General features: G+C 40.7%; 1 protein-coding gene across 4 annotated transcripts; it reads right to left on the bottom strand.

The window, feature by feature from the left end:
• Nucleotides 1-43495: 43495 nt before the first annotated feature.
• Nucleotides 43496-100218, bottom strand: PPP1R21 (protein phosphatase 1 regulatory subunit 21). Of its 4 annotated transcripts, none has more exons than XM_024753542.1 (22): nucleotides 96893-98280; nucleotides 91610-91678; nucleotides 88646-88792; nucleotides 86426-86527; nucleotides 85117-85281; nucleotides 84495-84553; nucleotides 83424-83518; nucleotides 81229-81281; nucleotides 80591-80740; nucleotides 77999-78100; nucleotides 77823-77911; nucleotides 75313-75449; nucleotides 69605-69697; nucleotides 65356-65483; nucleotides 62775-62927; nucleotides 60364-60456; nucleotides 57641-57883; nucleotides 51319-51351; nucleotides 50014-50130; nucleotides 47810-47908; nucleotides 46672-46800; nucleotides 43497-44409 (listed from the first exon to the last, which is right to left on the bottom strand). In XM_024753542.1, exons 3-22 carry the CDS (start codon nucleotides 88778-88780, stop codon nucleotides 44380-44382), a joined length of 2205 nt encoding a protein of 734 aa, XP_024609310.1. In that variant the 5' UTR covers nucleotides 88781-88792; nucleotides 91610-91678; nucleotides 96893-98280; the 3' UTR covers nucleotides 43497-44379. The 4 variants fall into 4 exon arrangements, with proteins under 4 accessions (XP_024609307.1, XP_024609310.1, XP_024609308.1 ...); XM_024753540.1 differs by lacking the exon at nucleotides 96893-98280 and adding an exon at nucleotides 100043-100218 and having other exon boundaries at nucleotides 43733-44409; XM_024753539.1 differs by lacking the exon at nucleotides 96893-98280 and having other exon boundaries at nucleotides 43496-44409; nucleotides 91610-91893.
• Between the last annotated feature and the right edge of the window lie 15043 nt (nucleotides 100219-115261).

Raw genomic sequence — 115261 nt, 5'->3', positions numbered from 1 at the left:
AGATGCAGAAAAAGCTTTCGAGAAAATTCAACACCCATTTATGATAAAAACCCTCCAGAAAGTAGGCATAGAGGGAACTTACCTCAACATAATAAAGCCCATATATGACAAACCCACAGCCAACATCATTCTCAATGGTGAAAAACTGAAACCATTTCCTCGAAGATCAGGAACAAGACAAGGTTGCCCACTCTCACCACTATTATTCAACATAGTTTTCGAAGTTTTAGCCACAGCAATCAGAGAAGAAAAAGAAATAAAAAGAATCCAAATCGGAAAAGAAGAAGTAAAGCTGTCACTGTTTGCAGATGACATGATACATAGAGAAACCTAAAGATGCTACCAGAAAACTACTAGAGCTAATCAATGAATTTGGTAAAGTAGCAGGATACAAAATTAATGCACAGAAATCTCTTGCATTCCTATACACTAGTGATGAAAAATCTGAAAGAGAAAGTAAGGAAACACTCCCATTTACCACTACAACAAAAAGAATAAAATACCTAGGAATAAACCTACCTAGAGAGACAAAAGACCTGTACGCAGAAAACTATAAGACACTGTTGAAAGAAATTAAAGATGATACCAAAAGATGGAGAGATACCAACAATCCATGTTCTTGGATTGGAAGAATCAGTATTGTGAAAATGACTCTACTACCCAAAGCAATCTACAGATTCAATGCAATCCCTATCAAATTACCAATGGCATTTTTTACAGAACTAGAACAAAAAATTTCCCAGTTTGTATGGAAACACAAAAGACCCTGAATAGCCAATGCAATCTTGAAGGAAAAGAACGGAGCTGGAAGAATCAGACTGCCTTACGTCACTATACTATACGTCACTATACTTACAAAGCTACAGTAATCAAGACAATATGGTACTGGCACAAAAACAGAAATAGAGATCAATGGAACAGGATAGAAAGCCCAGAGATCAATCTACACACCTATGGTCAACTAATCTATGACAAAGGAGGCAAGGATGTACAATGGAGAAAAGACAGTCTCTTCAATAAGTGGTGCTGGGAAAACTGGACAGCTACATGAGAAAAAATGGAATTAGAACACTCCCGAACACCATACACAAAAAATAAACTCAAAATGGATTAGAGACCTAAATGTAAGACCGGACACTATAAAACTCTTAGAGGGAAACATAGGAAGAACACTCTTTGACATAAATCACGGCAAGATCTTTTTTTGACCCACCTCCTAGAGTAGTGGAAATAAAAACAAGAATAAACAAATGGGACCTAATGAAACTTCAAATCTTTTGCACATCAAAGGAAACTATAAACAAGACAAAAAGACAACCCTCAGAATGGGAGAAAATATTTGCAAACGAGTCAATGGACAAAGGATTACTCTACAAAATATATAAACAGCTCATGCAACTCAATATTACAATGAAATAAGTCAGAAAGAGAAAACCAAATACCATATATTAACGCATATATGTGGAATCTAGAAAAATGGTACAGATGAACTGGTTTGCAAGGCAGAAATAGACAGACAGATGTAGAGAACAAATGTAGGGACACAAAGGAGGGAAGGAGGAGTGGGATGAATTGGGAGATTGGGATTGATATATATACACTAATATGTATAAAATAGATAACTAATGAAAGCCTGCTGTATAGCACAGGGAACTCCACTTCGCTCTACAGTAGGAACTAACATGACATTGTAAAACAACTATACCCCAATTTATAAATTTTTTTTTAAATTGCAGTGCTTTTGAATCAATTCAAAAAGTCTTTATTTGAATGACTATTATGTAGTTAGACCTTGCTAGTGCTATAGAAAATACAGGAGAAGATAAAAACCCAATTCATAATGAACTTATAACCCACTGACAGCCCCCAAAGTTTACAGTTTAGAAGCATTTTCAAGTTCATGATCACACTTATCAAAACAACCCTGGGAGGTATATATCATTATTCCCATTTCATGGCTGAGATGACTTGGATTTAGAGTCATTACCTAAAGTCACCCAACTGGTAAGAGGCCGAACTAGGATTTTTTTTTTTATAATAGGTTTATTGATATACAATTCACATATATAGGGACTTCCCTAGTGGTCCAATGGGTAAGACTCCAAGCTCCCAATGCAGGGGCCTCGGGTTCAATCCCTGGTCGGGGAACTAGATCCTGCATGCACGCCGCAACTAAGAGATCGCGTGCCGCAACTAAAGATCCTGCATGCCACAATGAAGATCCCGAGTGCTGCAACTAAGACCCAGTGCAGCCTAAATAAATAAATAATTTGAAAATTTCACATATATAAAATGACAATTCACCGATGTTTCATTCAGTGATATTCAGAGTTGTGCAACCATCACTATCTAATTCCAGAACATTCTTATCAATTTAAAAATAAACTTTGTACCTAATAGCAGTCACTTCCGGTTTTCCTCCTCCCCCAGGCCGTGACAATCTCCCTTCTTTTCCTATGAATTTGCCTAGTCTGGACATTTCATTTAAATAGAATCTACAACATATGGCCTTTTGTGCCTGGCTTCCTTCACTTCGCATGATGTTTTCAAAGTTCATCCATGTTGTGGCATGTATCAGAACTTCATTCCTCTTTGTGGCTGAGTAATATTTCATCGTGAGAGTATCTCACATTTTGTTTACCCACTCATCGGTTGAGGGACATTTGGTTTGCTTCTAATTTTTGGCCATTATGAATACTCCTGCTATGAGCATTTGTGTAGAAGTCTCGGTGTGATCATTTCTCTTGGGTATATACCTAGGCTAGGAAAGAACCAGATTTTGAACACAGGTCACTTCATCCTGATCTAGTACAATGTATATTATTGGAAGTATTCTAATGATATCAGAGGCAATGAGCTGTACAGGCCCCAGCACTGACCTAGGGGCTGGATACCCGAATGCTGGTCACTGTTCTGCCACTTACAAGCTGTGTGCTAAGCCCCTCCGGACATTCACTGATTAGAGTAGAATAATCTCTAAGGTCATTTCCAACTCTAAAATAATTCTATTGTGGTTGACATCCAACTGAATTTTTTTTCCAAAGCAGAAATTGTGTTACCACCGGGATTTTTAACCAAACTTCCAAACTGACAGAAAGTAAAACTCCATGAGATCTACTGATGTGAAAATTCAAACTCTGTTGGAATAAAGCTCATGAGAAAGGCAAGTTTTTCTCCCTCTGACCCGCTTGCTCACCTCCCCTTGTGGATAATGAAGGCTCAACCAGTGCAGTCATTCAAGCTTGGAAAAGAGCCAACACAAAGAGAGAGAGGGCCTGGGGCTCCACTGGGGACCCGGCACACTCAGTGTTGTCATTTGCTAAATCCACACATTCCTGAGGGCACAAAAACACACGGTGGAGCAGCAGCCCAGGCCAGCTGGCTCTCTCTGGAGGGCATTTCACTGTCACTGCCCTCGGGCTAGAGTTGCCATAAAGCACTTTCCCTTTGAAGCAGGAAGCGCAGTGTTTCCAGGGGACACAGCCAGGAGGCTCAGAGGCAGGAAATCTGCAACAATATTTCTTGATCCATCCCATCCCACCATCTTCAGAAGGAATCCAGCCAAAATAATTCTTCATATAGGGTGAGAGATTGTGTAAATATTTGCTTTAGTTGGGTTTATAAAAAAGAAAGAACAAGAGAAGAAATAATTCAGCTTCAGACTGAACTCTGTTCTGATCTACACCAAACATTTCACTTCATCCATTTTCCATTGGGAGCTTCAAAATTTGGAAGCGATACTGGTTTCTTCGGAGTTTTTGCTTATTTTGAGAAAAAAAGTGACTTCCATAAGCCAGATAAAGAAATCAATCTCACTACTTTTTAAGTGACCCTTGACCATTTTAAAAGCACACCTTGCAAAAAAATCTCCTACCTTGAAGGCAAAATCTATGCAAAGCGCACTCTTTGCCCTGTGTAAGACTCTTCCACAGGGAGGCACTCAGCAAATATAATGTAAGTTTAATCCAACCGAACAGAATTGTGCCCAATAGGAACCCAAACCTTTGTCCTTGTTGAAAAGGCAGCACTTAGATATTGCTCTGAGGTGAGCGGCTAAGACTCCAGCGCTCTGTGGTCAGGGACAGGTTTGCTTCCCACTGTGCTCCTCTTTCTCCTCTCTGTACCCCTCTTGTGCCCTTATCAATCCTTTATACACATATTTCCATTTCTCTCTTACCTCTTTTGCCCCTTCCCTCTCTATATGACCTCATCTTTCTATTTTAGTCTCAAAGCACCCCCAACCCCAAGCAGTTCTCCCGAAGTCAACAACTAGAGTCAACTGCAACCAGCACTTTCCTTCCCTCCTGACCCATCCCCACCCCAAGCAGGGAAAGGGGGGGCCACATCCTATCCAGAGCATTGGTCTGTCCAAGGCCCACTGGGTCTCAGGGAGGGATGAGAAAGCTCAGAGTCAAGGGATCTAGAACGTGTCTTCTTTTAATCATCTGCAACTTCACGCCATCTACTTCAGGACATTGGAATCCAAAAGTATTCAAGCAGTAACACCTATTTAACCTCAGTATTTTTTTTTTCTGCATTGCAAATGGAATAGGATTTAAATCTATGCCTCCCAGAGGGCCCTGAATTCTACCATTCCAGAGCCCTTTCAAGGCAACGTGTCATTTAAACTTTACAACAATCCAGAGGTTTGTTCCAGACGAGAGCATTGGAATGCCGTCTCCAAAGTCAGGATCCAGTTAGTGGAGAGCTGGGAACCCAGGACTCCTGGGACCACGTCCCCAGCTGCCTTCCTCTGAAGCAAAGATTCCCCCGGTTCGACTCCCTGGCTTTCTCCTCAGCTGTGGATTCCATCCTATCTTACATACCCTAGTCCTTTCAGAGGTCTGTTTTCAGTCGATCTGGATTATCCTGAAACTCCTAGAAGACAATTCCAGACAAACTTCACAGACAGGGCAAGACACCAAGACTCCAAATGAGGCACAGAGAGAAAAAAGTAAAATGTATTATGGTGGAAATTTCTAGAAGTCAATCTCTGAGGTTTGAAGGTTTCTAGGGGAGCGTGTTTGTTTCCCCTTAAGACTATTAGACATTCTTTTCAGCTGCCTATTTTCAAAGCAGCATCAGGGTCCAGTAAACTTAAGAACAAATTAAAAGCCACTGCACATGCTTACACTGGGAATAACAAGGTTGTAGGTAGACAGTGGATTTTCAACCTTTTACCTCAACACCCGTGACAGTGGCATTCAGAAGCATTTAACAACCTCTCAAAATATTTAGGGAAGCCCTAAGATAATTAATTACAACCACCATTCTAAGTGTTGGGTCAGCAAAGGAGGGCCCCAGGTCACGACAAACGTGAGAAAGGCTGTACTTACACACAATTCCTGACCCTGACCCCCTTCTTCCACTGAAGAAATCACACCAGGAGAAAGACAAATATTATATGATACCACGTATCTAAAAAAGTAGTACAAATGAACTTATGTGCAAAACAGAAACAGACTCACAGACAAAGAAAACAAACACAGTTACCAAAGGGGAGGGGTGGGGGAAGGATAAATTGGGAGTATGGGATTAACAGATGGACACTAACACATAAGAACAGATAAACAACAAGGATTTACTGAATAGCACAGGGAACTATATTCAATAGTTTGTAATAAACCATAATGGAAAAGAGTCGACAAAATATATATAGATATATACATATATATGTATAAACGAATTACTTTGCTATATACCTAAAACTACCACAATATTGTAAATCAACTATACTTCAATTAAAAAAACAAAAATAAATCATACTGGAATTCTTATAAAAGTAGTATGGGGATTGTCATAAATTTATTCAAATTATTTTAAAAAGTAAAGCTTTCACCAATAGAAATACCTTAAATATTATTAATAATATTGCAAATTATTTACAATAAGCCTTATGACTAACGAGCACTGGTATGGAAAAATGACCTCACCAAAAAGGATTTGGGGATACAAGTTTTCAAGTTATTGTAGGAAAAATTCATATATTCCTTGAGAGTCAGAAGGAGGGGTCACGTCTCATCCATTAGGGCATTTTCCACATTGCCTGCAAATGTCTGACATAAATATGCACCTCAATAAATTTTTAATTGAATAATTTTAAACGGTCTTTTCAGTTTTCCATAAAGTAAATCTCTATACTGCCCTGCCCAGTTCAAAGAATCACTGAATTTAGAGTTTATTGTTGTGTTAACCTAACACAACAACAAACACGTATCAAGTACTAGGTGCTCACGGTCTGCTGAGGACTGTATGTGCATAATCTCATTTAATCCTTACAACCCTATGAGGGGTTGATATAATAATATGATCTAATATAAAATTATATATTATCATTTTTTTAGAAAAGGAAAATAAGGCTCAGAGAGGTTTATCTACTTGCCTAAAGTCACCCAGCCAGTAAGAGGCAGACCTGGACTATGACCTGGTCTGTCTGATCCCAAAGTCTATGATTGACAGCATCCACCACCCGAGAGGTCCCGACAGATCCAAGGACTTGCCGGTGTCACCGTGCCACCTTTCACTAAGGGGAAAGCTCCAGGGCAGGAACCACCACTTCCTGGAGCCAGGAACTCTAAACTGAAGGATGCTGTTCTCACCTGAGAAGAGCCTGTTTCTCCACAAAGCCCAGACCAAGTGTCTGCCTTGGGACATCAGGCTGTGGGTAAGACAAACTCTGAGACAGCTGTTCTCAAGAACAACAACTCAGGAGCAATTTGGGTCAATTCTGAGAGTAGCTTTCACATCTCAGCCTGCCCTACTTCCCATCCCTTTTCGACTGCATCAACTGGCCATCCCACCCTTAGTGATGAACAATTATTCAGACTTGCTGCCCAACACATACATTTAGGTCCACCCTCTCTTCTCGTGACCATCTTGGTGCATTGTCTAAGTCCCCAAACTCTGCGTAACTCCCTGCATCCGTCCTTCCTCCCCTACCATCCCCCTCCCGCCTCTATTCTCCAGGGTCTACTTCTGCTGTTCTTGGCAGTTTTCCTTTGCTTCTCTGGAGAAACCATGCAAATAAAGTGTAGATATGAAGTTCTACCTTTTTCCGTAGATCGTCAAACAAAATCAGATTAGAGGCATTTGGTTGTTAAATCAGCATTCCAGGTGGTCTGCAGCTGCAGACTCTGTCCCCACTTCAGCGAGTCATCTGTGGAGACCCCACCCTCTAGGATGATCTCTAGGCTCTTGCTTCTCTGTCTCTGCCAGGTGCTGGGGGAGGACTGATGCTGAAGAGGTATCCAGCAGAGCTCAGGGAAGCGCCACCGATACCTAGCAGCAGCTTCTTGCTCTCAGCCCCGCCCAAACTGTCACTGTCGGCTGACTCCTACTCAAGCTCCATGAACACATCTGGACCCTGAGCCACGCCCTCGCCTCTACAGAGGGCTGAATTTAGTCCTTTATGCCTGTGACTTTATTGCTCTACAGCAACGCTGCATAATCTAGAGAAAGAATGTCTTCATATCAGTTTCTGTGTGGTTTCATTGACTGCCCCCCAAAGAAGGAATTCTCTGACTCTCCCCAATGCCTGACTCCTCAACTGCAATAGTGGAACCAGGCTGGAGCTGCATTTGAAAAAAACAACCTCCCTCTCATTTTGTGTGGTTGGGAGTCTGTAATACCCTCTTTGCATTCCGGGATATATTGAGATATCCCAGAAACAAAGCCAAAGTCAGGGATAGCCCAGTGTGCAAAATGCATCCATGAAGAATTTTCTTAAAGGTTTGCTACGAAAGTGTTTAAACTATTCCTCTAGAATTTTTCCCTTTAAAGGGGAAACTGAAAGTTTGAAACAAACAACACAAAACCCTAAGTGGAGGGAAAACCCTTGCAGAGCACACTCTCGACCTAAGTCGTAGGAGAGGTGCCCACTGCATGTACTGCATGTACTATTAACACATATGTCTGCAGCCCATAATATTTCATCACAAACACATGTGGCATTTAGTTCAGCTCTGTGACAGGAAATACCATTTGTAAAATATTAAACCACAGCAAAACCTATCCGTGCCTTCCAACATTATCCTTGCTGGTTCCCTTCCTACATGTGGCTGGTGGCTGTAAACTTAAAACCTCAAAACCTGGGACCCACAACCCAAGACTCAGCATCACTCCATACGAGTGGTTCTCGAGCGATTTAATTTCCCAGCGTACGTGTGGCAGAGTCTGGAGACATTTCTGGTCATTACAACTAGCGGTGGGCAGGTGCTACTGTCATCTAGTGAGTAGATGCTACTGAATGGATCCTATATCGCACAGGATGGCCCCACAGCAAAGAATTATCCAGCCCAATGTATCAGTAGTGCCAAGGCTGAGAAATCCTGCCCCATATTGAGGTCAGTGAGCTGAGTGTGGTGAGCGGGTGTCCACCCCCCTGCATGTGTCTACTTTGTGGACAGTGAATAGGAAGCTTCAATTTGGCGACTTGCCTGAAGTTGCACAACCAGAAAATGGTCAGAATTGAACCCTGTGTCGATCCGCAAATCTCCTGCTCTTTCCACTACATCACATGGTCTACCAGAGCAGGAATAAGAAAGAGGGATTCACAATAGCCAAGACATGGAAGCAACCTAAGTGTCCATCAACAGATGAATGGATAAAGAAGATGTGCTATACATACACAATGGAATACTACTCAGCCATAAAAAAGAATGAAATAATGCCATTTGCAGCAACATGGATGGACCTAGAGATTATCATACTAAGTGAAGTAAGTCAGACAAATATCCAATGTTATCACTTATATGTGGAATCTAAAAAAATGATACTAGTGAACTTATTTACAAAACAGAAAGAGATGTACAGACATAGAAAACAAACTTACGTTTACCAAAGGGGAAAGGGCAGAGGGAAAGGGATAAATTCGGAGTTTGGGATTAGCAGATACAAACTACTATTATAAAATAGATAAACAACAAGGTTGTACTGTATAGCACAGGGAACTGCATTCAATACCTTGTAATAAACTATAATGGAAAAGAAAAAATATAAACAGAAGTTATACATTTGTTTCATTTCAACAAATGAAACAATCCAAAAATGCATAAAGAAAAGTTAATCCTTTTCCATTTATTTTCATCCCACTATGGTAATTCTGTTAAAAGCACAGTATGCGTTTTTCCACACTGTTTCCATGTTCATATAAATACAAACAAATATATGTACACATATGGAAGTTTTGCTTTAGGATCATACTATACATGATGCTTGCTTTTTTTTTTTTTTTTTCTTGCGGTACGCGGGCCTCTCACTGTTGTGGCCTCTCCCGTTGCGGAGCACAGGCTCCTGACGCGCAGGCTCAGCGGCCATGGCTCACGGGCCTAGCCGCTCCGCGGCATGTGGGATCTTCCCAGACCGGGGCAGATGCTTGCTTTTTAAAATATCTGCTTAATGAATATCCCTCCAGTTTGATAAATATAGATCTAACTCAAAAAAAAAAAAGAATAGGAGAGAGGGCAATAAGGGAATATTTTTTTGGGGGGGGTAATATTTTCAAAGACTTGACAGGACGCGGACACCAAATGTGATCTAGAAAACATGGGAAAGGGGAAGTCTGGCACTTGGAAAAGTAGAGACATAGTACAGGCAGGAAGAGGAGCCGCGTTTACACACGTCAGTCAAGTCTGAAGTACATCCAAGTGGAAACACCCAGCAAGGAGCCTAAAACACGGGATGGTACCTGGAGAGAAAACAGGCGGCAGTACATGTAGAATTGGGGGTCTTTTTTGGGTAAGTGAGAGTTGAACGCAGGAGAGAAAGGGAGAGGCCACAGGGTGCCCAAAGCTGAGGACTGGGTGGCTTTACAGGAGAAAAAGAAAAGGAGAAAGGAAGACACGCCCAAGAGGCCAAGGTAAAAGCAGGAGGTGCAGGGACCCAAAAGGCAGAAAGCTGGTCCTCATGGGACCTTGAAGAGCTGCAAGGGGCAGGAAAATAGAGACGGACAGACGACCTTCAGGTTTGGTGATTAGGTCAACAGTGACAGGGGTGGGAGTGAGGCCAGTCTGGAAGCAAAGGGAGCACGGGTCCTGGGGGTCCATGGGCAGAGTCTGGGCTATATCTTGGCCACCTCCCCTGCCCCGCCGCTTCCAGTACCTGGGTTTCTGCAGCTCTGGGGCTGTGTTGTTTCCTGGGTGGACTGATTTCTGGCAGCCTTATAACTGCCCACCTCTTCATACCTTACCTACCTCCTGGTCTCTGGAGCACAAAAGGGCCCCAGGGCCTCCCACTCTCTGAAAAATCCAGCCCACCCGGGGCCAGGGACAGCGTGCAGGCAAGGGCCTGCGCAAATAAGGCCTGCTTTCAGGACTGCCTGTTGGTATTTATATCCCGTGGGCTGCTCAGGAGCGAGGGCATTATCTCCATAGGGGCCCCCAGGGCAGGGCTGGGTGGGGGGGCCCTGTGGTTATTAGATGGCGGCTCCTGGATTTGGATTCTGAGTTCTCAAAGGAAACCATGAAAAAGATGTGGGATATAGTTAGCTGTAGCTGCAGGGGCGTTGGCTCAGATCACACATCTTAAATATGCAAATCTCCTCCTTTTTCTCTTCCCCCCCACCCCCCAGGCCCACGGGACCTCCTGAAGATAAGCAGAAAGTCCTGGTATTTTAAAGAACTATAAAGAGAGTCTCTCTCTGGACTTCAATATTTAGTGGGGGGAAAACCAAAGTCAACCACTTTGCTATGAAACTTGGTCATTTTTCTTAATTACCATGTAATTGCTTTTAGTGTTTTGGGAGGAGGCAGTAGCTAAATGGCCCAGAAAGGCTAATTAACGCTTCAAAATGTGATTCCTTCTGACACACTAATCACACTGCGTTCGGATTGGAATAGCCTGTACGAGAAGTTAAGGACCATCATATGCCAAAAGAGATGCAGGATCTCGACCCTTGGATGCTGGACTTTGCGGAACATCTGCCAAACATTCTGGTACAAATTCTTGTCCCACACACCCTGCTCATTCATCCAGTGAATAAGTTACTGTGTCTTCTGAGTGTTGGATCCTGGGTGGAGCACACTGCCGACCACAGATTAAGACCTGAGTCACTGGTCGTCTGGTGGGGAAAGAAGGGTTTAGACTGTGAATCCCAGTCCTGCCACTTACCTGTGTGACCTGGGGCAAGTTACTTTAATTCCCTGAGCCTCAGTTTCCCCAGGCTTGAAACAGGGATGATAATTGTTAACTTTTAGGATTTGTTTGGGGCTGAACTATATCCCCCCCCAAAGTCATTCCTAACCCCCAGTACCTCCCAATGTGACTGTATTTAGAGAAACGGTTTTTACAGAGGTAATTAAGTTAAAGTGAGGCCATTGGGGTAAGCCCTGAGGCAATCTGAATGGTGTCCTTACAGGAAGTGATCAGGACACACAGACATCAGGGATTCGAACACACAAAGAAAAAGCCATATGAGGACACAGAGAGAAGGCAGCTGTCCCCAAGCCAAGGAGAAAGGCCTCAGAGGAAACCCAACCTGCTGACACCTTGAACTTGGACTTCCAGCCTCCAGAACTGTAAGAAATACACTTCTGTTGTTGAAGCCACCCAGTGTGTAGTGTAGTGTCCTGTTATGGCAGCCAGAACAAACTAAGTACGTGCATCTATAAAATGGTAGGTGGTGGGGGAGATCATAAGTAGAGGCTGTTATTACTATGGATTCCTGCTCCTAATGTAACCTATGGGGCCTTCCTGCAACCGACCCCTCCTGCCATGTCCTCTGCCTGCCTCTTGTTTGTATAAAAGCTGTAGTCTCCCAGGCCTCCCCAGGGTCACAGAAGCCTGGTTCAAGAATTAATGATTGAAAGGATGTGAACAGGTAGTGACAAAAGTAGCAGTTGGGCCAGAAGAACTGGTAACAATTTAAACAGTAAGTCAGTCATATGGCAGCCACAGAATCTCTAGCTCCTCCCTGAAGTTCCTAGATAACTGTATCTAATGCACATTTCCTGAGTTGTTTTACAGTTGCTAAAACCCCCACCAAGTGGAAGAAGTTAACTACTTAATGACCGTGAGCACATGGTCCCCAGACCTACTAGATCTTGAGGACTGATCGTGTTAACCCCTATGACACTGTTCTGTTACTTCACCAACAACCAAAGAGAGAATTGTGCAGGAGCTGATCACACACCCTGTGACTCCCTTCCCTCACCTCGCCTTTAAAAATGTTTCCCTGAAACCCGTCGGGGAGTTCAGGTCTTCTGAGCATGAGACGCCCCGTCCTCCTTGTATGGCCCTTGCAATAAACCTTTCTCCCCTCCAAACTCCAATGTTTTAGTTTGTTTGGCTTCACTGTGTGTTGGGCACATGAACTTGTGTTCAACAACACTAAGGTACTTACAACCTGGAAGCAAAGACCAGAGAAAGCCACAAATGGCAGGCAGAATGTGCCCACTCTCCTGCACTAATGTGCACTGGGAGGTTTGGAGAGGAAAGTCCCGGCTCAAGGGCAAGAGGCTTCCTGGGGAGGGGGCATCTGCTTGGGCAGAGACGAGGGGCAGCAGATCAGGCAACCGTGATCATACCCTCTGCCCACCTGTCTGTGCATTTGCATCACATGCCAGCTGACACCAGCATAAGGGAATTTCTCCCAGCTGACTGCATTCGCTCCACTACGCAGACACAAAATCCAGTCACACACACCCTGAACATCGCCGTAGCAGGTCTCCTCTCCGGCTGCCCAAACCGGGCCACGAGCCACGGAGGTGACCTCAGAGGTGATCAGGGCTGTTTGCGTTCTCCAAATCAAATGCATTTTGGTTTATCCGTGGCTAGTCCGAGGCTACTGCTGACCACCAAGCTCCCCTGGCGATGTCCACATCAGTGGGAATGCAGAGGCAGGAAGCACTAACGTACAGAGGGCACCGCACGTTTGTTTCGATTCTCACCACTGTCAGGAATTCCATGAATGTATGTGTGTACAAATATGCAAAACTCCAGCAATTCCAAGAATAGGGAAAGATTTTTAAAAATCCTTTAGTAAGGTCCTATTTACAAACCAAGTATAGATCAACATTTATTGGGCTCTTAGTCTCAAATGCAGATATCACACACAAAACTAATACTTGTGTCTGTCTCTAAGTCCAAAGGGAGCGTGTGCCAAATATTTGTTAATTTTATCACATTTCGAAGGCCATTAAAGGCTTTACAAAGAAGTTTGCACTTAGAGCGAAGTCTGATCAGAAATGTGTGAGTGGACATGTATGAATGCATGGAATTGTCATGACACTCTCAGCCATGGGTGTTGGCTTACATTGAAACTTAGGGGTCTCTAAGTGTCAACCTGGGCACTTGAGCCTATAGCAGAGTGACATCCTTCATCCTGACTCAGAGTCTTCATGTAAATGAGTAACTTCCAACATCCTCACAAAGCGCCCCAGGTGCCTCTGCATAGCCCTGCCCAGCGAGGCCCGTGTGCTCCTGCGAGAACCAGCCAGCACAGCAAGGGGCTCACCCAGCCTCTAAGATGTTGGGTCTCCAGTGGACACCACCCAGGGCTCTGCTCTCCCGCCACACCCATCTCTCCACCAGATCTTTGTACTACTGCTAACAGTCTCCACAGCTGCTTGCCCAGCCTGGGAGCCAGGAGGCCAGTGTTTGGGAGGTTTGGTTCCAGCTCTGCTTCCCTCTGCTCTGTAATTTAAAACAAGTCCCTGCTAGCAAGTGGTTTCACGGGCCCTTCAAACGCGAACAAGTTATGAAGATGAATTCTCCTAAAAAGGAGTCTGCAGAGAAGTATGTGCCTCCCCGAAGACCCCTTCCTACCTAAATACCTTAGGACTCCTGCAACCATGCCCAGGCTGCAAGTTTTCCAAAGATGGCCACAGCAATATCGCCCATAATGCCCTTCTGAAAGGTCACCTTGTCCCTCCCCCACCGAGAGGGGGCTCTCTTTCCCCTCCCCTTGAATCTTGGTGGGCCTCTTGCTCCTCTGACCAATACAATGTGGCAGAAGTGACATCGTGACAACTCTGGGCCTGAGCTGACCCAGCAGCTGCCATTTCCTGCTTGTTGGAGCCCTGAGCGACCACATAAGCAGCCCAGGCCATGGAGGAGCCACGGTGAGGCGCCATCTTGGACATCCAGCCCCTTGGGCTTTCAGTGATTCCAGCCCCCATCACCGTCTGACCACAACAACATGACAGACCCTAACCAAAAACCACCCAGCTGAGCCCAGGGAACCCACAAACCAGGAGAGAGAATACTAAATTGTGGTTTTAAGCCTCTACATTTTTTGTGGTAAAATACACATAAACATAAAATTTACCCTTTTAACCATTTCTAAGTATACAGTTCTGTGACACTAAGTACACTGACATTGTTGAGCAACCACCATCCATGTCCAGAACGTTTTCATCTTCCCAAACTGAAACTCTGTACCCATTAAACACTGACTTCCCATGCCCCCCACCCCAGCCCCTGGCAACCACCATTCTACTTTCTGCTTCTATGGATCTGATGACTCTAAGTACCTCATATAAGTGGAATCATACAACATTTGTCCTCTTGTCACAAAAGGCTTATTTCACTTAGCATTATGTCTTCAAGGTTTATCCATGTTGAAGCACGTGCCAGAACTTCCTTCCTTTTTCGGGCTGAAAGATATTCCATTGTATGTGTATACCAAATTCTGTTTATCCATTCATCCATCGATGAAAACCTCTACGCTTTGGAGTGATTTTCTGCAGCTATAGACAACTGGAGCAAGGACGATGCGGCTCTAGGGCAGCAGAGCAAGGCTCCCAACGTAGATGTCGGGGTCCGGAGAGTGTGACAGAAACAAGAGCACCAGGACACTAACCCCCCAGAGTAGGTGACTGGCCAGGAGTTCGCAACAGCACTTGTCACAGGGGGCTGGGTATCTCCTGGGGTCTCCGTTCTAGGCTGGAGCAACCCCAGGGCAGGGACTGGCAGGATCTTATTCAGGGCTGGGTGCCTTGCCCTGGCACAGACTGATAGGTCCAATGTGTGGTGAATGAGTGAAGAATGTACCTGATGCTGAAGCCAGGTTCTGACTCATCCCAGAGTTTCTTATAGGCTACCTGTAGGGCAAGAACTGTGCCAATGAAAGCACAGTAGAACAGCTGCTTCTGGCTGGAAAGGAAAAGGGGTGGGGAGGTGGGGCAGAAGAACATTCTGACAGGCGAGAGAAAATTCATGGCCAGGCACGGGCTTCCCAGGAAGCTCAGCCTCCAGCGAAGCACCCACCTGACCTAGGCAGCCTTCGCAGGGGCTTCACCACCAGGAGCCAGCCTTGCTCAGTTTGTTGGGCCCAAATCCCAGGGCTCAGGGCAGTAGAATTTCATGTGCCCTTTACAGGGGCAGGCGCAGGGCTTAGAGGGGCTCAGCCCATGGTCATGGAGCAGGCCATGGGGGTAGGGAAGGAGACCTGAGCTGTGAGCTGAGTTGCATATTCCAGCCCTGGGAGCTTTGGGATAGGGAACTTGCTTCACTGCAGGAGGACCCAGATTGGTGGCACGATGGCCCCAGCCCTCTCACCCGTAACCACTTCACCAAGGAAACCAGTCCATTCTTCCTGCTGCACTGCTCCATTTGGCCATTCAACTAGGGAGCCCGACACAGGTCAGGATGTGCCAGAGCACAGACATTAACTCCAAATCGAAGAAGAGGACTTGTACCTGGTTGACTTAAAGAGTGAATGCCACCTCTACAAATGCCCGTTTGAGGGTTTAATAAAAAGGGCTCAGATTGCATTTCAACTCTGCATTTAGGTTTTCCAGCCTCTAAAGATAAAGTGAAACCCTGAGTAATAACCACGAAGGTGTTTTTCTCTATTTCTCTTCAAACCATACTTACACCTTGAAGGTTAGGAACTGCTTACCATGTGGAAAGCAGTTACAAGTACCAGTAAAAGAACTCAGAAAACATGGATTTGGGACTTGGCTCAGTTTCTAAGTAACTATAGGAATTTGGACAAACCAATTAACCTGTCTGGGCCTTAGTTTCCTAATCCATGAATGGAGGAAAATACTATGTATCCCCATGGTTTGTTTACATGCATTAATAAGAATAAATATATGTGAGATCTAGAGAGACATGTAGATAGCTATAGGTAGATACAGATACAAACGCACACATATATGAGGTCTTCATAAGAAAAGCCGTAACTATGTAAGAGGTTTACTTACGTTCAGAAGGTGCTTGCTGATACTGCTGAATAAATGGCCGAATAACACAAGATTGCAACAAGACTCACATTTGGTGCAAGCGGGTCGCTCTTCACACTCTGGAACCCCCAGCTAGCATACCTACCAGATCCTAGAAAGCCACGCCTTTCCCCACATCTTAACTACCGACACCCCAACCTGCACGCTTCCTCCCACCTGGCCTTATATTCTCCCAACCCACTCGGATGGAGTTGGCCTGACCTCCAGGGCCACAGCCTGACCCCCTGCCCCTGCCCTAGCCCCCTGGCCCAGATCCCACCTCCAAACATAGCATGAGGCCACTTCTTGGGCCAACTGCCAAACCCAGAACCCTAGGTTGCCCCCAGGGTCTCCACTGCCTTTGGTACCAGATGGAAACAACTCTTCCCCTTTCCCTGATTTTCCAGAAGCACAAACACATGGAAGATTTGTGGACCAGGAGCCAGGGTGTCTGCTCAGGGGCTCCCCCCCAACAGCTCATGCCTGGACTCTACCTGTGACCTTGGCCTGCAAAATGAGGCTCACCTGGCATCTTCCACCTCAAGGGGCTTTAGGGAGCATCACATAAGGTGACAGAACTGAAAGTTTCTTTGAAAAATATGAAGCAGTCCGTAAGTTCTTTAGCTCTTGTCATTCTTGTTAGTTTATTTCAGTGTGCTCACAGACTGAGTCTCTAAAGCCTGGGACTGGTCCCTGGGTAAATTCTTTTGGTACAGTGAGCACACACACAGAGAAATACTTGATGCTCTTTTTGACTACAGTGCTATTAGCAAATGCAGTGTGACCTCTGGGACAGGACAGCGGCTGGGAGGGAAGTCAGGAAACCCGGTTCCTGAAAGCCTCTTTGGCTCTGCCAGTAAATTAAGCACATCACTTAACTTGTCTGGGCATCTTCCTTCATATGCATAATGGAGCTGACAAGCCACCCACATTCGTATTCACCAGGATACAAGGAGGGCAAAGAATTTGAAAAGAAAAACATTGCGCAAGTAGAAATGTCATAGTACTCAGCAGGAAAGAAGAAATGCAGAAGAAAAAAGAAAGGGGAAAAGAAACAAACACCAGAGAGAGAAAGCATTTGGGGTGAGATGTGAGGCTCTTGAGAAGGTAGGAATGGAAGGCCATGGAAGATCCCAGTACAGAAAGTTTCCCCCAAGCCTAAGAGTCAGCGTCCAGATGAGCAGATTTACCACAGACACATCTGAAACCCACCTCTGAGGTGGAAGGAAATGAAGTCTGTGCATCACCTGAGGTGGCGCAGGACACACCAGAAGCCGAGGCTCGCTGCTGTTCACTCTTACAGCTCAGCACAGAGCGAGGAGGTAGATGAGAAATTAAGAGGTCCACTACCTGTCGTAATTGTGGAATGTCCCTGGAGAGGCCCTGGCCAAGCCACGTCCTGAAACAGGAGGTCCCATCCAGGGTGCTCCACTTTAAGGGGGACATTCAAACACCAAAGAGTTCCCAAAGAAGGCTGGTCACAAGCTGATCACAGTGGGGTGTGCTGAGATCACGTCACAAAAGGAAGGGCTATGAAATCCGGAAGTGTTTCCCTAAACAAGATTTGGGGAAGACATGAGAAGCAAAGCCTCTCTTAGAATCAGAAAAAGAAAAACTTGAAACATCCTCCAGTCCGATCTTCACAAATGGGGAATCTTTAACACCACATCTCGGCTGAGGAATTATGCAGCTGCTGTGGAAACTCTTGCAGTAATGGAGACCTCATTACTTTATAAGTGAGTTCATCTCATTACCACTTGGACAGAATTAAACTTTTCTCCCTCCTGTTAACCCCCAATTAACCTCCTCCTGGCTTCCATCCATGCTCTGGCAGGGACACAGACTAAGCCTAAACACTTTTTCACCTACTTATTCTTCAGACAACTTAAGACAGCTGGTCTTGATGACTTATACTGGGTTTTCCTGACTCTCCAGCGAGGGGCACATTTTCAGCACACCCCTGAAAGCACGCTATCCATTCCCTGTCAGTGCTTCTTTCCTGGTTATCTCCAGCCACCTCTGACCTCGGACTGCCATCAGACGCTGACGGCTGCCCCTGCTGTGCTCGGGGCATCCCATCCCGGCCACACCCCTTAGCTCTTTGTTTGCTTTATAACTAGGTTTTGGCCTTCTGCCATAGTTTGGGCAAACTCTGGTCCATCTCATGGGCTCGGTTTCGCTGTTCTGCCCGGTTCCCAGGGCTTGTCATGAACATGCTCCGTGATGAGGCCAAAAAATATAAGTCCCAAATTCATGCCACTTAATGGAAAGCAGCTGGTCATTTGACTGTAAGCCTTCTGATAAATATTGAATCTAGAATGTTCAATAAGCATTAAATATCTTTTCTAACAATGCATTTGACAGATGAGGAAACAGAGGTCCAACTAGGTAAAGTGAGGCACACAGCTAACGTAGTCAGGAAGATGAACGTGACCTCTAATCTCTGGTTTTCCAGTCCCACATTCTCTCTACTGCAGTTAGAGGAAGCGAGGCTACACTGCAGCTCAGGGTACATTTTGGAGTACATTTTCCATAGTCTGTGTGTATGTGCATTCATTCTTTCTTTGACTCAACAGATATTCACTGAGCACCTACTACGTGCTTTGTAAATATCCCAGTAAGAGTTGAAGTAAGTTTCCACACAGATCTACATCCTGCTGTGTGTGCGCGCACGCAGTGTGTGTGTGTGTGTGTGTGTGAATTAGTTAATTCTTTCATGCATGCTCACATTCACTCAACAATATGATAACTGAGCACCCTTAACACTATGCTGTGCACTGGTGCAAGTGAAAACGTCACAGTCTGTTAGCCCAGGGCAGTCTCTGTCTAGCAGGGACAATTCTCAAATGTCATGTTAATGTGATAAAGCCCAGTGCAGGGTATTGCAGTACTTAATTAAGCCAGATGCTTCATTAAGATTGGTGCCAGAGATGGTGGTAATGTCCATAATTTTGACAGGAATAAAGCTGCTGGTTCTGGTGGTTTGAAGAGGCCTCAGGAAGCGTGTTCTGAGATGATTCTTGAAGGATGATATCCGTTGATCAGGCAGAACGGAGTGGAGAGAGGCGAGTGTGTGTGTAAACCCAGGGAGGCGGCAGAGAAGCTGTTGCTGCAGGTAGATGGGCGTGGCTGAGGCCAGGAGTTCGTGCGGGTGACACAGCAAAAGAGGCAGATAGGTGAGTAAGGTGCAGAAGCCCTGCTGTAGCATGCTGAGTAGTTTGATTTTATCCTAAAGGCAACAGGATTCAGTGAAAGAATTTAGAGAGAGAATAAACAGGATCAGATAAGAATTTTAGAAAGTTCTGACAGTGGAGGATGGAGTGCAAGGGGTGAGGCCAGAGGCAGGGAAACCAGACAGGAAGCTCTGGCAGGAATCCAAGAAAGAAACCAGGGTTGAACCTGATGGTTCCTGCCTACACACACGTAGTTTTAAAGGCTGAAATATTAGAAAAGAGAAGAGATTGTTTTCCCGTACCTCCCTCGTGGCCTGGGGCAATTTCCGCAAAACTGTGCAGAACCACATCACCTTCATCATTCTCCACAGTGACGTGGTGGCACCAGAAAAGTGATGTTGGCCGTAGCATCACCACAAGTCGTGGTGTGCAGGATCCTCAAACAGAGCAGCTGTTCCATAAGTGATGGCTGCTTGCATGAGCCACATCTACCAAAAGGGGATGGGGATGGACAAGCCCTAAACAAAGTAAGGTCGGGTCCCAGAAGCATGAATAAGTCAGGTCGGAGCAAGGCAACAAGTCAGAAATAGGACAAACAGAAAAGTTCCAGGAGGGATGGGATTAAAGGATCCAGTTCTCCACAGGAACAGAGGATGAAGAGCACAGACAGACTAGGAAACCAATGAAGGAGCCAGCGCCTGTCTCAGGTGGTGAGATTCTGCGGGTCTCTGTAGGCACGATGCAGTTGGGGAGCCCACACTGCGCCCTTGTGAGGATCTGGGAAAGGCGTCCCCTCCGGCCAGACCAACAGCAAGCATGCCACAAGTGGGGGACTTTGCAGCCGGGTTCCACCCAGAGCCGGTGAGAGCCTAAGTGTGCATGCGGATGGGCACGTGTGAGTGGGTAAGTAGGAGCATCTGGCTGGAGAGGGGAACGTGTAGGTAGGGATGAGGCACATCTCGACAAGCCGGGGGCTGTCTCAAGCCAGGTACCCCATCAGGTGCGGTACAGGGCCATCCTCACTGGGAGTTTAGAGTCAAAGACGAATGAAGGGAGGATGAGGTGGAAACCCTAAAATAATTTCCTTCCTTATGAGGGAAAAATGTTCATCTGGGCAGGTCTGAGCCTTCTTGGAATTGCAAGATTCTCAGATTATCACCCAGTTCCTAGGAAAGCCTGACTGCTATTCCCCACCCTCCCCCACGATAATTTTTCTGAGAATCAGGAACACCTGACCACCCGTGTGCTACCTAGAATGACCCCAACTAGGCACCTTCCACTGCAGTCACGACTAGCAGCGACACCAGGGGCTTTCACAAAGTTTACAAGGTTCTGCTTCAAGCCACAAACTAGCAGCAGGCCTGGAGCTGCACAGCGGGAGGAGGGGGGCGGGGTTCTCAGCTGTAAAGATCTGAGATTAAAACATTTCTCTACGTTTGTATTAACGGTAAACTGAGGCCAACAAAAGCAAGGTTGATGGCATCAATTACCATTTTCTAGGGCCTCCAAATTGGCCTGAATATGAGTTATCATGAGCTAGGGGGGAAAAAAAAAAAAACATTCAAAGGGATGAACAGAGGCCAATGTGTCAGCCCCAACTCTGAATTTCTGGGCCACGGCTGTTTTAAATTAGATTCTCAATGCCGCTTCCATGAAACTCTTGGCTTAGCTCTGCAAGAAGTTATTTTTGTGCTCTGAGCCACAGACATTTATATGGAAGCATATCCGTAATTCCAATTATGTTCTGTTTTCATGATGTCCTTTTCCTCTACTTAAGAACAGTCGTAACTATCATTATTATTATTTCTGATAAGACACATAAAAAAAGCTCTGGGCCAAGTACAGATTCCACAGGCCTGGATAAATGATTGTTGTAAAATAGGCAGATTTTACATCTTGTGAAATCCTTAAGAAATACCTTCAGTTCTTCTATCCACTATGGCTGCCTCTTCTTTGTCAATTCCCTAACCCCACCCACCCCTCAATCACTCAGGGCCTTCATGATCTCTCTTGGGAAAACCTAGTCCCAGAAGTAGTTCTGTTATTTATGTATGCTCTCTGAGGTCTTCGCATTTAAAAGGTTATATTCTAAAATGAAATGAAAGGTTTTTATCTCCTTAAAGAACAGAAGCACCAACAAATAAAGCAAAGAGATATTCCTGGTTAAGAGAGGCATGGTTCTTAAGTAATAACATAGTTATTCTATAGAAAGGTTGATCCATAGGCTGGGAGGGCTATGAAGAAGTGGTACAGATGCAAAATAAAAATGGTGGAAATTCATCCAAGAGAAATCTAAACTGATTACCAAGAAAATATAATATATTGGGAGACGTACCCATGGCCTTTCCCCAGAAGTCTCTCTGATTAGAACTTCTGAAGCACAATCCTGGTTCAGAAGAACCAATGCAGGGGAAGAGAGATGATGGGAGGAAACTAACATTTGTGAGCATTAACATATGCCAAGCACGTGGCCCATGTTATTCCCTGTTATCTCACTTAATCTTCAGAACAACCTTTTGAGGTAGGTTTTATTATCACTGTTTTATGGAAAAGGAAACTTGGCCCCAGAGATGTTAAGTAACTTGCCCAAAGCCACTGCTATGGTCTGAATGTTTGTGTCTCCCCAAAATTCATATGTCAAAATCCTAACCTCCAAGGTGATGGTATTAGGAGGTGGGGGCCTTTGGGAGGTGATTAGGTCATGAAAGTGGAGCCCTCATGATGGGGATTCTTATAAATGAAGCCTCAGAGAGCTAGCTCACCCCTTCTACCATGCAATCACACAGACAGAAGTTGGCCATCTGCAACCTGGAAGAGGGTTCTCACCAGAACCATGCCAGCACCCTGATCTTGGACTTCTAGTCTCTAGAACTGTGAGAAATAAATCTCTATTGTTAATAAGCCACCTGGTCTGTGGTATTTTGTTATAGCAGCCTGAACACAGTGAGCCACACATCTAAGTTAGTGGCAAAGCTTGGATTCAACCCCAGATCTGCTTGACTCCTAAGTCCATTTCTTTTCCATTATCACATAAATGTGAGGGCCAGAAAAGAAGGCCAAAGATGACTGTTGGTTTGGTTTCCTTAAAATAATAGAATTTGTTGGGAGGTATGGGAAAGATATGTCTATATAGATTTCTTTAAACATTATAAACAAGCTCTGCTGATCTCGATCAACATTCCCAGAGATGCTATCAGCCACAAGAATCAATTTTTCAATGTAAACCTCTCTGCACTGTTAGAGACACAAGTAAACACACATGTCAGGGGAGAGAGAACATCATCTCCACGACCAAAGGGAACAGGAACCTCTCCATAAAGGCTTTTCTTCTCAACATCGGTATGAGTTAGGATGCTGGTTGATTGTGAGAAGGTTTTAATCTACTATAAAGAATCTAAAGGACAGCATTTGGGGACTGGAACGGTGCTGAGGAAATTCAGATCTCTTCTGGACTAAGAACATGTGGCCAGATGTTGAGCGAGACACCATCCCACAATGCAGAGTCCCCCTGTGATGCTGGTGTTAGCACACTGTACTGTTAGGCTCTTCTCCGCTGCATTCATTCAGTAGCAGTGGATTTCACATCCAGGGGCTAACGTAGATGCAGTTACTTACTTGTATTCTACTTTACATATAAACTTTAAAATCAGTAGTTAAAAACTTCAGTCAATATGACAGGTTGAGTTGACATAAGAAATTACCCCTTCCAATCCAAACACTTCAAAACACTGAACAAAACTATAACAGCAAATATTACCACATAAAAGACAAATAAAACAGAAATCTCCAGATACCAGAAATAAGGAGGGAAGTCAAAGAGGATCAGTCAGTGGAAGCTGAAGCTAAGGGCCTCATGGAATCATCCAGACCAGTTAGAGGCCTAAATGGCTGGCGGCTGAGACTTTAATGACATGCATGCAGTGGGGGGAGTCCAGTAATGGCCACCTGATGCCAGGAGCTGTCAGTGAAGCAATTACATAAAGCTGGAGGTCATAAAGGCCTACTTCATAAGTGAAAGAGTTCGAGAGGAACATCACTTGCCAATCTGAGGAAAACCGTAAGAAAGCTTGTCATCTGCTTGGGCAAAGAGTAGTAAATGAGTGACCTAAAAAAATTTGAAATCCAGGCTTACAGCACAATGCAGGAACAAGGTTTAAATGCATACTTTCAGGTTATACAGGGCCTGTATGCCAAGACATTAACAAAAAGGCTAATTTGGAATGGGTAAAACCCAGAGAGGATCAGCAGGAGCAAATGTGAAATCAGTTTATAGTGCTATGCTAGCAATCCTGAGGTACATAGGATTTCTACGGAACACAACTCCTAATGAAGACGCAAGACACAAGAGAAAATGAATCGTAATTTAAAAATTCAAAAGCAGAAATAACAAAAAATCTAGAACTACAAATGTTTAAAATGCTGAAAGACATAAAAAGGACTAGAAATTAAAAGGCAAAGAGATAATATTAAAAAAAAGAACAGGTAGATATCAAGTACCAAATAGAAATTCTAGAAATAAAAATATATAGACATTAAATTAAAAAAAAACAATGGATGGGTTGAACAGTAGACCAAATGCAGTTGAAAAAAATTAATAAACTGGAAAATAGAACTAAAAAAATCACTCAGAATATAGCTGAGAGATAAAGAGATATATATAGTTGACCCTTGAACAATATGGGTTTGAACCATGAGGGTCCACTTATACGCAGATTTTTTTCAACAGTAAATACTACAGTACTACACAGTCCTCAGTTGGTTGAATCTGGGAGATGTGGAACCACGGACTTGGAGGAACTGCAGATACAAAAGAACTGCATATACGAAGGGCCAACTATAAGTTATAAACAGATTTTCAGTTGCACAGAGGGTCATCGCTCCTAACTCGTGCGTTGTTCAAGTGTCAATTGTAGTATGAAAGAGAAATCTTAGACAAAGAAGACATAGAAGATAAAATGAGAAGGTTCAACATTTGCCTAATGGGTATTTCAAAAGGAGAGAACACAGAGTATGAGGGACTCAACATCAGGTTAGGGGCTTTTGTCTCTTATGCTCTTTTCTATATCTCTAGCACCTGGAAGCATTCCTGATACACAATAAGTGCTCAATAATTACTTTATAATACATTTGTGGAGAAAACAACTGAGAAACCTTTAGATATGAAAACAGAGATGAGTCTTCAGATTAACGAGCACACTGAATTCCAAGTAGGATATATAAAAACAGACTATCCCTGGACACATTATAATGAAAAGGCACAACATGAAAGACAAAAAGATCAGACTGAAAGTCTCCAAGAGAGAAAATAAGTTGCCTGCAAAAGAATGGCAGACCGAAAAGAGATTTCCCATAAGGAACAACTGAGATGAAAAGACAGTGGAGTAATAATTTACAAAACGCTGAGGGGAAAATATCGACTTAGAATTCTATACCTTGATAAATTATCTCTCAAGTGGGACATGAATAAAGACAATTTCAAAACAAAACCAAAACTACCCACAAGATTGGAGTATTACAACTCTAGACCTTCAGTGAAAAAATTACTAGTATGAAGAAAATGAACACAGAAGTACAGAATGGTATGCAAGAGGCAATGTTGAGATAAGAAATTGGTAAAGTTAAATAAATTTTGACTGTAAAAAAGAAAAAAAAGTGGAAATAACAATGATGACTAATTGCAGGGGTGGGGAGAGGACTATATACAATGTGGGATTAAACCACTAGACCACAATAACCAGGAAGATCGGAAGAGAGGCAGATTAGATTTAAAGCCATCTAAGGCCACTGCATTGTTGACAGGAAATAGAGAAATTGATTAACTTTAGATTAAATGGATGCACATGTTAAAAATTTAAGAATACTAAAAGGTAATACAAATAGAATTTTGTATTTCAAAACAGTTGACAGAGTAGGAATATATAAAACTTGATCAATCCAAAGAAAACTATGCAAAGAAGTATAAAAGAAGCAAACAAAAAATGCTAAATAGGAAAAACAAAAACTTAAGATGGCAGAAAGAGGTCAAATGCATATAAATTACAAAGAATGTAAAAGTTTAAACTCAATTATTAAAAAGACACATTTTCAGGTTATAATAAAAATGAAAATGAAGCTACACATAAAAACTGTTCCTAAGATTAACAATTAAGGCAAAATTATAGAGAGAAGTTAATATAAAAGGATATAAAAAGACATACAAAAAGTAATAACCAAGAGGAAGTAGGTATAGCAACATTAATTTCAGGCAAAATAGAATTTATGCCAAAAGCATCAACAGAAATAACAGAGGACAGTACTTAACATAATAAATTCACCCCAGAGAAAAAACAATCATGAACTTGCACAAACATTGATGGATTACAAGGAGAAATTGACAAATCCACAGAGTGGAAGATTTTAACATTCCTTTCTCAAGAAACTGAAGAGAACTCGGAAAGCAGGCAAAAGAAAATCAGAAAGAACATGAGAAATTTGAAAAACAACAGTTAATAAGTTTGACCTGTTAGATCGATATAGAATGCTGCAGCCACCAAGCAGGGAATATATTTTTCTTTTAAACCACACGTGCAATATTTGGAAAAATTGTTTATGTAATCGGACACAGAGGATTGCTATTATACAAACCATGCTGTCTTTTCATAATGCAACTAAATTAGAAATCAACAATAATTTAAACAAAGTTAAGAAAAAGTTTTCTTAAAAGTTGAAAATAGAAAATTAAATCCATGGGTTAAAAAGAAAATAAAAGAAATATGAAAATGGGATTGACATATATACGTTAATATGTATAAAATAGATAACTAATGAGAACCTGCTGTATAGCACAGGGAATTCCACTTCACTGTACAGTAGAAACTAATACAACATTGCAAAACAACTATACCCCAATTAAAAATAAAAGTTATAATAGAAAAAAAAAGTCTAGAGCCAAGTGGTAATGAAAGTACACATATCAAAACTTGTATGATGTGGCTAAAGCAATATGTAGAGCTAACTTTATAGCTTGGAAATGCATTTATTTTTTTGGCCGTGCCACACATCTTGTGGGATCTTAGCTCCCTGACCAGGGATTGAACCCAGGCCATGGCAGTGAAAGTGCCAAGTCCTAACCATTGGCCCACCAGTGAATTCTCTAAACTGCATTTATTGAAAAACAAAAAATAAATGAGCTAGAAGTTAACTCAAGTAGCTAGAAATGGAAAGGAAAAATAATAAAAATAAGAGGAAAAAAAAGAAATGAAAAGCAAAAAGTATAGATAAGAAAGAAGTTGCTTCTATCAGAAGACTAATTAAGTAGACTTCTATATTAATTTTTAAAAAGAGATGGCACAAATAAACAATATTAAGGGGCTTCCCTGGTGGCGCAATGGTTAAGAATCCTCCTGCCAGTGCAGGGGACACGGGTTCGAGCCCTGGTCCAGGAAGATCCCACATGCCGCTGAGCAACTAAGCCTGTGCACCACCACTACTGAGCCCGTGTGCTGCAACTACTGAAGGTTGTGCACCTAGAGCCCATGCTCAGCAACAAGAGAAGCCACTGCAATGAGAAACCCACGCACCGCAACAAAGAGTAGCCCGCCCCACTCGCCACAACTAGAGAAAGCCCGCGCACAGCAACGAAGACCCAACACGGACAAAAATAAAATAAATAAATTAAAACAACAACAAAAAAACAATATTAAGAACTAAAAAGGGAACATATCTTAAAACATAGTCAATATTTATAAAAACCATAAAAGAAAATTATGAATAAATTTATGCTAATAAATTTGAGAACACATGAAATGGATCATCTAAACAAACAAATTATCAAAACTGGATCAAAAAGAAATAGATCAAATCTATCAATAATCATTTATGAAACTGAATTGTCAAAAACTTGACACACATACCCTGACTAAGCAGTTCAGAGGATTTTACAATGAATTTTACCAAACTTCTAAGAAATAGTCTTTATCTCTCACAAACTGCTTAAGAAAAATATATATGAACGAGAAAAAGTTTCCCAGCTTATTTCACTGAACTAATATAAACTTGATACCAAACAATATAAGAACAATATTTTTTAAAAAAAGAAAATTACAGACCAATTGTTTCACTTACGAACATTTGCAAAAATCCTAAACAAAATACTAGCAAATGATATCCCATGGAATAAAAGAACATATCTGTATATGTGTGTATATATATATGTGAGTATGACTCAAAGTAATTACATATACTCATATTATCACTTTATAATATTAAGAAAGAAAATTATATCACCCCATATAATTTACATAAAAACATTAAGGCATTACATAAAATCAATACTCAGTCATGATAAAATGTTTAAGTTATTAAAAAATATTAATAGAGGGAACATTCTTAATTTAATAAAGAATATCTACTGGAACCTTAAGCAAACTTCACAATTAATGGAGAAATTTTAAGAGCACTTGTTAAAGACAGTACGAAGACAAGGATGTTCGCCATCGCTGTTACTATTAAATACTGTACTGAGGGTCTACCCAATGCAATAAGATAAGAAAAAGATATGGTCATAAGGAATTAAAAAGAAAAGATAAATATTATTTTGTGATTGCCTACCTAGAGAATTCAAGAATATCTACATACAGACTCTTAGAACTAATAAGAGAAATCAGCTGGGATGCTTGATACAAGATCAAAATTCAAAAATCAGGAACGTTTCTATGGGCCAGCAAATAACCAATTTGAAACTATAATAAGAAAAAAAGATATTTATAGTATCAACAAAACCTATACAAAATAAATATAGCAAGAGCTGTGTAAAACAGTTCTGTGGGAAATCACCAGTCATCTTTCACCTGAATAAAAGGAAAAGATGGGAAGACCTGATATTGTAAAGGTGTCAGTTCTCTGGAATATAAATTGAATGAAATCAATAAAAATACCAACGTGATTTTTTGCCTGTGTGCAACTAGACAAACTAACATTTATATGAACCAGTAAAATCCAAGAAAGCCAAGAAATTCTGAAAAAATATAAAAGTAATTGTAATAGCTAACAATTATTGTGTGCTTCCTTATATGGCAGGCACTATTCTGACATTCTGCATACATTATCCTTAAAGTGGATACTATTATCTATTTTATAGACAAGGAGACTGAGAGAAATTAGGAAACTTGCCCAAGGTTACTTGGTATTCTTAGGAGTAGCAACAGACGAAAGAAGACAATTAAGTAATATGTTCCAAATACTGAAGGAAAATAATTATGAGTCCAGAATTCCACACTCAGTCAAACTCTCATTTGTAAGAGCAAAATAAAGACATTTGCAGCAATATAAATATTTTAAAGTTTACCAAAGGCCTTCCTTCTATGAAAGAACTTCTAAATTTCCATTGATATGAACTCAGAAGGACGGAGTGGGGTATCAGAAGTAGCAGCCTCCAAAATGCATTGGATAAATAAAACAAAACAAGGTAAAGTAGGTGAGAAAGGTGGAACCAAGTATACATGGGAAATAGAAGGTATATAATGTTATTAGTTATTCAAAGTACAGGCCATAAAGTCCTATGCATATGCTAGAAGTAGGCCACTAAGTTGGCCCTGTCTTCCTTTTGGCCAAATGGGAAACGTCAATTAAAGGATTCACAGCACCCACAAGACAAAACAGACAAGTTGTTCACAAGAACTATTCCTGGCACTGAGACCACAAAGACATTTCTCATATGGTCAAACGGATACAAGATCTGGGATTTTGTTCTAAGTGTGATAATGTGGGAAAGAGATCCTTGACTCTTACAATTTTTTTTCAACAAGAAGGTGATTTAGAAGCATCAGCCTTTCAGAAAACTTTTCCTTGAAGAATAAAAGAGATAAAGCCTCCTACTTAAGGTGTGTTATTTGAATGACCAAGTGTTTTAGAAAAGCCCATCTTTAGGTATATTCCAGGAAGAGGATGGATAAGGTGACGTCTAGGGACCTGGGTGCCTGTGAGGATACACGGTGGTACAGGATGTGGGCTTCTTCCCCAGAGCTATACCCAGAACATCTCCATCTCTGGTTCATCTTGCCAATGCATGGGATCACCCACATAGCCAGGCTTCCAAAAAATAGTTTATTATTGTGTTTTCACAGTAATAAACATCGAAAAGCAATACACTTTTCTCTTCCTTTCCTGTTCCATGGTAAATCCTTGACCTACCTATCCTGACATTCCATATAACACGTAGATAAGATAAATGGGAGCCTGGCAGCTTTCCCTGGGCCTTCCTACCCATCTCACTCCCCTGACACTGCCAAGAAAAATGAACACCCATACTGGTAGGGCTCTGAAGACGTAATTTGCTGATCTTTAAAAATCCTGCCTTTTACCAGGACTGTTCCAGAATCCCATGGGGTTCCTGGAATTCCAGGCTGTCCAGGAAGCGTCTGAGGAATTCTGGATTATTTCTCATGGGTATAGCTGGCTCCCAAGGGAAGGTGAGCTACCTCTGGCTAAGTCTGGAGCAATTCCCAAGGACTTCCAAAGAGAAGTGACACTGGGAGATGGAAGAAATGGGAGATAGAGGTATTTTACAATTAATCAAAATATCAGTTCTTACTGAACCACAAATTACTTTCCCTTCCTTTTCTATTTTTTCTTATAATTAAAATAACAATAATAATACATGTTGGACTTCCCTGGTGGCACAGTGGTTAAGAATCTGCCTGCGAATGCAGGGGCCACGGGTTCAAGCCCTGGTCCGGCAAGATCCCACATGCCGCGGAGCAACCAAGCCCGCGTGCCACAACTATTAAGCTTGCGCTCTAGAGCCCATGAGCCACAACTACTGAGCCCACATGCCACAACTACTGAAGCCCACGCGCCTAGAGCCCGTGCTCCCAACAAGAGAAGCCACCGCAATGAGAAACCCACGCACCGCAACAAAGAGTAGCCCCCGCTCGCCACACTAAAGAAAGCCCGTGCACAGCAACCAAGACCCAACACAGCCATAAATAAATAAATTAATTAATTAATTAATTTTTAAAAATAATAATAATAATACATGTGCATGGATATGGTAGACAGCAGTGATTGATATGAATAGACTTTGGCCACTGACCTGATTTCAAGATTTGATTCTAGCACATAGTAGCTATGCAACCCTCTGATTCTAGTTTCTGAATCTTATATCATGAGAATAATATTAGTACTCACCTCAAAGAGTTTTAAAATGAAATACTATATGTATGTGCTTTATACTCAATAAATGTTAGCTATTACTATTGTAAAAACGTTGAGAAATACAGGCAAGCACAAAGAAAATCAAAAGTACCTGTAATCCCACCATCCATTTTCATGCATACAATTCCAGTATTTTGGGGGTGTATTTTCAAAGAGTGAGATACAATGCTTTCTATTTCATAACCTGCTTTTAAATTTTAACAAAATAGGGCTTCCCTGGTGGCACAGTGGTTGAGAGTCCAGCTGCCGATGCAGGGGACACGGGTCTGTGCCCCGGTCCGGGAAGATCCTACGTGCCGCGGAGCGGCTGGGACCGTGAGCCATGGCTGCTGAGCCTGGGCGTCCGGAGCCTGTGCTCCGCAACGGGAGAGGCCACAACAGAAAGTGAGAGGCCCATTTACCCAAAAAAAAAAAAAAAAAAAAATTAACAAAATACCCTAAGCATGTCTATATATAATTTGGTATCCTTGTACAACATGATTTTAAAAGGCCACATCATATTCCTTTAGGTTATTTTACTTCTTAAAACAAATAAGAAGTAAAAATAACCCCTTCCCTCCTTTCTCCTCTGCAGGTTCCACTGTTCGTCTGTTTCCAACTCATCTGACCCGTCAGATGATAGCTGGCTGCTTTCTATTGGCTAACTGGGGATGCAGCCTTCATCTCACCATCCAGACCACCTGCTCCATCAGCCAGCCTTCATTACATCCCCAGAATCCAGAGCAGCCATTTGGGGCTGCACAGCAAACCCTCGTGCATGATGGCAAACCACCCAGTTTAACAAGATTCCATGAGGTGGTACAAAAGCTGAACACGGCAGAAAGGCAATTTCTTTGCAAATAGTATAAGGCTGACTTCTGGGACATTAAATACACTATTAAAAATTCTCAGGAAGAGGAAGAGACTGAAGATTTTTATCTGAGTGCATTGTTTTTCTAATCACCAGGGCCAAACAAGTTCAAAACTTTTAAGGGCTTTCTTTTTGAATGGAAGTCACAACACTTTCTTACTAATGGCATTTTGAAACCACAGTAAAACCTTACTAATTCATAGTAATGGGGAACTACCACACTCAATCAGCAGAGAAAAATGAATTATATCCTTTTTAAAATAAAGAAGTTTCTTTCCAATGAAATTCATTTTTTAAAAAAATCTTTATTTCTGAATAGTTCAACACCTTGACCTGTTTTGACGGGTTGTTCTGAAGCTGATCTAAGACATATGTTACAACCACATTTATTGTTTATATAGAAACAGGAATGGCTTACGTTCTTGAGAAGGGCATTCTCCCTAAAAACAATAAAAGTTCAACACTCCCCAGAATCCTGTTCATACAGCTCACTCCTTAGGAAAGCTTTTTCTTCCTTGGTCACGTGGAAGCAAACCCCAGTTCAGGCTGCCCCCGGCTGCTCCAGTTCTGAGTGAGTGGGCAGACGTTTGTAATATCAACCCAGATCAACCCCTTAAAAGAAAAAATCCCAAAACCTCCAGATTCCAGGCTTGACCAGACCCATCTGAGAATTAACAAGCTCCTTCTCAGCACCCAGAGAACTAAGGCTGTCATGGAAACACTGATTCAACCCTAATGAGAACAGACATAAAAACCACACAAGTGAACTAAACATTCCTCTACCCAAATGGAGTCAAGTTGAAGCAACAGCCTCAGGATTAAAATAAGTGAGGCTGTTTTTTTTCTTTGCGATCCTGTTCAGTTTTGCCTCTTCCATTGCCTTGTTTTCACAACTCCTGTTTATGAGAAAGTGGGAGTCGGGGAGTTGGGAGAGGGATGGAGAGGAGGGCTAGTAGGAGGGAAGAGAAATGCAGGGTGAGTAGCCAGGCTGGGGAATGCCAACAAACACTGCGGTTTTTGTCAGGCAAATGAAAACTTCTAGCCTGGGGGAGGCTGCAATAATCTGTTTGGGGTAGTCCGAAAATAAGATACAGTGAACTCTCATCTCCCACTAAAACAGTTAAGTATGGAATGAAGTCTTTACTTTCCAAAGATCAGGTTCTGCACAGTATTTTTAGCAAGCACTCTTTTTCTCTATTTTTTTCTTTATTATTTTTTCCTGTTTCTTTCAGAATTAGAAAAGCTAATTAAATGACGTATCATTATTATTGGAAGAAAGCACAGTCAGAGAGGTTGAAATAAAAAAAAGATGTCCAACAGAAATAGTAAAATCCCAAGGAGGAATATATTTTCATTTCCCCTTGGACACACAAGGCATGATTTGTGCGGCCAGGGGATCGAACATCAACTCCTACTTAAAGTCCTTCCTGCAGGAAATCTTTGGGCAAGTGTGAAGACCCCTGTGGCTATGGCTCCCTGGCCTGGGTCATCACCTTCTAGGGCTGGAGGGGGCACCAGGCTGGAGATATCAGCCAGTGGGACAGGAGCCTCCCGGAGAAAGGTCGCGGGGGGAAGGGGGTGGAGAAGGTAGCAGCATGAGTAACAGGAGCCAGGAAAACACAAGGAAAGTGAGAGTCCTGGGGGTGGGGGGATGCTGAGCCTCCCGGGGGAGGGAGGGAGGACCAGGGCTGGTGACCCTGGGTCGGGAGGCCAGGGCCGCACAGGCTGGAACGAGTCCCCGCCCCCCACCCCCCCTTGGAGCTGAGTCTAGATTCTTTTCTTTCCTGCTTGAGTTTTCTTTCTCTTGAGAGTGGGTCCTGGGGGCGGCGGGAGGTTGAGGCGACTTGGGGTCGTGTTGCCACGTTGCTTCATTGAGCTTTTGGGCTTGGCTTTCTCTTGTGATTAGAACTGAAGAATTATTTTTTGCCTTTTAAAAAAATTGAAGTACAGTATAGCTGATTTACAATCTTATATTAGTTTCAGGTGTAGAGCATAGTGATTCAGTATTTTTACAGATTATACCCCATTAAAAGTTATTACAAGGGCTTCCGTGGTGGCGCAGTGGTTGAGAGTCGGCCTGCCGATGCAGGGGACACGGGTTCGTGCCCGGTCTGGGAAGATCCCACATGCCGCGGAGCGGCTGGGCCCGTGAGCCATGGCCGCTGAGCCTGCACATCCGGAGCCTGTGCTCCGCAACGGGAGAGGCCACAACAGTGAGAGGCCCGCGTGCCGCGGGAAAAAAAAAAAGTTATTACAAGATAATGGCTATAAGTCCCTGTGCCATACAGTATAACCTTGTTGCTTATCTAATTTTTACATAGTAGTTTGTATCTCTTAATCCCACACCTTTAATTTTCCCCTCCCCTCTGGTAACCGCTAGTTTGTTTTCATGAGTCTGTTTCTGTTTTGCTACATACATTCGTTTGCATTAGTTTTTAGATTCCACACATACGTGATATCATACAGTATTTGTCTTTCTCTCTGCCTTATTTCACTAAACATAATATTCTGTAGGTCCATCCACGTTGCTGCAAATGGCAGAATTTCATTCTATTTTATGGATGAGTAATATTCCATTGTGTGTATATACATACACACACACCCCATATCTCCTTTATCCATTCGTCTGTTGATGGACACTTGGGTTGCTTCTATATCTTGGCTAAGAATTATTTTTGAAGCCTCTGTTGAGTGCCTCCTCTTTTCCTCTAAGGTGAGACCAGCCCTGGTCACAGGGTAAGATGAAAGGTAAAGATGGAACCCCACCTTCCAGGGCCCATCAGTACTCAAGAGGAGGAGGACAGGGATAGCCTAGTGAAGGGCCAGGCTGTGTGGATGGGGCAGGAGGCCGCCTGCAGAATGTAGAAGAGAAGGGGAGCTGTCATCTGAGGAGAGGTTAGAGGGTGACATCTAGTCCCTAATTCATCACTTGCTAGCAGGTAACTCTGGGCAAGTCGCTTGACATCTGAGCCTCTTCCGCAAGCAGGGCTGCCTCACTGGGAGTCAGAATGAAAGGAGAAGATTCACTGGAGGGATATCCAACCCCAGGATGGGAGGCTTGAGTAGAGTCTGAACAGACTCAGAGGAGAGAAAAGAGGGTATTCCAGGCCCTGGCACACAGAGCTTTGGAGGCTGGCAAGACTGGAAGGCTTAGGAGAGGTGGGAAATGTTTGGGTGAGAAGGTGGAACTAGACATAAAGCAGGGAATGGGAAATCCATGAAAGTTTTTAAGCAAAAGAATATTTTGATGCAAGTTATCCTATTCACTTTTGTATTCCCAGAGCCTGGCATACAGTTGGCACTCAGTAAATCTCTGTGGACAGCCTGGCCTCAATAGCTACGCCACCACATCTGTTCATGGCCAGCTGTGACCTCATTTCACTCCAGTTCCTGTCCCTTTCCTTGCTCTACAGTAAGGAGACCCTCAGACTATATCATTCTCCTTTTCATTAACAAGTTTCCCTTTTCGGACAGCCTCTTCACAGAAACCATTTAGAATTTCCACACTGTTTAACAAGGGGTCCCCACGTTGTCTGTAAATATGATCTAGTAGATTAACCTGGAACCTCAAAACTCAAAGTCAGCTGAAGCTGTCAGGATCAATTAATATAAATTCAAACTGGCTTTCAGAAACGCCCAATTTGAAAGGGGACTTGGTTGGAAAGTGAGGATTTCAGATCTAGGATAAGCTTAGCCCTAAACGCTTGATAAGAACATTCCTCTCTAAAAACTTTACAACAGTAAGTCTCTATTTATATTGCAACATTCATTCAAAATAAAGACTTGTGGAAAACCATATTCAAAACAACATTAATCAGTGATAGCTTCAACTACAGTGAAAATGAAACAGGAAAAAAAAAATCACCATTTTAAGTACATGATGCATTCTGGCCCGATTTTTTTTTTTCCTTTTTTGGCCTTACCGCACGGCATGTGGGATCTTAGTTCCAGGGATCGAACCCGCATTCCCTGCATTGGAAAGGTGGAATCTTAACCACTGGACCGCCAGGGAAGTCCTTGGCCTGATGTTTTTAAACAACTTTATCCATGAGGAAACTTGAATATTCTTTCAAAGGAAATTTCCAGAGATAAATAAAACACCTACATCTTCACTGAAAATGCCAGCTGAAATCAATGATACTTAGGAGGATGACCACTTATTTCAGAATGGCCCAGGATTCCAAAAAGCACATAAAAAGATGCTCAACATCACTAATTATTAGAGAAATGAAAATCAAAACTACAATGAGGTATCACCTCACACCGGTTAGAAGGGCCATCATCAAAAAATCTACAAACAATAAATGCTGGAGAAGGTGTGGAGAAAAGGAACCCTCCTACACTGTTGGTGGGTGTAAACTGGTACAGCGACTATGGAGAACAGTATGGAGGTGCCTTAAAAAACTAAAAATAGAATTACCATATGACCCAGCAATCCCACTCCTAGGCATATACCCGAAGAAAACAATAATTCAAAAAGATAAATGCACCCCAGTGTTCATTGCAGCACTATTTACAATAGCCAGGACATGGAAGCAAACTAAATGTCCATCAACAGAGGAATGGATAAAGATGTTGTACATATGCACAATGGAATATTACACAGACATAAAAAGAACAAAATAATGCCATTTGCAGCAACATGGTTGGACCTAGAGATTGTCATACTGAGTGAAGAAAGACACAGAAAGACAAATATGATATTGCTTATATGTGGAATCTTAAAAAAAAGGGGTGGTACATAATGAACTTATTTACAAAACAGAAGTAGAGTCATGGATGCAGAAAACAAACTTATGGTTACCAGGTGATAAGCAGGGGGAGAGATAAACTGGGAGATTGGGACTGACATATACACACTACTATATAGATATAAAATAGATAACTAATAAGAACCTGCTGTATAGCACAGGGCACTTTACTCAATACTCTATGATGGCCTATATGGGAAAAGAATCTTAAAAAAAAAAGAGTGGGGCTTCTCTGGTGGAGCAGTGGTTGAGAGTCCGCCTGCCGATGCAGGGGACACGGGTTCGTGCCCCAGTCCAGGAAGATCCCACATGCCGCGGAGTGGTTAGGCCCGTGAGCCATGGCCGCTGAGCCTGTGTGTCCGGAGCCTGTGCTCCGCAACGGGAGAGGCCACAACAGTGAGAGGTCCGTGTACGGAAAAAACAAAAACAAAAAAAAACAGTGGATATATGTATAACTGATTTACTTTGCTGTACACCTGAAACTAACACAACATTGTAAATCAACTATACTCCAATTAAAAAAAAAAAAAAAGCAATGGCCGGAGATTGGCTATCCTTTGTCCTAGAGATGGGACACTCTTAGGTGTGGCTTAAGCTACAGTTGTAGTCCCTTGGCCTGCTTCCTAGAGTGTATCCAATTAGCAGTAAGTGAACACCTACTATGTACAAGACGACCTGCTAGGCACTGTGGGGGAGTAAATACAAGGCCATGGTTCCTGCCACACAGCACCTGGAAGTTGTTCAGGGAGACGGCATTTGTGAAAATGACTGTGAGATGTGTTGACAATTTAACGTAACAGAAGAGATGCCCTAAGGAAATACGGGAAAGCTGGAGAAAGGGAGAATATTCTTCAGCATCTAAGCGAGATAGTGACATTTTTTTTCTTAGTTAACTGAACTGTGTTGTTTCTATTCTTGTACCTATGGGGTGTCACCATTGAGCTATCCCACTGGTGTTTAGGGAGCAGTGGGGCTATTTAGGGAGCAGAGATCATTACAAATAATACAAAGGTTCTAAGTAGGGTAGGTGCCTTTTGAGGCTCCTACACCCACAAGCCAGACAATAGTCTCTAGCATAGCATGTTTCCACCCAGGAGTCAATTCTTCTGATCCTCCCTTTCCCAAACCAGTTATTCTAATCCTGCTCTATAACCTTTTCTTTCAAAGAGGTAGAAGAACTGTAATGGGTTTTCCTGCTCTAATTCTCTGATTGCCAGTTAATTTCCCGATTTGGAGCTAATTTACCAAACAGCTTAAAAATGTAAGGCACAGGCAAAGCTTACTGACAAGCTTTCCATTTATCATCATGGTATCTGAGGACTGGCCCTTAGCCAAGAACACAGCTTCCTCTTCTTTCCAAGAACAGACCACTCCTTGTCAGTGTGGCTCTGCCAGATGGTTTCTTAGCCATCATCAACCAAGGTGCTATCTTCATATGTGAAAGTTATAGAGGAGTTTGAAGCCTTTTAAGAGCTGGGAACAACTGCCAAGGTCAATGCTGCATAGAACAAAACTGCACATTTTTCTGTCTGAGGATTTTTATTACGAAGAAAGCTTTAATTCATGGTCATTTGGAGAGAGCTTTTTGCTCCAAATTTTTGGTGGCTTTCTTAGCTAACTGGTTCCTTACTTTACTTATTTTTTTCTCACATTTTTGTTTGGAAATAGTGCAGCCAAGTTTTTGTTTTGTTTTCAGTGGACAATGAACTTGGAAAGTTGTCATGTTGTTAAAAAGTATCTGTTAGTATAACTGATACAGTTTCTTACCAAAAGCAGTGGAGAATCCAGTTTTATCAATTTGGAAGTGAGCAGTTCTGCTTATAACAGCATAATGGGGGGTGGTGTTTAAAAATGACATAACAAGACACTTGCTATTTATCATAGTTTCTCAAGCTGTGCCTGGAGCATCTTATCCCTTGACCCAGGCCTGCTGCAGAACAGAACGTGAACAGTGCCCCCTGGAGTTGTCCAGCCAGCAAACCTACCTCCCCACCCCATCACATCTCATTAAAGAGCCCTTTTTCTTTATTTGGAATTCCTTATAACATAATCCTAATTTTGATTAAAAACATATATATGCATGAAAAAGAACAGGAATAAACAAAAATATTAATAGCTGAATCTCTACAAAAAAAGATGTGTGCTCTTCACACTTTTCCTCATTTTCCAAATTTTCAACAAGAAGCATGCAGTATGTAATGAAGAAAAAGTTGGAAATGTCGTTTCAGTAAGTTCTGAGAATTCTGTCTTCTCCAGGAAGCAATGAATGACTAATGAAAAGTCCTTTTCTTTTTCTTTTTTTCCTTTGCTTCTATGTGGACTTCAGCCAATTGAATTCCTACTCTGTGCCTAGACTGAGAATTATCTCTCATTTTTCACTTTCCATGCTTTAAGAGGCCTAGACAGAATAGATGATTCTTTGAGAGGGCACTGCAATGGCACGTAGAGGCAAAGGACACCCACTGGAAAGGCTCGTGCAATGAGACAGTTATTTTAAGAGCAGGACACACTTGATGCCTGGGATGGTGAGGCAGGGAGATCCCAAGACAGCAGCAGTGCTGCTGGCCTAGAGACCAAGCAGGATAGCCTGGAGCAGATCGAAGGACTCTAGGACAGACTTCTTTTTTTTTTTCTCTTTGGCCACACCACACGGCTTGTGGGATCTTAGTTCCCCGACCAGGGATTGAACCCAGGGCCCCGGCATTGAGAGCACTGAGTCCTAACCACTGGGCCACCAGGGAATTCCCTAGGAGAGACTTCTTGAAGAAGATAAATTTAGCTAAACACCCAATTGAATCTGACCACACTGAGACAAGAGTTATACACCAGGGAGAGAATTTAGGAATAAATTAGTGATAAGCACCATGGAAGACATAGATAGATAGATGATAGATAGACAGACAGACAGACAGGCAATTATTTACTCCAGGGAAAACAAAGAGTTGTACAAGAAAGGAAAAATCATCATAGTACATTACATGACCCAGCTACCAACAGCATTTAAATAATCATACTAAAGTATATATGCAATATCGGTCTAATCAAAGTGTTGATGTAACTAGTTTGAAGAGAAGACAGGAAAACAGAAAGCATGTACATGTATGTGAGTAGCAGGGAGAGGGAGGAAGATGAAACAGAGACAAATCCTCATCTTCCAACTGCGAAGTCAATTCATAATGCCTAACTGGAAAAGCAAAAGTAGCACGCCATTTGGAAATATGGAGACAGATACCAAAACAGTGAGTGAAAGTGCTTTTCTCTGGGGAGCATGAAATGAGGGGGAGGAGCAGTAGACTTTGTTTTTCCTCGTTTTTTCTTTGTAATAAGTTTTTTTTGTTTGTTTTTTGCAGTACACGGGCCTCTCACTGTTGTGGCCTCTCCCGTTGCGGAGCACAGGTTCTAAACGGGCAGGCTCAGCGGCCCTGGCTAACGGGTACAGCCGCTCCGCAGCATGTGGGATCTTCCCGGACCGGGGCACGAACCCGTGTCCCCTGCATCGGCAGGCGGACTCCCAACCACTGCCCCACCAGGGAACCCCTGTAATAAGTATTTTTAGAACAGCCTGACTCAAACTGAGTTTGTAACTTTGGTAAAAATACAGACATTTAATAAAAGATGTTACAGCCTCTACGTATTATTTCTCACTTGCTGCCTTGTCTGAGATGAGCCCAGGGCAGGATGGATGACATATGGCAGTTTGTAATTATGCATTTTCACGATCACTTTGTTGCAGACTATAAGCTCTCAAGGGCAGCCAGCATGTCTGTTTTGCTTATCGCAGTTTCATCAGCACTGAGCACTCAGCGGGCACTCAACACATACTTGTTGAGTGAATGATGAAATGGGTGAGGCAGATTTAGAAGTCAGCGCTCACCATCTTTACAAAAGTATACGTAACTGAAGTGTTTACAGGGGAAACGATCCAACGTCTGGGACCTGCTTTAAAATACTCCAGGAAAAGAAGAACTGTGGGGAAAAAAATGAAACAAGACTAACAAAATGTTCATAAGAATTGATGAGGACATACGGGCTCATACTAGTCTCTAGTTTTGTGTAGGCTATAGAAAATTCCCTTAAGAAAAGAGAAATAACAATGAAGGTTGTACAGAAAGAGGATTATAAGGAAGGGGCAGCATCATGGCATAAATTTATTAAATTCAGAATTTGGTAGTTGGGAAGGTTTGTGTAACAGGGAACACATAAATAAAAATAAGGGTCAGACAGAGAAAACCATAATTCAAAAAGACACATGCACCCCAAGTTCACTGCAGCACTATTTACAATAGCCAGGTCATGGAAGCAACCTAAATGCCCATCGACAGACGAATGGATAAAGAAGCTGTGGTACATATATACAATGGAATATTACTCAGCCATAAAAAGGAATGAAATTGGGTCATTTGTCAAGACATGGATGGATCTAGAAACTGTCATACAGAGTAAGTCAGAAAAACAAATATCGTATATTAATGCATATATGTGGAACCTAGAAAAATGGTACAGATGAACCGGTTTGCAGGGCAGAAATAGAGACACAGATGTAGAGAACAAACGTATGGACACCAAGGGGGGAAAGTTGCAGGGGGCGGGTGGTGGTGGGATGAATTGGGAGATTGGGATTGACACATATACACTGATGTGTATAAAATGTATGACTAATAAGAACCTGCTGTATAAAAAAATAACTAAAATAAAATTCAAGAAAATAAAAAAGTTAAGTGTCAGAGAAGAAAAAAATCATGTCAAAAGCAAACCTTGTACCCGGGCCATTAGCCCAAGAAGCTAAATAAATGCTGAAAGAAGGGGTAGGGATACTTAATGAAGACATGGGAAGGGAAAGTTGAATGAAGTATAGGAGTTACTGAGCACTTTAATATTTTATCCTCCAAATATATACCAACAGTGCCTGTAGGAATAGAACTGAATGCCCCTGACGTAAAAGGCTCACACCACAGCAGTGAATAACCCATGCTCTGGAATCAGACTAGCCTGGATCTGAGTCCCGGCCCTACACGTACTAGCTGTGTGACTGTGGGCAAACTGCTGAGCCTCTCTAAGCCGTAGTTTTCTGTCTATACAATGGGGACAGTAATAGCACCAATGAGATACAATTATTGGAGGTTCCAATGAAGTAAGTCCTGTCAAGTCTTACCCATGCCTGACTTAAGTAAATGGCTAACAAATGGTGGTCACTATATGCCTTGGCAAGGGATTCTGCCAAGAGAGTGAAGATCTTAGCAGTTAAGTTAAAAGGGGACAATTTTGTCAGGAAACGAACTGCACCCTCTGCAGTCCTGCCCTGTCCCTCAGGGAACCCTAGGAAACCTCCCAGAGGCACTGACCCTTACAGAGTGGCCGAGCAGTCCACAAGTATGGCCTGCAGGTCTGTGGGACCAGCCACCAAGCAGGGTGATAAGGGTGCCTGGTCTGGGAGCTCTGGCAGCTCACGGCTGGTAGGAGATACAAGTCCCAGCCACCAAAGGCAAGAGGGACGCAACCCAAGGTTCACATTTTCTTTGTAAATGTGAAAACAGGACAGGTCCACGTCTCAGGAGAAGTGAACTTAGAAAAACAGGCCCACGTCTCAGGAAAAGTGAAACTCTTCCTGACCCAGAGGTCTGAGGAGTTTCAGAAAGGCAGAGGGAGAGTACACTGAGTGCTTGGAGGAGAACGAGGAGAAGGCGAGCGACGGTCAGCGTACATGTCTCATCTGTACACGCTACAGCCAAATCGCGCCCAGTGGGCAATGAGGGGCCACTGTGAAGGCCTTCTTTCCAACAGGGAAACAGCTCTGCAGAGATACGTTTCAGAAAGAGTCTGGTAAAAGGGGCGGGAGGTCTGGAGAACAGGAAGACGAGTCATCCAGACCATAGGGAGCCAGGACTTGATTTAAGGTATCGAATAAGGAGAGGTTAGAATGGAGAGATAGGCAAAGACAGGAAGATTCAGTAGGACAAGATAAGCAAATGAGATGTGCCAGGCGAGGAGCAATCCAAGGTGATTCCCAGGTGTTCAGCTAAGTCACAACCAGGTGGAAGCTAGCTCGACCCTCCATCTCAGCCAGGTTTGTTCAGGTCAAAATCCTTGGCTTCACCTTTGACTCCTCTTTCTCTCACACTCCACACTCCGCCCAGTCAACGTTCATTCAACAAATAAATGCTCACTGAATGCCAGGCAGTGTTCCAGGTACAGGGGAAGACGGCAGTGAACAAACTAGACCAAAACCCTGCCTTCGTGGAGCTGTATCTTCTAGAAGAAACAGGCAATAAATTGCCTGGAAACAGGCAATAAATAAGATAAATAAGAAAAGCATATGGTATGTTAGAGTCTGATAAGTATTGGGTTGGCCAAAAAGTTCGTTCGGGCCTTTCCATAAGATGTTATGGAAAGACCCAAATGAACTTTTTGGCCAAACCAATATTAGGAGTAAAACAAGGCAGAGAAGAGTAATAGAAGTGTACGGGGGAAAGAGTTGCAATTTCAGCAATTCCTATCCACTCTCTTCAAAATAAATCCAGAAACAGACTTCACACAACTTCCACTACCACCAGCACGGTCCAGGCTACCATCATCTCTCAACAGCCTCCTGCTACTGCAGCTGCTTCCCAACTTGTCTGTCTGCTTCCGCCGTTGCTCCCCTACAATCTATTCTCAGCATAGCAGCCCACAATTCCACTAAAACATAAGCCAGATGAGGTCACTCCTTCATCCCAAACTCTCCAATGGAGGAATAGAAATGGACCAGAAATTCCAAATGCAGCATCACAGAACACTGAAGGTCTAGCAGGAGCAGGAAACTCTAGGTTTACGGTGGAGCTAATCAGCACGGTGCTTGGGGACTTAGGTGCAGCTGCAGTGAAAACAGCTGGTTCAGTTGATGGAGAATTAAAATGAGCAGGTCACAGAAAACGGAAAGGGCAAAGGGGCTAGGGACTCAAAGGGCCGGGAGGATGGGACTGAGCTGACTGACCCAGAGATCTCCGAGACAGGATTCAAACACTTTCATACTATGGGGACTGGGCACAACCACCAGAGTCTGCCTCTACAGTGGCCCAGAGGCCAAGGAGTTGGCCTTTATGTTGAGCACGGAGGGAAGCTGGTGATGAGCTCTCAGGTGAAACAGAATAAAGCATTTTTGGAGGGTGACTAGCAACTGCCTAGAGAAGAGGCTCAAAGGAGATGAAGCTGCAGGCAGGGAGGTGAGGAAGAAGGCGTTTCAGGTCTGCGGACCTAGTCTGGGGGACTTGGACCTGGAGTGAAATGGGCATGTGCAGGAAACTCAGAAGAAAGGAGCAACATATTTAGAGACTTGGGGATGGAGGTGCTGGGAAAAATTTCACCCGTGAAATATACACTGAAATGACACAATGTTTATGAAAGAAACCAAGAGGAGCCTGAAAGGGCTCAGGGTCCTCGCTTGAAGCATGGTTACAAGTACCTTGGGAGGTACTCAAAGCCTTAATAAAGGATTAACTGTACAATTATTCCAATTTGGGGGATTAGAAAGATTATATCAAAATCAGTTGGGATTTGGTAATTTTGTGAAGCTTACTTTAATAAGTTTTAGTTTCCTTCATCAGATTTTCATAGAGAGACTGAAAGTTTGATATAAGTACGAATTTATTGACATCAATTTCCTTAAGCTATTATTCCAACACAGAGAGGGTACTGAAGAGCTGAAGACAATGATAATAAACCCACAAGATCTGAAGTTTTCAAGGCCCACTCCCTCCAGAACAGACAGAGAGAGCAGGAGAGAGGGAGGGGGAGAGAGAGACAATGAACAAGTCTTCAAAAAGAATTGGAAACTGCTTTCAATTACAGTAAGAATTAATGACAGTTTGACAATTTAAGCTTTTTATCCAGAAACACATACCTATTCCACAGATACCAAATTGATTACCATATCACTGAGTTTGAAAATATACAAAATATTTGTTGTTCTTACATACCGAAATTAAAGCCTAATTTTAAAAATGCACAGTAAAAACAGCGTAAGGAAACCTACAATATCCGTGGTGTGTGTACTGTTTTCCGTTTTACTGTCAACATCAAATTCTGGATTTACCTTACTGGTTACAAATATATTTTAAATACTTCAAGGCCATTTACAACACTGACTACTTTACTAAGTCCAACAACACTCCAGCTTCCTGAAGGCGGCCAGCCCTGGACGTGGAGTCTCGGCCCCGCAGCTCCGCGCAGCAGTAGCAGCTCTGAAAAGAAGTCGCCAACCAGCTCTCTGTAAACTATCGACTCTTGTTCTTTTTAGAATTCCCCTGTGCAAAGAAAAATGTCAATAATAAGAATGCCAACCTCTAGAAAAATCATTCATGCAGTTTAGACACCAAGCTGTCTGGAAGCCATATTTCACTGTGGAAAACTTTAGTTTCCAAGAGGGAGAACAGCTGATAACCTTGCATCGCTAACTTTTGAACAGGAATCACAGAGCGGTTTGTTACTTTTAACTCTCTCCACTTTCTCCGTCCATGAACCTTATTCCCCTGGGGTCTGAGGACAGGCAATAAAGAAAGAAAAGAAAGCTATCTTGGATTTATCAAACCTCAAATATTAATTTTGTTCCAAAGACAATGTAGTTTATGATTTCATAAAGCTGATAAAAACTTTTAGCCTGAACATGTTCCTTTGCTGTTGAAATAAACACCTTTTAAAGGGTCTTAATAGGTACTAATTTTGAACATGTGCCAACTAACACCCCAATGGTAATGATTACTGTCAAGGGGAAGATCAGATACCAGTTGAGAACAAGTTAGAGAGAAGATGTCTTAACTTATTCCCAATTCCCTCACATATGGAGATTTGGACTTTCCAGTTTTATGTAACTTTTCTTCTTTCTGGATAGGTTCAAATTCCTACATTTAACTATTACATATAAATACTTTTTTTCATTAAGTAGGAAATGATTGCAGAACACAAACATTAAGAGCAAGATCATAGCAAACAAATGGTTTCAGGACGTTTATTTGGTATCCAATGGAGGCCATGTCAACTCAGCCATAAGACGATGTCATAGCAATTGAAATGACTAATAAATGGGGGAGGTGTGCAAAATATAGGAACCACAGAATGATCAAGGAAAGGTTAAGAACAGAAACTACAAAGTGAAGAAGGATCTCTAACTCAGTGTTTCATTAATGACAGATATTCTAAGGACTAGATTAAAAAGTTCTAAGAGGGCTTAAAACTTCCCTCACTTCTAAAGTGGCTGCAATACAATTACCTTTGGGACAATGAGCTTTGCTATACCCCACAATAACCCTTCTCAATTCAGAACCGAATGCCTTCTGCAGCTCTGAGGCCTGAAAACTTTCCCTATAATCGCTGCTACTTTTTTTCAAATGTTAGGTGCTAAAGCAGGCTTTCTCCTACTACTCCCACTAACACATGTGCTTTCTACATGAGTCGGCTATTGCCCTGATGGAATATCAAGAGGCCAAAAGCGTTAAAGGAGGCCCAACCTCCACCCTCTACCTCCAAGCTAAAGTTCCTGAAGCACAAGTAACTGGAGAACCCGAATCAGAACCACACTGGGTGGTTACAATCATCACAAGATGTCCCAGAAAAGCATTACAGACATTCTCTGAAGCAGCCAGAGGCCAAACATTAACACAAAACTCCACTGAGAAGCAAAATTACGTAACGCAGATTCTAGTGCATTAACATGATACATTTTCCAAGGAGATACCAACTGAGCGGGATGCTGCTCTGTACCACCACTGGCAGATGCTAAAATGAAGCTATAGTTTGTTCATCTTTATGTCTTCCCCAGAGCCAGCACACGGCAGGAACTCAGTACATGCCTGCTAGATCGGTAAGGGGCAGCAGTGGATTTCAGAGCACAGGCTGGAGACAGTAAATCCAAGCTGCTGGTGGCAGAGTATTGTCTGGGTTACCAAAATATGCCAAGCATCTGAGATGATGCATGAAACCAACTCCCTGGCCTCTTGAAGCTTACCTTTCATGGTAAGGGTATATACATTATGATACAACAAAGAGACATGATATGTGGATATGCCCTTCAACACAAAAACATTACCAATATCTACTGACCCCAGCCTGGACAAGCAGAGGCTTTATGGGAAATGAAATCTATGAAGTTTTTGGAATTAAAAGGACAAGACAGTCCTAGGTTATATGAATATGTATGAGAATAAATTTGCTAAAGAAGGTTACTCTTCAACAGCACCATTTTAGATTCACATAGATAAGAGTAATCCCCATCATAAACCCCCCAAGAATCCTCCTAACTAACAGAACAGTAGCAGAAATGCCAAAAATGCCCAAAATGCCAAAAAGCAACGGTCACAGTGTTAGGGCCTCAGAGGTTAGACCTCCTCTCAACTTACAACTCAATCAAAGAATCTTCATTCTACTTTCAGATAAGAAGACAAGTGAAATGATTTATAAACACTTCAGATCTCTTAACCTTTTGTTTCTGAAACACACAGCAATGAAATACCTTGTATTAAATACATTAAATATTAAATATTACATTGCAGAGAGACCCCTTCCTCTCCTACCTTACTAGACATCTTTAGTGTGTCAATCTCTTCTCTCTGTTTAGATAGTGTCTCGTTCATGCTGCACAGGTGGTCGCTCATCATACTTAACTGATCCTCATAACTCCTCTTGGTAGTTGTCAGCTCATCCTAAATGGCCAGGGAAAAAGAAAAGAGAAAGCAAAACCCCACTAGTCATACCACTCTAAAGCTTTTTTAATTTAGGAAAAAAATGTTTGAAAAGTAACCTATCAAGATGACCTATCTGATCAATTAATATGAAGGTTAAGCCACAGGACTAACAAGAGAGCTAAGTTAAAAGAAACAGGGCAGACGTTTTTCTCAGCCTTCAAAATATGTTCGGAATTTCTTTGCAAAAATAAAAAAGTTTCCTTCTGTGCCAGGTATAAAGATGTCGCAAAAAAAAGAAGCGGGCTATATGATCTTTCTCTTAGGTTTTCCTGAACCTTCGGTGAGGTGGGGAAGGTGATCTCTGGCACGTCCCCACTACCCCACACCTTGACGGCCCACCGTCCTCTAGGCAGGGCCCTCCCTGGAAGAAGCACTTTCCTCTCTCTTTCCAGCTCTCGGGCTCTAAAGGACCTTTTAAAATCTAATCCTGTGCTCCTAGCTAATCTGATAAACGAATTTGAAACCAGGAGGAAGTGCATGAATTATTTCTTTGCCTGTATCACTTCTATATTTAATAGGGGCTTTCTGGAAGCTAGGCTTTAAAACAAAGCAGTGAGTAAGGAGGAATGTTTTGCAGCCCTACCTTCCAGTTTATGTCCGTTTTATGAAACAGTAAAGAGAAGGAACAGAGTCACATGAACAGAACAAGCCTCCCGCCCACCATGACAAGGATTAACTGGAAGGAGGAGAAAAGGGAAGGACTCCGGGTAAATAAGTACTATTCAAAGAAATGCTGACTGTAAAACTACTTACAATTAAAATAAAGTCAGAGCAATAAATAATACAACTACTTCTTGCCTGACATAAATGAGATGTTACTTTAAAATGAGTTAGAAATAAAATGGTTAGAAAAATGTTATGTCTAGAAGTTAAATGCCACCATTTGAGAAAGGAAATGCTGATTTTTTTGGCCCAAGAACTTTCAATTGAAAAACATACTAACACTGCTTAGGTAGCATGAACTCACCTGAAGTCTGCTGTTGTTCTGACTGGCTACCTTCATCTCTTCTGCCAGTGCCTCTTTAGACTTTTCAGCCAAGGCCAGTCTTTTAGAGAGTGCTCGGCACTGTTAAATCAGAAAACATTCAATTATCCCAGGGACCATTTCCCCAAACCAAATTTACTTCAGGGAAGGTTACTAGAAAACAATCCCCCAAACCGAAAGTACTTCCTCCCTTCCTTCCACAAATATCTACTGAATATCTACAGGCCTTGTACCACACACTGGACCACACAAAAGAAAGATGTGGTCCTCACTCTCATCATTTTAATAAGGGAAAAAAAGTCTACTAACCCAAGCTCATCGCTGTTTTTTCCTAGCTCTAGCCTGATGACCAGTGGCTACAAAACCACCAGAAGTTTCTACATTTACCCAGGATTCATTTACACCCACATTGGATGAGAAGGGAAGTGGTTATTTCAAAAGTGATCAATGGCATCATGCAATATGAATCCTAAGATACTTTTCTTGTGTTTTAAGTCCTTTATTGGAGACCATATCACAGAAACAATAAAAGCTTTACAGCCCCACTCAACAGATGAAAAAAAAAAATGAGTACAGGACTTCAAAGATCCCACTTGCTGTCTTTGGGGATTCTAACCAAGGCTATCCAGAGACAGAGTAGATCAAGAAGAAAAAAGAAAAATTCTATTTCATACTACTGTTCAAAGAGGGCGTGCCATTAAAAGGATCACTAAATTTTCTGATAAACCATGAGACTGACAAGGAGGATCTGTTAAGACATGTTCAAATGTTATGTCAACATCAGAGGCTCAGACCGACCATTCCAGTAAAGTAGTACAGAGGGTTACCGCTTCCTGTTTACAGACAAGGAAAAACTAGAACAATTTAAAAATTCTTGTGTCACAATTGTGCTGAAAGAATTTACTAAGATAAGCAAATCTCTTGGAAATAAGACAGCCTCAGAAATTCCCCGGTTACTCATTTTACTCCTCACAAGAGAATTTCAGGAAAGTTAAGCCAACCAAATCAACCACCCTCCTTTAACCGCACATCTATCGGTGTGCTTAGCACTGAACCTGAAAAAGAGGGAAAGAGTTTTGCAAAGCATGGGTCCTCATGAGGATGACAATCAAGTCTAAGAGAGTAATTCAGAAGGCAGTTAGGGATCCAAACCAGGCCACCATGATGTGCTGTGTGCACTGAGTGGCTGGGATGGTAAGCACTGCAGCAGTTCAGCTTGCCGTCCTCCCCATTTTCTACAGCTCAACAGCCATCACTACTGATCATCTTATCAAACAGGTATGCATCACTAAGCTAGGCACATCATTTATTTCAGCAGGAGGAAAGAAGCAAAGCCCCCCTCCACTCCTAGCAACTGGATTCCTATCAACTCTTCTCCGTCTCTGTAAAACAGGAGAAAATCACAAAGTCGCATCCCAATGAAGGGTGTTGTCTTTCCTTTGTCAATTTCCTTCACAGTTTAAAGCATTATAATTCTCCGTCTAACATCTATAACTAACCTTTTAATAAAAAGTTTCCCATCAGAGACCTTACAGGTATTCTTATATATTGAGCGACATCCATTCTATCTTATCATTTGTTTCTCACTCTTTGATATCTGTAATTTCTTCCTTCATTTTCTCCCCTTCTTATCAATGAATTTGTATAATTTTATTATCTTGCATAGTGTTTTTCTAATCCTCTTAAGAAAATGAATTATTTGGTGAGGGAAGAAGAAAATGTAACAAAAAGAAAGATTTTGTATTTTTTAAAGGTTGAAAGAGGTTACATTTTGCATTTTATCATTTACAAAAACTGATTTCCACAAGTTGTCATTAGAAACTAGAGAGTATTTAAAAAAAAAAAAACAAAGAATCAGGCATACTTTGCTTTGAATTTCCCTAAACGAAAATTCCTTGATCTATGAATGTTACCTGCCTATAACTTTCTAAAACAAGATTATAATCTATAATTATAATGCTCCAAAACATGCTACATAACCATAAGAAAGGCTACCTGTTATATTCACTGCAATAAAGATTTTTGGTTGGTATGTGGACCAATCTATACGAACTCTAACCAAATCCATATTGCAGACACAGAGACTCTGACCTCTCTCCTCTAGTGAACAGCAGGAGGCCAGGACAGTGACCTAATTCCTGAAGGGGTTAGAAAAATCCACCTGATCCAATAAACTCTCCACTCACCTCAGCATAAAAATGCACTGACTTGCTATCAGCCAGCTGCAGCTGAGACGTCAGTTCCACTATCCTTGCCATGTAGTGATTTCTAATTAAGTCTTCCCGAGATTCCACATCTGGAGCCTAAACAGAGCACACATAACTCAATAAATAAATGCCAGTGGAATGAAGCAGTTCTGAGAGAGAGAGAGAGAGAGAGGAAAGAAAACAAAATTAATATCACTTTAGCAAAAAAAAAAAAAAAGACATTTCCTACATTTTCCTTTGAAATTTGATGGGAAATCATAGTTTTCCCACCCCTCGGAGAAACTTCAGACAGGGCAGGTAAATATATACTGCAAATTTCTTTTATTCAGCACCCTGCCTATCTCACAATGAAGCTGAGGCTTCAAGAGAACAAAGCAGAAGTGAAGTCTTGGGACGCCCACCACCCATGGGGTCATGTCTCTCCACTCAGTTTTTATCTGCCACACACCTAATTTTCAAAATCTCAATCTGTCTGACTTCTATGTCCTCCTCTAACTGGAAGAGAACAGGTGAAAGGGGAGCATTTATTGGAACTCCTAAAAATCTGAACATTCTTTTTTCCCCCAAATTCTCTTAAAAAAGCTCTTATACTCTTAAACATACTAACAAATTAAACTATTTCTATAATGAACAATTTATGGCCCTTGTCCCAGACTAGATTTCTACTAGTCACTCTAGCAATAACACACCACTCAGTTTAGTTTAAAAATATATGCAGAAGTTCAAGGTTACCTAAAGTATAAGGCTAATAAGGAAATCAAAGAATTTACTTGAACTATATTTACCAGTTTACCATACTGACTGGAAAGCTGAGTGACTTCAGTGTTCTTTTAATGGTTATTTGTGAGCCTGTAATATCTGTAATATTTCAAAATCTTGTAATATTTCAAAACTAAAATGTGCAAACCTATCTGACAAGCCAAATCTGACCTGGGTTCAGTCACTTGAGGGCTGAAAAGAACTACCAAGCCCACTGATGGTCAAGGCCCTGAAAAGCCCTGCTTTGCCAGCTGGCCCACTGGGAGGGTAACGGCTCGCAGCCTCCTGCCACATGCCAGAGAGCTTGTCAAACTGCCAAGTCAAGTCATTCAAGGAGGCAATTACAGACAGGCTGTAATTTATCGGTGACAGTTAAAACTGACCCAGAGAGAAAAGCAACATGGATCCACATTTGCTAGAATTGTCAGAAACGCAATTAGATGAAGCTGACTTTTGGCGGATTTTGTTAACAAACATGTGGCAAGATGTTTACTAACAAACAACGTGATGTTAAGCACACATTACCTTACTGTCAGACGTCCTGGTTAAAATCCCAATCTAGAACATAAGGGAAAAAAGCTTTAGAACAGACTGCTTACACTTCAAACGCAATAGCTTAAACACTTGTAATGTTTTTCTCTTCTCAGTTCACACTGTTTCAAAGCACACTTGTGGGAATTCCCTGGCAGTCCAGTGATTAGGACTCAGAGCTTTCACTGCTGTGGGCCTGGGGTTCGATCCCTGGTTGGGGAACTAAGATCCCACAGGCTACATGGCATGGCCAAAAAAGTAAAATAAAAAAATAAAATAAGCAACATTAAAAAAAAATAAAACAAAACAACAACAGCAACAAAAAACCAAGCACACTAGCAGTGGAGTTCTAGACGATTACCCTCAAATCAATCATCTTTCAACACAAAGAAGCTGGACCTACAGATAAGTAACCACAGTCATGATTTCTGTCATGAGGCAGGAATGGATAGTGACCATCACTATTTCCTCTATCAGAATGCTGTTAGCCATTTTCACTGAAACCCAACAAACTGTCTGGGAAGAGAGAGAGGAAGAACAGTTTTTAACTCCTCTTGTCATTGCTACGCTTATTTCCAAAGCAGCGGCCAAAGAGACCTAAAGACAGTTTCATGGTGACCATAATAACTAAACATTCCAAACGCAAAACACAAATAGCAAACTCTCTGGCTGAAAGGTCAAAAGGATAAAGAAGAAATACCATTATGACATTAATAAGTATTAACTTCAGATTTAAACTAATGAAAAAGTATATGTATTACAGACATACTGAAGTGCCGCCAGGTTTTTTAAAGCTTCCTTTTGTGGATTCAGAGTTCAAAAACAGATAGTAGTCATGGTTCTTGAATTCATTTTATTGTTCAAAGTGGAAGGGCAAGTGCTTGGGCTCAGTAAGTTAAGGAAACTATTGGAAACTCAGTTTTGATGGATTCTGTTAATCAGAGATGACAGCCCACAAACAGTTTTCATGGATTCTAAATAATATCCTCAAGAGTACTACTCTGAACTGTGAGCAGTATATGAATGTTATGCCCACCTAGCTGTAAAAGGAACTTTTTTATAAGACCTTTATTAATAGAGGAGCCATAACTTTCTACACACTAAAGCAGGAATAGCAATTAGTCTTTCAGTGAAAAACCGTTTACAGTAACACACTCATCATTTTAATTTTATACATTCAAATATGAGTACATTTGGCAAAATAAATCACAAGCATGGGATCTACCCCTTATCCCCTTTACTCCTGGGTTATGGTTTGAGAATGTGGTACAGCAAACAGTCCTGAAAAGGAATGGAATCGTATAACTTCAAGAAAAAGTTGCAAAATTTATAATTTCAACATTTTCTCATATGCCACTGATGAGAGTTTAAACTAATACAGTCCTTTGAGAAAATAATCTGGCAGTAGAGATCAAGGAACTTAAAAACATTCATGCCTTTTGACCCAATAACTCTAACCCTGAGAATATACCCCAAAGAAATCATCTGGATGCAGAAAGAATCTTATGCATAAAAATGAGATGTTATTTAAAATAATAAAAATTATAACCAATGTCATAGGTAAACTTAGGTATATTCTATATAGAATACTATGGAATCAATAACTAAGTTTACATAGAGTTTCTAATAACAGGATAAATGTTTGTTTATTAATGTTATGCTAAAAGATTTTAAATTTTATATAGTATAATGTCAACCAAGTATGAAATTTTGTAGAAAAAAATGTTAACAGCGGTTGTTGGGTATTCAGGAAAATGTCAACTTTTTTTCTTCTTTTACTCTTCTGTATTTTAAAATTATCTACAACGTACGTTTATTGTTTTTATACTTGAAATATATATATTTTAAAATTCTGTGAATTTAAGCAGTGCTATTTTTTTTTTTTTTTTTTGCGGTACATGGGCCTCTCACTGTTGTGGTCTCTCCTGTTGCAGAGCACAGGCTCCGGACACGCAGCTTCAGCGGCCATGGCTCACAGGCCTAGCCGCTCCGCAGCATGCAGGATCTTTCCGGACCGGGGCACGAACCCGTGTCGCCTGCATCAGCAGGCAGGCTCTCAACCACTGTGCCACCAGGGAAGCCCTAAGCAGTGCATTTTAATTTCAGCAAAAAAAAATGAAAACTTGTAGTTTTCTGTGCTTTTTCTTTCTTGAGGTTACTGTTATCTCTTTTATTGGCTGCATTGTGTCTTCTTTGCTGTGCATGGGCTTTCTCTAGTTGCGGTGAGCGGGGCTACTCTTCATTGTGGTGGCTTCTCTTGTTGCAGAGCACGGGCTCTAGGTACGCGGGCCTCAGTAGTTGTGGCTCGAGGGCTCTAGAGCGCAGGCTCAGTAGTTGTGGTGCACGGACTTAGCTGCTCCATGGCGTGTGGGATCTTCCCGGACCAGGGATCGAACCTGTGACCCCTGCATTGTCAGGCAGATTCTGTGTGTGTGTGTGTGTGTGTGTGTGTGTTTGTGTGTTTGTTTGCGGTACACGGGCCTCTCACTGTTGTGGCCTCTCCCGCTGCGGAGCACAGGCTCCGGACGCGCAGGCTCAGCGGCCACGGCTCACGGGCCCAGCCGCTCCGCAGCATGTGGGATCTTCCCAGACCGGGGCACGAACCCGTGTCCCCTGCATTGGCAGGCGGGCTCTCAACCACTGCGCCACCAGGGAAGCCCGGCAGGCAGATTCTTAACCACTGCGCCACCAGAGAAGTCCCTATCTTTTATTACAATAATTAACAGGGGGCTGAATGTTCAAATTACAGTCCTAGATATGTTAATTAAACATAATAAACAGTTAACTTTTGCAATGCTATAGGGTTAGAAATAAGAAGTTTCTATCTGATGTAACTTTTTCAGCCCCAGAGTGCTTGAACCAAAGGAACCTTCTGGGGACTTTTGAGTTTCCTTTGTTAGTCAATTAACTTTAAAATGGGCATAGACTTTGTTCCAACACCCAAGATGACGACAACAGAAGGAGACACACACACTCAGTTCACTTAACTTCACTTAAGGCAGGATGGGAGGTTGCGGGGGCGGTGGGGTGATAAAAAGAGGCTGAAAAGGAAACATCAGGGAAGGCAAAAAAAAAAAAAAAGCCTCCCTTTTTCTCTCTATTGTCTCCAGGTTATTTTCGGCAGGAATCTGCCACATGCAGGAGAGAAAGTGAATTATGTGGGGAGACCCTTCTCTCAGCCTGAAATACTCTTCTCCTGCCTTGGTCTCCTGCTCATTTATGAAACACACCCATGTTACCTCCTTTGGGATGCCCTCCCCAAGCCCTCCAGGCGACTTCTCTGTCATCTCCCAGCACTCTGGACAGATGTCTATCCAGGCTCTCATTCCATTAGACTGAAAGCAACCAAGGGACGGGAATAGATTCACCATATAGACTAGACTGTGAAAAATGCAAGGAGGCCAACCAGGTCTTGGTTCTCTGATCCTGACTGTCAAAGACAATGCCCAAAACTGGGGTTCATGGAAAATGTGGCAACTCAACTGTACCTTAATTAGAGTTTTTTTTTTTTTTTTTTTTTTTTTGTGGTACGCGGGCCTCTCACTGCTGTGGCCTCTCCCGTTGCAGAGCAGAGGCTCCGGACGTGCAGGCTCGGCGGCCATGGTTCACAGGCCCAGCCGCTCCACGGCATGTGGGATCTTCCCGGACCGGGGCACGAACCCGCGTCCCCTGCATCGGCAGGCGGACTTTCAACCACTGCGCCACCAGGGAAGCCCGGGAAGAGTTTTGAATTCAAGAAAGTTGAGGAGTTGGAAGGCAAAGTATTTGAGTATGTAGGTGACAGGAGTTATGAATAAATAGGCATCCAGGCAAAAGAAACAGCTTGAACAATACAGGGAAGCAAAAACACAAAAAACATTATCAGGAAAGAAAGCTCGGTTTGAGTTTGTACAGGGAAATGCTGAAGAAACGTAGTTTGGAATAGGTGTTCACAGACCTTGAATGCCAAACTAATGAGTAGACTATATCCTATAGATAATAGGGAGCCACTAAAAGTCTAGAAGCAATAGAGTGCATAATCAGTAACATACTCTAGGAAAATTACTCTTCTAGCACCTTATGAAGTGGGTGGGAGGAAAGAGATCCTTAACAGATGCAGACAGAAATAGCACACACATGCTAACCAGACAGACAACTTAAAGTTATAGCAACTTCCAAACTCACCAAACCCAAATAAAGTCATCATCACTCACAGACCAATAGTGTTTGGTACTAAAGGTTTCCCATGTCCCTGGAAATCTTTCTCACTTGCATATGTAAGAATAGTGTGCTCTCCTTTGAAAATGTTCAAATAAAAAGACAGTCCTCAACTTTCAGCAACTGACATTAATGACTCAAATACACCAGTGTTGCCAACTTCCAGTACTTCAGAAAGGCAAGCCATAAACAAATACGTTTGTCCGCTGATCTATTTTCTGACACCCATCAGAGCAAAAGGCCATGTTGATTAAAAGGACAGGGTGTGGACCTAGATGTTCTGGGTTTGAACCCTAGATCCATCACTTACCAAGTGTGTGACTTCAGATGAGTTACTCTACCTCTCTGTCCACCAGTTTCCTCATCTATAAAATGAAGATATGATAGTACCTGCAATCTCATAGGATCTGTGTGAGGACTGACTGAGTTAACACACTGAAAAGTCCTTAGAACCGTGGCTGGCATATGATTACTGCAATTACTATCACTGTCATCAGTGCCCTCCCTGGTCTGCTCCCATAGTTACTCCCGGCCAGCACCAATTACTGTTAGTGCAAATGGGAGAAAACGGAAGGAGCAGATGCAGGGAAGCAGGGAGAGAAGACAGGAGAAAGAAGAAATCAGACCCAATGGAGAACAGTCTGACCTGATCAATAAACAGACTCTGAAGGGAAGTCCAAAGATGAGTGCTGGCAGTGTTGCACTTCCCCAGATGGTACCCGAACTGATGTCAGAATTCTGCTCTGTTTGTTAAATGTTCTTCTAGGCAGTCACCTTCCCCTATCAGAGGCAATGTGCAACACCTGTGGCTGAGACTCAGCCTTGCCATCAGGGGTCACATAGGATCATCCAGTGAGCACAGCAGCCATTCAAATCACTGCTCTGAGAAGTCTGCTTTATGTTTTTTACTTTTCTAAAACATTTTCATTCTTTTTTCCTCCCCTACATTTTATTATGAAAATTTTCAAACATATAGAAAAGTTGGAGAAAAAAGTATAATAATCATATGTAGCCACCATCTACATTCAGTAATTAACAATTTGCTCATTTGCTTAATTTATCTGTGTGTGTATATATTTCCTGAACAATCTGAGAGTAAGTTGCAGATATGATGATACCTTACCCTGAGTACTTTAGCATTTATCTCCAAAAAATAAAGGTATTCTCCTAAATAATCAAAGTATCATTATCACACCTAAGAAAACTAATAATAATCCACGTTTCTCACACTGTTGATGTGCAGTGAGGTCTGTATACATCTTGAAAACAGAAGTTAATTTGTATATATTACTATCAGGTATGCTCTGAATCAGATGCAAGGGAGATGTGAGAAGGACCATAACTTGCTGTTCAAAAGCATCAGTGAGCTACAGGGGTAGCCTTAGGAGAGGGCTGTCAAAAAGTGCCATGGCTCTCCTTAAATTTCTCAAAAAATGCTAACGAAAATATATGTAATGAGATCATTCTAATTTTGAGGGTTTTTTTCCCTTCCCTTCCTGATTTCTCATTTTCTAGATTTTCTAATTTTTTTTAACAGTGGGCAGAAAAATATAATCAGAAAACTTTTCTCAATGTAACTGAATTTTATAATTCCAACAGAGATGTTTCTTCACCTTCTAAATCACTGCAATTAAATATAAGCAAGAAATATAAAGTTGCAAAATAACTTGTCAGTATACTGTCTTATGAAGTTTAGCTAACCTGATGGGTTTCTATATTATACGTATGTCATAAAGCTTTATACTACCTAGGAATACACCACGTAATTGGTTAAAAATGGTATTTGTCGTCATTTCTATAAAAAGTTAGGCAGTTAGTCCTTTGTCAGAAACATAACCCCCATATCACCAATGTTGCAGTGGAGAAACAGAATCATCTTAAATCTGACTTACTATATCTTCTCCAGGAACACAGCCCTTACCGTGGGGAAGTCTCACATGTAAAATCAAAGAGAATTTAATAAGGTTGCTTTTTTGAAGGGGGCATCCTGCTTACCAATCTGCTTTTTCTAGAGCACATGGATTATTCCTGTTATCAAGTGACATGTACTTTAGATGGTTAACACTGAACACTAAGATGGATCCCCACCAATTACCATTTAAAAAAAGAAGACACTTACCAAACTAGTGCTGTGAACGGGCACCGGCACAGCCTTGGCAGACGCATCTTCCTGGCCCGCAGCGGTCACCACGGCGGCCCCTTCCTGGGCTACCCCAACCGCCTGCCCACTACTTGTGCTCTTCAGTTTATCTGCAGTTCGCTGGTTTTCTTTCTCCAGCTTGATTTTAGCTAACTGTGCTTCCAACATCCAATGTTCTTTTTCCTGCTCCAGTTTAGAAATCTTCTCCAAACTCTGCTGAACCTTGAAAGCAACAGAGAGTTCTGCACCTTAGAGGATGATGCAGACAAAACTTACCAGCCAAAAAAAAATACTTTATGGAATGTAGACCAAAACTACTTCACAGGTGTGAAAACAAAAAAGCTTGATCCTGGAATAGGGAACGTTTTATTAAACAGGATACAAAAAGCACAACCATAAATTGAACTAGAATGAAATTTTTTAAATCTCTATTTATCACAAGGTATAATAGAGAGAGTAAACAGGAAAGCCACAAAGTGGTAGATGCATGTATCCAACAGTGGACTAATACCCATAACATATAAAGAACTTCTATAAATCAATGATAAAAAGACAGTCAACCCAATAGAGAAACAGGAGAAAAGAAGACTTGAATAGGCACCTGAACGTTACTATAAACATAAAAAAGAAGGTATCCAATGTCACTATTAACCAAGGAAAAGCAATTTAAAACCACCCAAATGAATAAAAACAAAACACACAAAAAAAACCACCCAAATGACTAAAATGAAAGACAGAAAATACAAAGATGGACATGTTTATGGAGCAACTGGAACTATCATATAGTGCTTGGGGGAGTGGAATTTGGGACAAACACTTTGAAAACTGTTTGGCAGGATCTTTGAAAATTGAACTTGTATCCTATGACTTAGCAATTCTACTTCTAAGTATACACCCAAGAGAAAAACATGTATGTTTATCAAAAGACAAGTATAAGAATGCCCATAGCAGCCCTACCATGGTCAAACACTTGAAAACTACCCAAATAGTCATAAGCTGTAAGAATGGATAAATAAATTATGTATTTTCACACGACAGAATACTCAACAGGAATGAAAATGGACCAATTACAACTACACATAACATGGATGACTATTATAAATATAATGTTGAACAAAAGAAGCCAGATCTGAAAGAGATGCTACATAATTCTCATTTAATATGAAGTTCGGTATCAGGCAACAGAACAAAGAATGCAGGATAATGGTTACCTCTGGGGAAAGAGGAGAGTAGTAACTGGAAAGGGGCATGAGGAAAGTTTCTGAGGTACTGGCAATCTTTTTTTTAACAGGTATATACCTTACATAAAGAAATATTCTTTTTTAAAAATTTTATCTAGCTACCAGTTACATTAATGTGTTTACTTATGAAAATTCACTGAAATATATTAATAATTTATATACTTTTCTTTAAGTATGTTATGCTTCAATAAGAAGCTTAAAAAAAGCTAATTTTCAAGGCAAATGAAAGCTTGAGAATTAAATAAAAATAAAAACAATCTTAGAGTGAATTCCAAATGCTTTACCAACTATCATCGTTGAACAATTACCACGTACCACTGTTCATGATATTTTCCTGCCAGTATCCTACTGAAGCCTCCTAACAGTCCTACAATTCTCACGTCTCAAAGAGGAGAACTTGAAGTCCCAGCAGCTCGACCACCTGCAAAGCTAACAAACAGAGCCAGGATGTGGGACCTCATGTGTCTGGCTCACAAGTCTGATTCTTTTCACCCGATCACACTGCCTCTCATTGGCTCAATTAATCCTTATGGGACCCTGAAAGGTAGGTATTATCCTCGCTTTAGAGAGGCAGGATGTGAGACCCGGAGTGCTTATCAGACTAGCCTGCAGCTGGTCAATGGCAGAGTGAGAAAAGCAATAGCTCTGAAGTCAGACCATTCTGCTACTTACTAGCTACTATGGATAAAAGCTGTTTAATTTCTTTGAGCCTTACTTTCCTCACATAAAATAAGAAGGAAATCTAAAATAAATTTTTAAGATACTCCACATTTCACTCTTTGTCTCAGGAATTTTGTTTTTTAGGAATTATTATGTGGATTAAATTTTTAGCTTCAACATCCTATTGAATTAATGTTGAAAAGATAAGTGATATGTGTCCAATGAAAATAAGGTCGGCATAGGCAAAATACTGTCTCAGATAAATTTGTGCTCTCTTTAAAATAAATTTTTCCAAAACTAAAGCAAGCCAGGTGTTAAAGTAAATAAATCTCTGGCGAATGCTAAACTGGGGTCAGTTTGTACCAACTTCTGAAAAAAATAATACCACCTACCTCCACCTGCCACCCAAATTCAACTGATCAACTGAGCACTGGAAATTTTTCATTCCTGTCCATTTAGGAAATAAAAATAACTCACTGAGTCTCTAGCCACACCCCCCTTTTTTTCCTTATTATTTCAGACATTTAAATCTAGTACCTAAATAATTAATCAGCATGGCCAGAGTGTGCTGATATTACTTTATTGGCAATCATAACACCAATTGAATCAGGATGACTTATTTAGAGTATCAACAAATGGTTTTCAATGAATTACGCTTATGGTGCTTTTTAGCATGTGTTAATTAATTTTACATGTTTACTTACATAGCCTTTTAAATTGCTCTATGTGTACGAAAACCTTTTATAGGGGATTTTATATTCATGCTCTTTAACAAGTACCATGATTTTCCCGATGCCATACCTGTTGTGCAAGGCCTTCTCGACTTTCAGTAGAGCTGAGAAGGACCCGGCGGTTTGCCAGTGCTTCTTCATAAGGCACAGATTCCAAGAGGGGCTATGGAAAAAGCATCATAAGAAATAAAGAAAAAGGTCGCATCATTTCCCTGATCTTACAAATAAGAATGCTAAATGAGGTTTGATAATAAAATTCAGATGTATGTCCACATAGACTAGTTCCTTTAATACACATAAAAAAAGAACTTTAAAAAAAAAAGAAAAGAAAAAGAATGAAGGGGAACATATCATACCGGTTATAAGCGACACTATCTAAAACCATAAGACTTGCACCAAAATAGACAGATGAAGGAATGGCACAGAAAACCTAGAAACAGACAAAAGCACGTACAAAAATGTATTATGTGACAAATGTTGCATTTTTAAGTCAATGCAGAAAGGATAAGTCATGCAAGGACAATCAGTTAATAATTTAGAAAAATAACTATTTAGACCCCAATTTCATACCTATATCAGAATAAATAAATTCAAGATGGGCTGAAGATTTCAATCTAAAAAGTTTAGACCACAAAAATACTGGAAGAAAATATAGGTGAACTGACTTTCCAAGAGTCACCTGAGAATCACCACCATAAAGAAAAAGCCTGGTTTGATGATATAAAAATTAAAACTTCTAAATTTTGAAAAATTATTACAGCAAACTGAGGAAAATTATTTCCGACATAAACAAAGGACTAAAATCCTTAACATAGAGCTCCTTCAACCCCAATTAGGAACATTTATTTAAAAACAGGTAAACAACTTGAACAGGAAATTGAAATAATATAAACAGTAAATTTATAAAGGATGTTCTATTTCAATAACAAGCAAAGAAATGAAAATTAGAACAATAACACAGAACTTCTTGTTTCTAAGATTGACAAATTAAATTTACGGGTTAAATTTATACTTCTATTGCTGGTAAACTATAAAAAGGTAACCTTTGAAACATTCACAGACTTTGAATGAGCAATTCCATTTTTAGGAATTAATCATAAAGATATAATTAAAACAATTAGGTAGCCTTATACGTTTCTAGGAGTGTACAACCACTCTTACGGGTAATCTGGCAGTAAATATTAAAACTTAAAACCACATTATCCAGAACATTCCACCTCTCAGTAATCCACACATATGCCCAAGGAGGCATTCACAACGCTATCCATTGCAGTATAATTCTAACAGTGAAAAACTGGAATCAACCTAAATGCCCACCAAAAAGAGACTACCTAAATGAACCACGGAATACCTATATCATAGATTTCAATGCTGTGTTTAAAATGAATAAAGTAGCCATCATATCTATTGATACAGACAGGTCTCTAAAACACATTTTAAATGAAAAAAGGAAGCTACACAATGAAACATGCATTTTAGTTAAAAAAAATTAGAAAAGTCTTTATATTCTTCATATTTTGCATATAGTTCAAAGTTTACAGAGATGAGTACAAATGCTCCAAAAGAGTCTGGAAGGTTACACACCAAACTGATAACTATAGTTACCTCTGGAGAGGAACTGGAATTAGGGATTGTAATTTACCTATAATGTTCTCATGTAATATAAGAATGTATTTATGCACTGTGTAACTAAAAGTTAGAAAGAAATAAAGAGAGAAAGGTAAATACACAAAGTTGCATGTGCAAGAATATCCCCTGTAGTATTGCATATAACAGTGAAAAATAGGAAGCAACCTAAAAATCCACTAGCAATGGATGGCTTAATTAAATTATCACACATTTATAGAACGAAATACTATAGATGAAATACTAGATGCATTAAAATGATAGCAATTTATACTTATAGATATATATTTCTGTTATATAAAGATATCCACAATGCATTAAAGAGGAAAAAAACAGATTCTAAAACAGTCTATGTATCCAGATACATTGCTTTTTATAATGTGTGTGTGCGTGCATGCATGTATACACATTAAAATTTTATGGTTAAGAGGAGCTACCTTTGGGTTGTGGGATTTTCTTCTTCATGTACTGCTGTTTCTTCTGATTTCTTTTTGCAATGATCATGTATTCTTATTATATTGAGAAGAAAATTATAAATGTATTTCAATTTTTAAAATTTCTACAAGTTTAAGATTTTCTCAAGTTTGACACTTAATGGCTGCCTGGCTGTCTCACCCTAAACACTCTACCAGCCACTGGAAACGTTAAGTCTAATACAGCCTAGGAAATGAGATTCAGGTCTCTGTCCCATCCTCCTCTCCAAAGACCCCCGCCCACCTCGCAACACCCACCAACCACCTGTCCCTCAAAATTGTATAAAACCTAAACAATATGAACTGTGGGAAAACTTCTGCCATTCTCTGGAATTTTTCCAGATTTTCCCTCTGATTTAAATGTTAACAGCAGCTCACAAACCTTTCTCAAAGCCTTCATATAGGCAGCAGCTTTTTTCTTGTATTGCAGCATGCATTCAGCTGAGAGAGGACTGATGAATCCACTCGCTGTCTTAGGCCCGTAGCTCAGGGAAGCAATGAAGTAGTCCACGTTGTTGCTGAAGAAAGATGCAATCTAAACCAAGTGTGACAAGAAGATAAATTTTGTTTTCCAATAATATATCTAAAATATATATCTAATAGTTTTCAGATCAAAGTTAAGGATACTCAGAATGGAAATGAAATTTCAACACATGCTCAAAAGCCCACATTTATTTGAAAAGAATACATAGGGAATGATTTATAACAAACACAATACAGTATAAATTTTGAGACCAGACTTGTGACATGTCTTAATCTAGACAAATTCTACTGTTTCTAAAAACCAAGGCTGATTCTGATTTATTCTGTAGACAATGTTTATGAGCTGTTTACCTTACTAAGTCTGCCCCTGCTCTCAAAATATATACGTTTGGGTTTATACATTCCGTTTGCATTTTAACTTTGAATGTTTCATATTCCAACACAAGACATGACACAAGCATATTGAATATATGATCTCTACTCAAATTTCATTCTGTAAATCTCAATCTGTGCATTACAAATATAACAGGAAAGAAAAAGACTGAAAATTCAGCAGACCCTTGTCATTTACAGATTTAACATTTGCTTAATCTATGTAAGCAACAACAAAGATCCATGACTGTAATTTTGCTGAGCCATGATTCTGAATCTACAGTGCTATATGAAATGGTGATATAAATAAAAATGTCTAAGAAAGTTATTAGCCAGAAAAATTAAAGTCTTCAATACATTAAAGAGTATTCTATTTCAATAAATAAGAAAAACTAACTTGTGAAACAAGAGTACTTTATCTTGGCAAAAACTGTTCAAAAAGTAAGCAATCACTCACTAATGGTCTAAAAGATTATCTTTTTCATTAATATTTTACTGTGTCAAACGAAATTCTATGTTAGGTAGTATTCAAGAAAATGAAAACTCTAAAAATCTTGAGCTGTATATTCCCCGTGTATGACACAGATAGTACAGTGTTTGCATTTTAGTCGTGGTAGTATACGGTGAGGTTTAACTTTCTTTCCTCTCTCTAATATTTCTACATTTCCCAAATGTTCTTTAACATGCATATGTTATACTTTCCTAGTGGGTTTTTTAAAATTTACAAATGATAAAATTTAGTTTAATCAAATCACATTAGCTAAGTATTAAGCTGCCACCAACTAATACTTAGTTCAGATACTTACTTTAGATAAAAACCATTTATGAAAATTTCAGAGTGAAGATCAAGTACCTTTCCTTGAGACAACTCTTAAGGTTTCAGGCAAAGCAAATGTAAAATAAGCTATGAAGTATATAGGTATTTAATATTCCAGAGTTCTCCTTAAAAAGTGACAAATGCAGAGACTCTTGTAAAATGTCAACATTCTCTTTTTCCAGAAATTGTTCACAATTGAATCAAAGTCAGAATCATCCTCCGAAAGTTTCCAGAATGCCTGTGGGTGAAAGCACTAAAGAGGAGGCAGTGGGGATGGTCTTCTGGCTAAGGAATCCTGTAGGCACTCACCTGCGAGCTGACAGATCCGAAAGGCAGCACCTTTTAATTACAGCCCCAAACTTAGCAGACTGTCAGGAAGACTGGCCTGACTTTGGGAAAGGTGACACTGAATACCTACCATAACCTATGATCATTTCTGATTAACTTAAAACACTTGAAAAAAGTGTGCTCCTACTAAGGTCAACCTGTCAGAAAAATAAAGGTATATAACACAGATAGAGATTAGCACTTTCTTGAGAAATTATGTTGAGTCTGCTGAAATAAATGGGCTAAGATAGTCCTGAATACAGTACTTTTGGTTTTATATGTATGGGTAGTTCTCAGAGAAATCTTAGTCACTAAAGGCTTTGATGACAGCCACATGAACATGTGCTCTTAGAATGTGACCTGCTGAAACCAGCTATCCAAGACAGAACAATTTTTAAAGAAACTGCGCTCTGGTCAGTTTATAATAACAATTAAGTACTTCCTAATCCAAATGATCATTATCTAATATTAAGAATTCAATGAGAAGACACATGTTGAAGTCATCTTAAAAGTACTTATTAGGGTACAAAAACCACAGAAGTAGCATTATCACAAGTGTTGCCAAAAAACAAACAAAAAACTTGGAGGGGGAAAAAACAAAATATTAACAAAGGTCTTATAATTCTTTTTCTTTTTCTATATCCCAATTTCTGTATAGCAGACCTTTAATACACACAAGGATCTATAGTGAGACCACCTGGAATCTTTCAATCATCAAATATCTCATTAAAATGTCAGAAGTGCCTGACCCACTTCCTCATCACAAACGTTTAACAGTAACTACCATATTGTTTCAAATATTAGGTAGGAAGGAGGAAAAGGGAGACAACTTTGTTTTACAAAAAAGCCTGGTAATCAAAAATCTTTACACAGATCAATTTTCCTACTAGGCCACTCAAAAGAAAAAAAAAGGGAGCATATTTAAGAGTTAATTTAATGTCAATATAAACCAGAGAAAAATTACCTTTCCTGCTCCATTTGTCAATGCCACTACTGATGACAGGATGCAATCATTAGTTGTTATGAGCTTCTGTGTTGCTGTTGGAAGTTCATGCTCTATTGTAGCCTTTTGACTATAATGTTTGGAAATATCTATAAACCCAATCAAATGAAAACTCATTACTATCTATATACAAGTTTTATACAGATAACCAGCCTGTTAACTTCTTATATCTACTCTTACAAATTTACAAGACAAATCTGACAAAAAATGGTCCCAAATATGAGGATTGTGCTGAATATCAATTAGGTCTCAAGTTCACATGGAAAGAATAGAGAGTAGTGAGGGTCTCTTAACACCATCCTGGTGTCTCGATTACGGCCCCTAGCAAGTGGGTCTCATTCTCCTTCATTTGAGTGTTAGCCCTCATTCTAGCGCCGGGTAAAGGACCCTGAGCAATATTTACCAGTTAAAAACCTTGTTTTGATAGTCCAGCAGGCACAAATGAGAGTGTACATTGTGCTTATACAAACAAACCATGAGGCTGGAAAAGAACAGCCAACACAGGCACAATGTCCCACAATCCTTACTGGATCTTAGCTGGTTTGCCAGTACATACTTTAACAATAAGAAAGGTCTGCATGGCCAAATAAGGATTGGATACTCTAGCACCTGGCTTCCCATTCTATTGACTCTAGTACAAGAAAGCTATAACAAAGGCCTGTGGTTATGGAAGCATAGAAGGGAGGCTTAGATATAAATGTGTTGACAGAAACAGCAGTAGGTGAAACTCGCCAAACAGCTAAGCTTGGGGTTTTCTGGGTCTCTGAGAAATAAAGTAATTTCATCCTGGAAATAAGGGAAAATGGGAGAATTACCAAGACAGCATTGATTTACAAGGAAGGGCAATTATATTTTTAAATAAAAAGGTACAGCCTCCTTTGAATATTTTACAGTACTTCAGTTACAACAGCATTAATCATCATTACCAACAAAGCAAAAAATAAATCACAAAACATGGAAACTAACTTTTATAGCAGGTGTGTATACAAAGAATTTCATTTATTCAGAATCAAGAAATTTAGTTGATTTTAGACTATAGATAATTAAAAGGGAATAAGACTATTCAAAAAGAAAGGGTATCTGAGATTTAACCTAGTATGATAATGATTTTTAACAAAATTACTGTTTTATGAATAAGATTACTTTTACTGAAATTTAAAACTAGGAAATTGCATTACTTATATATATTGTGTTATATACACATATATATAAACTTTTACATAAACTTTTAATTTAAGATAGTCTTAGATTTATAGAAAAACTACAGAGAGTTTCTGGATACGCTTAGCCAGTTTTCACTATTGTTAACACCCTACACTACTATGGTAGTTGTCACAGTGAAGGAACCAACTAATTGGTAATTACTGTTATGTTTAATATTTCTTAAAAATAAATGATTATCCTCTATATATTCATAAGATATCCAAGTGAATGAAAATTCAATTAGAACACTGAACATTTTTTTGTATACTGAACTTGCTAGCCCCTAGAGTAGACATTTTCTTTCTATACACCACAGAAAGTTTTATTCAATATTTTACTGTCTGTATACAATGCTATAATACAACTGGGTTGGTAGGCAATCTTGGTTGATTGGTGTAGGTGATTGAAATACTTATAAAAGATGTACAATACTAAGAATCCTCCCATGGCATCTAGTGGATCAGAGCTACTGTAGTTTGACTATAATAATTCTCCCAATCCAACTGTTTACTCTTTATCGAGTCCAAATATTTTCATTATTTAGGGTGTTCCTCGACATTAAAGTTTAACTCCAAAAGGTACAAGGAAATCATGTGACCTAGACAACAGTTTTATTTTCTTTTATGTTTCCTATGAGTCTACCTGCTTTAGACTTGAGACCAAAGATCAAACAATTCTCACTTAGAATGCCACTTGTTAAAAGATTAATTCACTTCCATTTTAATTCCTTGTAGGATACACATTTTTATACATCTTTCTTTTTATACTAAGACCAGCCTGCCTTCTTTTTTTTTATAACTTTATTTATTTGTTTATTTAATTTATTTTTGGCTGCGTTGGGTCTTCGTTGCTGCACGCGGGCTTTTTCTAGTTGCGGCGAGCGGGGCCTACTCTTCGTTGCAGTGCGCGGGCTTCTCCTTGCGGTGGCTTCTCTTGTTGCAGAGCACAGGCGCTAGGGCGCACGGGCTTCAGTAGTTGTGGCTCGCGGGCTCTAGAGCACAAGCTCAGTAGTTGTGGCGCACAGGCTTAGTTGCTCCACGGCATGTGGGATCTTCCCAGACCAGGGCTCGAACCTGTGTCTCCTGCATTGGCAGGCGGATTCTTAACCACTGTGCCACCAGGGAAACCCCAGCCTGCCTTCTTGATTGCCTGCCTTCCTTCCTTCTTTCCAACTTGGACCAAGCAATTAAGGGCAAAGCATCAAGGGAAAAGATTTGAAATAAAAGTTCTCTTAAAAACAAAGTATATTCTGGTAATGCAAGTTAATGCTCACTCTGAGTTTTCATGAGAGATACACAACAGTCTTCCAACTGCATAAGAAGACAGATTTGAACTGTAAAACTAGCAACAAGAGGCCATAATCTGCTTGCCAACCATCCTTCATGTTTCCCAGTCTTCTCTCTTTATATTATGTTCACTTTCAAGGACAGAAACAAGCAGAGGCACAAAAGGGGCTAAGGGAGCCTCTGATCCTCCTCTGATAATCTCCACCAGCTCATAGCAAATAATAATAGTAACATTCTTTGATTTGGACCACTTGGCATCCTATGTCATATATGAACAAAAGCATTTTTAGAAAACTCAGAAGTACATTATTATTTATAGAAATATAAATAAAATCAAGATTTTTTGAAATGTAAATGAAGCTTTAAGATCCTCAATGGACAGCTACCCTCCACTGCTCTAGCCTCTCTTTTATCAAAATTCTAGAGAAAACACTAGCAGGAACAAATAGTAACATTAGCATAGGAAAACTTAGGAAACAAAACCAAAAAACGTGTAGCCACAGAGCTACTTGTGGTTTCAATGGCCTAGTTCTACGTTACGTAAAGTTCTGGAATAGAGGACTATGGTTAAGTCTGAGCTCCCCAAACCAAAAACTGCACAGGAAAAAGGTACCAGTCCCTTGGGTTTTCTATGGACCAGACTAGGTTCTGCAGGGCTCGGGCTGCCTCTTGTCACCTGCCACCAAGACTGTCTATGCAAGCTGTGATTCCTGCAACCAGTGTTAGCTCCAGAAGTACAGTGACTTTTAAAGTTCCTTATAATTGAAGACAAGCCACAGGAAGGACCATTTTCCAGACTGAATGGTAAGGTAGTACTGGGTAATTCCACTGAAACTAAGAATGATTCCCAGTAACATAGGTTATTATGTGGTTATGTGCCAACCTATAGAAAGGCCCCCAATATAGCCATCTTATACATGCCATCCAACAAAGTTTTAAGTTTTTAAAAAGTATTTTCTGTGAAACCAGCAACTGGTCACTAACTGCACACTAAACACCTCAGTGAAAACTCCAGGCACCTGGGCTATTTCCAATAGTCCTTAATAATTGCTCCTGCCCTCCTCTCCTCCCCCTACTCCAACAGTCTTCAAACGGAAAAGAACAGAGGAAAAAAACCTAGAAGCCATGCAGAAATATAGATTAAAAAATCAGGACTCAGAATCACATGCTAGGAAGCAAATGAAATGACCGTCAACAAGCATATTCTTAGAAGCACATAGCAACTAAAAACTGACCAAAGCTTGAAGACAGACCTTCATTCCTTAAGGCTCTCCTGAACAAAACAGGACTTATAATGGGTACTCTAAACACAGAAACACACAGGAGGCTACGTAGAAAACCAGTGCATTCTTTCTGGGATCTTTAAACCTTCATTTCCTCAGTTCCTTCATGTTTGGGCTCTAACAAGTGCAGTATTTTGCTAAATGCCTCTGAATAGCATGTCTGGCTTGATAAAATTCATACACCTGCCTTAAGTCAGTGTAATGTATTTTTGGCTAAAGTTCCGGGCACAAGGGTTTCTCTTCAGCACTTTGTTTACCTTCAGGAAAGAAGCAGATGGGAAAAGCAGAAGGCAGTAAGCTGTGCACTTCAACGTTAAGCTAAATGCTACTAAACCTTTATGTGGGGTCTATTAGCCTTGGCAGTATTTGTTTAAATCTCATTCAGGCAGATCTGGGAAAATGGGACAAAGCTTATTTATGTTCTTTTCCAAGCCTCACCTTTCATGACATCATGAAATCCATGCAGAGCAGCACCAACATTTGTTAAGACAGAACTGTAGTTTGTCCGAAGGAGTCCATCTGGCTCCGTACCTAGGAAACCAAGATCACAAACCTAAGCATTTTCCCAGAAGAATTCACCTAAAAAACTGACAGCCCACCATCTCCCCTCTGCTTTTGGGAAGAGAGAGAGTGAATACTGATTGTGATATGTTGAAAATAATGGCTCTTAAAATCATTGTAGACACATTCAGATAGAATGGTGATAATTACAGGGATCTAAACTGATTTGCATCCCCCATGTCCACAGATATTAATGGTTACAAGAATCAAAATTAAATTGCTAAGCAGGATTATGTCTTTCATGATTCTTTTTGAAATGAGAGCCTTTGTGAATTTCACCTTGTTACTACAGAACACATTTCTCATTTTGTGCTTTCCCTACATATTATTGTTTGCTGAACATCACTAAAAACACTATTATTCAAACATCACAGTTCAAATTCTGGCATGACAGCATAAGCAAGCTCCACATATCCACTCACCAGCACAACTGGTGAAAATGATTTAAAAATAACCACTTTAAACTCTGGAAATTATCCTAAGGGCATACAGCAAGTAAAGAAACATTTAATCAAGAAAATCTATATTAACTCAGTAACAATAGCAAGAATCTGTGCTATGTGAACCAAAACCCACTCCGTCCCCTTACCAGTCAGTGAGCTAGAAATCCCAGTCCAGAGGGTGCAGCCAAGAACACAAGGCTCCCTCTCCCCTAACTCAGCTGGAGGGCTGCATTTCTTATCTCGCTCTCAGTTGCCTGTTGCTGAGGCTAAGTTCTAGGTAAATATGACTCAGAGGTGGGGGGGTTCTCTTCTTTTACCCAGCCCTGACTTGTGGGATGGAGGCTCTACGTGGGCATGGTGCAGCTGAGAATCTGCGGCCCTGATCATCCTGGCCCCAGCTCATTAACAGGAGTTCCATGCTGAAAGAGGCAAGCTGAGGAGACCAGCAGCTGCTGCCCTACCCTCTCCACGGAGTAATGCAGGTGTGTCACTCTGAGAGAAGTGCATCACTGTCATCACCCCCTGCACAGAACCACGGCTCAGAGGTTTAACCCAAGGGAGAAACAGTTCTTAAAACAGAAAGCTCTGAATCTCTTCCCAAAGGAATTGACTTAATTCACAACAGACTGGAGAAGAAGTTCAAGCCTAGGGATGCTCTCAAAAATAATGGCATTTGTGCTGAAGGTAATTCGGAGGATTCACTGGAGATATAAGGTAGACTGACACCTAGACACACAATAGAACAGTTAGACTTAATTGATATCTCCAGGACACTACATAAAAATAAAAAATAGAATACACATTCTTTTTCCAAGGGCACATGGGACGTTCTCTAGAATAGACCACAGACTAAGACCCAAAACAAGCCTCAACAAACTTAAAAGGACAAAAATTATTTCAAGCACCTTTTCTGACCACAAGGGCATGAAACAAGAAATCAACCACAGAAAGATAAACGAGAAAAAAATAGTTATATAGTGACTAAACAACATGCTACTAAAAAACCAACAGGTCAACAATGAAGTCAAAGAGGAAATTAAAAAATACCTTGAGACAAACGACAATGAAAACACAACCATACAAAACCTATGGGATGCAGCAAAAGCAATCCTAAGAGGGAAGTTCATAGTGATACAGGCCTATCTCAAATAAACCTAAACTACCATCTGAAACAATCAGAAAAAGAACAAACAAAATCTAAAGTCAGCAGAAGGAAGGAAATAATAAAGATCAGAGAGTAAATAAATAGAGATTTTAAAAACAACAGAAAAAAATCAATAAAACCAAGAGGTGTTTTTTTGAAAGGATAAACAAAATCAACAAACCACTGACCAGGCTCACCAAGAAGAAAATAGAGAGGGCCCAAATAAACAAAATAAGAAATGAAAGAGGAGAAATAACAACTAATACTGCAGAAATATAAAAAAATCTTAAGAAATTATTATGAACAGTTATATGCCAAAAAAAATTAACAACCTAGAAGAAATGGACAAGTTTCTAGAAACATACGGACTGCCAAAAAGGAATCAAGAAGGAACAGATAATCTGAACAGACTGATCACTAGAAGTAAAATAGAATCTGTAATTAAAAAAAACCTCCCTGCAAACAAAAGTCCTAGACCCGACAGCTTCATTGGGGAATTCTACCAAACATACAAAGAAAAACTTACACCTATCCTTCTCAAACTCTTCCAAAAGACTGAAGAGGAAAGAACACTCTCAAAGTAATTCTATGAAGCCACTACCACACTGATACCAAAACCAGAAAAAGACACTACCAAAAAAGAAAATTACAGGCCAATATCTTTGATGAATATAGAAGCAAAGATTGTCAAAAAAGCTTAGCAAACCAAATCCAAGAACACATAAATAGGATCATACACCGTAATCAAGCTGGATTCATTCCAGGGTCACAAGGATGGTTCAACATATGCTCATCAATCAATGCGATACACCACATGAACAAAAGAAAAGAAACACATGATCATATCAACAGATGCAGAAAACGCATTTGACAAAATTCAACATCCATTCATGATAAAAACTCCCACCAAAGTGTGTACAGAGGTAACAAATTTCAACATAATAAAAGTCATTTATGACAAACCCATAGCCAACATAATATTAAGTGATGAAAAGCTGAATTCTGGAACAAGGCAAGGATGCCCACTTTCATCACTTCTATTCAACATAGTATTGCAAGTCCTAGCCACAGCAATCAGACAAAAAAAAGAAACAAAAATATCCAAATTGGAAGGGAAGAGGTAAAATTGTCATTATGTGCAGATGACATAATACTCTATACAGAAAACCCTAAAGACTCCACACAAAACTATTAGAACTCATAAATGAATTCAGTAAGGTAGCAGGATATAAGATTAATATAGAGAAATCTGTTACATTTCTTTACACTAACAATGAAACACCAGAAAGAGAAAGTAAAAAACAATTTTGTTTAAAATCATATCAAAAAAAAAAACCTAGGAATAAGCCTAACCAAGGTGGTGAAAGACTTATACGCTGAGAACTATTAAACATTGATAAAGGAAATCATAGATGATTCAAGAAAACGGAAAGTTACCTCATGCTCTTGGACTGGAAGAAATAATATTGTTAAAATGCCCATACTAGCCAAAGAAATCTACAGATTTAATGCAATCCCTATCAAATTACCCATGACACTTTTCACAAAACTAGAATAATTCTGAAGTTTATATGGAACCACAAAATATCCAGAATTGCCAAAGTAATCCCGAGGAAAAAGAACAAAGCTAGAGGCATAACCCTTCCAGACTTCAGATAATACTACAAAGCTACCATAATCAAAACAGCATGGTAATGCACAAAAACAGACATATGAATCAATGGAACAGAATAGAGAGCCCAGAAATAAACCCACACACCTCCAGCGCATTAATCTTCAACAAAGGAGGCAATAATATACAAAGGGGAAAAGACAGTCTTTTCAGCAAGTGGTATGGGAAAGCTGGACAGCCACATGTAAATCAATGAAGTTAGAACACTGCCTTACACCATACACAAAAATAAACTCAAAATGGCTTAAAGACTTAAATATAAGACATGACACCATAAAACTCCTAAAGGAGAACATAGGCAAAACACTCTTTGACATACATAGTAGCAATATTTTCTTAGATCAGTCTCCCAAGGCAAAAGAAATAAAAGCAAAAATAAACAAATGGGACCTAATCAAATTTATAAGCTTTTGAACAGGAAAGGAAACCATAAACAAAATGAAGACACCTACAGACTGGGAGAAAATATTTGCAAACGATGCAACCAACAAGGGCTTAATTTCCAAAATATACAAACTGCTCCTACAGCTCAATATCAAAAACACAAACAATCCAATCAGAAAAATGGGTAAAGGGAATTCCCCGGCAGCCCAGTGGTTAGGACTCTGTGCTTTCACTGCCTAGGGTGCGGATTCAACCCACTGATGGGGGAACTAAGATCCCGCAAACCGCATGGCAAGGCCAAAAACAAATGGGTAGAAGACCAAAACAGACATTTCTCCAAAGAAGACACACAGATGGCCAACATGCACATGAAAAGATGTTAGAGAAATGAAAATCAAACCTACAATGAGCTATCACCTCACACTGGTCATAATGGTCATCATCAAAAAGTCTACAAATAGGGCTTCCCTGGTGGTGCAGTGGTTGAGAGTCTGCCTGCCGATGCAGGGGACACAGGTTGGTGCTCCGGTCCAGGAAGACCCCCACATGCCACGGAGCGGCTGGGCCTGTGAGCCAGGGCTGCTGAGCCTGCATGTCCGGAGCCTGTGCTCCGCAACGGGAGAGGCCACAACAGTGAGAGGCCCGCATACCGCAAAAAAAAAAAAAAAAAAAAAAAAAAAAAACTTGTTCACAAATGTCTACAGCATCATTATTCACAATAGCCAAAAGGTGGAAACAACCCAAATGTCCATCAGCTGATAGGTAGATAAATAAAATGTGATATATCCATCCAATGGAATATTTCTGCAATAAAAAGGAATGAAATACCTATACATGCTACAACTTGGATGAATCTTGAAAATATTATGCCAAGTGAAAGAAAGCAGTCACAAAAGACCACAGATTATATGATTCCATTTATATGAAATGTTCAGAACAGGCAATTCTATAGACAGAAAGTAGATTAATGGTTGCTTGGTACTGGGCGGGGACAGAACAGGGGAATGAGAGGGTGATAGCTAAAGTATACAGGGTTTCTTCTTAAGGTGATGAAAATATTCTAAAACTGACTGTAGTGTTGATGCACATGTCTGTGACTATAGTAAAAACTACTGAACAGCACACTTTAAATGGGTAAATTGTATGGTATGTAAATTATATCACATTTAAGCTGTTACGAAAAACAAATAATCAAATCACTACTATAAAAATCATGGTTTTCTTACAAACATCATTTAAACTGAGGCCCATTCAATGGCCTGAAAATACTTTTTTCAAATTAAAACAGCATTTTTTTCCCCAAGACTTTCAACCTTTACATTTTGGGGCTTTGTTATGATACAGTTCCTCTAAAAATAGCATTTTTACTATTAACCTTCCCCTATGCTACCTGTTGGAAAGTTGCTACGAATTCCTATGCTTTGCCCCTCTCCATTTAAAAAAGAGGAAGGAGAGAAAGAGATTTAATTAATTTTTTTTTTTTTCGGTACGTGGGCCTCTCACTGTTGTGGCCTCTCCCGTTGTGGAGCACAGGCTCCAGACGCGCAGGCTCAGCGGCCATGGCTCACAGGCCCAGCCGCTCCGTGGCATGTGGGATCTTCCCGGACCGGGGCACGAACCCGTGTCCCCTGCATCGGCAGGCGGACTCTCCACCACTGCGCCACCAGGGAAGCCCAAGAGATTTAATATTTAATGTATGTCTTCGATGCCTGATATTGTACATTCTTAATTTAACTTAATCACATTTACCTCCGTTTTATAAGTGGGAAAACAGAAGCAGAGAAGTGATTTGCCCAAGACCCTAAATGTATAAAGAGCTGGAGGGTTTGAATTCAAGTTTTTCTGACCCTCTTCTCACTTCAACACGCCAAACCACCTCCCTTCTCAAGCTTCTTGTACTCTAATTTCTTCAAGTTGAACCATGAGTAACAAACATGCTTACTTGGCAAGGCGAGAAGACCAATGTAAGTCTGCAGCTTCTCAAACACAGCTGTCATCTTTTTCATGTCCTGGGACAGCTCTAGATTCCTGGCTCGTAATGCAGATGTGCAAAGGGAAGCTTCACATTCTTCTTCTAAACTAAGAATGGGCAGATTTTATAAAAGTGAGCATCCTGAACGATTTTCAACTAGCTATAAGAAACTATCTAAATTCTCAAACATCTATACCCAAAGAGAGAATTTACCAAAAAAGGAATTTGATCTCATTTACAAGGTTCCATTTTTTATACCATAATACATACACCTGCTTGCTGCAAACGCCAATGCAGCAAAAGACGACTAAATGGAAGAAAAAATAAAGGGAGGTGCCCATTATCTTTCCATCCTGAGAGCAGCAAAAACATGCTTCCCTTAAAAATATTTTCAGGGAAAAAAAAATATATATATATTTTCAGGAGAAAAATATTTCATAGACTGAATTCCTAAAGAGAATTAATTACACAGGAACTAGGAGAGAAAATCATTGAGAAACCTTTTTCAGTGTATGTAGGTTCAAAAGTCAAACAGATTGGAAAAAACAATCTATAGGCTCAATACAAAAATAAATGCTTAACATTCATAAAATACATTTTACCATTTTCAATTTTAAATGGTGCTTTGGAAAACTTAATTATAAGGTTAAAAAAACTATATTGACTCTTAAGAGTGTTTATTTAAAATGTGCAGTAATCAAGTAAAATGCTTTTTACACAAAGCTACGAAAGTTATTAGCACAGAATGATAATCATATCCATTCCCTTGACCTTGCCTCTTCTATTTATTTATAGCAAACAGCTTCATTCAGTACTAAGCCCATTTACTACTAATGAACATGTCATCTTGTCAACTAAAGTGGTATTTAAACCAATGACCAAAAAATTGCCTAAAAACATAAATACCTGATAACATAGGGCTGAAGGCATATGGAACAGAACATTCCAAGAATAGGAATCTTAAATCAAGAAAGGACTTATCCAGTGTTTCTAAAAATGTAATAGTGAAAAAATAAATTAAGATAAAATAACAATGCTTAACTGTTTCAAGTAGTAAATACCACTTTTGCAATGGTTTTTTTTTTTTTTAATAGGAGAAAAAAAAATTTAATTACATATGTAGGGGAGTCCACAAAGACAATGAGACTCAAGGGCAAGTGGGGCAACTGAGGCTTATATATGCCATCCTGAGGTAAGGAATGGGATAGGAGCCTGGAGAAGGGGAAGTCACAGGATGATAAGAAGAGCAGATGTTTGGCAATTAGAAGTTTTGCAATGGTTCTTAGAGTCTTTTCAACGTAAGCCAAATCAATAAAGTGTATTCAATTTAGTGTTAAACTTCCAGAGTCAATTTTCAAAAAAACTTTAATTATATACTGAACTAAAACATTTAAGGATCTGAATGAAACTGTTTGTTTGTTTCAATAGTTTACTTGTTTCAAAATGTTCGTTTGTTTCATTAGTTTGTCATAATTCCCTGATTCCTAAAATTCTGTCATGTGCACAAATCATAGAATTCAGTTACTGAAATGCCTTTGTTAGGTTAGAATTAGGAAATAAGATGGAAATAAGATGGCTCTTAACACATTAATTTTTAATAATAAAATTTCATATTATTGAAAAACTAAAACCTACTACTTTAGTTTTACAAGGACTTAAAAACTATAATTACTTGTTTATTTTCAATATCTTTAAGTTATTCATCTACGTATTTCCTAAACCTTATGTTACAATATACTATACTACATATATGCTCTTATTTCTCCTATGTATTATTATTATTATTGTATTATTCTTTGATTACTTTTTTTAAAGACTAAATCTTAGGATGAAAAGATTTAGATGAATTAGGACTCTTGGTAGTTTTAGACCAAAAGTATCAAAATGTACAAGGAGTATTCTCAAATTTCCAATTACATAAATTATTTTCTCTTGCCTTTCTAGAAATGTTTAAGATGGAGCATTTAAGGCTACTTAATGACATATCCAATGAGGGCTGAAGTATGTACACAAAGTTTTTACTTTATAACTTAAATAAGTCACCAATAATAAAAACAATATACTATTTCAAAGAAACCTAAGGATTATAAATTGCAATGTAGAGGTTAACTATTATAACCCCCACCTAGATGTTTATAGTAAAAGGATAAAAAATACCCCAAAATGAAATATTTCCTTCAATAAATGTGTCATTCACAATCATTAAAAATACTGGTTCATATTGCATTATGTGGTTATAGTAGTAATCTCAGTACAGAATACTGAAAAAACCCTAGCTGACAAACTACAATTCAATTTTCTTAAATATAAGTTTGTGCTGCTCAAACCATGACTTTCCTTTTTCACAAAAGTCCAAATTGGTTGTGGTGCAGAAAGGTCAGGCAGATCACAAGAAGCACATGTTATTACTTTAGTAACTCCAGCACAGCTCAGATGATACCTCGCAATTCCCCAAGCTCCCTGGCCCAGAGGGTAAGTACCTTTTTAACTGATAAGGAAGAATCTTCCTAAGAAAACATATGTAAGAGGTTAAATGCTCTGAAAAAGTTTTCAATTTCACAGTTGTCTCCTGGAAAAGAAAAAATTTCAAGGTTAATAGTGTCATTTGAAAAAGAAGAGCTCCCATTTCCAGAAGTAAAACATAGAAGAAAATTACCAGGACAGTCACAGTATCCTCAGTAATACTTTCAAATAAATGAAGCATTCCTTCCTCAAGAGGGCGGACATAGGATGCATTTTCATGAAGATACTGTGAGAACTAAATAGAAGGGAAAGAATTGTGAGTTAAATCACTGGAAAATAAAGAACAGCAAAACATTTGCAAATGGACTTGCTGAGTTTTAAACCTAAATTCTTTTGCAAACTTTTTTTGGGAAATCAGGCTTTTACACAGAGCTCCCCTCTAAAATCCTAGATATTATTCCCAAGTCCCCATTCCATTGCAAAATGAGGAACTAGAAGAGGGATGACATAATTAATGACCAGGCATGAAGCAAATGGGGAGGGGATACTATTTACAACACAGCACCAACAGGCCTTCTTCTCTAAACAACTGCTTCTTCATAGGGGTCCCAGTTAAAAAAAAAAAAAAAGGTTTGATAATCAAAGCTGTATGACAGATTTTTGTGTTATATAACTCATTTAATTTAACTCATTTTTTAGAAGCAAAAGACTTTTAAGTACAGTTTCTTATTTTCACTGTATACAATGTTCAAGGTTAACAAATTCCAGGAATGTAATTATCATCAAAATGAGAATATAAAAACTTTTATGACTGTCATGGATACTGTAATATTTACAAAGGACTAATTCAGTATGAAGAATAGATTCAGAAAAAGATTCCCCAGGCATTTAGACAACTGAGAAGCAAGAAGTTAATTTTTCACTTGTGAAATATCTCAGTTTTCTAAATACTGTATAATGGCTCAAATTTCTTTTTCTCAGTATGGAAATGTAAGGTCTCATTTTGCAGATAGGTGATTCAATTGGCCCTACTGCAAACTACACAGATATATGGCCCTGGGAAATTCAGTCTCTCTGGGCTTCGATCTTTGGAGCTGTAAATAAGTTGAACTCTAAGCTCAGGTATAAACGTCTACTTTATGATTCTATGAACAAGTCTAAACACTTTGGTCATCTTTTAACAAATGGTTTCTGAATCTTCAGTAATACAGACTTAATAGAAAATCACATAGGGCCTTTCAGAGGCCAAAGCACCAAGGGTAAAATATTGAGAAAAATAGGAATTCTTCAAAGTAATGAAATGTTTCTATTAAGATTAACATATTTGATTCTCACTGTGTAGGCATAATATGGCAACAAGCTAAAATAAAGTAATGGCGGGAATTCCCTAGTGGTCCAGTAGTTAAGACTCAGCGCTTTCACTGCTGGGGTCCGGGTTCAATCCCTAGTTGAGGAACTAAGATCCTGCAAGCCAGACGGTGTGGCCAAAAAACCCCCAAAACCAACCAAACAGATAAATAAATAAATAATATAAAAAGTAAATAAAATAAAATAATGGACAAAGAATCAGTGGAAAAAAATGTTTTTATATTATAGGAAGTATAAAAGAAAATATAACTACATTAAAATGCTGCAGTTCCATTTTCCTTACCGAGGTCATCTGAAAGCTTTTTCCCACGGTGATATTAAAGACCATTTCAAAGGCCCAAAGTTTAATTTTTATGAACTTCAAAAGATTTGTGGAGTCAGATGAAAATTGATGAAAAGCAAGCATCTGCTGAGGGCTTCCTATGAGTACGGCAGCATGATGACAATGGTAAGAGCTAGCCTTTACTGAGTACTTACTATGTGCCAAGCACTGTTCTTAGCACTGTACATGTATTATCTCATTAAATCCTCAAACATACATACCTGTGGGGTAGGTACTTTATCCTCCATTTTCAAGATGCACAGAGAGGTTAAATAAACTGACCAAGGGGACATAGAAAGTGGCAGAACTGGGCTACCACCCCAGAAGTATGACTCCAGAATCTAAGCCTTTGCTATACTAACAGGATCTGTGGACATAAATACTATTCAAACCCTGGAAATACTGCATGATGCACACACAGACACCAAAAAAAAGCTGGTGAGAAAAACCAGGTACGTAGAGAGTGGCATGACTCACTTCAGACACCACAGTATGGGGCACTTAGAGTTCATCTATTACAAGCCCCCTAATTTCCTCCCTTCAAGATGGCCCCAATAATCCCCACCTCCTGCTATTCTTGGCTCTGAGTAACACCCACCCTCACACACTGTGTCAGGGCCAGTCTGTGTTACCAGTACAATACGGCAAAAGTGGTGGTATGTGACTACATGCATACTCCCTATGGTTTCCTACTCCATGGTTTTGCTCATGTCTTTCCCTCTCCTGTGGTGAAAAAATACCCACCCCGCTTCACTCCTCCCATGCAAATCATGCTCATTTTTCAAAGTCCAGTTAAATCACCAAAGAACCTTTCCAGACACTACCACCGACAGCAATCTCCCCTCCCTGATGACCTCATATCACTTACTGCCCATACCACTCACTCACACTAAGGTCTTTAACAACTCCCTTACTATTTCATTTCTTAAGAATCCCCACGTTTGCCATATTTTACCTTAAGGGTAAAGACTACGATTTGTAGCTTTTCCCATGTCCTCCACAGTACTTGGCAGAGGCACACGAGTGGTCTGATAATTAGTAACAAGTCTCCACATTTGTTCAGGGCAAACAAAAAGTATCCTGAGTTAAATGTACCTTCTGATTCAATGGAGATATAGTGTCAATGGCAGAATCAACAGGAAAAATCTGAATCCTCTGTTCTGTATAGGTGTGAAAGTTCAGAAGACCCTTGACGAGATCTTGAACAAAAGCCAGGGCCTGCCCAGCGATATCCCGCATCTTCAGCTTCAAAATGAAAAGGATACAGTTAAAGTCAACTATCAAGTTATTACTCCCAAACAACTTTATTAAGTCTGCTTTTGGAGAAACATTTGAACTCAAGTATAATTATTCCTTAATTTAAATTCATTTGCTCCCACTTAGATTTTAATACTACCATCTAAGTAATTACAATAGAAAGCCGCCAGCTTTGGTACATATACCTCTCCACTTAACCTAGACTGTTTAAGTGCAAAACCTAAAAGAAAGGTATGACTCAAAAATCAGTGCATCCCACAATTCAGTTCTAATGTTATCAGACAAGAGACAGCAAAAATCTGTATTATTTACAAATTCAAAAAACAGCAAGTTTCACAATTTTTAAGAATGTATGAGGAAAGAAAGTAAAAGTTAAACGCAATGGTTTGGTGCACTAAACAGAGGCCCAAACAACGAATTGGTGTTTCTGAAAAGTTTGACACACACATCACTGAAAATAAAAACTTCATCTTTACCTGATGTCTCCTATTGTGGACTGGAACGTTCAGAGCATTATACTGACTATATTCTACAAAACAAAAATGGCTGTTCATTAAGTCATTTTACATTTACGAAAAAAGAGCTTAACTGAGAAATAATAAATGCTCATCCCATTTCCCAGCTTCTCAGCCCCTTCCCTTCCTGATCACTGCAGTGCACTCTGCAAAGGCCTCTTTGTACTATGCACCCCTCATTCCCACCACTCCCAACAGGGGGGCTCATCCATCCCAGTTGGGCCAATCAGCTGGTGCATCAGTTTCTCTCCCCAGATCTAGGCTTTTATTCACAAATGTACACATCAGTAGGTAAAGAGATGCACACCAATCTGTTAGAATATTAAGCCACAACAAAGTTACCGTCAACATCTTTCCCATAAACCTGCTCCCCGTCTGCCTCTTTGATTTCTGTCAGCTGCACCACATCATTCCACCACACTGCCTCCTGTTGCTCCCTTGCCTCCCTGCATCTCCCTGACAACTCAGGCTCCAGCCCCCATCACAGCACACCAGGACTATCATCACAACAGCATCAGCCCCCTTCTCCCATTCCAGGGTCATCTGTACTCTGCTGCCAGATGAACTTTGTGAGTGCACAAATTTCACCAAGACATTTCCAAAAGCTTCTGCAACAACCTACTGACTTGCAAATTAAGTCCCCCCAAGCCCTTTGCCCAGAACTTGAGGGTCCAGCCCCACCCTCCCTTTCAGAACTTACCCATCATTGGCCTCCACATCCCACCCACTTTGGCCTCCAGTCATACTTAACTAATTACTGCTGTCAGGCCCTGACAGCACCTTTATCCTACATAACCACACTCCATGCAATTCCCTGGCTCGTTCTCCCTCACCTCTCTTACCAATAAAACCTACTTTTGCCTCCTGGCCCAGCTCAAAGCACACTTCTTCCAAAAGGCTTCCCCAAACAACCCCACCAGTAGTAATCATTCTTACTCTGAAACCCCAAGAGGTTCTTCATGGAATAGCTTAGCTTATATTTTAGATATTTCTCTACCTTATTTCTTCCCTACTGGACTATACATTCCTTGAGGGTAGGTAGAGATTTTTGTCTTATACGTTTTTGCATATCCTGTGCTTCCCACCCATTTAGACTTTCAGTAAATAATCTCTAAATATTTCGGAACTAAAAGTAGTAACCTACTTGTGACATGGTAAGAACCTAAAATAGGGTGACAACTAGTACTGGAAAAGAAAGGATAAACCCAAAGAGACTCAGAAGGAAATGATTAGAACCTGATGACTACGGAATAAGGGGAAAATGAAATGCCAAGGTTTTAAGCCTAGTGGATCAAAGTATGCTGGTGCTATTTACATTAATGTAGAAAGCAGTAACAGGTGTTGTTTTCAGATGAATTTAGGTTTTTGATATAATAATGACATATGCTGATTTCAGTGTTAGAGCAAACTACTATTTTTTCTTTGGTGTCTTTTCTTCCCTCTTTTTTTAGGTCTTCCCTAAGAAAAATTGAGAAGAAGTCAAAAATTAATTTCAATGATATAATTGCAAAAAAGGAAATGTGTACTAATTTAAATTTAAGTTTCCGGATCAAATCAATTGTTTTCTTTGTCTTCAAGGTTTAGATTTAATACCTGTCTAAAGGTTACAAATTTGGCATCTGTTATATATGTAAGTTGATTTTTCTTTTTTAACTTCTTTTTGTTGCTCTTGGCTGTGTAAATTACCAGACCATTCCCAGGATGAGCAGGAAGCAGGGCTTACCCAAGTCAACTCCCTAACTATCTCTGGGGATTGTCCAAAGGGCAGGAGATACCAGGCTAAGAAGATTCACCTCCCACCCATCCCGCCACTCCTCTCCCACCTTGCCGCCCACCATGATCAAATTTTCTTGTACAAATATTCAGGTACTTTATGTGAAAGTTGGTTTTCACCTTGGGATATGTTAAATACATGCAATTTAAAAATGTGGCTTTGGGCTTTTTCCAAGAAGCCTAGCTTCAGAATAGTTATGTGACAAATTAAAATCTCCCTATGAAACATGAAGGCCAAAGCTGATCAAAAGGACAAAAAGAAAGCAACCCTCTGTTAGGCCAAAGAGATTTTCTGCCAAATAGATTACAAATTATTTTAATTAGTTGGCTATCATAAAGAGGTTCAGAGTTGCAAATAATGGAAAACTGTACATAATACCTACTTGTATCATTAAAAGGTACTTTTTCATTGATGATTGATAAGGATTCCTCTAATCTACTTGACAAATCTTCATGAAGATTCTTTAACTGTAACTGACTGAAAGAAAAAATACAAAACCACATTATCAATAGACAGTAGGTCATGATTTGCTTGTTACCTCAACAGCTGGTACCAGGCTTTCAGAGGATGGTACCTGACATCTGGGATACCCCTGGTAGTAGAGAGTTGTTAAAAAAAAAAAAAATGAAGATAAGAAAAATACTAAGCCTTGATTCTAAAGCTCCTGAGACTCCTGTTGAATGACTGGAAGTTTCAAAGAATTTATCACAGTCCCAATATCTTATACAATTTTAAGTTTATCTCCCCAAGCTCAAAATAATCTTAGAGCCATTTCAAACTCATAAATTTTCTCTTTACAACACATAAATATTTGTCCAAGTATTATGGTAAACATTTTTAAAGTATTAAAGCGTTTTTTTTCTCTTGAGCTGAAAATCTGATCATTTTGGGTTTTGATTCAATTAAGACCATAGATACACCATGCATGTTCAATGCAACTAAACTGAAAAAATGCACTTGATTGATCTTATTAAAACCTAAAATATGTCATTTATCAAATAAGTGTTGGTGCATGCTCTTACTACCTAGAGATAAGTAATATTTTAAAACGTAAATATCTCCAAATTATCAATAGATTGCATAACCTCATTTTATTTAAAATTATTTAAAATTTAAAGGTTGACACCATGATCATTAGTCAGTTTTCCTGACTAATGAGAAGGCCTTCTCTTTAGAGTAGTCTAAAACAGACAGAACCCAGTCCTCAGTACTGGAGCCCCAGAATGCCATCTGCCACAGTCCAAAACATCTGCAGGCTGAGGACTAACGCACAGGCCACTCTACAAAGAATTCATAAGGTCCCACAGATAACAAAACTGAAAAGGACTGTGGAGACGATCTACTCCTGTCTCATTGCAAATGTGGGAAAATTAAGATAGAGGAGCTACTGCACCAAAACTTGGGTCTTCTGATTCTCACTTCAGGGCCCCTTGGAATTCACGTTTCCACATACCATTCTTCTGTCCGAAGTCGACATTCCTTGGCATCCTTTTCTAGAGTCTGAGATTTTACCTGAATTTTAGAAGGAAAAAAAAGCACAGGGAACTCTACTCAATATTCTGTAATAAACCTATATGGGAAAAAAATCTGAAAAAGAATGAATATGTGTGTATGTGTAACTGAATCAGTTTTCTGTATACCTGAAACTAACACAACACTGTAAATCAACTACACTCCAATAAAATTTTTAAAATTTTAAAAAATAAACTATGCCAAACTATATTGCTTGGCTTTCCATTTTGAAATCCTGCAGGTAGAGAAAAAATTTTTCTACCCTTTTTTTTACTTTCTGGTTTTCCCCTATAAATTTTATATAGCTATTTACTTGAAATTGTGTTCAACTTGCTAGAAATGTGGTGTGACAAATATAACTAACCAAAATTATATGCATATTGGTCTGTCAAAAAAATAAAAAGAAGAGCAGAGGACTCAGGCCACATATGTGAGCTTGCTGCGGAGACGCTGCAGGCAGCAGTCCTGCCTTGAACGGCTAACTTTTCTTCTATAAAGCAGGTGGATGATTTCCAAAAGCCTGGACTATTTTTTCACATGCTCTCACCAACGGCGGGTCTTACCTCTAGTTTAGCCTTGTCGTTCTGCAGCTTCTCGATGGTTTCCATGTACTTCCGGGTCAGGCCATCGACCACAGCTTGGTGCTGGGCCGCTTCCATCTCCAGAGTGGCCAGCCGACTCCTTAGCTCTGCTTCCACGTGCTTGTGCTGCTCATCAGCTTCAAAAAACTGAAAAGAAAAGATCATGGTGTCTTCTCACAACATCCCAATATATACAAATGAAGAGAAAACAACTGCAGCGACTAATCATTGAGCAACTTCCATAAGGTTCCATATGCTCACTGTGCAAAACCACGCAGGCATGAGCTCGGTGGAGCCTCACGGCAGGTCAGAGGGTGGTGTACTTGTAATCCCTCCTTTACAGATGGGGAAACAGAAGCTTCAAGGGATGACCTAACTTGTCAAATGTCTCACAGTCACAGACTGACTCCAAAGCCTGTACCTCCTTCCTCCCAGGCTCATGGATTTCTATTTTAAACCATTTCTGGCACACAGAAAACTCAACTGACCAGGGTATAACTTTTCTGTTAGGCTGACTTCTGCAATTAAATAATCAAAAATCAAACAGGTGTTACTCCTGAAGCAGGTAAGGCTCCTGTCCTTAATGAGAAGCCAGTAGTAATTAAGAATTATGAATACTTAACAGAAAACTCATGAAGTCAAAAGTTCATTTTGTAAACATTTTCGAAGACTGAGAATGCATATTTATTTTCCACTGTTTGACTATGCTCACCATTTCACACAAAAAATCAGGAGGCATAGTTGAATACACTACCCTATGACTCTTAAAATATGCTGAATGGTTTGGAGCAGACACTGATTACTCAACATTCCACAAATATTTGAGGGCCTGCCATGAGTGAGGCCCTGTCCTGAGGCTGGGCAGACAAAACCCGACGTGGTCTATACACTAATGAGACCTTACAGACTAACAGGGAAACAGATAAAAACCAACTAAGCTATCATAAATTAAAAAGCAAACACTACTTATTGATAAGCCCCCATCTAAATGATCCATCCAACCACCTCCTATATAAAATGAAGAGTGCCCAGTATACTTCTTTATTGTTAACTTATGAAGTTATTCTGCTGTACTCTGAACAAGTGTATATTCAAAGCACACATCCGTATTAAAACATGAATGAGATCTAAGAAATGAATGAATGACAGTGACGTATGTACCTAAGGACCACAGGAAACATTAAAACACCCACCCATACACAAAGCACTCTGCCTTGCACTTGTTTTTCCACATTGCAGATCATACAACCCATTTTTAAATTCATATGGAAAAACAGAAAGATTTTCTCACTTGTATGTGCAACCGTTCATTCTCTTCTATCTTCTTTTGCAGGTCTTCATCAAAGACACTCTTCTGCTCTTGACTCAACTGAGAAGAAGATTCTCCACTTTTCTGATGGAAAGAATAAGTTATGTCCACATAACTTTCATCCTTTAGAGAAACATCCTAAGGTACACAGATTCTCTATCACCTTAGTAGCTTGTCTCTTCTACGTGTTCACCATTCTCAAACAATCCTGCAAAAGGTATACAGTCCATCATTTAACTTTTCCTATGTGACACAAGTTGGAACTGCAAATATTGCAATGAGCAGGAAAGCTTAAAAAAGAGAGAGAAAGTAACAGATAAGGCTCACTATTCTTTGCAGATGAATTCAGGAGTAGTTCTTTTGGAAGACAGAGCAGACCCAGAAAGCTAGCAATACAAATATGCTAATAAATATCATTTCAATTGATCTTTTGGTTTGGGAAATGACAGTCTTACCAATTCCATGAGTCTGAGTTGTTAAAACTCCTTTAAGATATTAACAGCATTCACAAAAACACATTTATACAGAAGTTCACATAAATTTCTAATTTAAAAAACATAAGATAAAGCTATTATAAACAGAAGGAAAAAGCTCAAAGATTATGAAAAATACTTGCCTTTTGCCTTTTTACCAATATTAACTTTTTCTACATAGAACAGCACTATTTAAGAGCCAATAATGAACATCTGTTTTCATGGAATACACACAGAAGTGAGACTATTCAAGGGGCAGCCTAACAATGAACTGTTCAGACATCAGTCACCACCCCCCTCTGCCTTTCTTGTGCTTCACTCCTCACTTAAAATGAAGTCATTTACTGATCCAATGTGAACCAGTGATTAGAAAGCCCTTTGAAAATGGAGCAGCTATGTAACAAACAGACAAACAAATAAACATTAAATGCGAACACAAGAGGTATGTGCACACAAGGAACGCTGTTGAATGACATATTCTGGGTCCTTAGTGCTTCCAAATGTGGAAAGCTCTTATTAAAATTAATTCAGAAGTAATTATACCCAAATCTCTGCTAAAACAGCCCTGGGAGAGGATCTCACTAACCTGGGGAGCATGTTTGAAATACAGATGGCTATTCCCCCCACAAGGGTCTTTCAGAATTTCCAGAGCATGTGTATTTTGACAGTTTCCCAAGTGATTCTAATACACATCTGTTTTGCCCTCTCTCTTCCCCATTTATTTGAAAATTACCACTCTAGAGAATTCTTCCACGTAGGGGAAATGCATATGGAAATGTACCAACACATAATTATGTCAACTGCCCATCGTATGGCAAATACAGTCCTGGGTACTTTTACATGATCCCATTTAATCCTGACAACAAACCTGAGAGTATCTTCCCCACAACTGAGGTTGCAAGGCTAAAAAATTTGCCTAAAGTCATAGAACTATAAATGGCAGACAAAGAATTCAAGCCTGGGCTCAACTCCAAAGCCAGCACTCTTCCCTCCACACCATGCTGCTTCAGAGTTACTGCGGGCCTTCTTCCCTCCAACCATTCTATTATTATTGCCTCAACCCACACATTTGTGGGGTGCTGTTCTACAAACATGCAAGACTTTTAAAGACTCAATCACTAGCTCCTGCCCTTAAAAAAGAAGCAACTTCTAAATCACAGAATGATCAAAAGTACTGGATCATCCATCTTAGAGTAATCAGAATCTCACCTCACGACATAAAACCAGAAGAGAAAAAATCATATTTACATCTCAGGACAATAATACCAAATTGAACTCGTAAGAATAAACACCCGAAGAAAATACATCTGCAACAAACTTACAAGCCTAATGTATGAGTACTTCAACTGCTACTTTCACAGACAGCAGCTACCCTTTGACAATGTTTCTCATTCTATCTGCCCTACCTTGGGTTAATGGCAACTCAGTATAACTAAAAAATATCCATAATTTTGACCAATATGAGATACTCCCTTCACTTTTCTCAGTCACTAAATCAACTATGTGCATGTTGGCTCCTAATAAATTCTTGAAAACTCACTTCCATATGAAAATGCCTCTAATACTGGTATATATTAATAATAAATGTCTGCTTTCTTAACCCAATATCCAGGTGTAATAATGGAACTTTAGAGTATTTGGAGGTGAGGTCTTCTGTTAAAACCAGGATGGCCTGGAGATGTCTGTACCTAATGACAAGGTCACACTAACTTGCTTTTACCTGACCTACCTTGTTTTTCTTGCCTCGGGGTTCACTTAGAGCCAGCTCATCTTGAAGTAGCTCTACTCTCTTGGCAAGCTGCAGATTTCGGAATGTCAAACTGTCCATTTCCTGCTGTAGTTTTCTCAGTGATTGATCCTTCATTTTCAGTTGTTCCTACATCAAAGTGAAAAGAGACCATTCCTTGTAATTTAGCCTTAACATTTAAAAATAATGGAAAAAAAATTTTTTTTCTTTCACCAAAATATAATCAAAACCTCTTGCTTTAAGGAATTCAAGTTGTATGTTTATCATTACAGTTCCTATGTTTTTAGGTCTGTTTTGTGGCAAAATCATTTTCTGGCCAAACCAAGCATATTTAAAAACAAAACTAAAGGAGTATATATACTGAAGTAACAGTCATCGACCTAGAGTAAAATATCCACAACTATGTGTTGTTATGTAATGTTCTTATACTTGTGTCTGGCAGTGAGGAGACACAAAGTCTGAGGCTACAATTTTATAAACTTGAAAGTTTAAAGAGAACCCCAGACTCCTGATGATGCCCTTTAGTAAGCAAGAATGGAAGAAATATATTTGTGTTCACTATTTCCTATAAATCCTCCTTGAATTTAAGTCAGTCGAAATGAAGTCTTTTTAATACACTTTAAATTATTCTGATTTGTCAAAGATAAAAATCAATATTATCCTACCACAAGAATAGTTTCAGATGTCTTAAAATGAAAATAGCAACAAAATCTAAACAACACATCTTCTACTGACCATTCTGCACTGTTTATACCATGGTAAGGGTAAGAAAATGGAAAACAAGAGAAATATTTAGTTTCACTCTATTTTTTTAAAAAAATATTATTCTGGGGCTTCCCTGGCAGTCCAGTGGTTAAGACTCTGTGCTTCCAATGCAGGGGGCATGGGTTCGATCCCTGGTTGGGGAATTAAGATCCCATATGCCATGCGGCGTGGCAAAAAAAAAAAAAAAATTATTCTAACTATATTTTCCTTACAACGTTCTGACAACTTTGTGTTCACTGGTAATCAAACACAGATGGCCATATACTACCATATATTGAAAGATCTGCGCTTTTATTACTTTCATTGAAAAACCACTACAAAGCTAAGAGGTCAAGTTTTAATGAATAGGGGATTTAAGGATATTGAAACAGCAACCTAAAAACCAGAGGCTGGTGTCTGCAATCTATTGACATTATTTGCATGTTGAGGGCACAGCTGGAGGGATAGAATATGTGTTCATTAAAGAGAAAAATATTTTCCTTTTCCGTTGTTTGTTTAGTAAGTCCTTAATTTTTACTTGAAGTTCAATGGTAAACTTAGGCTCAGCCCATGTCCAAATTACTATATATTTCAAATTATAGAAATTCAAATCAATGAATGCTTACTGTATCTAACAACTCATTGAAGAGACAAACCCAATATAATCAAATGCCTACTCTAACACAGACATCCTAACATTCCCATTGAGCAAACTGGCAAACTATCATTCTCACTATAATTTTAATGACCACTGTGATGAATAGTAAAACATAAAGTAATTTCTTTACATCCTTACAATTAATCACTAGTTGACTAATGTTCCAACTCCATTAACCAATCAGTAATTTCAGAAGACATCCATCCCAATCTCTAACTAGAAACTAAAAACTAAACCCTAGTTTCTGCAATGAGGACGATAATAGTGGCGTCTGCCCTCACAGAGCTGTTGTGAAAACTGAGATAATGGATGTAATGTGCTAGCGTAATGCCTGACACACAGTGGGTGCTCAATAAATAGAGCCTGCTATTGCCACCACGGCCACTATCACAGGGTTAATTGAACACAACCAGCAACAGGAGGGTGTCAAACACCAGAGTGGGCTACTAAGACGAGCTAGGAAATACCTTCCCCAGCAATAGGTTTTAAACATCATGAGGAGAGATAATAATCATTTCTTCAGTGATTTAGGCAAAATAATAACTTGGCTAACATATCCTGACTTTAAAGCTTATTTTTAATCGTCTCAGCTTGGGCGCAGAGAGCTTTGGGAGTATGGGTAAGATGCTCTGAACTATCTCAGCCCTGAGTCTGTGGAACAGCACCTGAGGAGGGAGCGCCCTCAAGACACAAATTTCTCTAGTGGAGGATCCAACACCAGCCACGTGAAAGGACGTATCTCTGGGTCTTGGAGACCTGAGTGGAAATTCTCAGGATATGTCACTGGTTGGGGCCTACTCCAGAAAGAGAGAAGAGTAAAGGGAATCTTAAGCCCTTTTCTCTAAAGAGGAAGCAAGGGAGAGAGCCGAAAGAATGAAGTAGGCAGTATTAACTGAAGCTTGGCCAAGAAGGAATCCATATCCTTGAATTAATTTTTCCAATTAAAAATATCACTAAGCAGTACTTCTTATATGCCTACTAAAATGAGGTAGAAACATATTCCTGCAACTCCCACCATATTTCTCCTCTCAGTTAAAAGTGCTGATGGTAAGATGTATCACTCAAACAGTCCTCATTAACACAGGTTACTACTATTAAACAGCTCAACCTCAAAGCAAGATTGATGGACTAAATGATTCACACTTTCAAATCCATTTAGTAGGGGACAACCATCGGCTGAATGCTGGGGATATAAACATGAATATGACACAGCCCCAAAGAGTGCTATCAGATGAAGCCAGATAAGAAGCCCCATTAATCTTGATGAATTTAGCTATGAGAGAAGCAAGGTATGAGAGAAATGCATTACACACAGTCCAATAATACATTTTTGTAATTTCTAGCTAAGGAAGTCAAAGCACATCACATTCATACCTAAGCAAGTAGGAAAGTTAAACACAAAAAAACTCTATTACCCTCCCCTATTCCTAGTGAGTCACTGTCAGAGTTGGGAATTTAACCCAGAAAACTGAGCTGAATTCCCTGCTGTGAGCTTCACCAAACACTAACCTAACCCTCACAACACAAAATACCCTGTAGCCTACCTTTAAAGCAGCAGAATTTGCTTGTTCATCCACGACACCTTTTTTCAAGACCTGATTCTGAGCCCGAAGCTGAAAACAGAGGAGGTAATAATTAATTTTTAATATAAAGCAATCACTTATAGCAAGGAAATCACTTACCATAACTTTACAGGAATCAGTACGCTGAGTAACTATCTGCTCACATATATATGAGAACAAGAATATTAGCCCGGAAGAGAATAGTAGAGATCATCAGTCTGCCATTTTACAAATAAGGACACAGAGGCTGAGCTGCCCAATGACATAAAACTAATCAATGCAAAATTGAGACTAAAATCCAGGTCTCTCGACTTCCCGTACATGGTTCTTTCTATGAAACCAATCACCTCCCTAAATAAAAACTAATACAATAGATAATAGGGTACTGAGTATGTCATTTTCCTTGAAACTCTGACACACCATTCATCTGTAAAATACATACAACTGGACTGATTATGGAATAAGAATTCAACAGAAAATCAAAGTATAGGGCGTCAACATACCCAACAGTACACTGTGCCTAATATTAGTCATGCAAATATCATCGCCCGCAATAGCCTCAGGGATGGAGGACTTTTAATCAGGCATCAGTGGAAGCAGCGTACAAAAGCAACTAAGAAGCAAGCTCAATTTAGAAATTGATAATAATAGCAGCTAGCATTTGAATGCTCCGTTACATACCAGGCACTGTCCTAAATACTTTACGTACACTACCTCATTAATCCTCACAACCCCATGAAATAGGTGCTATAATTATCGCCATTTTACAGATGAAACCAAGGTTCAGAGAAGTTCAGTGGCAATGCTGAGATTCAGAAAGCAGCAGTTTTGACTCCAGGCATAATGTCATTAGACAATATTGGCTACTATTTTATAAAGCTACATATAAATGAGAAAAGTAGTGGGCTGGAGAGGTGACAGAAGCCTTTGAAGAGGTAGGACTTGGGCTTCTTTCACAGTTTGTTTGTTTTTTTAATTGAGGTCTAACTTTATTTTAAATAAAATATACAAAACAGAAATTATACAGCTTGATGAATTTCTACTTAGGTATACATCTATATCACCACCACCAGCAGGGTTTTGAAAGATAAACCTTCTGTAGTTATCAGAAAGCACAACACAGAGCAAGTGAGTATAAATATACCAGCCCAGTGTAGCTGAAGCAAAAGGGTTACAGACTAATTTTCTGAGGACTCAGTACAGAGACCATGATAGACCAGGTTCTTCTCTGAGAAACTAAATGAATGGGAGAATTTTATCTATGAGCTTAAAAAAAAATCTACTTCTAGTTCTGCATAGCTCACATCTGTCTCCTGAGAACAGAAATGACTTTTTTCTATGCCAGAAGAATAGGAATATTTGAATATTTATGAATTATCTATGATTGTTTTTGTGTGACAATGACATTAGAGATGAGTAGATGCAACAGAAACCATATGGCCCCAAGCCTAAAATATTTGCTATTAGGCTCTTTACACTCTGCTCTAGAAGTTCAGAAGAGAGAAATAAATACCACTTTAATGTTGACTTCCATTGTGTAGTATTTTACCTTTTAAGCAATATCAACATATTCTTGGATAATGTGCTACCTAGGTAAGAGAATTCAAGAAATACTTTCAAATCCATATAGCCAAAGGACAGCGATACTACTTCAGTCTTTAGGTTTCATTTCATACCCCTGTTCTAACTTTGCTCTCTGATCTTCTTTGTGTGGTATTTAGAAGGTCCTAATGACTGCCTCAAGGACTTAGGGAAGAAGCTTGAAATCTGCTGAACTGACAATTTTCTGTAGGACCAGAACTACATCAGTTTTCAAACAAAAAAAAAAAAACCTCACCTTTAATTTTTAAGGCACACTTATAAGCTACATAAAGCAAACTGAACAGCCTACTGTGTCATAAAAGCAAAATTAAAGTTTTCAAATTACTGCTGTTTGGAACTTAACCTGATTATAATGAAAAATGATTTCGATTTTCCTTTGGAAAATATTGTTTGCTAAATTGGTAACAATTCAAACACAGTTTCAATGGAAACATTCAACAGAAAATGCAGCTTTTAGAAGTATTTATCGAAAATCCCTTTCTATTGTTTGGTAGGTAGAAAAGGATAAGCTTGGCCTACTCCACTGCCTTGTTACCTGCACTTGGCATTTGGCATCTTCCTGCATTTCAGCATCACTACTGCCACATCTCTGCATTACTGACCAACATCTTGTCAAACGTGGATACTGCTGTGACCAGTCTGGTCTTTTAGAATCTTATCTTTCTCCTCACCAGCATTCACCACAGTGGGAGGCAAATGCAGTGTTTGTTTCAGAAACAGTTACCGATGGTCACTAATGCCTCTAGGAGACTAGTGTGGAGACTCCAGTGGATGTGGATGTAACTGAGAAACAATTGCCCTGAAGTCTCCACCAGGACAGAAAAATTCTCCAGAAGGTGACATAGCCTATTTCCAGCAGCTGTGCCATGCACTTTTGTTCCATTCAGTAGAGAAATGGTCCTCTGAATCCCGACTCAGAAACCCTTAGTCCTTTTCAAACCTCATTTTTCATTGTGTTGTAATCTTTTGATTAGCTTTACCTTTACTCTGAAAACACAGCCTTTTCTCATTTTGACCAACCAAACCCCAACTGTTCTTCTAGAGCCTACTTCCTACTCTGGTCCTACTTCTTCCATAAACTTTCCCTAACCATTCTCTATAGTGCCCCTATGGTCCACAGTGACCTTGCCCTCAGTTCCCTGGGCACTTGCTAGTAATAAGACATCTCTTATTTAAACTGTTCAGTTTTAATTTTACTTTTTAAAGTACATTTTATGTTTACTAATTTATGTATGATTTCTATACTCAAGTCCCATCTGCCAATTAAACTGTCCTTCACAATAGAGACTACAGTATACTTCCTTGTATCTCCTGCATACAATGAAAGATCAATGCTATGGATAGAGAAGGCACTCAATAAATTTTTAGTTAATTAATCAAATTAAGTGGTGTAAATAAAAGGTGTTTAAATGCAACACATTAAACAACTATAAGAGACAGCTAGAATCTTCTGTGTTAGAATCACTCTTAGATAACTGTTTCCATACAGTGGACATTCTGACATTTATACACGTTTTATGACCCTATAAAACAAATCTCTAGATGTATAGCTTTTCCCCATTACAAAGTAATGTATGCAGCAGATAACCTAAAGCCCATTCCTAAGCCTCACCAAAACCCTGATTTCAGCACACCTGAGTCATCTGCAAACCACAGCTTCAGTATCTCTGGCCTGGATGATCCTTAAAAACATTCCCAGTTCTAGGTATTCTACAGTGCTGGGAATACCACTTAGTCTTTCTCTCTGCCTACTAACTTGCTCCTGGCAGTGGAAAAGGATAAAGTAACTGAAGGCTACATACTATGTACTAATGGCTGGGGTCATTTTGTCACTGAGGTGCGAAGAAAACCTTTTTACAGAGCTGCCCTCAAACAAGACCCTTTCTCTAGCTCCTGCTCCCATGCAAGGAAATTCATTAGGACGAAACCCCCACTCCCAATCCTGTAATCTAGCTGCCTCACCAGGGACTGGTTGGAAATTCAGCTGAATTGAAGACGGAGAGTAGGACACCCCTTGCCTTGCTATTCAAAGTACGGTCTGCGGACAGCTGCAGCAGCATCACCTAGGAGCAGAATCTCAGGCCCCACCCCAGACCTCCTGAGAAAGGATCTGCAGTTTAACAAGGTCTTCAGGTGAGTCACATAGACACGTTTGTGATGATCTAGGGGCTAAGCTAGCACAGCTCAACAGGGTAGCCATATCCACATGTGCCTATTTAAACTTAAATTACGTAAATAAAATCCAAAATTCATTTCCTCAGCTCAGCTAGCCACATCCCAAGTACTCAGTAGCCCACATGCTAGGGGTCACCCTACTGGACAGCAAATATGCAGAACGTTCTCATTCTCCGGAAAGTTCCACTGGATAGCACTGAACACAGACCGTTTTCCAATCCACCTTTAGTAGTGAACCCTACATCAGGGTAGAAAAAAGCTGATACTCCACTTTAATCCAATCCAGCCCCAGAGTCTATTTCTCTTACAAGAGAGGGTGATCAATCAGGTTCAGCCAAGCCCTGCTATCTGGAAAGCAAACACACCGAATCAAGACTGAACCTTTCCCAAAATGAGCATCTCTAAGAGTGTAAGTCTAAAAAGTTTCAAAAGGCAATCTCCTTTGTAATTAAAGAAGCATCAATTGCAAAGTCAACTGTTAGAGAAATAATGGATGTTTACCTTTCCCATTGGCTTTTTTTTTTTGCCAGTATCACGTTGTTTTGATTACTGTAGGGTTTTTTTTTTTTTACTATTTATTTATTTACTTGGCTGTGCCAGGTCTTAGTTGTGGCACATGGGATCTTCGTTGCCGCATGCAGGATCTTCCTTGCGGCACTCGGGATCTTTAGTTGCAGCATGTGGGATCTAGTTCCCTGGCCAGGGATCGAACCCGGGCCGCCTGCATTGGGAGCGTGGAGTCTTACTCACTGGACCATCAGGGAAGTCCCCCCATTGGCTTTTATTGCCTTGAAAAGAGCTTTAAAAAGATCATCTGAGCAAAAGCTACTATACTGATACCATTTCCTGAGCAATGATTCTGGTATGCACCCAAATGACTGGAGAGGTTTGTTACAACACAGACTGCTGGGTCTGACCACCAGTTTCAGATTCAGTAAGTCCTGGGTAGACCTAAGAATTTGTATTTCTAACCCATTCCCAGCCACTGATGATGCTGATCCAGGGTCTACACTTTGAGAACCAAGAGTAACACCAACACTGGAAAGATTAGAACTTCAAACTTGCCTACACGTTAACATGGTGCCAGGCAAGAGTGCAGAAGCCCATTCAGAGAAAGCAGGCTGAAATCAAACGAGCCAGGACTGCATGCTCTCAGCCTCATCTCCAGAATGAGATATACCAGAGCATCAGAAGCAGAGCAGGCCGTGGAAGAAACACCAAGTAAGAAATGGTCTTTGAAAAATGAGGGCTTGATTAACTTTCCCTCACATCTCAAAGGGGCAGCCTCCGTCTATTACCTATTAACTTCCTAAATCTCTGAAAACCAGCTTCTACATACCATTCCCTTCCCCCAAACTCTGTTAAACCAGAAATGTTTAAAGCCTCCAGTGATCGCCTAATTGCCCAAACCAGAGGGTCTTAATCTCCACTTTTACTGACCTTTCCATTACACAGTTTCAGCAACATGTCCACCTCAGAAATTCTCACCTGCTTCAGCCTCCATGGTTCATCTTTTATCTAAGGAAACTCTCAGTCTCTTTAATGGGAGCTCCTCATACTGCTTTTTTCCTTCTCAGGGGGAAAAAAGATGATGATAGAAGTTACAAAGGAAGAAATGGGCCCCTTCCCAGAACACAGGCCAAGATCTGCATTAAATAAGAATGAGAAGATTCTGCAAATGTCCTTGATTTAGGGATCATGCTTGCTGCTCTCTTGATTTGCAGGCCTCCTTCTACATATTAAAAGGAAATCTTTTTCCTTTGTATCCTAAATAAGGAAAAAGAAAGATGTAACTGGATTTCAACATCAGTCCACAATTTCTGCACCAGGGAAGCTATCAAAAAGGTAGAATACCCCCTTCCATAGGCACAGGGCTGAAGGTATCGATAGCATAGATCTTATCTAGAAATTGCTTGGCACTAGAACTGACAGGCAATAAAAAGCACATGAAATCTTTTGACCAATCCGTGTTCTCACATTCTGAAATTTCCATCACACTGCAATTAAAAGGATGAAAAATGGTCTGTCCCAATATGGGAGATAACCTGAAGTCTGGCAGACCTCCTATAGTCTCCTCAGCATTTCCTCCTACTGTCACATCCCTCCCACAGGTGTTCCCCAAAGAATCTACCTAAAGTGATTAACTCTCAAAGTTCAACTATTGTCTTTATAGGAACTACTGTCTTTATGGGAATTATTACAAAAGCTTTGGCCTTTGTCCTGACTTTCAGCCAGTCCCTCTCCACTAGAAATTTTCAGCAATTACCCCAACATCATCTCAAGCTACTATGTGAATAAGATAGCTTCAATGTACCTTCCAACCATATATACTATGATTGCACCTAAACTTCGCTCCAAACTGGCTCACCTTTCTGCCCACCTTCCTCTGCCAGTGGCAGTGGTGTTCCCTCAGAGCAGTCCACGGGTCACCTTCAGGGTCAACTCTCAGTCTTCCCTCACTCATCACGTCCCACAGAATGAATGAGACACAAGGATGACTGCCTTGACACCTTTATATCCTTCATAAGGTTGCTGCTATGCGTAAAGCAGGCACACAAAAAAGAGGTAAACTAAACCGTATTTTTTAACCGTAATTCCTAAATCTAAGCCCCCCTCTCCATCTCAACAGCCACAAAACTTTATTTAATCCTACGTTACACTCCCCAAAATTATTCAAAGAGCCTCTAGTCTGGTCTTCTTTTCACCAATCTTTCCCCATTTCAGTCCATCCTCCACACAGCTACCAGTTTTCTTTCTAAAAGCAATGTCACTCTCCTGTTCGAAAACCTTTAACGTCTCTCCATTACTCAAAGTTCAAACTTTTTGACAACCACAACCCTTCATGATCGGGTCCAAATTATCCCTCCAACCATATTTCACCACTCTGTCGTGTATCTGAACATGCCTTCATGTCAGCAAACAGAGGCTGTCTCCTTTGCCTGGAGTACTACTATCCATCCCTTCCTCCCTATTCCCTACTCCCCAATCTAAGTAACTTCTACCCTTACCCACCGTTTCTTCTGTGCTCCCACTGAGCTAACACTTGTCATCCGTATCATAATTATGTACAACAGTTGAACATTCTATTAAAGGGTTCTCCTTAAGGTGGAACTCTGCCTCACTCAACAGGGCCCGGCAGATTGTTCACAGGTGGCACTAATTGTCTGCTGAACAAAAGAGCTTACAAATCCAAAATAATAAAATCTTTCAAAGTTTTTATTACTTCTGGGAGGCTGTACAATTATTTCAGCAATGCAATCACTGTGCAAAATATTTCTGGAAACTCTTCTGCCATTTGGAATTGCCTTGTGAGCTTGTTTACTCTCCAGAAGAGAAAATCAGTCCCCTTACTTTATACTCATGAAACATTTTCACCCAAAAATAGTAGAGCCAAGTTTGAGTACTGTCATCCTCCACCCACCACACTTCATCACATGGGTTTGTTCCAAATAAGTTCTGGCCCTTTCAAACAAAAAAATATTCCTTCAAAGGATAAAAACTTGCCATCACTAACACGATGCCACAGGCCCTTGAGGCAAATTCAAATGGAAACACAAGAAGTTTTGCCAATGGTAGCACCCATGGAATAAGTGTAGCATCCCAAAAGGCTCCCATTTGACGGTCAAAGGACTTACGTGTGTATGTTTAGGCACAGGTTTTATTTTTCAAAGAATATTTCATTTTGCCCTGCTGCATATTTGTTACATGAAATTTAAAAATGTGTCTCAGTTTCTCCAAATTGTAAAAAAGGGACTAAGTCTTCCAGTTGCTCCCATGAATACCAAGATCACTGAAAACGAAGTTTAAGGACTAATGAATCAATTTCCAAAAATGTAAGATTCTGCTTTCAGTACTTCATTAGAATATTCTTGAGGCAGAACCACCCTACCCATTAAAGCAGCACCACCCTTCTCGGAGAAAAGGGTTCCATCGTTTAAAATACTGATGCCATAAATACAACAAAGGGACAGGTCCCTACTTTGCTTAATTCAACATGTATTGAGCACCTGCCGGGTGCTCTTCCCCAGTCCAGGTGATCCAAGAAACAGAGAGATAAAAGGACACAGCCCTAGCACCCAAGCTTTCAAACTCATTTTCAGACAACATCTTGCCAAAGCACTGAACCCATTCATAACCACCCATCTCTGGTGAAGCAGTTTACACGCATGACTCTATTTACACTCCTGACTTGACTGGGGGCTGATAAATCTCCTTATCCTCATATCATCCCTGTGGGAAAGGAGAAAACTTGATCCTTCCCATTGCTGGGCTGGGAAAATTGAGGAAGCAGCCGTGGAGGGATGGTCCTCACCTTTCCCCGTCCCCTCCCGACCAGCACCAGAGGCGGAAACCAGGATTTCTGACATCCCAGTCCAAGCCCGCTAGTTCAGTGAGAAGGAAGAATCAAACTCCTGCTCCTTCCCGCAGAAACGAACACGGACCCAGACACCGCCCGGCCCCATCTCCTGAGAGCTGCAGGTGAAGGCACGGTAATGGTGGACAGAAGAGGCGGAGGAGAGAGAAGGGGCGCGCTCACGTTCCCCACTCCGCCGTCCCGCTGTGTCCCGACAAGTCGCTACCAAGGCAACCCGAGGCCTTAGGGCCGGGGACCCCCTACTCCCCGCATACGACGGGTACCTTCGAATACTCCTGAGCCAGCTTCTGGTATTTCCCCTGCAACTCTGCCGAGGCCATGGCCTCCCCCGCCCCGACCAGGCCAGGATGCCCAGGCCGCTCAGCCCCGCCCCCTCGCCCCCAACCCCAGACACGCTGCCTGGTACGGTTCCGCCAGAGCCTGCCCGCTCTGCCACCACCGCCGCACCTCCTCCTCCACTTCCGGGTTCGCCCGGTGAGAGGAAGGCGGAGTGGGGCCGGGGGCGGAGCGACCACCGGGGGCGGGGCAACGTCTTGACATCACGGCCCCCACCCTTCCGCGCCCGAGCACGTGCGCGCGCAGGCTCCCCGGCGCTCCTGGGCTCTGCCTCTGGGACTGGGGGGCGCCATCTTGACGCATGGTCCAAGATGGCGGACTAGAACAGGGAAGGAGAGAATGAAAAGGGGAAGAGAATGATGAGAGCCCACAGAATGGGCGGGGCACGGTGGAGCGGGGCGGTGGTTGTGAAGAACCGAGGACCGGAAGAAGAAACATCCTAAGCGCATCAAGAATTCTGGCCGGACACACCGCCCTCCCCCGCTGGTTCCCATGGCAACCGTCTGGCGTTTGATGTTACGTCTTTCAGAAGGTGCACTGAGAGAAAGACCTCTATATTCTGCTACCTCGTTTTCCGGATATGGTAGCCCCGGACATGACCTGCATTGTAAACTCTCAGACCTCCCCCAAATTTATAACGCTCGCTGCTGCCACCCTCCCCTGCTCCAGACCAGACAAACCTCCATTGTCTTATATTTTGACACTGAGATGTCTTTGTGTCCATTCTCTACCCACTCCATTCGCCCACCCCTGCCACCATACGGGGACTACATCAGAGCCTTTTCTCAGTGGACTGGGAAACAAACCTTTAGGAAATTTCAGGGAATGACCCCTGTCGCTCAGGCAGAGAGAGTAGACGTTAAGGACAAATAACTGGACGATTGAAGCAAAAAATAGTCTGCCTGAAACATTTCATGCCGCTTCATTCATTAAATATGTTTTGAGGACGTATTATATGTTAGCTATTCTAAGCATTGCATTTATTGCAACATTGAAATGTTCATAGAAGAATGTATAAATAAATTCAGAATATATGTTTGCCATAAATTACAACACAGCAGTTTAAAACTCATAACCTAGATCTGTATATATCTGCATATGTCTGTATATATCAACATGACAAAACTCTGTTAAATGTAAAAAGCAAATTGCAGTATATACTACAGCATGAAAAGATACATTTAAAAAATATGAAGCAACATTTGTACTGCTCATGGACACATGAACAGGTACTAAAAATAGAGAAACAAGAACTGGAAGGATACACATCAAATTCTGGGTTGTGATTGCCTCTAGTGAGAAAGAAAAAGGGGGAATGAAAAAGAACAAAGGAGCATAAACTTCATTTTCATTTAATTTTTTTCAAGTAAATGTGACAGGATGTTAACATTGATTATCCAGGTAATAGGGACAGGGATGTTAGTTATTTTGGCATTTTAGAATACTTGAAATTTTCCATGATTAAAAAAACTATTCTGGTTTCTTGTTTGACTATGAGTAAGCCTGGGATTTTATAGTGAAAGCCTGAGCCCATATGCACTTTTCAGCCATTATAATGTGTAAAAGGATTACAGACTTTTAAAAATGTTAATTATATTTTTCAATTTGCTAATAGCCAAGTCCTGCTGTCCAGCAAACTTGCGGAATTTTTAAAAATTATTATTATTAGTTATCCATGGCACCACCAAGCGGCAGAATTAAATATTGTAAGTGTATTTCTGTGGTTTGTAAGGTAATGGAATTTTCAATTATTTAAAAATAAAATGCCATTTCAGAACTAACATTCCAAAGAAAGAATGTGCAACTTTGGCTATAGAGCCTGTGTAAGTTTATTTTACTGAACTGAGAAATTTATGTTTCCACTGCTTAATCTGGTTGTTCTGTCAGATGCATTGTTTCCAGATCTCAACTAATAAATCTGAATATATTAAAGTTAGGAATCTATAGACTGAGAACCGTGTGGAACTTCCTATGGTTGTACAGATAATGACCAGTTATGACATTGCGTTACTTAGATGTTATTGTCAGTCTCTGAGTGAACATCATTTCCTGGTGCGGTAGAGTCATATGTTCTCTATCTTTATGTACAACTGAAAGTCAAGCACTTCTTTCAAGCTTCGAAGCTCTGTCCTTTGAAATCATACATTCTCCTTCATAATAACCTTTTATGTGCAGCAGCTATTACAGTGACATTGGGAGACCAACTAGCCCCACCAATACCTCCCCATACAGTCATTAAGATAACTAAGTAAAGATTTTCTCTGGCCTGGTTTCACATCCCTATGGCTGGTCACCACACTTGATTATTGCGATAATGGACAACGAAGAGTGCTTATATGGGTGGATATAAGGAAAGGATTAAAGAAGGCAACTTATAGGCCTTTTATTATGACATATTGTCTTTGTTATTTATTTTTTTAATCCAGTGGGAAAATATATGTCACTCTACAATGAAATTAAAAGAAGGTAGGGAAGGAATAAAAGAAAGAAAAGAACTTCCCTCCGCATGAGTTTTTCCTGAGCAGTTAGCTCCAAAGTTTACATTTTTGTAACGAGTACTCAGTGAGACAAAATCTGAAGACTTGCAACTTTAAGGAGCTCTACAAAAAATGGGAATTCTGGGCTTGAAATTTTGTAACTTTTTCCTTTGGCCATGCCTTAATGCTTTGCCTATCTCAGTCACAGCAAGACAGATGAATGACAGAATAAGCCCAGAGCCCTGACATACCTTATCCAAAATCACATGAAAGACACTGGCAGAAGCAAAACTAGAACCCAGCTCCTTCGCCTCCGCTGCAGGCTGTATTTTCTCTGTTAGGTTTAGTGCCCACATGTGGTAAACCCTTTACTATTTAGTTTAAACAATAAGGTGAATGAGTCCTAGATTAGGGGTAAGGATGCCAAAGGGTATGTTACGTTCCTTGGTATTTATTTGGACTTGTACCTTCATGAAATAGATACCTTTAGAGCTGTTTAAAGGGAAGGGGGTGGGGCTGGTCTAAGTATACAGGGGTCTCTCTCATAACCCAAGGGAAAGGTCCAGGAGGTGGGTGGGGTGCAGGTGAGAAGCAGAAACATTTTACTGCTCACGCCTCATTTCCGACCCCTGCTCTCCTCTGTGTTTTCACTTCATAGTTGTTTTTTCCCTTCTGGTTTTCTCTGCTGCCCAGTCTTACAGGAGGAAATGGTCACATCCAACATACAGATTTATATAATTAATCTATTAGATTTTTTTAAGTTTATAACTGTATTCTACATGTATTTATGTAGCCTTTCATTTTTAGAAAGAAGACTGTTATTCACTATTTTCTTCCCAAGCCAATCCATTAGCAGGACCCGAATCTGTCCACTATTTTCCACCTCCATTGCTACCATCTCTTGTCTGGATGCCTCAAAAAACCTCCCACTGGCCTCGCAGCTTCCATCCTTGCCCAACTGCAATCTTTCCTCCACAGAGCACCCAGTGTGATCTTCTGAAGCATAACACTTATTAATTGAAACCTTCTAGAACCCACAGAGCACTTAGAACAAAGTCCATATTCCTTACCATGTTAATAAGCCTTTACATAGTCTGGTCCCTGTGACCTCCCCACTTCATGTTCCAAAAGGGTGATAGCAAAGCCTCAAGTCTTCTTGAGGTCTAGGCTCTAGAATTTGTACATCACTGCTGCCATATTATACTGATCAAAGCAAATCACACAGCCAGACCAGATTGATGGGAGTAGAGAAATACACACTGCCTCTTGATACAAGGGGCACGAAGATCAATTGTAAAGGCTATGAACACAGAGAAGCCTGACTCACTGGGGTACATTACTAGAACAATCTACCACCCTTCACCTCCTACACTACCCTTCCTTCTGTTCCTCAGTCTTCAGAAACTTTGTACCTGTTTTTCTCCAGCGGCGCTCCAGAATTTCTCTGCAGGAGGAATTTAGGAGGTTAGATCTAGTTGGAAGAGGGAACTGGGTAGGAGACATTTAGAGCTGAGTTTGAATAGTGAACTCACTGAACTTATTTAAGATGTTTCGAGGGAGCTAAACCCCAGACACCACCAGCCTTTCCTTGGTGCTACTACGCATTATACTTGGCCTGGCCTTTCCTGGATCTGGGTATGATTGCATCCTCATCATTCAGGTCTTAGCCCACCCATCGCCACTTGAGAGAGACATTCCCCGAGCATCTGCTTAAATACTTCCCTTTCCCATCTCTCTGTGCTCTATTGTTTTATTTTCACCATAAAACTTGTTGCCACTTGAAATCACCTGAGGCAAATCAGCAGCTTTTGTGAAACCCTCCGTGTATCTCATCTTCTAGGACTCTAAGCAACTTCTCCAGAAGGGCTCTGGGGGCCCTGCCTGTGCAGAGCCACCTGCAGACCTAACATTCTAGGTTAGACAGAAAAATGGCCTCTCAAAGATATCCACGTTCTAGTCTCTGGCACCTATGTTCAGGTACATACAATTAAGGTTGCACATGGAATGAAGGTTGCTAATCAGCTTTCCAAAGAGAGAACCAAAGAGATGGCAGCGTGAAAAGGAATCAGCCCAACGTTGCTGGCTTTGAGGATAGAGGAAGGAGGCCACAAGTCAAGGAATGCAGGTGGCCTCTAGAAGCTGGTGAAAGAAAGAAAACGAATTCTCCCCTAGAACCTCCAAAAGGAACACAGCCCTGCCAAGAGACTGATTTTAGCTCAGTGAGACCCCTTTCTGACTTCTAACCTCCAAAACTGTGAGATGACAAATTTGCATTATTTTAAACCACTAAGTTTGGAGTAATTTGCTACACCAGTAACGGGAAAGTAAATAACTCCTATAGCTGAGGTAACTCATAGTGCTACACCCAGCTCCTTTCTTCTACTGTGACCTGAGGTCATTGATCATCCATGGCTCAGAGTCATCCCAGCCATATTATTCCCAGTCCCCTGCCACATACTGTATATTACCATGGCTACACTGCAATATTGTGACAGGTAAAACAGTGGTGCATGGGAGCAGGTTCATACTGGCTTGAGAGAGCCAATTGTTAAATTTTCAGGAGTTGTGCAAGTTAGTCATTAAACGCAGCCATCATTAAAGATTAAATTATATGAACGTTAAATAAGTTTTATTACAAAGATATATATTCAAACCTCATCACTTCCTTATTTTATAATATTTACTATATTTAACTCTGATCTAACTCTGATCTATATTTAACTCTGATCTACTCTAAGCTCTTGAAATTACTTTTATTGTATCTATATGATACTATACAGCGGTGTGCTATGCATATCTTTGCAACTCTGCGTTCAGTGACATCATGTTGGTAACTTGAAACTGGCCATCATGGGAGGATTTACACCATGGAAATAGGCAAATGCTACAAATCTGGGCTCCCTCCACCCCAGAGCCAATCACACATTTGCCACCTGTGTATAGGACATTTGATACCTGACTTTGGAGTGTTACCTACAACTTCAGGGTGCTCTTTGTATTTTCCATAACAAAGGCCATGAACATCTGTGAAAGGCAAAACCCAGGAACTACTGAGGCAAAATTCATCTGCTAGGCCCCTGAGGTCTCACAGAGTCTGGGTCTAATTCATCTTTATTTTCCTAATGCAGTCAGTGCTCAAGAAATGACAACTGAATAGAGAGAAGAATCCATAGTTTCTTCAAGGTGAAAAGTGACACCTAACTTGAACAAGGCCCTTTCGATCACAGAATGACTAGCACTCTTATTTTCTCTATAATTAATGAGTTATCATTATTACGTAATTAATTTAAATCAATAGGAAATGTTTCATAAATGTTAGTAGCTGCTATCATTACAATTATTACTTTTAGCCCACAATTTATCCAAGTCCATTAACATACCAATGTTCTTCTATATTAGGTATCTTTTTTCTTAAAACCTGGTGAGCAAATTCTTATATTTACCTTTTGAATAATACTTGATTATGAGAGCTTTTCTTGTCTTAGCCTTTTAAAAAGTTTCTAACAATCAGAGCTGGGAAAACTGGACAGCTACATGTAAAATAAAATTAGAACATTCTCTCATTTACTAAATACAAAAGTAAACTCAAAACGGTTTAAAGACCTAAATGTAAGACATGACACCATAAAACTCCCAGAAGTAAACATAAGCAAAACACTCTGACATAAATCATAGCAATATTTTCTTAGGTCAGTATATATATGTGTATATATACATGATAGACTGTTGCTCAGCCATGAAATACTGCCATTTGCAGCAATGTGGATGGACCTAGAGAATATTATGCCTAGGGCTAAGTCAGACAGAGAAAGACAAATACTATATGATATCACTCATATGTGAAATCTAAAAACTAATACAAATAAATGCATATACAAAGTAGAAACAGAGTCACAGACATAGAAAACAAATTTGTGGTTACCAAAAGGGAGAGGGAAAGAGAGAGGGACAAATTAGGGGTATAGGATTAACAGATACAAACTACTATATGTAAAATAGATAAGTAACACGGATTTACTATATAGCACAGGGAATTATACCCAATATCTTATAATAGCCTATAATAAAATATAATCGGCAAAAAACTGAATTACTATGCTGTACACCTGAAACTAACTCAATATTGTAAATCAACTATATGTCGATGAAAAAAGTTTCTAACAATCAATAAGCCCAATTAAAATTTTTCACTAGCAAATTAAAGGCAATTATTTTTCTTGCCTTTCCTATATGACAATGAGAGAAAGTTGGTAAAAGAAGTTTCTTCTTTATAGAACAATTTCATATAATAAATATGGAGGGATAATAGAATTTTTAAAAATAAATTTATTTCTTTATTTTTATTTATTTTTGGCTGTGTTGGGTCTTCATTGCTGCGCACGGGCTTTCTCTAGTTGCGGCGAGCGGGGGTTACTCTTCGTTGCAGTGCGCGGGCTTCTCATTGAGGTGGCTTCTGTTGTTGCAGAGCACGGGCTCTAGGCGCACGGGCTTCAGTATTTGTGGCACACGGGCTGCAGCAGCTGTGGCTCGCGGGCTCTAGAGCACAGGCTCAGTAGTTCTGGTGCACTGGCTTAGTTGCTCCGAGGCATGTGGGATCTTCCCGGACCAGGGATCGAACCTGTGTCCCCTGCGTTGGCAGGTGGATTCCCAACCACTGTGCCACCAGAGAAGTCCCTAGAATTTAAAAAAATCACCATTTTGCAATTCCTAACAAGACTCAAGGCAAAGATCACTTGAAACCACTGGATGAAGAGTTGATGGGGAAGTTTACACTGAGGGGATCCGGTCACAACCACCTGGAGCTACTGCATGGTGTCTTAATTAAGAGTGGGGCAACCAGGCCACTTATGGACTTTCCGATGCAGTATAGGATGACCTATACAGCACCACTTGCCAAAGTATTTAAACTGAATATCATATGGATTTTAGACCAAACTTCTAGTTTATAAGAAACCCGGGAGTTAGAGGGAGAAGTTAAGCAACACTACAGAGGAGCTGATGGACATATGCAGAGTGTAGGACTATTGGAACATAAGAAAAGGAAGAGCAGGGGTGCTTCTGAGAAGAGACTTGGGGTTTTCTTACAAAGTTAAACATACACATTCGCTGTGACTAGTTATTTCACTCCAGGGTATTTACCCAAGAGAAGTGAAAACATACGTCCACAAAAAGAGTTATACAAAAGTATTCACAGCAGCTTTTTTCTTAGTAGCCCAAATTGGAAACAATTTAGATGTCTAGTAACAGGAGTGTGCCTAAGCAAATTGTGGTTCGCGCATGTTATGGACTACAACTTACGATAAAGGGAACATGCAACAACGTGGATGAACTTCAGAAACATTATGCTGAGTGCAAGAAGCTGTACACAAAAAAAGTACATACCATACATTTCCATCTTATATGAAATTCTGGAACAGGCAGGGCTTATTCACAATGAAAGAAATCAGAGCAGTGGTTGGGGATGAGGGGAGAGTTTACTGTGAAGGCACAGGAGGAAACTTTCTGAGGTGATAGAACTGTTCTCTTTCTTACAAGGTCCTACTGTATAGCACAGGGAACTATATTCAATGTCTTATAATAACCTATAATGGAAAAGAATCCAAAAAAGAATAGATATGTGTACATGTGTATAACTGAATCACTTTGCTGTACACTTGAAACAACATTGTAAATCAACTATACTTCAATTTAAAAAACTATCTCGATAAGGATATGGGTTACCAGGTGTATACATTTATCAAAACTCACCGAACTGTATGCTTAATACCTGTGCATTTCACTATATATAAGGATAAGTCAATTAAGAGGGAAGGAGGCAGGAGGAGAGAGAGAGAAAGCAAACAACTGCAAAACAAGTTTTATATTCAAGGAAACTTGAATGTAGACTGCTTGTATGGGCATTTAGATGACTCCAAGGGATTTTTAGGTGTAATTATGGTGTATGGTTAGGTAAGAAAATGCCCAGTTTTTAGAAACGCATACTTCAGTATTCAGGATAAAGTGACATGATGTCTGGATTATAATATTTAAGGGGAAAAAAAGGCAACTGAAAAGTGAATGGGATACATAAAGCAAGAGTGACAAAATCTTGATAATTCCAGAACCTGTGTGGTGAGTATATGGAAATATTGTTCTCTTCTCCCTATTTTTGTGTATATTTGAAAACTTTCGTAATAAAAAAATTGAACTGTCCTAGGTAAACAAATATAATACCCACAGTGTAAAAGCAGAAAATATATGGAAACTCTCAAAGTTATGTTTTCTTTCATTATCAGACCAAGGATCAATTTTCCCCTTTTTTCTGCCTTGGCGGGATTTTTCACTGTTGATTAAAATTCACACATTCCAAGATCATAGTTACGAATGGATTATAATAATCACTTTTATTTCATATTTCCATCAACAGTTATTGAGAAATAACCATTAATACGCCCCGCTGAGAATGTTCCAAAAGCATCCCCTAACGCCCGATTACTCTCCCCAGAGAAGGCGTCACTGGCTCCGCAGAGTGGTTCTTTCTGCCTGGTACAATCTCTTGTTGCCAGCAGGGGGCGCGCACTCACCGAATTTGTTTAGGAAAGATAAAAATCAGACGACAGTCCGACTGGCTGATTATGAGTCTTTCAGTGCGCCTGTGAACAGTGTTTGTAATTGTTTAGGCACGTCCCTAGTGACCTCATCCCACTACACCTGAGTCTTTTTGGGGAAACAATTAGCCTGTTTGAACAGAACTGGCAAGGCAAATTAGTAACTGGAAAATTAGTCATTTTACAGGATGTGATGGGACGTCCTGTATTCCCTTGCGGCTTAGAGTTAGGGTGTGGACCCTTCTTCACCTGGCGGCTGGGAAAGGAGACAAGTCACGCCTCTCCTCAGGGCGCAGCCCTTCCTTTGTCCTGGGTAGGCTGGGCGGGCAGAGCAGGAAGGAAGCGGGCCTTGGTGGACAGGGCTTCCCTGGGACAGATGAGGGGTCCCTCTGGCTCGCAGCCTCCTGAGCCATGAGAGGCGGCCTTCGGAAGCCTCTGGGCTGGAGAAGACGCCGAAGAGGTCGTGCCATCTGCTCTGCCAACCCTGGGAGGGGATTCCCCAGCACATCCTGGGCCCTCTTCCGGGCCAAATTCCTGCTCCGTGAGCAAGGCTGCAGAAGACACGGGGCTTGAGGCAGAGGATGAGAAAAGGAGGACTCGCTGTCTCTCAGCTGCAGGCTTTCCCAGCAGAGCCATCACTAGAGGGGGCCCCGGGTGAGAATAGGACTCCACCAGAGAACTACATTCTGGCCACCATTCATTTACACCTTCATGCGTTCATTGAACAGATATCAGTTGGGGGGCAGGGCGGTGCCAGGCCCTGGGATAGGTGGTGGAAGCACCTTCAAGAGCCCACAAACAGCCGTCTGTCGGGGGAGGCAGATCATAACATCATACTGATACAGCAAAAGCACTTCAGCAGCTACAGGTACAAAGAGGCTCTGCGCTAACACAGAGGAAAAGAATCTGGACCTTTTGTGAATGGAAAGGAGGAAAGTACCGAGGTTAGGGAGGATTTACAGAGGAGGTGGGCATTTGGAGATTCAGTCGGCCCGTCAGCCAATAAATGCTTACTGAGTGCCCTGTGTATTGGGCACAGTTCCAGACACCGGGACGCATTAGGAAAGAAACAGTCCCAAATCCCTACCCCCTGTGGAGGTGGTGCTGTGGTGGGGGACACAGAGCATGAATAATAAATACAACCAATACCTACAGGCTAGAACACTTTCAGGACAGCTGGGGAGGGGGTAGAGTTTATGGTCAGGTGGTCAGGTGAGCCTCACTGAGAAGGTGAGACTTGAGCAAGGACTTCCAGGAAGAGCAGGGATAAGCAGACCCCCTGGGTGCAGGTATCTGGAGGGAGTGTTCCAGGCACAGGGAGCAGGCAGGGCTGGTCCCCGAAGTGAGAATGTGCTGGTGCATTCGAGGAAAGGCAGGAGGCCCATGTGGCTGGAGTAAAGGGGAGGGAATTGGAGAAGCAGTCATTTACAGGGGGCCTTGCAGGCAGTTGTAACAACTCTGGCTTTTACTCTGAGAGAAGTGGGTCACCTTCGGAGCAGTGGTGTGCTGGTAAATAGTCTCAAAAAAAAGAAGCCCTGTTTTTTTAACATCTGCCTATTTCTGTGGTGTAAATACTCCCACCACAGCTTATTCTAAGCTACCAACGTGACACCACTGACACAGTAGGGGAGATGTGTGGGCGTGGTGTCTCACCAGCTGCGACGAGCCCCTCCAGCCCACCATTGCTTTGGAGGGTTTTGAGCAGAGGTGCGACGTGATCTGACTGGTGTCTTAAGAAGGCCACTCTGGCTGCTGTGTTGAGAGCACCCATGGGTGGGGGGGAGGGCAAGGGCCAAAGCAGGGGCCACTTTGGAAGCTAGTGCCGAGATCAAGGTGAGAGAGGATTGTCTCGGAGGTCAGCAGCAGCGGAGACAGTGAGTCCTAGACAGATTCTTCTGGGTGTATTCTGAAGGAGGCATATTGAAATCCACCTGGTTTCTTGGCAGACTGGATGTGGGGTGTGAGAGAAAGACAGCAATACAGGATGGCCCTGCGGTTTAATGGAAAGCTTGGAGGGGAATGAGCAGAAAGGCATTCCAGGCACAGGGAACAGCATGTGAGAGCCATGTTGTAAGCACACATTGTATTTGGGAAAAAGAAACAAGGAGGGGGTGTGGCTAGTGAGCCCGTTACATGGGCAGAGGCTGCAGACGGGGCTAGAGAAGAGAGTGCACCCCAGAGAGAGCCAGGACTCTGGCTGTAGCCAGGGGACAGCCACTAACAGGGTTTTAGCAGAGAAATATGTGCTTAAGTTCATAAGAAGAAGGAATAACTGGAGAAGCTGGAGGCAGTGAGACCAGTTAGGAAACTGCAGCATTGATCGTTCCAGGAGAGGGAGCGGGAATCTCACCCAGACAGTGGTGATGAGGCTGGAGAGAAGAGAAAGAGAAGGAAGAGTCTGATGGCCTGGCACTGGTTCCAAGGCCAACCTTGCACATGGACCACGGAGCACAGTGGGCACTCCGTACCTGTTTGTTCAATAAATTAACTAATCAGCTGATTGATGTGAGTCTTGTCTTTATAAACTTCCTCCCATCCCTGCACTTATCTCCCAAATGAAAATGTCTTTTCCAGTGGACAAATAAATTTATTATATTAGAAATATAGTTTAAATGCACATGCCCCTGTGAGGGAGCTGGAAAGTTCTCACTGTCAATCCAGGGGGTGGCTGCATGGGGGTTCCTCAGGCTGTACAAAGCAGGCATCCACACTCACTGGATGTGTGTACATGCATACTGGCTTGGCCATGATTCACTCTACCACGTAAATGACAGAACACAGAGCCCTTCCTTAGACCTAGCCCTCGTTTCCAGGAAGGAAAAGAAGCCAGGAGTATTGGGCGAGGACAGAAGGTAGAGAGGGGGGAAAGAAGGTGTAGACAGAGCATAAGAGACTATAACATTTGCCCGTTTGTTTGCTCTTGAAAATTCACGTGGCCAGGTTTATCTGTAAATCCACATCTTTCGCCTGATGTCACACTTTAGTTAAGGTAATGTGATGGGAAGAGAAAGGACAGGTCAGTACTTGGTGGCTGACACAACAACACAAGACACACAGGGCCCAAATTTGCCCCTTAGCAAGGCTGTGTGGGACCATCCCAAGACACCATTTTTTATAGCACTGTAAAAGCTCCATCATCAGGCCCCTGGTCCATCTATCTGGGAGGAAGCTGACTTTTTCCGTCCTTCAAATCTCTTCCCACCCCACAAATAGCTTCTCTTCTCCTCCATGCCCAGGATGCACATGTATCTCTCCCACAAGGCCTTTCTGCACAGCACGTGCAGCCACAGACCCATAGACTGTTCCAGACAGATTATGAAGCCCAAACCCCACCTGCTCCACAGAAGCAGTTATTACTTCCTCAAGTGCAGTCGTGGATTGTTTTTCATTCTTATAGGGTTTGTTTTCTCAGTTAGCCTGCAAGTGTGAGTTCAGAGGCTGACCTAGCCGGGGCTGGACTCCCACAGGCTCTCAAGGATATTTACTGTTCTCAGATAATGACCCACACCCCAAAAAGGAAACGATAGATGGCCACCTTTCGTGCTCAGACTGTGAGGGGTGTATCCATTCATATCCACCAGATTTGGATTCTTTCTAAAAGGACCAGAAGAGTTTGTGTGTGTGTGTGTGTGTGTGTGTGTGTGTGTGCGCGCACACGCGTGCATGCATGCATGTGCCTGATTGTAGGTGTGTGTCCATTTTTGAGAGTATAAACATATTAATAACTATCATTTATTAGATGCCCACTGGGCACCAAGAACTTAATATTCTCATTGAATCCTCACAACAGCCCAGTGAGGAAAATGTTATTATGGAATCTGTGATTAATAAATCCATTACAAGCTATGGGGGAATGACATGAGACTTTCTGATTTATTTTCTCTTTGGAGATGTTTGATGATTTTTACAGCTAGGTCAATTTTTTTCCACTTTACCACTTTTATGGGATTACACTGTCTATAATTCAGACTGTTATGCATGATAACCAAGTTTAATAAGAAAAATAAAAATGCATTTCTGCATTTAAACATTTTTAACAAATGGTAATATTACTCGTGAACAGTTCTAAGTCAGATGATTTTACTAAGAGAAAATACTCACTTAAGTAACTGTTAGATCATGAAAAATAAATCTTGAGCAAAAAGCAAAATAATAATAATGTCTGTTACAAACGGGTATTCGGTGTGCTTTGGTAACTTGTTCTAATTGTTTCCTTAAGAACACAAGTTACTAAGTGCCTCAGTTGCTACACTGATACTCAGAGGAGTAAAGAGACTTGCTCAGGGTCACACAAGCTCAGTCTCTGAACGCCCTTCATCTACCTCTTGCTGGACAGAGAAAGTCATGCAAGAAATACAGGCGTCCCTGCTCTCCATGTGGGCACGAGCTGGGGCCTGGGATCCTTGCAGTTCAGGTTGGAAATCCCCAGGAAACAGTCATCATAAACCAACCCTAAGCCAAGAGCAAAAGAGGGTGACTCTTTCAAAAGAAGGTGCTATTCCAGAGCTCACATTGGGGACATTACTGACTGATCCTCACTTCCTTTCTGAACCTGAACACATTTCAAAACAAAGGGTTTTCTAAGAATGAAGATTCTAAAACGTAGTGGGAAAAGAGCCCCGGACAGTCACGGGGTGGTCATCAGGCAAATACATCACTCACCACGTCCTCAAAAACGATGACACCTTCTCCAGTGTCTGGTTTCTGTTGTCCTGGCAACATGCCATCTCTGAACAGTCCTTCTCCCAGGCACCTCTGAAAGAAGATGGCCAAAGCGCTGGAGCAGGAGATTTGATCGAGATATAGCCCAACCTGAAGTGCAAGTTGGTTGAGATTTATCTGTGGTAAGGGTAAAGATTTTTCACTGCCCTGCAAATATTGTTTATATGTGTTTGTTTTACAACCCTCTCACTCCTATGGGCGTTCAGGGAAGCAGGCACAGCCCCTGGCATAGTTCTACCCACAGAGGAGGCAATCAAGCCACATCTGTGATTGGACTGAATGAAGTGACATGATTTTTAAGGAGGTCATAACATTTTCTTTCCCCTCAATTGTTTTACAGACAAGGAAACAGACACAGAAAGGTTAAATTACTTGCCCAAAGTCACAAAGCAGCTTAATTACTGAGCCCAGTCCCAGAGTTCCTGACCATCATCTGGTCCAGGGAGATCCCACTGGCCTGCAGTTTGCACAGGTTCTCTGTCCCCTTGCTTTGCCTGGGCCAGGCTCCACAGGAGACACTGCCGCTTTGTATCTCCCTCCTTGGCACAAGATGAAATCAGGTGGTCCCCGTTCTTCCTGTTCCACTCGGCCAAGTTTATCCGAACACATTTCCTGTGCACAAAGCCAGCTCACCAATTATCTGCTCCAATTAAGGCGTGTGAGATGTGGTTAATTCAGTCACTCCAGCGGGGTGACCAGGGCGAACTGTGGGCTGGCCGTGCAGGCTGCAAGTCCCCTCGATGCCCCTGGCCGTGCTGCTTCCCCTGGCACTCTCCCTACGCCCAGATGACCTCTGTGGTTTCTTCAAGTCCCCATCCCTTCCTTTCCGAGTCCCTGGAGTTCCAGAACTGTGCCTTGCCCTGGCTCCCCCTCTATCAATAGATAGTTCTGTCCTAATTCTGTGTCCTCTGATAAACTAATGTGTATAGAGTTGTCATGGTAGGTCACAGATTAATACTGATACTTAACTCTCAGAAACAATTAACTCTCAAATGACATTGCATATGAGGCATCTTCTGTATTTATGCCCAAAGCCAGGCTTGCTGCTGATGAATGTAAAAATCATGCCTGTTTTGCTCTGACATACAAACCCCACTCAGCTCTCTATTGCCAGTCCTTTCTGCCTCTTAGCATGAAAGCGAAAAAGGCCGACAAAGGCTGAATGTGTAATAGTCTGATCAATTGGGACAACAGGCACAATGTCAAAACCAATGCATTTCTCCTTCTCTTATGAAACAAATGTTATGACCCTGAGATGCAATGTATAGATAATATAACCTACCCATATATACCTTCTCAAAAATAAGATCAGCATACTGCCTTGACTGGAAAGATTCAGAGGAGAAATAAAAGGGAGGTC

Source organism: Neophocaena asiaeorientalis, unplaced genomic scaffold (genome assembly GCF_003031525.2).
Source record: "Neophocaena asiaeorientalis asiaeorientalis breed wild unplaced genomic scaffold, Neophocaena_asiaeorientalis_V1.1 scaffold171, whole genome shotgun sequence".
Taxonomy (NCBI): Eukaryota; Metazoa; Chordata; class Mammalia; order Artiodactyla; family Phocoenidae; genus Neophocaena; species Neophocaena asiaeorientalis.
The sequence above is the reverse complement of the archived record's forward strand: the minus strand, read 5'-3'. Positions and strand labels throughout refer to the sequence as shown.

Coding starts and splice junctions, on each gene's coding strand:
- PPP1R21 (XM_024753539.1), bottom strand. CDS start 91,750: ATGGTAAGTGATTTCCTTGCTATAAGTGATTGCTTTATATTAAAAATT. Junction 85,282..86,425: donor ATGAACGGTTGCACATACAA/GTGAGAAAATCT, acceptor TTTTCTTTTCAG/TTTTTTGAAGCTGATGAGCA. Junction 65,484..69,604: donor ATTTCATGATGTCATGAAAG/GTGAGGCTTGGA, acceptor TTGGGTTTATAG/ATATTTCCAAACATTATAGT.